At 51.7% G+C, this 141,528-nt stretch overlaps 3 protein-coding genes and 1 pseudogene across 6 annotated transcripts; 3 read left to right on the forward strand and 1 right to left on the reverse strand.

The window, feature by feature from the left end:
• The first annotated feature begins 9,812 nt into the window (after window positions 1–9,812).
• Window positions 9,813–90,778, forward strand: PARD6G (par-6 family cell polarity regulator gamma). Its single transcript, XM_047697730.1, has 3 exons — window positions 9,813–10,101; window positions 32,832–33,054; window positions 88,225–90,778. Exons 1-3 carry the CDS (start codon window positions 10,030–10,032, stop codon window positions 89,019–89,021), a joined length of 1,092 nt encoding a protein of 363 aa, XP_047553686.1. The 5' UTR covers window positions 9,813–10,029; the 3' UTR covers window positions 89,022–90,778.
• Window positions 90,779–110,559: 19,781 nt separating this feature from the next.
• ADNP2 (ADNP homeobox 2) lies at window positions 110,560–139,025 on the reverse strand. 4 transcript variants are annotated; one of them, XM_047697260.1, is made up of 4 exons: window positions 138,959–139,025; window positions 132,806–132,927; window positions 119,143–119,232; window positions 110,560–115,203 (listed from the first exon to the last, which is right to left on the reverse strand). In XM_047697260.1, the coding sequence occupies exons 2-4, from the start codon at window positions 132,911–132,913 to the stop codon at window positions 111,979–111,981; spliced, it is 3,423 nt and encodes a 1,140-aa protein (XP_047553216.1). In that variant the 5' UTR covers window positions 132,914–132,927; window positions 138,959–139,025; the 3' UTR covers window positions 110,560–111,978. The 4 variants fall into 4 exon arrangements, with proteins under 4 accessions (XP_047553216.1, XP_047553219.1, XP_047553218.1 ...); XM_047697263.1 differs by having other exon boundaries at window positions 132,872–132,927; window positions 138,959–138,975; XM_047697262.1 differs by having other exon boundaries at window positions 138,955–138,973.
• LOC125081953 (CCA tRNA nucleotidyltransferase 1, mitochondrial-like) lies at window positions 119,753–126,080 on the forward strand (annotated as a pseudogene).
• Window positions 137,149–138,400, forward strand: LOC125082396 (collagen alpha-1(III) chain-like). The gene is made up of 3 exons (XM_047697963.1): window positions 137,149–137,257; window positions 137,313–137,711; window positions 137,742–138,400. The coding sequence occupies exons 1-3, from the start codon at window positions 137,149–137,151 to the stop codon at window positions 138,398–138,400; spliced, it is 1,167 nt and encodes a 388-aa protein (XP_047553919.1).
• Window positions 139,026–141,528: the final 2,503 nt, after the last annotated feature.

The following is a 141,528-nucleotide window of genomic DNA, read 5'->3' on the forward strand; positions in this document are numbered from 1 at the left end:
GCAACAGAATACACATTCTTCCTAGTGCACATGGAACATTCTCCAGAATAGATCACACACTGGGTCTCAACCATTACCAAAAGATCGGGATTATTCTGTACATATTCTCCAACCATAATGTTTTAAAATTTGAACTCAATCACAAGAGATAATTTAGAAGGAAGCCAAATACATGGAGTTAAAGAGCACCCTACTAAAGAATGAGTGGGTCAACCAGGCTTTTAAAGAATTTTTTGAAATTCATGAAAAAATTAGAATGAAAACACAACACTTCAGAACCTTTGGGATGCAGCAAAGGTGTTCCTAAGAGGGAAGTACATAGCGATATAGCAAGAAACAAGAAAGGCCTCAAATACAAACCTAATCCTACACCTAAAGGAGCTAGAGAAAAACAGCAAATAAAGCCCAAGCTCAAGAGGAGAAGAGAAATAATAAAGATTAAAGCAGAAACCAATGAAATAGAAACTAAAAGAACAGTAGAACAGATCAATGAAACCAGGAGTTGGTTCTCTGAAAGAATAAGATCTATAAACCCTTAACCAAACTTATCAAATAGAAAAGAGAAAGGACCCAAATAAATAAAATCATAAATGAAAGAGGAGAGATCACAACCAACACCGAAGAAATACAAAACATTATAAGAACATATCATGAGCAACTATACACCAGCAAATTTGACAATCTGGAAGAAATGGATACATTCCTAGAGACATATAAACTACCAAAACTTAACCAGGAAGAAATAGAAAACCTGAAAAGACCCATAACCAGCAAAGAAATTGAAGGAGTAATCAAGAATCACCCAATAAACAAGAGTCTAGGACCAGATGGCTTCCCAGGGAAATTTTACCAAACAGTTAAAGAAGAATTAATACCTATTCTTCTGTAGCTGTTTCAAAAAATAGAAGTGGAAGGACACTAAACAAAACATCCAAACTCTTTCTATGATGCCAACATTACCTTGATCCCAAAACCAAAGACTCCACCAAAAAGGAGAATTACAGACCAATATCCCTGTTGAACACGGATGCAAAAATTCTTACCAAGATACTAACCAATAGGATCCAACAATACATTAAAAGGAATATTCGCCACAACCAAGTGGGATTTATTCTTGGGCTGCAAGAGTGGTTCAACATGTGCAAATCAATCAATGTGACACATCATATTAATAAAAGACAAGAACCATATGATCCTCTCAATTGAGGCAGAAAAAGCACTTGAAAAATACAGCATCCTTTCTTAATTAAAACTTTCCACAGTATAGGGATAGAGGGTACATACCTCAATATCATAAAAACCATATATGAAAAGCCCACAGTGAATAACATTCTCAGTGGGGGAAAATAGAGAGCTTTTCCCCTAAGGTCAGGAACACTACAGGGACATCCACTATTGCCACCATTGTTCAACATAGTACTAGAAGTCTTAGCCTCAGCAATCAGACAACAAAAAGAAATAAAAGGATTCAAAATTGGCAAAAAAGTCAAACTACCACTCTTCACAGATGACATGATACTCTATATGGAAAACCCAAAAGACTCCACCCAAAAATTGCTAGAACTCATATAGGAATTCAGCAATGTGGCAGGACATAAAATCAATACACAGAAATCAGTTGCACTTCTATTTACTAACAACGAGACAGAAGAAAGAGAAATTAAGGAATCGGTCCCATTTACAATTGTACCCCCAACCATAAGATCCCTAGGAATAAACTAACCAAAGAGGTAAATGATCTGTACCCTAAAAACTATAGAACACTTATGAAAGAAATTGAGGAAGGCACAAAGAAATGGAAAAATGTTCCATGCTCATGGACTGGAAGAATAAATATTGTTAAAATGTCTATACCACCCAGAGAATTCTACACATTCAATGCAATCCCTATCAAAATACCATCAACATTTTTCACAGAGATGGAACAAATAATCCTAAAATTGTATGTAACCAGAAAAGACCTTAAATTGCCAGAGGAATGCTGAGAAAGAAAACCAAAGTTGGCGGCATCACAATTCCGGACTTCAAGCTCTATTACAAAGCTGTGATCATCCAGACAGCATGGTACTGGCACAAAAACAGACACACAGGTCAGTGGAACAGAACAGAGAGCCCAGACATGGACTCTCAACTTTATGGTCAACTCATCTTCAACAAAGGAGGAAAGAATGTCCAACGGCAAAAAGACAGCCTCTTCAACAAACGCTGTTGGGAAAATTGCACAGCAACACACAGAATAATGAAACTGGATCATTTTCTTACACTATATACAAAAATAAAATAAAAATGAATAGAAGACCTAAATGTGAGATAGGAATCCATCAGAATCCTAGAGGAGAACGCAGGCAACAGCCTTGATATTGGCCACAGAACTTCTTGCTAGACACGTCTCCAAAGGCAAGAGAAACAAAAGCAAAAATGAACTTTTGGGACTTCATCAAGATAAAAAGCTTTTGCACAGTAAAAGAAACAGTCAACAAAACCAAAAGACAACCTACAGAATGGGAGAAGATATTTGCAAATGTCTTATAAAATAAAGGGTTAGTATCCAAGAACTGTAAAGAACTTATCAAACGCAACACCCAAAAAGTAAATAATCCAATCAAGAAATAACCAGAGGAGGGGCGCCTGGGTGGCTCAGTGGGTTAAGCCGCTGCCTTCGGCTCAGGTCATGATCTCAGAGTCCTGGGATCGAGCTCCGCATCGGGCTCTCTGCTCAGCAGGGAGCCTGCTTCCTCCTCTCTCTGCCTGCCTCTCTGCCTGCTTGTGATCTCTCTCTGTCAAATAAATAAATAAAATCTTTAAAAAAAAAAAAAAAGAAATAACCAGAGGACATGAAAGGATAGTTCTGCAAAGACATATAAATGGCCAACAGACACAAGAAAAAAGTGCTTAACGTCACTCGGCATCAGGGAAATACAAATCAAAACTACAATGAGATACCACCTCACACCAGTTAGAATGGCTAAAATGAAAAAGTCAGGAAACAACAAACATTGGCAGGAATGCAGAGAAAGGGGAACCCTCCTACACTGTTGGTGGGAATGCAAGCTGGGGGAATGCAGTCACTCTGAAAAGCAGTATGGAGGTTCCTCAAAAACTTGAAAATAGAGCTATCCTATGACCCAGCAATTGCACTCCTGGATATTTACCCTAAAGATACAAATGTAGTGATCCAAAGGGGCACATGCACCCCAATGTTTATAGCAACAATGTCCACAATAGCCAAACTATAAAAAGAACCCAGATGTTCATTGACAGATGAATGGATAAAGAAGATGTGGTATGTATATACAATGGGATACTACGCAGCCATCAAAAACGAAATCTTATATTTGCAACAATGTGGATGGAGCTAGAGGGTATTATGCTAAGGAAATAAGTCAATCAGAGAAAGACAATTATCATATGATCTCACTGATACGAGGAATTTAGAAACAAAACAGGATCATAGGAGAAGAGAAGGAAAAATAAAATAAAATCAGAGAGGAGAGAAATCATAAGAGACTCTTAACTCTAGGAAACAAACTGAGGGTTGCTAGAAGGGAGGGAGATGGGGGAATGGGGTAACTGAAGGACAGGCATCAAGGAGGGCATGTGATATAACAAGCACTGAGTGTTATATGTAACTGATGAATACGGATTCATCTACCTCTGAAACTAATAATATACATTATGTTAATTAATTGAATTTAGATAAAACACAATTTAAATATTTAAAAAACCAAGCCAGCTCACATATTCCTCCCCCACTCCCAACACAAATCTAAACCTGACCTTTGCCCTAAATCGTCGTCCTCAAATCGGCCCTCTAGGGAGGTTGCCACACTGCTGGCAGATAGGACATTCCAAGCTTCTGGGCTAACCCTAACGCTAGTCATGGCTCTGGGACTAACCAGGCCCTAAGCCTAGGTCAGAAAAACAGAGGACTGAGGACACCAATCCAACACTAGAAGACTCAGCCAGCAATGCCTAAAGAAGTCCTGTCATTTGGTAGACTGGAATGGAGATAGCACAGGAGTATCCTGAATGAAAACCTAAGCCAGCCCACCCGTCCACCCACAGTACCTTCACACAACCCCTAACCATACCCTATTCCCTAACCACTAATCCTAACCCTAACCCCTGACCCTGACTCTAACTCCTAGCCCTAACCCTGCTGCCCCAGCCCAAGACATTCAGCCTTTCTCTCAGGCTCAGCCATGCCTTCTCTGGCCCTCTGTCCTCCCTGCACCCCACATCTACCACGTTAGGTCAAGGCAAACTGTGTCCTCACACACCCCCAACCATCCCACCTCCCGTCTCACCCATCTCTGGTCTTGCTGGACCCAAAGCACCAGGGGAGCCCCCCGACCAAAGACTATAAGTGGCTCCCAGGTTTTCGGCCCTCTAGGATCCCCCCAACACACCCCGACAGTGGTGATGGAGATGCAGCTGGAATGTGAGCTGCACTGTCTGCTCATCTCACCTTCACTGAGCAGGAAGGAACTCTACCCATGAAACATACTGTGCACTTATGCTCTTGAAAAAAAAGAACCAAAAACATTTTCTTGGGAACTTTTATCCCAAAGTGTCTTCTCTAAGGCCAAAGTTCAGTAATGAAATTTCTTTCAGCACATTTTCCTTTTATGTGAGTCCTTATGTAAGTCCTTATTTCGGGTTGTGCATAAAACGAGATATGCAGTTTGCCATTTCTCTGAAGTTTGAGCCACCAGGAGCAGAGCACACCTGACGTTTAGCATTGTTGATTTCACACTAGGTTGAGTTTTCCCGCTGTTATCTCAGACCCAAGGACAGTGAACAAAGGCAAGAGGAATCTACACACTTTGAAACATCCGCAGCAATCTTAAAACCCAGGTTCCCACAGAAGTGAGCTGAAGGTTAGAGACCTGAGTGACGAAAATGGGGGGAAGATAGCAAGTATCCAAAAGAAGGTGTCACGGCGTCTGGGACCTTCCCTACCTGCTGAGAGTGAGCCACACCCGGCAGAATGGAGCCACACCTGGGCCTCCCCCTCTATCTGGGCTGCACTCAGTTGTCGCAGCAGCTGCACTGAGCCAAGGCTGGAGGGAGCCACTGGCCATGGATGCCACCTGCCAAGTACCTATGGGACCAACTCCCAGTCCACAGCTGAGGTTTGACAATACTTATAATTATTTGTGTATTTACTGTGACCGGTAATGTGCTCAGTGTTTTGACTACATTCTCTCCTATTTTATCTTTTTAAACCACTTTATGAAGGTATAACTGACATTAAAGAAAACCTGTAGATAATTAATGTATGCACTGATGAGTTTGGAGGTGGGTTCTACCTGTGAAACCGTCAGCACCGTCTATCCCATTAACATACCCATCACCTCCAGAAGCTCCCTCCTGCCCTATTTATCTTCACCACCATCATCTTCTTCATCATTTGTGTGCGTGGTAAGAACTCTTAACACAAGATTCATCCTGTTAGAAAATTTTAACTTTGCAGCCCAGCATCATTACCTGTAGACAGGTACAGATCTCTGTGGTACAGATCTCTCAGGACTTACTCAGCTAGCATACCTTGCAGGCTTGGCAGCTCCGGCTGGCTCCTCTCCATTTCTGCGGGACCTGGGGTGGAGGAGGGGATGCTGCTCCCTGTCCTCACAGCTGGGATGTAGCAGAGGGCTGTGTCCTCCTGGTCTGTGCAGAGTTACACGCCGGTGGGTAGCTGCTTTTCTCCTGCCCCTGTTCCCTCAATCACACACCCAACATCTCAGCCTACCTTGTAGGACCACCCATGGGTTGCAGAAACCTTTATCCCATGGGCCTCCCGCTGTCTCCTTTCTCTTAGCACTCTCTTCTCCCTTTTTCCAATGCCCCCCCCCCCGCCTTCCCACTGAAGAAAGAGTCCAGGCAGGAGTAACGACAGGTCTTCAGGTGCCTCCGGCTGCAAGGGGGCTGCTCGGAGCGCTGACTGCTTCACACATTCAAGCCTCCTAACAACCTTGGGTAGGCAAGTACCACTATGATACAACCTTCATTTCACAGATGAGGACACTGAGGCAGAGCAGGCGAGGCAAGCAACCAGCCGCACACACGATGAGTGGTCAGAGCCGCAAACAACCCAGATATTTTTAACCCATGCATCACCTACAAGGAAGGTTCTGGTTCCAGCCCCCCCCAGGAAATGCAGCCTCGGGTCCTAGGAGACCCTGCTGGATCCTTACCATAATTCCACTCAAGGCTTTAAGTCCTCTACACAGCCAAGTTACTGCAACCTAAGATGGCAGGTCTGCAAAACACCGCAGACAGATTGGGAGAGCCCGCGTGAAGGAAGAGGAAGGAGCCGCTGCCTAGCACAACAGCGGGAGAACTCGGGGAGGGAGAAGATGCGTGAGGCTGGGACGGGAGAGCCTGTGGACCCTCGCCTGCCCCTTCTGCGTTCAAGCACAGACTCTCACCTAGTCCGAAGCAGCATCAGGACTCTCCTCAACCAACGTCTGCCAAAGAAAAGGAACGGAATGGCTAGGTGTGTTTGAATCACTGAGGCTGAGCTGTCAGAGGCAGACACCTGCACCCTCTGCTCTTTTCTCCAGCAGGTGTGTGCTCCGGGAGCCATTCTGGACATTTGTAGATGTTATCTGCCCTTTCTCTCCACAGAGGAGGGAACTGAGAATCCCAGACCTCAAGTCCCCCGACCAGGATCACGCCCAGTCTACAGTCAGAAGTTCGGAATGTCAGCATCCTAGGGGGTCACCACTGCCGATGGAGCCATGGCTGAATGTCCTGGCCAAGAGCCAGACAGGACCCTTTGGCAAAGCTGGGAACCTGCAGTGAGCTGCCTCGTTAGTAAGTTACTCACTGCGGAAATGCATACTCAGGACAGGCATTGCAGAGTGCAAAAGGCAATGGGGACGGCAACCCCCCACCCCGAGACTCCACCCCAAGAGGTGCCCCCGGCTCACCTACTGACAGGTCTCCTTCAGCCTCAGGCTGAGCTACTCTGACCAGGAGCTGCCTCTGGAGTGGACACCAGGCCACACACTGCGTGTGTCTGGACCTCCTGGGACGCAGCTGCGCAACACACTGACAGCCCGAGGAGAGGTGTCTGTAGCAGGGTCGGGCGGGGGGAGCCTTCTGGGGATGTGGACAGGGAGACGTCCTGGGCTTGGAGGAGGAGTGTGGGGCTGTGTCTTCATCAGACCTTGGCCACGCATCAACTCCATGGCTCAGGGACGTGCACAGGGCAGCCGCTGCCTCATTGGTAATTGCCCTGCTTTGTCTCTTTCTAACCCAAACACCACAGCCTACACCACCAATGAGACTGACGCCAAACCTGCTATAGCATGAAAGTATTAAAGGCAGCAGCCACTTGACAAGTTCTTCAGACCCTGCTCCACAGCCAAGGAGGGAGGAGTGGGCGGTGCCTGCATACATGGCCTGGCCACTTGGCTTTGTCTATACCCAACCCACACACAAGCCTGAAGCCAAAAGAATCACCTTCAGGTTCAACCTGGAGACTCAGGCTCCTTCTACATGCATGTCCTCCTGCTGACCATTCCAGTCAAGTTTGTAGAAAACTACAAAGTCGGGGCACACAGACCATGGCGCGGGGGTGGGGGTGGTTGTTCAGGTGCAGATTCCGCTTCAGTGGGTCTGAATGGGGTATTAGTAACAAGCGCTGGGCCTTGGACCGCACTGGGCCCCAAGCGTGAGGGAAATGGTCTCATTTCCACCAAGGACAGAATTTTGTAGCTTCCCACCCTCCCTCCTCCCCATCTCCAAGCCCTGAGCTGGCCAGTGGTGCCCTAACCTGCCCCATCAAGTACAATGCTGTTCACCTCCCATCAGCCCCTTGTCCCTGCTTCTTAATAAATCTTGGGGGCTCTCCCCACCACATGACTGCTGTTCTCAGCGACTGGCAACAACCACAGACCTCCATGTGGTTTAGGGGACTTCTCTTTGAAAGAAAGTCAGCACCTCTATGCACACAGTGTGTATCTCCCTGACATTTTAAAAAAAATTCTACTTGAAATTTATTAAAATTTGCATTGATAATAAACCATTATACCATGTCTTTTGGAGCTTTCAGACCAGAGGACATCCTAAACCTTTTGTCTGGAATGGTTTTTTTACTGACTTTCTGTGGGAATGTCTTGGCATTTCTGCCTTAATTTGGAATTTGGTCTATACGTCTGGACCCCTGGCCAGACTGGTGTTTCTCCTATGGGCAGGGCTGTAACTGTGTGTCTCTGCGGTTGTAGTCCCGGCAGGTATGTAGCAGGATATTTAGTGAAATGAAGTAAAAATCAGATTCAGAGTGTCACGGTTTGGCAATCTGTGTTAAAGGCTGTGTGTGCTCCATGGCATAGCAATTCCATTTTTTGGAGTCAGTGCTAATGAAGTAATTAGAAATAAGTGAATTCAAGAAACACAATATTTTATAAAAGCCAAACATCGGAAATACCTTGTTTATCTAAAATGGAATGATTAAAAGTCCATACATGCAGCTCTTAAAAACCGTATTTCTTGAGAACACTCAATGAATATGTTCCTTAAGTAACAAGAGATGAAAATAGTAAGTCGCTGAACTGGTTAAAGAGCATGATCACAATTGTGTAAAATATATGAATATATACACAGAAAACGGAACAGAGATATATACCAAAAGTTTTTTTTTTTATATACCAAAAGTTTAACAGAATTGATTGCTGACTAGTATAATTATAGGTGACTAACTTTTGTCTTTCAATTCTTTGTATTCTCCAGATCTCTTTTACAATGAATGTATAACAATGTTACCATTATATAACGTACTTACAGTAAACTTTGTAATACTTTTAGGTACCTAATTGTCCTGTCTTCTTAGCTTCATCCCAAATTCCTGAAGGAGTTTCAGAACCCTCTAGAAAAGAGGTTCTCCGTGACGTTGCTGACAACCGATTCCATCTTTCTCCCGAGACAGTCTTTTTTCCAGCGGCCTTGCGGAAGGCTTCCCTCTGCATCAGCTCGGCCTAGAGGTGCTTCCGACCCTCTCCTTGCTCCACCGGTGCGGAAGTGCGCCTGAGCCGTTTGCCTCCCTGCAGAACCTTCGTCGGGGACCAGGCGGCGGGTACAGACAGGAGTCAGTCAAGCCTACACTGGCTCCCGCATCGTCCAAGAAAACAGCAACAATCAGCCCAAATCAGCCTCCTGCCCTGGCCGCTCAGGGCAGGCAAACAAAATCAGGGCGGAGGCGAACAGGAGAGAGAGGTTTTGAGCACCCAGGTGGGAATGAGGCGCCCGGGGTTGGTCCAAGCTGCTTTTCCCTGCGCCGGACCGCGCAGACAGAAGCGCGGACCTCCCCGGGACTCTGCCGCTTCGGGGGCGGGGCGCGGGGGCGGGGCGCGGGGGCGGGTCCTTGGGGCGCGGGGCGGGACCAGGGTCCTCGGGACGCAGGAGGCGGGTCCTCGGGGAATGGGGCGGGGATGGGGGGCGGGTCCTTAAGGCGCGGGGCAGGACCAGGGTCCCTGAGACTCGTGGGGCGGGTCCTTAGGGCTCGGGGCGGAGATTGGGGGGGGCCGGGCCCTCGGGGGCGGGTCCTCGGGGCGCGTGGCTGGACGTGGGTTCTTAGGACTCGTGGAGCAGGTCCTCGGGGGCGGGTCCTCTAGGCGCGGGAGGGACAGGGGCCCTTGGAGCTTTGGGGGCGGGTCCTGGGGGGCGTGGAATCGGGGGGGTTGGCGGCCGGTCCTTGGGACGCGGGGCGGGACCTGGGTCCTTGGGGCTCGTGGGGCGGGTCCTCGGGGCGCGGGGCGGAGACTGGGGACGGGTCCTCGGGGCGGCGCGCGCGGCGTCCCCAGCTCCTCCCGCGCGCGGCCCCTGGAGTCCCGAGGCGCGCGGCCAGCCCAGCTCGGGCCGCCGCACTCGGAGCGGCGGGGCGGCCGAGCGAGCGCGGCTTCGGGCTGGGTCGAGGCCTGGGCCGGGGCCCGGGCTGGGGCGGGGGGCGCCGCCCCCAGCGTCCTCCTGCAGCCCCTGGAGCGAGGAGCCGGGGCGAAGGCGAGGCTGCGCGGGGCCGGAACCATGAACCGGAGTTTCCACAAGTCTCAGACCCTGCGCTTCTACGACTGCAGCGCGGTGGAAGTCAAGAGCAAGGTGAGCCGGCGCCGACGCTCTGCACCCCCGCGAATGAATGAGCGCCCCGCGGGGGGCGGCTGGGCGCTGCGGGGGGTACGCGGGCTGGCGGCAACTTTGGAGCGCGGGCGCCGCGGCGGGATGCGCGGGGGTCCCGCCGCCCTTCTCGCCCCCGCACAGACACAAAGCCCGGCGGCGCGATGGGTGCCGCTGGAGCCCAGCGCTGGGAGGGCCGCGCGGGCTCCGGACCCCCGCGGGAGCGGCTCTTTTGTTCCACGGGCGGGAGACGACCCGGTGCGCCACACGGTGGAGGGGCGGCGTTTCCGGGGCGACCCGAGGGCTGCTCAGAGTGGGGCCGTTGGGGAGCCTGTGGGGCCCGGGCCGGGGGGGAGGGCCGGGCCGCGCCTCCTCCTTCGCCTCGGAGGAGCCTCGGAACGCGCGAGGGGTGAGCGGCAGCCGGCCGGGACCCCCCAGCCCCGCCCGCACGCCCCAGGCCCAGGCTCTCCCGGCGCGCCCGGCCGGTGGCCCCTCCCGCTGCCCGCGCCCCGGCCCGAGCGTGCCCCAACTTGCTGTGTCTGTGCGCGTTCGGCTAATTGGCGGATAGGATCTGGCGCTTCTGCCCTTTGCGGGGGCGGCTCCTTAGAGGCTGACGCTTTCGTCTGCGAGGGTCTTGGTTGCTGTTGTTCAGGGTCCCGGAGGAGGGGCTCCTCGGGCCCTTCGCTGCTGCTGCCTGGGAGTCGGCCCTCTCGCCCTTTCTCTGTGCCTCCCGCCTCCTGGAAAACGAGGCGGAGCAGCCTGAGGGCTTGGGAGAGGGGCTGGGCCGGAGGGTGGGCTCAGAGCCCCCACTCCGTGCGGAGCGATTGTGCCTAAGGAGCTGAGTCCGGCTACCCCCCTGCGCAGGCCGCCTCTGCGGGTCAAGGGCCGTAGGGTTCCTTTGGTAAGGGGTTTACAGGGTCTCCAACGAGGACCGGGGCCGGTTTCTCCGCAATGAATCAGTGAGTTGGATTTCATTCTCATCTTGGGGAGACGGTCTTTCTATGAACTCCTCCTCGCAGCCTTCTCCCTATGCTAATTCTGTGACCCTTGCCCGGGACTCATCCCCTCTGCAGGCCATGAGTGCCCCCACCCTCCTGAATCGCATGTGCCCCCTGTGAGTTTGGGGAGGAAAGAACCACAGGCATGAGTGGGAGCTCCAGACTATTGTTGGTTTCTTCAACTGGGTTAGGAACGTGGCTGATCAGAGTTCTTTGACCGCTCTCATAGGCACTGAGCACATGTGGTGGGTCTTTTTAACTTTTTGAAATCATCATGGGTTCACAGGCAGTTGTAGGAAACAATGTAGAGAGTCCCAGGAGGGCCCGTTTTTATAGCGGCGACGTGGTCGCACACCTTGTTGGGTGTGCATTCCTGCCATTTCCAGCAAGCACAGTGCACACACAGAGCACTTACAGCAAGGGGCCCTCCTGCTGCCCCTCCCGTGGCCCTTTGATTTTAAGTGTAGATTGACTGACATTAAGCACTCTTCCTGAGTCACAAGCCACATTCCTCGTACTCCAAAGCCGCGTGCACCTTGCGGCTGCCTGATGGCAACAAGGTCCAGACGTCTGTCTAGAAGGGGCGATCCGGAGGCAGCTGGTGGCCTCCCATGCAGGCTGCTGGGAGAGGGAGGGGAAGAGCCTTTGCGTCCCCTCCAGGAGGGCAGTGGGGGGCTGTGGATGTCCTGGCTGGCCCGTGGGCTGCCCCAGACTGCCCTACCCCTCTAGCTCCCCAGTGAAGAAGGGTGCTTGGGCTCAGGTTCAGATGCATTGACTGTTCCCCTGGAGGTGAGGGGCAGAGCTGGAGTTTTGGTTGAACTTGGGAGCACCCCTAGGAGAGCCACACCACCCTGGGTGGGCCCTGCTGAGCTGGCTGGTTCAACACACACACACACACACACACACACACACACACACACACACACACCATTTTGGGTGCTGGGACTTGCCTTGTTTGTCCAGAGAATCCACTTGGCTCTTCCCTCCGTACACAGCCTCCCACTGACCCCCTTAAAAATTAATATTTGCTACCATGAACCCATCTCTGCCAGGAGCCTTTACTGCAGCTGCTGTTGTCAAAATACAGGAAGCAAAACTTGATGACAATGAGGTCTCTGTTCGTGTTCAGAGAAGCACCAGAACACCGGGGTTTGCAGGTGGCGAAAATGGTGCTGGGGGCTGAGCACAGCCAGGTCTGCTGCCTCCTACTCTTTGGAGCCTTCAGGAAAGTTATTTGACCCTTCAGAGCCTCTGTTAGTCTATCTGTAAAATGGGCACTGTTCCTGTTCCTCTCACCTCCCAGGACAGAAAGAAGTGATGACTACAAGAGCGTGTGGAAGGCCGCAGACTGCCCACAGTTGGAACGGTCAGTCCCCACAGTTCAGGGTTCTGTGGTGTTTCAGAATATTGGGTGTGAAACTCACCTCTCCTGCTCTCAGCATTTCTGGCCATGTGCCACAGCTACTCAACTTCCAAAGCCTCAGGGACATCGTCTTTACCCGGTGGTTCTCCCCATCACACAGGCCCTTACGTTCCCCAAACATTTCTGCTTTAATACGTGTGAGTCATCTACTCCTCCCCAAACCAGCGGAATGCACTTCTGCCTTCTCAGTTCTGGCACCGAGGCTGCCATTTGCTTGACTTTGGCCTCTCCTCCCATAAGACCTGCCGCGTGGAAGGAGGGGCTGTGCATAGGTCTCGGGGAGCATGTCTCAGGCCCAGGGGAGCAAGTCTTGGCCCCTTGGGTTAGCAGGAGGACCAGTGCTAGGAGAGGCGTCTACAAGGGGCGGAGTCATCACAGGTCTCCAGCTCTGAGAAGGAGCGCGCTACCCCCGTCCGCAGTGTGTCCCCTCCGAGCCTCTGCCTTCTGGTTGGGCCTCACTCACGTTGTCTTAACCTGGTGGTCTGTTGGCCTTGGTTATGTGGCTTTCCACTTGAAAGGCTCTCTGAGAATCCGCCCTGGGCGCCGACCCTCTCCTACCCAGCCCATCAGATGCTGTCTGGGCCGAGCTCCCGCTGTCCTCCAGCCCCTGCTCATCTCATGGCCCCTTTCCCAGTGCTGGCACAGGGCGACTGTTCAGGGCAGAGACCGAGGACTATGCGTACAGCCCCAGGCGTGCCACATCCATTGCATCTGGGGACAAGGTACTACTGAGGGTTTTAGTCTAGTGTGCTGCTTTGTTGAAATCATGTTGGAGGCTCTTCTGTACTCTCAAGAAACACTGTCATTGCTGAAAATTCAGAAACCACATCAGGCACAAAACGGGGTAATTCTCCCATCCGAAACTGAGCCTCTCTTGAGTGTGACAGCCTGCCCTCTGGAACCTCTAGGTGCACACTTCTGTCTTCTATAGAATCAGAGTCATATTCTACAGGCATGTGACGGTCTAGCCTGAGTCCCCCTTCAAGTGTTTTGTCATGTCGTTAGTGTTGTTAAAGAACATATTTTTAAAATTACTACCTATGTTCTATCTTGTGTGTAAACCATAATTAATTTAACCAGTATCCTATTGGGTTCATTTCCAGTGTTTTCTATAATAAGCAATGCTGTGAAAAACATCTCTGTACTTACACATCTACACAAACATATACAGAGTAGAGGTTTGTTATGTAAAGGATGGGAAGAGCTCACTTTTTGGGACGGATCCCCAGAAGCGCACTGTCTGTGCTGGCGGAGCTCACGCTTTGAAGACTTGGACTACATGTTGCTGGAATTTTCCTGCAGAAAGGCTCTTGCGCACGTTTACCTACCGTCTCCTGTCTGTCCATCCTCTCTCTGCCCTCCCGCCCTCTAGCCCTGAGTGTTTTATTCTTTCCCAATCGGATAAGTGGAACCCCGTCCTGTGGTTTTACTTCAATCCTCAAGTTATCGATGAATTGAAGATTTTTGTATTTGTGGACCACTCATCTGTTTTTAGCTGCCTCTCTCTTCCTGGCAGTGTTACCGTTCTTACTTTTTATGGAGCTATGGGACCTGCTTGACAACAGGTTTTCCAAGCAGTGATTTAAGCCTGTGTGTTTCCCCTGGTCCTCAGACCCTATGTCTGGCTGAGGCTGTCTACTGCTGGGTGCTGCAGGGACACGTCTCTCCATCTGGTGGGCTGGGGCCTGGGCCAGGCCCTCCCCACAGGGTGGTTGAGCACTTGCCTCCCCTGGGCTGTTGAGAACCGCCTGACGAGGTTTGACTCACCTGTGTGTGTCAGCTACACCCTTTCAAGATTCTGGTTTTGTACGTGTGCATATCTGTTCAAACAGGTTGGGTGACTTGATGAGGGAGGCTGCCGCTGGAGGAGACTCTCACCAGGGACCCCAGAAGCAGTTGGCAGGCTGGTGGGTGCCAAGGGGGTTGATGTGGACCTCTGGCCTGGGAGCAGCAGAAAGCCCGATGAACTCTCCTGGGGCAACTGGCCAGGGGTTCAAGCCCTTTCCTAGGACTCGTGGCATTGAGATAGAGTTCTCCTACCTTGAGGAAAGGGGTGTCAAGATTGGAAGGTGGAACCATTCAAGGCATCAGAGGCTCTCACGTTTGTGAACCATGTCTAGAATCAGCCTGACCCTTTCCCAGTGAAGGGGCTTCCCACACTTTTAGAGACAAGCAGGGAGCTTGGCATGGCAGCCACAGAAACCACCATGACCCCAGTGGTAAAAGGGAGCATCAGGGGTGGTGTCAGACCTGTCCAGCTGGCTGTGGACATGCTTACTGGCTCACCCCTTCCTCTTGGCACATTTCTACTCTTCTGTGAACCTGGGGATCAATGGCAGGGACCGTGACCTTTTTTAGCCCCAACACACAGCCTGCAGCCTTCCTCTGAGGCTGCCCCGGTCACGCTGGGGGTGGATACAGATGGTCTGGGCTGAATGCTGCCCTCTGTCTATAGGTTGTGCTCAGAAATGTTTAGGATTATTTAACCGTCCTTCCCAGTGTATAAGTGTGTACACCTGCAGACGCTGCTCTAAATACATTGCACTTGCAAATTTCAGTCATTAACCTCCATCACAGCCCTGCAAGATGGGTTCTGTTACCGTCACTGTTATACGAGAGGAGCACTGAGGTCCAGGGAGATCTGCGAAGCCGCCCGAGGCCAGAAAGCCTGAGCAGTCTGGCTCCAGAGTGTGTGCTCTTGGCCATGAACTCTCAGTGGCTACTGGGGAAGGAGGGCTCCTGGTTCCTCCTCCTCGGACAGGCCCCGAGGTGCAGGTGCTGGTGTTGGTGCAGGTACCCCATGTACAGTGAGACAGACCCCTCTGGGCTGCCTGCAGCTAGTGCTGGTAAGGGTAGCTCCTGTGCTTTGTGGGGGAAAGTTCTAGTCTTACGTCACCACAGCGGATTCTGTGGCTTGGTCTCAAGGGACGTCCTCTATTCGGTAGGTGTCCTTAAAAGTCGGATTCTGCCTTGTGCTCAGCCGTTCCTTTATTCATTTATGCAGCGACCACTCTGTGCCGGGTGTAGGGCTTGTGCTGGGGGATGAAGAGAGTCAAGATAGAGTAGAGACGTAGGGTCCAGTGGTTTGCTCTGGCGAGTGAGAAGACTGGGGGAGGGGAGGGTCCATCATTCTAGTATCCATAGTGTCACCAAATCACGCTTCACATCTCCTGGAGCCCAGAGGTTTCCCCTGCCTCCCAGCCGGCCTGCCCGCCCAGCAAGGGCCCTCATGATGTCAGCCTCCAGGAACCGTTCCTGTCTGTTTCCCAGCATCAGCAATGTTGAAGTTGGCCATGATTCCTCTGAGATAAGTCAGAGCACCTTCTCCCCTCATTGCCCGCACTTTTCTAGTCTGGGGGCTGTCCGCTGTGCTAGACTGGGAGGTCAGCTCAGAACACTAGCTGCATTTCTCAGTAGCATGGTCCAAGGAAACTCTTGGCATCTACAGTGTGAAGAGCGGTGTTTTGCATATAGGAGGTACCCAGTAAATGCTGGCTGAGTTGAATTCAGGTAAGGAACAACTCCATTTTCCCAGGAGCTACTAGTTCAGAAATTGTTAGGGTGCTTTAGAAAAGAACTACTTTTTGAGGAAGGTGAGCACAGCTTGACTCACCGATGGGATTATTTCCAGGGTACCTCTGAGCTGGGTCAGTGGCCTTGTTCATTCCCTGTGAATGCCACGGGGGACAGAGCAGACAGGAGCAGGGGAAGGATGAGCTGAACAAAACAAGAGAAACTTTGGAAGCCAGAAGGAAATGGACTGAAAAGTCCATGTTGCTATTTCTGCGGTGAGGTGTCTGCAGAGTTCCTCAGTGTTTGATTACAGGCCGCAAGCTCGGGCGGGGGCGGGGGAGAGGCACAGCCCACCATCCCTCTCTCTCTCCTCCCCAGGCTGCGTTCCTCTGGGGCTCCGGGCAGGAGCAGGCTCCAGCAGGCTCCCCTCCTTGCCCCCAACCAGAGCTTCGGCTCTGTATTTTGCGGGGAGTGTGTTGCATTTCACTTGGGGGGAGGAAAAACAGTTTTGTTGCTTACAGAGTTTGAAAACCACCCCGGGCCACATGCAGGGCCCAGCTGTTAAATCCCCGGTTTGGGTCCGCAGGCCAAGCTTCTTCCAACCCGCCTGGTCCTACCCTCGCCCGGCCTCAAGGCTGAGAGAGCCGCTGTTCCGGGAGGCTGTTCCACACCTCCTTCACGTGGTGGCCTCTCTCCTGTGTGACGGGGCGCACCCTCATCTCAGGCAGCCTGACGAGCTGGTGCGTGTTTGCACACCAGGCGAACACTACAGATCACGGACGGAGCGCTCCCGGATCCAGGAAGGTTCCCTCACGTCCTGTGTGGTCAGCATCCACCCCTGGTGTAACCACCGTCAGGGTCTCTGTCACTGAAGGGGACGGTGCTGGTTCTCGGACGTGACGTCACGGGTTAGCCTCGTGTCCACAAGGGACACTGACCTGTGTAGATTGTGCCCCAGGCTGCGTGCGTGTCCCTGGGCGGCCACCTCCGGTTTGGTTTAACTCCCACCTGGTGAGGCTGTTCTCGGCTCTAGCCCAGACTCAACGGGATTTCGTTGAAGTGGCTGTAGGAGGTCTGACCATTTGGGAATTCCAAAAGCCTTGAACCACAACTTATTATGGGTTTATTGATTAATAAAATAAATCAGGAAGAGATTCTTTGTCTTGCAGAATTTAAGGCCCCACCGCTGGTGTTAAAGGGGCTCTTAGCCTCCGTCTTGCGGCTCTGTGGTTGCAGGTACTGTTGTCTTCCTTGGCTTTCCTTTAGTCCACACCAGCTTCCGTGGGCCCCTCTGGTGGGCCTGGTGTCGTGGGAGAAGCAGAGACTCCAGATGAGCACAGGTGGGCCTGGGGGCTGCTCGACGGGTCGCAGGGCATCTGGTGCGCAGGCTGTCCTGTGAGAAAGGGAGATCTCCCCCCACATGAATGTCTGAGCTTCAAGTCCAGAGAGCGAAGGCCTCATGGGCCACCTGCAGCTTGGCGGGTGTGGACAGCTGTGCGGGCAAGCGTCAGACCGCCTGTGCCCTGGGAGGTCTGCCGCCTCGACCCCCCTCGGCTCGGCTCACTCACACGCCTGCAGGTGTGACCGTTGCCTCGCAGCCCGTCCCGGGGCTTTGTCTGGCCTCCTGGATGTCCCACGGAGAGCCGAGTCTGTTCTCCGTTTCTCCCATCAGCCCGCTTGACCGCAGGCGGCTCAGGCGCTGGCCTGCCTACAAGGCAGAGCTCTCTTGGCGCCTTTGCTTCTGAGACAGGGCAGGGACAGACAAGGGGCCTCTTTCTGGGGACACGTGCTTCGCGGAAGGACCCCGAGGCCCCTGGGTAGAGGTTGCGGGAGGGAGACTTGTGAGGGCCATGCTGGAGGGCTTCGGAGATGATCGTCATGTCTGTATCCTGTTTTCCACGGCATGGGGGCCCGAGCCACCGGCTCCCCACCCACGGGTCCTAACCTCACTTCCCTCTCTGGTCTGTGATGATAATGGGGTGTTGCTGTGGGACAAAACAAACTTCTGTGTCTGTGGGATGGTCCCTCACGTGAAGGAGGAGGTGGCGCCCTGCCTCTGGGTTCTGGTCCCCTTGGGCCCATGGGCCGCTGTACCCATGCAAGGTTAGGGGCACAGAGCCCAGGCTCCCCGGAACCTGCTCCCGTGGACTGGAAGGTGACCGAGGGGCTCTGCAGGTCTGGGAGACCCTCCTGCAGGAAATGGGGTGTTGAGGACCCTCGTCCAGTCCTCAGGAGATGAGCTGCCCCAGGATCCCTTCTCCCCATGAGCTTGGCGTCACCGGCCCTGTCCCCCCAGCACACAGGCTGGGAGCAGTCTCCCCGGGGCGTGGCCCCATTGCTTGTCCGTCAGTGATGCCTCTCCTCGGCCCAGGCAGTGGAGGACTAGTCACGGCACAGTCTGGTGAGTGGCCCGGGCTGTGCCACCACGGATGCCCCACACTTGGCCTTGATTGTGTTTTTGGGAGGCACGTAGTCTCTGGGCTCCCTCCCAGCTCTGGGAACCTCCACTAGCCCAGTGGGAGCAGCTGCCACTCGGTCCCACCAACCGGAGGAGAGTCCAGGCGGTGTGACCTGTGTTCAGCTACAGTTAGGTCTCACGGTGACAGCCCCCTTTCCTGGAGCACCGGCTGTGTGGGGCTTTCTGCCAGCGTGTGCATGGGCTGGGCAGAAGAGGACCCCGGGGACTCGCCTTTCAGGTCACCTGACCAAGGTTCTGTCTCTAAGTGCCAAAACCAGGTCTTAAACCCTCAGTCGCTTCCCCTGTATTTTATGTCATTCCCTGATTCCAGCTCTGGAAAACAGACACCACCTACCTGCCCAGCCGCACTCGGCAGTCATATCCTCTACCTGCACCCCGGCCCCGCACCTCCTGACACTGGCTGGGGGCTGTGCGACTCCCTCAGCATCCCGCACGCACCCTGTGAGTACCCCTCTCCCAGGCAGTCCTGTGGGTCCCGACTTGTGCTGCAGAGATGGCAGGGACAGGGTGAACCTGACCAGCTCTCCCACGTCCTCCTCTTTGCGGCTGTGAGCAGAGTATCGTGGCGACTCCCCTGCTCCCTGGCACCCCTGGACATGTCCCTCAGCAGATGCCCCTTGAGTGGCATGGCTGCGGGTGCATAGCGAAAGGGCTGCCCGACTGTGTGGGCAAGTTTGGGTCTTTGAGAAGGGCTGAGACCACAGCCCTGTGAGCGCCCATGTGTGATGCGTTTCTCCAGGCACTCTGGTGAGCAGCAGCCCCTCTGCTGGGACCACACTCGCTCAGCATGCACATATATTTGAGTCTCACAAAAACCCTATGAAAAATGTGTTTTTGTCCCTTTTTTTTTTTTTGAAGGAGGAAATATGCTCAGAGAAGTTTAAATTATCCAGAGGCACAGAGCCAGAAAAGGACAGTTGGGAATTTGCCCCTGCAGGGCCTTGTGCCTCATGACTCTGCCCTCCCATCTCTATGGGTAAGACATCACTGGTCCAGACCCCATCTCATCTCAGCCCATCCCCGTCCCTGGAAACTGCCCCCTTTTTTGTGACTCGTGAGTTCATACTAGGATGTCACCTCGCTTCCTTAAGGGGCCAGGGTTCCAAGCTTCTGCTGGAGTGGATTTCCGCGTCCGAGAAATCCCATGGAGGCAGGGCCAGGTGAGAAACCTGGCCTTCACCTCCTGCGTCCCTCCAGTCTGCCAGCTCCACCTCTCAAAGCAGCCAGGTCTCCTGCACCGTGACCCTCAGCTCCAGAGCAGCCAGACCCGCCCTCAAGGTTCCCACATGCCGGCAACCCTTCTTCAGGCTAGCGGGCTCAGGCACCCCTTCCTACCTGGGGAGTCTGCTCCCAGTGGGGTGTCCCGGGGCTTGACTTCCACCGTGGAGTCCTCAGTTTACCACTGAAGCTCATTAGATCTTTTCTGCATTCTCTCTGGCATCAGCCCCAGTTCTTCTGTTCACTACCCTCGTAACTATGGTCAGGGATCGAATCCTTCCAGGTCTCAGTCTCCTGGCCTTTAAAATGGGACCAGTGACGCTCCTGCATGGCTGTTAGGGTTAAAGAGAGCTTGTACAGAAGGCATGGCACTAACCACACCTGTTCTACCATACTGGAAATCCCTGCCAGACAGAAACCATGGACCCTGTTCCTAGATCTCTGTGTCCTCCACTCTCAGCCCTGCCCCACATCTCCGTTAAGCAGGGCGGGGTCCATGGACGCAGATCATGTGTGTGAGCAGAGGAGCACACATGTGACCTGTAGCACACATACGTGCTCACTAAAGTGACCCAGGTGCTTGGGTTCTCCGTCCCCAGCGCCCTCACAGGGTTGTTCCCCTGAGTCGTCCTGTGGCTGCCGCAGCTGGGCCATCATCCCTGCAGGTTGGAGTAGGTGGATGGAGCCCAGGAAGGGGCTAGGCTCTGCTGTCGGCTACACCCCATCTGACTCACAGGTCTGTGGCCTGAATTTATACTGTTTCATCACGTCAGCTCAGGAAGTCATCCCACAGCAGGTCCCACGCTCCAACAAATGCCACATGAGAATAACAGCCTTTGCTTCCGGATCATTCTGTGAATGGAAGTCTTCCCACCATTTTCTCTGGGGCAGACGCATGCACTCCTGCTCCTTGGCCCTGTCCCCAAACGGCCTGATATGGCTGCATCACTGTGCAGAGAGGCATCTGAGATCTGTCACGTCTGAGGCTGTCTGTGCTCCTTCCACCAGTGCTGTGGCCAAGCCGCTCCGGTCCTCTCTTCACCTGGGTGTTTCGTTTCCTTAGACACACAGTTCGAATCAGGGCCTGCGTCCTGTAGTTTCCATGTGTGCGTTTCTCAGTTTGGAACTACACATCCGCATGTGTGATCACTGCCCAGCACTGGGCTCTCAAACAACCGTCAGCCCCATGAAGGCACTCGGCCCTGGCACCAGGTGCCACGCACACCTGGCATTCAGTAAGGTTTTGTTCAAGGAACCAATCCTAAACAGCAGCCCCTAGCAGTGATTGTCGAGATGTCCCCTGGGATGGGTACAGCCCTGCTTTTCAGACTGATGTGTGCCTGAGTCACTGGGAGTCTAGTGACTCCCTCCTTAAGCCTGGGGCCTGAGGTCACACATCTGCAGCCGTTCCCAGGTGACAGTGCTGCTGCTGGCTCAGGCACACATGATGGGGAGGTCCAGCTCCAGAGAGCCTGGCTTCACGGGCCGCAGGCGGGCCCAGAGTGCTTGGCTCCCTGGGCTCTTGGGTTAAGCAGGAGTCACAGCTCTGGGCTGGGCCTTGTGGCTTTGCTCCGTGCTGCGCCCTAAGGATCACACTAGATTCAGCAGGGCTCGGACTCAGGACCCTGGGATCCTGACCTGAGCTGAAGGGAGACGCTTCACGGACTAAGCCACCCAGGCGCCCCTCTAAAACAGCATTTCTGTTGGCTTAATTACATTTCATCCTGGGAATGTGCTTCCTCTGTTGAAAATTTAACATTTTTGACAATTAAATATTTTGGTGAATGTTTTCCCTGAAAATCTTTCTGATGACTTACCCCTTTGCTCTCACCTGAGGGTCCTGGAGGCGGGGCCTCGGGGGTGTGGTGGGGGGCGGGGCCTCACTGGCCGCAGTGGGGAGTTTCCGTTTGTGGGGGGGCGGGTGGGTCCCTAATGTTGGGCGGAGAGGTGCCCCGCGGAGAGAGCTCAGGCGCTGCGGGGTAACCAGGAAGGATAACCAGGGTGGCGTCGGTGCGTCAGCTTAAGTCTGCGCTTGTCGTGTGCGAAAGGACAAAGGAGCCCGCGGGGTATCTTTTACCCAAGACAGCATGTCCCTCCGGGAAACGACCCTAGGAACCCTGGGCTTCGGCCTCGGGCCCTGGTCAGCGGGAGCGGGGGTCCGAATGAGACCCAGTGTCCAGGACCCTCCTGGATCCCTCAAGGTGACAGCAGTTTCACGGCAACTGAGGAGTCTAGGCCTGGAGGGCATTTTTTAGGTAAAACAAGTCCTCGTTGTGTTAGTGCCGCAATCAGGAGCAGAGCGGCTGTGCTGGACCCTCGCTGTGCGGGAGCCTCCCCGCGCGCTGCTTCCTAGAGCCTCCCCGAGGCCCGTCCTGCAGGCAGGCTGCGGGGGTCGCCCCGTCCCCGAGCCCCGGCCGCGGCGGTGCGGCCGCCCCTACCCCGGGCTGTGTCGGGGAGACCCGGCGGTGACCCGCCCGGCTGCGGGGAGAGAGCAGGGGGTGACCCGCCGGGCTGCGGGGGGAGAGCAGGGGGTGACCCGCCGGGCTGCGGGGGGAGAGCAGGGGGTGACCCGCCGGGCTGCGGGGGGAGAGCAGGGGGTGACCCGCCCGGCTGCGGGGAGAGACCCGCCGGCTGCCTTCCCCCGGCGCGTGCACCGACCGACCCCGTGCGCTCCGGGAGGTACCACGCGCCCCGGCTCGCTGCGGCGGGTCTTCCCGCTGGCGCGTAGTTTCGGGGCCTCTTCTCGGTTGGGCTCCCCCCGCCGCCTGGTGCCCAGAGCCGCCCCGCGCGCGGACCGGCCGGCGACAGCAGGAGCCTGGCGTGACCCTGGTTATTCAGCAAGTGGGTCTGGGGCCGCTGGACTGCGGGACCTGGGGGCGGGGCGGGCATGACGAGGAGACCCGTTCTTTTCCGACGCGTAAAGCCCAGTGCAGGAGACGTGGAAACAAGGCCTCTCCCCCACACGCACCTTCGGGCGTTCCGGGTGCGGCGGGACCCCGCGAGCCGCCGTGTCTCCACCTCCCGCGCGGACCGCTGTGCCGTCGAAGTGGGGACACAGGCTGCTTTCCGCACCGACGGCTCCACATGGCTGAGGACCCTTCCGGGTCGCCTGTCACTCGCCTGCGTGCAGGTAGTCGTTGGGACACCGCCTCCTTGGGTTTGAAGGTGATCACGCCGCCGCTTCGCAGTGACACCTGGCGTGGGGGAGGGGCGCGTGACTCTGTTGTTTGGCTTCAGATCTAACCCATAGGCCTGGGCCAGTGTGTGGCATGGGACCCGGCTTGTGACTTCATGCTCCAATCTCCTCCTGTGTTCCTGTTTTGACTTAATTAAAATTCTAGAATTTTACATTAAAACCAGTTAATAGAAGTTTAATTCCTCAATTGAGTGAAGACTTGTGTGCAGGAGCGATACTGGTCTAGAACACCCAGCCCTGCTCTCCGGCCGTGCTCCTTTGCTGCTGTCACTCATGCGGTAATTACAGACTGGTGGCCGCGTGGGGTTTGGAGGCATCTAACAGGTGACTCAGTTACTGAACAAATTTTAGCTGGTAAGGACTCTACCTGAATGCCTGGCTCCCGTGGCCTTGCGGGGTGAGTCTGACGACACCCTGTCATGTCCCTGTGGGCCCAGTGACTTACCCTTCCTCACTCAGGGGCCTCTGACTGCTGGAGACGCCTCCTCCACAAGACCACAAGCATCCAGAGAAGGAATGTTTTCACAGTGGAGCAGATAAGTGAAGAAAAGCACAGAGAGGGCCAGTGTAGAGCGTGTATTACTGTTTGTTTAGAAAAGAAGGACCGTGGATAGAGTTCACATACAACGCCTTCGCATGGCTTTGAAGGACACAGACAGCTGAAATCACTGGTTCCTGTAGGGAGGGGGCTGGGTGGCTGGGAGACTTTTTACTGAAAACCTTTTGAATTTTGAGCTATGTGGTTCTATCCCTATTCAAACCATAAAGAAAAACATACCAAGCAGTGTGGCTCCAATTCTTTTTTTAAAGCATGCGTGTTGGAGGTATACAAGCACGCATCCTCACACATGGCTCAGGTCTTGGTCAGATGTCCCTACAAGGGCCCTCACGAGCTGGCCCGGGCGCTGGACCAGCCCCAGAGCGGGTGAGCTCCGGGCTCCAGCTGGCACCCCAAGCGTCATACCAGATGCTAGACGGCGATTCTCCCCTTTTTTTTTTTTGTCTTGCATGAATCTTGCTGGTTTCCCTGTGGTGGCTGTGTTCACAGGCATGTATGGCCAATTTTGTGCTATTTCAGAGCAAAGACTACCTTGCTTTAAATGCATAAGAAGGAAGAATACTTTTTTAAAAAACAGCAAGTTTTTTAAGGAAATGATGAAAGAGGATAGACATTGAGAATTAGAGAACTTGCCCTTCAATTCCCGTTTCTGTGAAAACCGCCTGAAGAGGGAGACGAGCTGGGGGTGGGGGGCAATCGAGTCGGATGCTGTGGCAAAGAGAGACCATGAACCTGCAATTGCACCCCAGGGTTTGAGCCGCCTGCCTCCGTGAAGGGATAATACCTCTCTCCCAGGTGGCTTGAGATTAAAAATGGTGTATGCGCCTGCCCCACGAGACTGTTAGAAACACAGATATGTGTGAGGCTTCAGTCTTCAAGTGAAGGAAACAGAGATGAGTCAGCCCTCCCTGTCCTCTCTGGGCGTGCAGGGACCTCACGTGGGGTTCAAGCCCCTAAACGCTGCCCCAAGCTGGAAAGACAGCCGTGGAGATGGCCTCAGTGAGAAGACGGTGCTCAGCTTGGTTTTCCTCCTCTTCCCTGTGACTTCAGCCCTCACAGGAGGGATGACGATGAGCCAGAGCTGCCTCTCAGTCATCAAAAAAATGTGCCATTTTAGAGTTTTAAAGAAAACAGCACCTGAGCGAGTTTAAGAGGATATCTGGGGACCATGTTTTCCATCGTAGGAAGAATGACTTTTCGGTTAGCTTGGAGTGGTAGCTGCTTAGTGCTGCAGACGTGAACTGAATCAGAGTCAGGAAATGGGGTCTTTTTTCCAGCCTGGAATCCAGGTGCTCTGTGACCTTGGGCAGATGTCTCACCCTCTCTGAGACCCTCAGTATAGAAGCTGGAGGGGCACTTCCAATGGGGAAGCTTAAAACTTAATTGTGCACATGAAGACAGGCAATGCAAACAAGCCTTTTGTGCTCTGCCATGTTCTACAGAAAATGGATTTTTTGTAACATACAGGAAAGTGTAGAGAGATCTCATTAGGTATCAGGAAAAAGAAAATTTTACATTTTTAGTATTTTTAACCTGGAAAATAAGAAATAATCCTGGTAGCACTCCTGGAGTCCCGTGACACTGAACGATGAGAACAGGCTGGTACTGTCAGAGTCTTGTGACTCCAGAAGTACCATCTGAATGGAGTTTTAGTTTCTGAAGAGAAGAGGGACTGAGGGCCCTTTACAGTTTGGAGCAAGGGTGGAGATGGGTGTGAGGGAAGGCAAGTTCTACCCTGCACCGAATGCCTGCCCTCTGTCCTTACCAGTTCAACACCGTGGGACCAATCCAAACTGGAAAAGCCTGCCCTACCAGCTTGGACTGCATCTCACATCCTGTTTCTGCTCTGCAAACCCAGCAGTGATGGGGAGGGGGCTTCTTAAAAGTCTTTATTTTCTAAACTGGTGTAAGCTGACAACACATGCCTGGACACTTGGTCCCTTAGGGTTTCCTGTATGCCAAGAGCAAAAGCAGGGTCTGCATTGAACCCATCCGATGTTACTCTCTGGGCTTTCTGTGTTTCCGAATACAGCTTCCAATCAGCCTTCAATTGGCTATTTAAAAAAATCATTCTTTGAGGTGAAACTTAAAAAAAAAACGGCTCTATAAGATAACTCACGTGAAATAAAATTCACAACTTCAAAGTATAAATTTAGTAGTTTTTAGTATAGTCACAGAGTTGTGCAGTCATTACCACTATCTAATTTGGGAACATTTTCCTCACCCCAGAAATAACCCTCCTACCCATTAGCAGCCATTCTCAATCCCGTCTCTCCCAGCCCCAGGCAACCAGGAGTCCGTTTGCTCTGTGACTCTGCCTACCCGGTACCTTGCACGTAAACAGGCTCGTACGTGAAAAGACCTGTATCTGGTCTTTTGTGTCTGGCATCTTTCACTTAGCATGTTTTCAGGGTTCATCTTTATTGTAGGACATGTCAGTACTGCGTTTTGGGGGGCAGTGTAAGGCCAGGATCCACTCAGGAGAGCCTGGCACTGTCCAGGGAAAGCCCACGGCACCATGCCAAATGTTACTGCTTCAGACCCTAGTCTTGCTGCAGGGTCAGCGTGCCTGGTGTAGACCAAGTAGAGGCTCCCAGCAGGTGGGAAAGCTGGCTGCCTCTGGAGTTGTCTTTTAATCAGAAGAAACACGTTACAAGCAAGCAAAAGTACACTTTGGCTGCCATTTATGTACACCTCCGTAGTTCCATTCAGCGGTGCTGCTTGTTCCTACCGTGGATTCAAGTTCACGGGTACTGGGCTTCTATTTCAGCCTGACACATAGCTTTAGTATTTCTTATAAGGCAGGTCTGCTGGTGGCAAATTCTCTATTTTTGTGTGTTTCAGACTATCTCATTTCTCCCTCATTTGTGAAGGACAGTGTTGCTGGGCACAGAGTTCTCACTTGACATTCTCTCCCCCACCCCCCGACATGACATCCCACAACATTTTAGCCTCCGTGATTTCAGACAGGAAGTCATTCATATACTTGCGGATCCTTTCTATGTAATGAATTGTTTTCCTGCTTTTAAGATTCTCTCTCGGGCTTTGGATTTTGACAGTTTGCCTATGATACGTCCAGGTGTGATCACATTGAGTTTATCTTAATTGTAGATTGGACTTTTCGGTATGTAGATTAAATCAGATTTGGGAAGTTATGGACTTTGTGTCTTCAAATATTCCTTCTGCCTTTTTCGCTCTCGGTAACCATCCAAAGTAAAGACTTAAAAAATCTTTCACTGAATGAAAACTGCTTAACCCTCCATAAGGCAAGTGTGGCGTTGGCTCTCTCGCTCCTTCTTGCCGTGAACGTCCACACTGGGAGGGCTTCCCTGGGCAGCGAGCAGATGGGACTGAGGGCTCTGAAGGCACACCAGACCTCAGCTCTCGACTCTTACCAGGTCGTGTCTTCCTTGGGATGCGTGGTAGCCGGCCACAGCTCTCTGAGACTCTGTTTTGTCTTTCTGCCCCGTAGGTAGTACAGTCTCAAAAGACCTACCCTCACGTTGGCGGATTCTTCAGCCACATCTAACCGTCTGTCGAGTCCCTCTAGGGAATGTCTTCACTTCAGTTATTATATTCTTCAATTCCAGAATTTCCATCTGTTTCTCTTTTTTTAATGATTTTCATCTCTTTGTTTATAACGTGTTCCTTGCTTTCATGGTTTCCGTGAGCTCTGTAGACGTGGTTTCCTTTAGTCATTTGAACATAATTATAATAACTGATCTCAGATCTCTGTCTTGTGAGCACAGCCTCTGGGACCCTAAGTGACTGTTTGCTGCTCATTTTCCTCTGCGTGGAGGCCATTTTTTTCTGTCTCTTTATAGATCTCATAAATTTGTTGAAAACTCAACATTTTAAATAATATGATGTGGAAATCAAACCCTTCCCTCTGAAGGGTTTGTGTTTGTTGCTGCTTTTTATTTAATGACTTCCCTAGAGTAATTCTGTAAAGTGTATTATTGTCATGTGTGACCACTGTTAGGGTCCTGGTCAGCCGGTAATTGAACCAAGATTTCCTGGAAGGATTTGAACCAGAGGCTGTGCTCTGAGGCTCTTGGGGCACACCTTTAACACTCCAGCTGCTTACAATTCGCCTGAAAAGCCTTCACTCCTGACTCACAGAACCCCAAGATCAGCCAGGTAGGAGAGATTAGAGCCTTCTCAGGGCTTTCCTGATCACACTGACAGCCCTGCCTGTGTGAGTGGCTGTCCGTATCATAGGAATGAATCCGAGCTTGTCACAGCCTCCTGCGGAAATCTTATTCCCCTCCATTTCTTTTACTGTAAAGCACACATCACGAAAGATTTGCCGCCCAACCGTTTTACGTGTGCAGTTCAGTGTCCTAAAGTACATTCACGGTGCCGCGCAGCTGTCCCCACCATCTCCAGAACTCCTTTGTCCTGTGAAACTCAAAGTCTGCCAATTAAGCAGTGACTTTCCAGTTCTTTGCGCCCACCACCTGCTTTCTGCCTCCGGGATCTGACGGGTCCAGGGACCTCATCCGCGAGGATCGCATGGCCCCGAGTGCCCCAGGCTCGTCTGTGCAATGACGGGGCCAGAACAGCCCTCCTGTTTGAGGCTCAGTAACACGTGTTAACCCACTGTGTGGGAGTGAGCTGCAGCACACTTAGCAGTTCCATACATTCTGAACATTCTCCCTTTTTACAGGTTTTTATACTCTGCGGATCGTGTCCTCTTTTTTTTTTTTTTTAAGACTTTATTTATGAGAGAGCGAGCAAGTTGGGGGGAGGAGCAGAGGGAGAGGGACAAGCAGACTCCATGCTGAGAGCAGAGTCCAATGTGGGCATGACCTCAGGACCCTGAGATCGTGACCTGAGCTGGAGCCAAGAGTCGGGCGCTTCACTGACTGAGCCCCCCTCTGTGGACAATGTCTTTGGATACAGGAAAGGCAGATTTCCCTAAGTGCAGTGTCTGTTTCTTCTTTTGCAACCCTTGCCTTTGGTGTCTTATCCAAGAAACCATTGCCAGACCCAGCATCCTAAAGCTTTTGCCCTGAGTTTTCATCTAACCATTTATAGTTGTAGGTCCTACATTTAGGTCATTTATCCATTTTGAAAGACTTCTGGTAATGGTGTTACCTGAGAATTCAACTTCATTGTGATAAAAGCATCTTATTTAAAAAACTAAAGGCATGGAATACAAATCTTATATTTTTACTTCCCCCTTATATCAGATCACACAGGTTTCCTCTAGATGCAATAATTAGCAGGTAGGATTCATTGTTATATAATTCTTGGTGTCCTTACCAGAAATTGAGAAAGTGAATTTCACCAAGGGTTTGGGCAAGAAATCATACAAGCCAGTTGTTTCCAGTATTTTGCTTCTAACAGCATCCAAAGTTGTCCTAATTAAATTGTCAGCTAATAGATTATCAAAAGTAATTTTAACGATAGAGCACTCTATGATTATTTATCTTTGGCACACGACCTGGTGAGAGTCTGAGAGCTGGGGTCTTGCGTACCTTCGGAGCCCTCGGTCCCATCTGCTCGCTGCCCAGAGAAGCCTTCCCAGTGCTGACATTCACGGCAAGAAGGAGCAAGAGAGCCAACGCCACACTTGCCTCGTGGCGTGTTAAACAGTTTTCATTCAGTGAAAGATTTTTTAAGTCTTTACTTTGGCTGGTTAATAATTATCTACGAAATGTTGTGGCTGTGTTCTAATCGTGATTTAATCATTGTAATGACTCAGGCTAGAACCTTCTTTACTGCAAAAAATCTATTTTATATTACTTTATAGTTCTGGTGAAATACACATGCATTATATTTGCCATTTTAGCCAGTTTTCAAGCACGTTACCAGCCTCAGCTCCACTCACATTGTTGTACATTCAATCCAGGACTCTTTCCATAGGCAGAATTAAAACTCCATACCCACTGACAACAAAATGTAGAAGCATTCTCCACACGTAGAGCCTTGTGGCTATGTGAAAAAGAATGTTTAATTCAACTTATCTGTTTTTCTTGCACAGAAAAGTGATAGGGCACTCAGGCATAAATTATTATGATAAAATGCTGGGGCAGGGTAATAGCAACAAGAGACCAAACAGGAAAAGCAACCCTGTGGAACCTGGGATCTCCAGAAGAGTTTGCTTATTCTATTTTAAAATGCGTGATGGTGACATCACATCACTATGGCATTTAGATTTCATTGACTGTATTTGAAAGATTATCTGATATTTATTTTTAAAAGAAATATCTGCAGAACGCCAGAAATTGTGTCCTTTGCAACTGTTTGTCTTTCTTATGAAAGTCAGGGGCGCCTGGGGGCTCAGTCCTTACGCCTCTGCCTTCGGCTCAGGTCATGATCCAGGGTCCTGGGATCGAGCCCCACATTGGGCTCCCTGCTCTGCGGGGAGCCTGCTTCTGCCTCTGCTCCCCACTTGTGCTCTCTCTCACTATCTCTGTCTTTCTTTCTCTCAAATAAATAAAATACTTTAAGAAAAAAGAAAAAGTTACATGCTAACTTTAAAATTTTAAAGTTTAAATTTAATAAATTTAAAATTTATTATCCTTTTTATCATGGTAGTTTTTTGAGTTCTTCAGGGGCACGTGACGTTTGAAGACCACTCCAGTAGTGTGTCTGGATCCCTCCGAAAATGCCTGAGCTTTCCCTGGAGACCATCTTGAAATGCCCAGAATCTCCACTGGGGGGGGGGGGTCTCCCCCAGGTCATGAGCCTCCCCCAAGGCTCATGACCATGTAGTGACTGCTGAGGGTCAGACCTGCTATCCCAGTGTCAAACTGGCTGAACCCCACAAACGGGGCTGCCTGTCCTCACTCCAAACCAGTCAGGACTTCAAAGCTCAGTGCTTACTAAGGAAAGTTTTTTAAGAAAAACCTTCATATGGCACCTGTTCTAGGTTAGCAGGCAAGTTAGCTGCCTGAAACCGCCCACCTTCTCTTCCCTGTGTCCTGACCACAGCCGTGACATTTCCCCTTAGAAGGACCAAGGTGCACAGAGTAAAGTAACCCACAGAATGGGAGGAATCATGCCCATCATGGTCACAGAGACAAACTGTGTGATCCCATTCATGTGAAGGACGGGGAGGAGTCGCGGTCCTAGAGTCCTGGGGCAGGTGATGGCGAGGGACTGGGAGAGGGGCTGGGGCATCGTGTTCGAGGGGACAGACTCAGTCCACAGCATCAAAGGCACGTGGATGGTGGGGACCTGGCACAGATGGTCAGTTTTATGTTATGTGTATTTTGCCACAATAAAAATGTAGGGAAAATGCTAACATCCCATTTCATACCTCTTTTTGCTAAACTTGGAGGTTCATTCAACATATGAAGCGTGTTTGCCATTCTGTGGAATCGACTAAGCCAGCCTCGTTATCAAATAGGTCAGAGTAGCTTTATCTGGATTTTCATTTCACATCAGCACAGTAGGACGTATTTTGAAGGAAACTAATAGAAGAAGTGAGAAACAGCTTAGCTGTGTCTTAGACCAAACGGGCTTGTCCAACGTGCTGGTTCTCCCTGCTCAAGCTGGGATGTGGCCTCGGTCCCACAGGGGTGAGAGGAGGAGAGGCAGCCCGAGTTGCTTAGAGCATGTGCATGGCATCCAGTCTGGGGAAGAAGCGCAAACGTCGGAGGTGCTCACTGCTCTCATCAGACGGGATCCAACTCCCTTGACGTGTTTACTGAACGGGGGCGCATAGGGATTCAGGCCGCTCTGCAAGCTAACCGGTGTCAGGACTGAAGTGGCGCAGGGGGGTGGCTACTGTTCAGACACATGTTCGTGATGGGATGGCACAACCCAAGCTGAGAAGGACTCCCCGGAGTGCACGTCATAGGCTCGGCCCCGGGCATCCTGATGAGTCTCGTGGCCGCGGGGTGCCGTCCCCGTGTACAGAGGCCAGCCCATGGGGCGTGCGGGGACAAATACGAAATCACTCCTGTCTTTAAAGAATTCGGGGTGGGACTTTCAGGTTTGCTGGGCTGTGCACCCCCATGGCAGCAAAGGGGGAAGCCCCGCCGCACCCCCTTCACCCCACGTGTGGGAGGCAGACTGAGGAGCCGAGCTTCCTCAGGGAGGGTGGCCGTTCCCAGACCGACGTTTTAGGATGTCCCGCTGTTGTGTGCCTGGAAGTGTTTTTATTCCAGGGGCAGTGCAGGGTGGGTGAGGACTTTGTTTCCTTTTGCTTTTTTGCTTTTGCTCTGATTCTCAGAGATCTGTGGGTGGGGAGATTGGGAGATGGACTCCCCTAAAATCGTGGGTTTCGTATGTGCAGTCCCCAGCCCGACAGCACCCGCTTCTCTTGGGAACTTGTTAAAAATGCAGGTCTTGGGCTGGCCTCCAGGTCAGCACAATCGTGACCTCAGGGGGACTCCAGGTGGTTCTGACGCCCACCCTGTTTGAGAGCCACACAGACCCATGTGGTGGGAGCGATTGGCCCTTGACATAATGTCTAGATGACGTAACGACTCGTTCAGTGTAAACGTCATTGGACGTTTCGTTTATGTGTGTTCCGGAGCCACTGTAATTAGTTTTCAGTTACATTGAAGAGCACTCGTCTGTCCTGCCTGATGAGTAAAGGCCCCTGTAGCCAAGTGAGGGGCAGCAACCCACCCTAATCCGGAAAACCGTGGGCCAGACTGGCGGTGTCCTCAGACGCCAACACGGTGCAGCCCACGGGAGGTGACCTGGGGTCCTCTCCCCCGAGAACTGCGTGGGTACCTGAGCCAAGGCCAGGGCAGTCAGGCGTTCCCCAGGGCACACGGCGAGTACCTGCTTTTCTGGGGACAGACCTGCTCTGTCCCTCTGGCCAGTGCAAGGACCCCGCCTCCTGAGATTTCTGAAGCCTCCTTTGTACCACCGTCCTTCCTCCCTTCACTTTGGCTTCCGATCTGACCCTTTTGAAGCACTGTCATTCGGTCCTTTAGAAATGCAAACCCTATCAGGTAGTTCCTAACCTAAAGTCCTTGTAGGACTACCCACTACCCTCAGGCGAAAGCAGAGCTTCCAGGGGGCTCTTGCTTCCCTCCTGCCCCTGAGGGTCTGACCCTGCCTCAGGGCTGTCCAGACCCTAATCTGGGCCTGCAGGGCAGCCATGGGTGGAGGCCCTCACCGAGGCTCCTGTCATTTCACGCGCCGTCCTGGTGATTAGTTTTGACATTGCTCTTCATGTCCAGCCTGAACCCCAGCACCCGTCCTGCCCGCAGCGCTGGCGGAGCTGCTCCCCCCACTCTTGTCTTTGCACAAGCTCCGTGAGGACAGGGATACTGTCACACGCTTGTCATTCAGGGAACAAGCCTTATTTTGGCCGCCCTTCCCCACCACTCATTTACTCCCTGTCTCTCGCGCTGTAGTTTGGGGCTGAGTTCCGGAGGTTCTCCTTGGACCGCCACAAGCCTGGGAAGTTTGAAGACTTCTACAAGCTGGTCGTGCACACGCACCACATCTCCAACACGGACGTGACCATCGGCTACGCGGACGTGCATGGGGACCTGCTGCCCATCAACAACGACGACAACTTCTGCAAGGCCGTGTCCAGCGCAAACCCTCTGCTCCGGGTCTTCATCCAGAAACGAGGTATGGGGGCGGGGGTGCTGCCTGTCCCCAGTGCCCGTCACACTGTGCAGCACCCGCTGCCGTCTGTCAGGACAGAGCCACATGGTTCTTGTGTCTGTCCCGTGGGCAGCTGAAAGAAAGTGATGTTTGTTTGCTCAATGTTATTTGTCAGACAATTTAAAGATTTTTTTTTTAATTTGATAGAGATCAGCAGGCAGAGAGGCAGGCAGAGAGAGATGGAGAAGCAGGCTCCTTGCTTGCGGAGCAGAGAGCCCGATGCCGGGCTTGATCCCAGGACCCTGAGGTCATGACCGGAGCCGAAGGCAGAGGCTTAACCCACTGAGCCACCCAGCGCCCCTTGTTAGACACTTTAAAATGCATTTTCCGTCTTCAGTAGTGTTGACTTCTGACGTCCAAATACTGAGGAAGGAATAATACTGACGCTGTCATATTTGGCTGGAAGCGAGGGCGTTCACTAACAAACAGGCCAGTACCGCAAGCGTGAAGCTGTGGCTGCCAGTGTGTGCTCTCCACCGTCTTCTCAGGGTTGGAAAATGATGCGAGCTTTCAGTTATAACTTCAGTTAACTTTTCGCGCTCAGGGCCTAGCTTTGCTGTAACAGTATCATTTTATGGGAAAATAAACTGCTCGTGTAGGTGTCTGGTTGGGAGGGAGGACCCCGCTGCTGAGTTCAAGCGCGTCCTCGTGCCACTCCCAGCTGCAGTTTAGATGTTTGTTTTCATCTCAGACTCGGGAGAAACTTCCCGTTTCACAGTGAAATACTGAGGAGAACCCCTGCAGGTGCGGCTCGACATTTGGAAAACAGTGCTTCCTGGTCGACGTGGTCATGACCGGACCTTCTGTGCCCCCAGCGAGCACCTCGGGGACCCCGCTGGCCGCCTGCACGGGGCAGAGCACCTCAGGGACACTTGCAGAGGGACAAGAGCAGCTCACGGTGGGGACAGGGGGCTGGGCGCACCCTGTAGCCACCACAGTGTTGGCGGCAGGAGGAGGCCGGGACCCGGGGCCATGTGTGGGGCCAGGAGCGCGGCTCTGAAGGCAGGCAGGGTCCCCGCGGCACGGACGGCCATCTGGACGTAGGTGCCGTCAAGCAGCCGCACATCCAGGTGCCCGAGCGAGCTGGCCAACAGCCCGTGCTCCATGCGGACTCGCTGGGGCCAACTGGTTTGTGGGCTGGAAGGGAGCACACAGAGGGGGAGCCACAGAAGATCTGCTGACCGCCCTTTCCGACGGGTCCTCTGGCATGAGATCACACAGCTTTGCCTCTGCCGTCTTGCTGAGCTGGGTCTCCCGCTGATGGTTCCCAGAAGCCCTCACAGCTGTCACTTCCTCACAATGACGTCAGCTCCATCCCAGCCCCCAGCATGCTGGGCCCCCAGCTCAGCCGCAGCCTCCGGGGTCCTCCTGCTCTCATCCCCTTCCCTGGGACCACACCTGCCACCCCCGCCTGGCAGCCTGTGCCGCCCACGGCGCCCCGGGGCTCCCTCACGCCACCCTCTCCCAGCGGCCGGGCCCAAGCTGCTCTGCCTCATTCCCTCACGTCCCCCGGCTTCCCTGTGTGGCGTGTGGCGTGGGTCAGCTGTTCTCTGAACGCCACACCCCACGGCTCCACCCTGGCCGCCCCAGGTCAGGGTGGGTGTGCGAGCGGCAGATCTGCATGCGGGCCTCGTCAGCCACCCGAGGCCCCACCGAGAGCACCCTTCTGGGCTGAGGGCTGGTGGCGCCCGGCGCCCCTCGCTGCTAATTCACTGAGGCTGAGATGATGCGGGAAGCCCCAGGGTTTGTGTGTTTGCAGCTGGGCACGTGTCAACTTCCCGAGGGAAGCTCAGATTTCTTTGAGGCCCTCCATCCTGTCTTAATTGTTTACTGTTCCTTCTCCACTGTCCTCGGACAAATAGCCCAAAGTTTAACCCGCTGGCTTCCGGTTTCTGAGCCCCTGGGTTTGCAGTGTGAGCACGTTCCCTGCAAGCCTGCCTTCCTCTGTCAGGTGACAGCAAGGAGCATGGGGGACCTCAGTTCAGACCCTTGTCACCGGCTCTGTGACCAACTGGTCCTTAATGCTGTTTCTGGTCTGTAAAATGGGACAGCAGTGCCCACCTCATAATTGTCAGACTTGAGTAGGAACGTGCCCCTAACATTCACTCAGCCCAGCCTCGTGGTCCCGTCCGTGGGGACACTAGGGCTCCATTCTCACCATCCTCAGTGGACGGTCACTGTGAGCACTGTGTCTGGGTGGGAGAGGCAGGGAGCTTGGGTTTTTGTGGACGGCAGGAAGCAGGAGCCATCTTCACACCCTGTGTGTTCAGGACAGACTTGATGACCAGGGAAGTGTCCGTCCGTGGGCAGGGCCTTGCTGAGGCTACCCTGCAAGGTGACATCCAAGTCCCCTGTCATTTCCCTGCAGCAAGGGTTCCAAGATGTCCATCACATATGCTGTTCTCATGGCTGGGCTGTGGCCATACACTCTGTCCTTCACATCCTGACCTTATGAACCTGGATACGTCCTGTAAGAAAAAGCACATTACTGTCCTGCGTGAAAAGTCCTCAGTCTTCCAACAGGTGTTGAGTTGAACCCGCAGTTCGGTTTGGGAAAACTACTTTGCCACTTACTAATCTCTTCCCCCAAACCTACACAGATGGCACAGTAAAACTCCAGACCTGTGTCCCTTCACCAAAGCCCCAGGATGTGGGACTCACCTTCCCACACCAGAACTTGTGCAGGGCTGCTCACGGCAGCCGTGAGTGGACAGCATGGATGCGCCATGGGACAGGACAGAGGGGCCAAGGGGTCACGGACGCAGCACGCAGGCACCTTGGAGAAAACGGGAGGCGAGAGCAGCCGGGCATCCAGGGTGCTGTCCTGGGGCTCTCTTCAGTCTGTCCTCCCAATGAAGTTGCTCCAGTCTGTTTGTCGCCCACATTCAGTACTCAGGGCACCCGCGGGGCTGTTCGCAGACGTGCAGAGCAGGGAACAGTCAGCGGCCGATGCAGCTGACGTTGGAAGGGCTCCACTCCACCTTCCTGCATCTGCTCTCAGGCGGAAGAAACGTCCTTCCCACGGTCCACGCAGTGTCCTCTTTGTCACTTTCTTCTGCGTTTTCTCTTCTTTAATTGTGGCAAAATCCATAGGACATAAAATTTGCCATCGACCCGTTCAGGGACTTTAATACATTCCCAGTGACGTACAACCATCGCCACCCTCTGTCTCCATGATGCTTTTCATCTTGTAGGACTGAGTCAGTCTGTCTTCTAACAAACTCCCCATGCTACCCTCCCTCCACCCCCCAGCACCCGCCACCCTGCTTTGTGGAATCCCATAGCATTTGTCTCTGTAACTGGCTCGTGTCGCTGAACACAGTGTCCTCAAGATTCATCCACATTGTGTCATGTTGCACAACTTCCTTCCTTTGTGAGGTTGGATACCGTTCTTTCGTGTGGACAGAGCACATTTCGTTCGTCAGTCATCCATCAGCAAACGTTTGGGTTTCCTCAGTGTTTTGGCTGTTGTGAATAATGCAGCTATGACTGTGGGACAACATCTCTTTGAAACCCTCCTTTCGATCCTTCTGGGAACACACCTTGTACTATGTATGTTGCTGCTTCATGTGGTAGCTCTGGTTCTGATGTTTTGAGGAATTGTCCTACTGTTCTCCACAGGGGCTGCCCCAACTTGCATTCCCACCAACAGTGCATAGGGGTCCAGTTTATCCACATCCTCTCCAATACCTCTTGTTTTTAGGATTTTCTTTTTATCTTTTTTCTTCCCCCCACGCCCCCCCCCACCCAGTGCGGGGCTTGAACTCACAACCTCCAGATCAAGACCTGAGCTGAGATCAAGAGTCAGACACCTAACCGACTGAGCCACCCAGGTGCCCCTCTGATTTCTATAGAGTGGCCATCACAATGGGTATGAGGTGGGATCTCGTACTTTTGACTTGTAAGTCCCCATTATCTAGGGATGTTGAGTATATTTTCAGTGCCTAATGGCCACTTGTCCATCTTTTTTGGAGAGATGTCTGTTCAGGTCCTTTGCCCATTTTTGCACCAGATTCTCTTTGGTTGGCGAGCTTCAGGCGTTGTTCATATTCTGGATGATCATCCCTTATCACATGTATGACTGGCAAGTATTTTCTCTCATTCTGTGGGCTGCCTTTTTCCCCTGTGGGATTATGTCTTTTGATGTACAACATTTGTAATTTTGTACAAAGTCAAATTTGTCAATTTTTTCTTTCAGTAACTGTGCCTTTGCTGTCAAATCCAACATCCTAAGGCATTTGTCCTAAGTATTCTTCAAAGGGTTTTATAGTTTTAGGTCTTACATTTAGGTTTTTAGCTTTTATAACTGGCCACGTGTTAGCCTTCCCTGAGACCTTCCTCCATGCACGGCTTCCCAGGACTGTCTCCTGTCCTTCCCTTGTGCCCGTCGAACTCCCAAGAGCAGCTCTTGTAGGAGAGGCTCAGTGGGCACCCGACATCCACTGCTTTGTCTGTCTGGCCATGTCTTGGTTTCTCTCTCACTTTGCCGCATGGTTTTGCTGGATAGAGCGTTCTCTGCTGACCGGTTTTTCTTCTTATAGCTTTGACCGTATTGGTGCACGTTTGCTGAAACCAAAGTTTCTGATGAAAAGTCTGCAGATAATCTTACTGGGCGTCCTCTCTTGGACGTGAGGACTCTCTTGTCTCTAGCTGCTTTCACGGCTCTCTCCTTGTCTTGAAAGTCTGGGTGTAAAGTATCTCCGAGTGTGTCTCTCCGACTTCATCTGACTTGGAATTTGCTGACCATCTGGAATTTTATATACATGTCTTTCTTACAGTTAGGAAGGCTTTCTTCAGCCATTATTTCTTCAAATACTCTCTCTGCCCTTTTCTCCTCCTTAGACTCCAACAGTGTATATACTGGTCCTCTTGATGGTGTCCCACGGGTCCCTTGGGCTCTGTTTTTTTTTTTTTTTGTTTTTTTTTTTCATGGACTTTCTATTCCACAGTGTTAATCATGTCCACTGTCCCCAAAGATGTCCTGTCTTCAAGTTCACTGATATTTCTTCTGTCTGCTCAAATCTGTTTTGCATCCCTCTAGTGAGCTTTTCATCTCAGTTACTATATAGCTCCGGAACTTTTTTTTTTATCTTCATTCAGCCAGCATATGGTACACCATTAGTTTTTGATGTAGTGTTCAATGATTCATTAATTTCTTATAACACCCAGACTTCTTTGGGTTTCTTTTCTGATTTTTCTACTTCTTTATTTATATTTCCATTTTGTTCATACTTTTTCTTTCGTGATTTTACCTACATCTTCCTTTAGTTCTTTGAACATCTTGGAGATGGTTGTTTTAAAGCCTGTCTAGTAGATCTGACTCAGGTCTTTTTCAGGGACTGATTCTGTTGAATTCTCTTTTTCCTTTCAGTGGGTCAGACTCTCCTGTTGCCTTGTGTGTCCTGTGATTTTTTTTGGCTAACTGACCACTGGACGTTCAAGTCTCATGGTGTGGTGACTCTGGAAATCAGATTCTCCCCCTTCCCCAGAGTTTGCTGTTTTGCTGTCGAAGTTCTTTGGATTGTCGGCGGGCTGTCTCTGTGCCGAGAACCAGCCTGAGGTGTAAGCTGCTGTCTCCTCGGGTCTTGTCTGAGCCTTTCCGTGAGCATGCACAGTCCCTTCCTAATTCCCACCTATGCAGCTGTTTCTGAACGTCCTAATGTGTGGCTCCCAAAAGGGGGCCAAAGGGGGCCTTGCCCTTTCAATGCCCTTGGTGTCGTTAGAGCTGGAGCTGGAGGGGCGGCAGCGATGGCCGCCAGGCTCGGTGTCGGCACCTGTGTGATGGGAAGCCACCGTCAGTGTCAGAGCGTAGACCCTGCTACTGGGAAGACAGGTCCTTGCCCACCTGGCGTCTGCAGGCTGTTCCAGAAACACGTGCACAGCTGCCTGCGGTGTGGCTGGGTGGCTGCGACCGTGCTGAGAGCTCGGAGAGACCCAAACTGACGACTTCCCCTGGACAGTGGCAGGCTTCAGCAGACCCCACGGTCCCCAAAGAGTCCCATCAGACGGTCTGCCCCTGGGGTCGTTGCCCAGGTGGGGAGAGATTCCTGGTGCTCCCTGCTCTGCCCTCTTCCCAGTATCCTCCTGTGCTTTTCTTAAGATGTCACTGTTGAAAATGACCCCAGGCAGAGTGCTGTTGCATCTTCCTCAGTGCAAGAGGGATAGAGTGTTCTCTATGTAGAAAGTGCTCTTGGCTGTGAGCTCATCATTGTGAGTTGGTGACATACAGTGAATTTGTGTCTTTAAACAGACACACACATAGCACAAGGGTTTGTATTGCTCAGTGGATAAAGACATGATCAAGAGGCTCACAGGAACCTGCCCCTGTATTTTCCCAGGAGTCATGGTTCAATGTTCCAGAGACTTTATAGAACATAACTACTGTGAATAATGAGAATCAACTCTATATGAGAAGTCCAGAATGGGATGATTCACAAAAACAGACACAGATTCATGGTGCTGGCAGAACGGGTATTAGGAAGGTTAGGGTTTCTTTCCTGGACACTGGAAATATTCTGGAATTCAGCAGTGATGTTGACTGCCATGCTTGTAAATATACTCAGGACCATTGGATTTTACTCTTTAAGTGGGTAGATATATGGTATGTAAATTAAGCTTCAATAAATAAATTATATCTCAGTATCTCTGTTCTAAAAGTATGAGATTTAATCCAGACTCTCCTGGGTCTGAGCTTGGACCCTGGGTGATATTGTCTGGGGTCGTCTTTAGCCTTTGTTTCCGAAATTCAGCCATTTTCAATAGGTGTGAATACTTGTACTTTGTAATTAATTTCTGTGGCATCAAAACTCAAGACAGTGCTCAGGACCCTCCAATTGGCTCCTGAGGGGCATGTGTTTTGGGTCCATTGATAAACTTAATAGGAACGTGACCAACACTGGGCAAGGTCAGCCAGACCTGCCATTTGGCTGCCCATAGAAATCTTGTTCATTGTAGCGGATGTCTGAATATGATTTGCAGTGATTGTCATTTTAAAGGAGTGGTACAGGTTGTTATTTAACACATTAAATAAGTAAGAAAGCACATATAATGTTGTATCACATGTTTGCTTTTGGATTTTTATCATCTTCAAAATAACTTATTTCCTTTGTAAATACATGTGTTTTACTTACTGCTTTTAAGAACGTGATTCTGAGAAGCAGTTTCCCCAGCACCCTCAGATTCCTGAGGGCCCATGGAGCGCTCAGGGTTAAGAACCCAGTTATGCATAGTCTGCCCTTGGGAGCTCAAATGACAGGCCAGGAATGACTCAGACTTTGTCCCCCTGGGACTGACTTGGGGACATCTTCCTTAGGGTGTGAGATGGCGTTTCTGCCCTGCCTGCGAACCCTGCCTGTGGCCTTCATGTGCGCAGGCTTCTCTCTCCCAGCATTTACCAGACTTCTGCAGTCCTCTGTGTGGGGCTGGACTCCTACTAAAAACTGGGGCTTCTCCCCATGGGTGTATAACAGATGTCCTTATGCCTTTCACTTTAATGCTTTGCCCATTAAATAGGTTATAGAATCAAGAGGGCACAGTGGGAGAATGTTGAATCAGGTTTGGGTAGCACACTCAGCCAGTGTTGAGGAACCACTTCCTCTGTCCCTGCATGCTCCTCTGGCCCTCCCTGAGGACGCAGGAACATTTTGGAAAGCTGGCCCAAACCAGAGAATGCGGACAAGACCCACAGAGATCCTCAGAGTATCTCTATTTTTAGCAGAACAAACAGGAAGTGCAAACACTAACTTTTTACCACTTATCCATCACATAAACCCCCAACACCAGCATTCCTAGCACTCTCATTATTTGAGAGATGGGCCTTTTGCCTCCCAGGCCCCAGCCCAGATCTAGAGCTGGAAGCCTTGTCGAATTTGGGGGCTCCTTTGTCCCGCAGGTGACTAGCTTCTGCAGACGTCATGGGAGGCTTGTGCAGACTCAACCATGCCACAAGATTTTCAGCACGATTAGAGTGTTCTGAAATATCTACTTTTAAAGTACATGTAAACACTGCACATTTCCATGTGTCTGGTAACTGTTTCTGGCCTTCTGGCCTTCTTCTCGGTGCCTGGAATGAGGAAGACATGCACGTCTCATCTATCAGAAGTTGCACGATGGGGGTGGTGGGAGGTATTTGCTCATGATTTCACTGAAGTGAGTTGCCAGAGAAAGTACCTACGGGATATTCTTCAAAGTAAGACGTATTTAATCATTGCGAATCCGGTTTTATGCACTGGCAGAATCTTAAAGTGTTGGGCATAGGAGTCCTGCCTGGGATTGCTTCTCTCCACTTCTTCGTGATGTAGTGGGAGGCACGTGTGGCTTCTCGGCTGGGGCTCACGGCTCAGCAGGAGGCACTCAGTGTCTCCCACTTTTTCAGATGCTGTAGTTCTCTTTCCGCAGACAGTGCCCAGGGTTTGAGGCTGTACGTGGTGAGGGAAAGTGTGGTTTTGCTGAATTAACCTTATCGTGTCCTTGTGCTCGTAGGAAGGGATTGATACCCTTCCACTGTGGGAGCTTTCTCGTGAGACACATTTGCTTCTTTAATTGCCGCTGATTTCTCCAAGTTTGCATATTTGGAGAATTTCTTTCTTTTTTTTCTTTTCTTTTCTTTTTTTTAACTGAAAGGGCACACACTCTCCCACTCCTCCACCGTGGGAACATGCAGAAAACAAAATGCCTGGAGCCCGCATTCACCCCTGGAGTAGGAGTGGATAGGGGGAGAGAATGTGCTGATGTAGCTCATTAGAAAGAAAACAAAGCCAGAGCCACCCACCATCCAGAAGAATCCAGGGGCTGGTCCTGGCAAGGCTAACGTCCGTGTGGGGAGCCAGAGAGCATGCGGTCGTCGGAGTCCCCAGACGCAGCCAGCGGGGAGCACCTGGGCCCTGGGCCCGCCTCTCCCCCAAGCTGAGTCTTAGGAGGGAGGCGAACGCCCTGTCCTGGGGAACCTTGTACGTGAATGGTGAGAGGGAACCGGATTCCAGTCTCTTCTTTGTTGTCTGGTCCCGTTTACTTTTACACAGTCAAGCCATGGTATGCTTATGATTTGGACTCCTGCGTTTAAAACTCTAATATATCATAAGCATACCCTCTCATTAAACTCTTTGTAAGCCTTTTTGTTTTTAAAAAGCCTTTTCTGCTTATAACACACTTGTAAAAGATATGTCAGACAAGGTGGAAATAAACACCACCAGCACCCCAAGGAACCCACAGTACATTCCAGTGAGCCCCTTCCACGCTGCTACATCCCGCTAAACCAGCAAGTTTATCTCATAAATCGGCTCATAATACACAAATGCTTTTAAAGTAATTTCAATTTTTAGATATCATTTTAAGGTAGTTTTGTATTTTTGACTTTGTGGGTGTGTGTAGATACACACTAGCCTTTTTAACAGGAGATATCAGCTATGTAAATATAACAAAACATAACCAATCCCTTATTTTATATTTAAACTGTTCCAACTTTCTATTCTTAGAAACTGTGTTGTGCATTTTTACTTTGTGCCGAGTTCTCTCTGTGGGGTAAATTAGGGGAAATGTCTCACCAGGTTAAAGGCGTGCATACTCTGAACTAAGGTACCTCGTGCCCACAGTCTTCTTGTTAGCAGGGCATTCAATGGACATTTGAATGGAATCTTTTCATACACATCTTTAAAAACTGTCCTTTTGTGGCGTGAAAACTCGTGAGATTTGACTCTACCCTCTTGAAGGCTACAGTGAAGGCCGGTGAGGGTCTGGCCAAAAGTGTGGGCTGTGGGCTATTCTCCCATTAGGACAGCACCCAGGTGGGGACCCTGCAAGGCTGGGACCTCAGCAGGCTGTTATCCTACTCCACATACCTGGTGTGCCCCTCTCAGCCTGGCCTTGCTGGGTGGGAGTAGCAGACCCCTGGGCCTGGAGCTGAAAGTGGAGGGCGTGGTAGGTGCTTGGGCCCCACCGTGCCTGCTAGCGCCTCCGTGCCCAAGTGGGGTCTGGCCGGGGGAGACCCGCTCCCTGGTTCTGATCCATCATGTCACAGGGCTGGTCAGAGGATGACCAACATGTTTATATCTCAGCCAGTTCTCAAAGAGGGCGAGTTCACGGATGGCCCGTTTGAGGCGGAAACGGCAAAGCATGGAGGCACAGCATGGGGCTTTCTTTGCAGGGTTAGGCTGACAGGCCTGAGCCGAGTGATTGGCTATCAGGCTGCCCGTGTTAGCAGGATTTCTCTTTGAAATAAATCTTTTTAAACAAAAAGCAGCAAACTCCTCAGTTAATAGAGCAGGACTGTTTCTGTTTCCAGGGTGGGGCAGGGTTCTGTGCCGTCATCTAGGGTTAGAAGACAGGGGTTCTTCGGCAGTTTGGATGGCCTCCCACTGAGCTGCACACCCTGACCCAGCCCTGTCTGGGTGCCTTTTTGGAAGTTGTCAGAGCTAGGAGCTCAGGCACTTCCCATGGGAGGTGCCCCCGACCACAAAGGCCCACACTCCGGTCACCCCAACCTGGAGTCACCAGATCTCACGCTTCCCTCCAGCCCCGTGGCAAGCAAACTGGAGACTCTTCCCAGTGGCTAAGTGCAGGTGTCTCCTGGAGCCTGTGAGCCATGTAACAGAGCCCAGGAAACAGGCCTGGCCCTTGCAGGTTGTGTTGGGTGATGGAGAGCCACAGGAAGGGTCAGCAGGGCCTCTGTGGGGCCAGACCCAGGTGTTGCTGTCGGGGGTGGTTTATGGGAACTCTGCCTATGCCTAGCTGCCTTCTCCGAAGCCCAGGGATAACCACACGCACTTGCTTGTCCTGGACCACACACTCTGGGAGACAGAGGTGTTCTGGGAAGTGTCTCCCACAGCAGGACCTAGGTTCACTTGGGACCTGCTTGTCTGGAATGGATAGAATCGAAACCTGATGGACTGTGTTAGGAAACGTTGCCAAAGGCTGACCGAATGAACTGCCAACTCCCTCGAGGCTTTGTGAGCAAGGGGTTAAGTCTGAGCTTTCTCGTCCGTGTTTGGGGGTTGGCAACTGAGGGATAACCTGGCCTCTAGTCCCTCCTGAAAGCAAGGTCCTTGCTACTCCCCTTTGACTGCGACAACAGTACCGGGGGAAGTCCGCCAGCCCCAAGTTTTCAGCATGAATTATAAAGCCTTCCGCTGAAGACTCGCTTCCTGAATGTCACTCACAGCATCCCAGAATGACCAGCGCTTTCCAGCTACCCGGTGTATGGACAGGCTCACCTCACTTATGGGCTTCAGCAACCCACGTCCTGTCCAGGGACACAGAGACCACTCAGGGGAGTGTGCTGCACAAGCCAGAACAGAAGGTCCGGGGGCTACACGGGGAGGTGGTGCCAGGCCAGGCATCAGCGGGCAGAATGAAAAGTCTTTGTGCAGTCCCGGGAGAAGCACGAGGCTGGGGCTCGGTCCAGAAGTGCCAGGCTCAGTGAGCAATGGAAGAGAGGGTGGGAGGGCCCCAGGGGCTGACGCACCCCCAGAGAACCAGGTGGTCGTTTCCTCACCTGCAAACAGTAGGTGTACACTAAGGAGCAGGGGAGCCCCTGGCAGAGGGCACCGTCGGCCACGAAGCCATGCCCAGAACGGGCGGACAGGCGTGGAGTACACACAGGGCGAGCGCCCAAAGTGACGGGCAAATTCTGTGACCAGCGGCACGTCCCACGGGAACTTGGTGCCCGGATTACCGTGAGCTGAGGTGTGTTGAGCGTGTTACGAAGCGGCTCCCCGAGCGTCTAGAGGGTGCGAGCGGACGCTGGCGTCCGTGTTAACGTGTCTTCTCTTCAGCACTTTGCATCTTGCTCTGGAAGCGTCTTTGCTGGGAAAAGGCACCAGGGACTGAACACGGCTAGCCAAAGGCCAGCCCGCTGGGTCTGCCCCCAGGTTGTGGTCCGATGCTCACGGTCCTGTACCAGTCATTTTGAACCCAATCAAACACCATCCATTGGGACAAAAACCTTCTTGGGAAGGAATGAAGTTGCTGGAGAAAGTTACTGTTGGCCCAGGAGGGCCCCCAAGGGAGGGACCAGGCCGGGGCGTGGCCCACCCAGAGGCACACGCAGACGCTCTGGGGACCAGCAGCACCCACTCGGGGTCACGGTGTCTTTTTCCAGGGTTTTCTCATCTCAGGGGCAGGTGTGGGAGGCCGGGAGCCATGGAAATCCAGGTGGGCTTGTCGAAGCCACACGCCCACTGAGATGTGGCCTCGGCAGGGGTCAAAGGGAGAAGAGGGAGTCGTCTCCCATTGGCGGTTGCACAGGGAAGGCTGTGTTTTTAAAAATGGTTTCCAAAGCCCGGAATGAAACGACGACGTTGCCCCCACCATCTAGGCCCTTGGACTCCCGGCTTGGAGAGGGCTGCCTGCCTCATTCCTTTCTTACTTTTCTTTCTTTGTTACTCTTTCTGAATGCTGGCCTGTTTCCCTGCTTCCCGCACCGGCAAGCTGGCCTCAGCCCTTCTGTGTGTGTCTGCAGCGCCACTGGACGGGCCATCAAGCAGCAACTTACCTGCCCTGATTGGGAGTCCAGAGATAAAAATTTCCACTGTGAACTTTCCTCTCCCAGAAGCGTAAGCAAGACTGGGATTTCCTCCTGCACAGTGGTCTGTCTTCCTGTTTTTGCCCAGTATCTCTATTTTCCAGCCCGTCCTGTGGGAAGGTGACTCAGCATGGAGGCCAGCAGCCCCAGGGCGCCCCCGGCACCCCGGTCTCACTCCAGGCCCCGAGCCGTTTCGTGGCACCTAACCCTTGCAGACAGTGCTGGGGTGAGGCCGGTGGTTGGACTAGGGAGTGCCAGAGCAGAAGAGCCCCTCCCCTGCCAGGCTGTGCCTCGTTAGACCAGGAGGGGGCTGGTACCACAGCGTGTGCTGACTGATGACAGAGGCTAATCTTTTATTCTGGAAAAACATACATAAAATAAAATTTACCATTTTAACCACGTGTAAGTGGACGGTGCAGTGGAGTCTGGGGTGTTCCCATTGCTGTGGTCACTGCCGGCCCCCTGAGCTCCCCAGCCCCCGCTGAAACTACACCCGTTAGAGCCTCATGTGTTGGCCAAGTTCAGCTCACGCTCTGCCAAGATACGTTCCTGTAACACATCCACGGATGTCTGATATCTGTCTGTCATCTTGTCAGAAATTTCAGGTCACAGGCCGAGAAAGGATACTTTTTACCAAAGCAGCTTGTCACGTGCTGCTGGGGTCACCGCATCCCAGCAGAGGCCGGGGCCTCCCCAGGGCCAGTGTCTGTGGCCGACCCTCCTCACACCTGGGTCTCAGGCACGGACATGCCAGGACCAGCGGCTGGCAGTGACAGTCATGTTTCTTGGATTCTCGATGGCATGTTGTGAGTCTCAAGTTCCCCCAGGAGGAAGTACCTCCCGGACCCCCCGGACATACCGGGGCATCATTGGTCACTCAGAAGGGTCAGTCATCCTACCCCCGTCGGCCACCTGCTCGCGACCCCGACGGCGCTGGGCTTTCTCTGCCCCCTCCAACAAAACGCTGTGCGCGTGCTTCCCTCTGGACATGTCTCCTTCCGCCTCCCAGGTGCGGGGGCAGGGACCTCAGGGCGGCCAGCTCCCTCCCTGCAGCTAACAAGCCCAGAGGCTGTGCTGACAGACATAAGTGCAGGAAAACGGTGCGGTTTGGGACTGGTGACCGTCCTTGCCTCCATGCTGCCTCCTTCCCTGCCATTGCTGGACCTCCGTGCGTCCGAGCAGCTTGGATCTGCTCTCCCCTCGGTCCTGGCCCACTCCGGGCTCCGGGTAGGTCCTCTCTGTGGGCCTCTGCCCACCCCTGTGTGACCTTGGGGGAGAGGTTAGCTTCTTTGGCCACCAGGAAAGCATGTGTTAATGCTGCTTGCCGGCAGGGGCACCTGGCCTGGGACAAGGCGCGTCATTGGTGTCTGTGCTTAGAGGGCCATCTCCCCTGGGACCCGCGCCCCTCCTAGGACCCTCCGTCTTCCCCCAGTGATTGCACAGAGGGGCTCAGTCCCAGAACACGCACTTTCAGGGTTCTGAGTCAGCAGCAAAAGCGGAGAGCTTTGACCACCTTTAGGGTTCGGGCTTTGGGTGCTGGTTTGTCAGCATGAGGAGGGGACCCCCGCCTGGAGCAATGGGTCCAATGTAAACTGTGTCTCCGGTGAACGACTCTTCCGGGTGACTTAGCGAGCGCTCACAGAGCACTCACAGGACTTCGACATTGCCGTGGGCCCCAGGGCAGGTGGTCCAGCCCCTGACTTCTGGGTGAGGACACACAGTCCGGTTATGCTGCAGGTCCTACAAAGCCGATTCCGCAGTAGGAGTTCTTGGGGGGACGGGGGCTCCTGCGGATGCCCAGGTGCTTCTGGAGTTAGAATAAGTCCTCTCTACCCTCTGTTGCTGCAGACCCAACTGGATGTCCCCATGCTGCCAGGCCTGCGTGGGGCCTGGTAAGTACTCCCAGGACGGTGGGAGAGGGCCTGCAGAAATGCCATGTGGTTCACAGGAATTGGGGGTCTCTGATCGGTGGTACAGTATGCACACCCGGGCCCTGGTTCCCGCACGCGGGCGGTGTTTTTGGTGGGTGGGCTGCAGGGGACAACGAGCGTCCCAGGGTTGTGCTGCTGTCACAGAAGCATCAGACAATCCTGGTCCACAGACCCTACAGCACCTGTCCCCCTGCCCGCTGCCCCCAAGCCCAGGGAGGCAGGGATGGACTGTCCCTTTCACAGAGGACAAACCTGAGCCCCAGGGAGCCACCAGGGTCAGGGTCCAGCCTGTGCCCAGGTCTGCCGCCAACATCTTTGTGCTGGCACGTCCGCCCATAGCCCGAGCTATGGGTGAAGCCAAGTGATGGCCTGCAGGTCAGAGTTCCGTCTCGCCCGAGGCGGAAACGTCAGGAAGTGGCCAGGGCAGCACACTCCTTCAGACGGTGACGTCTAGACAGCCAGTGGACACACAGGGTGGTTCCCAGCCTTCACAGCTCTGCCCACTGTGGGTGACCCACCCAGTAGAGTCTCCCGGGCCCAGTGGCTGTTCCTCTGCTGGGACAATGTCTCGGAAATGCCAGGAAGATGACAAGTTCTGTGCTTAAAATCCAGGGTCTTCAAGACATAGTAAGTGGAAGACACTGGCTACGAAGAAGCATGTGTGCCCCATTCCTGTCTGGAGTGGACCAAGAGGGCGAGCGTCTGCATCCACATTTGTTCATTTCTCCATAAATAGACTCTAGATACATAAACTAAATGAAATAGCGCAAATCACAACCTTGGGTGGAGAGGGAGAGTGGCTCTGGGTTTGGGGTTTCTTTTCGGGTGATGGAATGTTCTGGAGTTCGGCAGTAGTGGTGCTGGTCACACAGCTCGGCGAAGGTACCAGGAGCTGTCAGTTTGCCCACGGGGAGCACTCTGGGAGATAAATCACGTCCCGAGTGAGGTCAGTCCGGCCGTTGGAAACGTCTCCTGAAGCAGCAGAGCGTCTGGCTCGGAGCCCCGGGCAGTCATTTAACACCAGTTGGGTTCTTGGTGCTTTGTCTCCCCAGAAGGAGACAGAGGTAAGAGGGGAGCCCCAGGATGGAGGGGCCCGCGGGAAGCCGTGTCTCTGCAGGAAAGGGTGCGGGCAGGGGCTGTATCCTGAGCACGGTGAGGAAGGGGTGCCGAGCGGGGGTGCTGGGTTCCTGCTAGTGTTTGCGTGCAGGGGTGGGGGGAGGATGCCAGGGACTGGGGGGCTCTGAGGAACGGAGGCGTTGGCGCAGTGGCTGTATTGAGGAGGGCTGTTCCTGCAGGGCTAGGCCTTGGTAGAGGCAGGGGGCTTTGCCCACCAGCCTCCCTGGGGCTCCTGTCATCTTCCCTGAGTGGAAAGAGATTGGTCGGCCGGCGCGCCAGCCAAGCCTGGGCCGTGGGACCCCGGCCACGAGAAGCACGGAGGAGGTCCGCCCTAAGTACGGGCTTCCCTGCCAGTGGCTATTCTGGGCCGTTTGGATTATAGCTCTTGTCTCTGATAACTGCCACTGTGTCCCGTAAATACAGCAGCCGGGCCTGGAGGGAGGACACGGGGACGGCCCCACTCCTCCCTGGACATGCCAGTGACCCTGTGAGGCTTTTGGTGGCATCTCAGAGAAGGTGGAGGGGGGAGCGCTTGGCGCAGCCCAGCAGAGTGCCTGACACGGCTCCCTGTTCCCCCCACCCCCACCCCACTCCATGATCTGGGTGTGCGCAGCGGCACGCAGCCCTGACTCCTGGGACAGCCCCACCAGGCCCGGACGGGTGTCCGATAAGTGGGCTCTCTGCCCTGGCGGTCCCAGCATGGACGCCATTCTCCTCCTGAGCCGGGCTTGGAGAGGCTGTAGGAAGCCTATTCCGCCCTCTCACTGGAGATGGGTTTCTTCTTTCCTTTCGGTTTTCCCAGCTCCTCTCTCCGTCACCACAAACCAGATTTTAGCATGAGGGGTGGGAAACAGGGTGCTCCTTCTTGAAGAGGGGCAGGGGCCAGACGGGAGCCACTTCAGCCCCCAGCAGGGCTTGGCGGGCCTGGGGGGCCAGACCATGCTCTTGGTCCCTATTCCCCACTGACCACAGGCCAGCGGCCCTTTACCTGCCCTGGTTGGAACGGAGCTCGGGAGGGTGGTGTCCCAGCCGGGCTGGGAGACACATGTCCAGCTCCGTGTCCTGGTGCCCCCAAGCTGGGCCGGTCCAGCCGGGCCCCCGGAGGCCGTGGGAGCCCGCACACCCACTTCTCTGTGGTTTCTGAGTCTGGGTTGAGTGTAGGATCAGACAGTGCGCTGCGGAACAGCAGCCCTCCGCAGTGGGAGGGACAGACGGAGTCCAGGATACCCACTTCAGGTTCTAGTACCTTTTGTGAGGTCTCTTGTCTGAGATCAGCTGCCAGAACTCGAGTTTTTCTAAGTCTCGCTCCCTGGGAAGCACTCCTGTCCTCTACCTCCTGGCCCAGCCATGGTCCTTGGAGGCAAAGGGGAGCCCCAGCCTCTCAGCCCGGAGCCACGCAACCCTGGGTGGTTCTCGTTTCTCCCATACCTTAGCGTCCTCACCCATCAGACTTCGCAGGACAGCACACCGGGTGGCATCATGAGTGTCAGCCACGCTCCTTCCCCTCCCCATGGCCTCTCGGGCAGTTGGGGCAGGGCTGTGGGTGCAGGAAGAGGGGTGTGGGCACCCCAGGACCTCCCTGAGTGCAAGCGAGCCACACCCCTGCCACAGCTGGTCCCCGGGCCTGCATGTGCGCATGTGTGCGTGCACATGTGCCCCGTTGGGACCCAGGGTCTCTGGTTGTGTCTGGAGTGACTGCGTCAGGATGGCCTGACGTTCAGGTAACTAGCTGTACGTTTAGCAAGATAGGAAAAACAAAGTTCGTTTACTTTCATTAATATTTGTTTTTAAGTCATTTCTTCCTAACTTCTGACTTCCTAAATCCTAACTTCCTGTTGGAAGTTAAAACACCTTCTGGGGCTGTAACTGGCCCCGTGAGTAGAAAATCCATGGTTTTGCCCCCGTGGGCCCGAGGGAATTCATTACTCACCCAGCGAAGCGGACCAGCTCTCACTAGACCTTCCCTAGCCCAGATCATTGCCGGAGGCTGTCAGGCTGCACAGCGGAAGCAGGCAGGACCTTCTAGCCATCGCGGACCAGGCGATTTTCTAGTGACAGTTCGGAAGCAGCCGTTTCCTTGGGCCCGAGCAGCCCCTGGGAGGGAGTGAGATGGCCTGATGTAGGCTCCCATGCAGCCTCGTCCAATTCTGAGCGTCTGCAGGGCACCCACAGTCCCAGAACCTGGTGCCGATGACAACAGGAAGTCCCCAGAGCAAGCCCAGCCAGGGCGTCTGGGTTTGTCCTCTCGGCCGAGCCTCTGTCTTCATAGAGCCGGCAGATGGCTCGTCGCTGAGATCCTGCTTGTGCCTTTGGCTGCCCGCCCAGAGAGCTGGACCGTGGTTCTGACCCACGGGAGCCAGGCCCCCTGTCCCCCGGCCACTGGGAGGTGGGGTCTCGCCTGCTGAGTGGATGCTGCCCCCTATGGGCGTGAGGAGGGGCACAGGCTCTTGGGGCTGCCCGGGACACCACGTCCCCGAGTGATGGTCACCAAGGCAGCTGGTCTCTTGTTCTCTGCACCTCGTTCTGGTCTCTCGCTGTAGCTCCTGGGTTTCTGCCACGTGCAAAATGGGGATCATCTTGCTTCTCCTGGCCTCTCTGATAGACGCGCCCTTGTGTTACAATAATATTGGCAGATGACTGAGAAGCAAGGTCCAGTGTTTGAACATCCCCCAAGCTGTGCCAACAGGGTCCGTCCTGCTGCTCCCCTGTCTTCTGGGGACCGAAACTAATGGCAGGCATTTGGGATCTCCTCCGCAAACTCTGTCGTCTTCACCATTGCCCCCGAGACCCACACAGGCTGGGATGGAAGAGTCTGGAAGGAAGCAGAGCTCCCCATCCGCCCCTTCATCACAGGGGATGGCTGCTGAGGTGGCAGACGCTCATGATTCCCAGCCCCCGTGCTGCCGTCCGGGGTGGCAGCCCCGTCCCTGCTCCCACGAGACCCTCATTCCGGGGACGGGAGGTGTGTGTGGAAATGGAGACACAAGCGTGCCCCAGGCAGCACACAGCCTGCACTGGGTCCCGTGGTGTGACTCAGTGGCAGTGACTGCTGTCCACTTGGTAAGGACCAGAGATGACCAGTCGGGGAGCATCAGCGTCACTGGCAATCTTGTACAGCCAGGAGGTGCCCTGCCCAGGCCACAGTGGGGGAGGACGCCCTGTTAGGCCAGTGGGGCAGGAAGGGACCGTCTCATTTCTCAGTACAGGTTGTTGAATAAAGATGCTATTGAGATGTAACTTACATATCACAGAACTTACCGCTTTCAAAGGTGCAAGTTCACAGAGCTGGGCGACCTCGAGCAAGTCAGCGGGACGCCTCTCCTCACCCCGAAACAGGCTCTGCAGCTGTTCCGTCATCCTGCCAGCCCCAGGAGCCCCAGCCTGCACTCTGTCTGCAGGTTGGCCTGTCCTGGGCGGAGCACGTCGCTGGAGTCCTGTGCTGTGTGGGCTTTCGTGACGGCGGCTTCCCCTCCCCACCGTGTTCCTCCAGGGGAGCCGCGTGGCCCTGCGTGTCTGTGCCACGGTCCTTCTGTGGCGGGTACGTTCCGTTCCGTACGTTCCGTTGTGTGGATGGGCCAGCCTGTTTGTCCGTTCCTTAGCTGATGGACACATGGGGGGTCCCGCCTTCTGGCTGCTGTGAACATTTGCAAACAAGCGTCTGCGGACGTGTGGGTTCCGTTCATTCCGGCTGCTCTCAGACGGGTAGACCCGCACTCTCCACGTGGCCCAGAAGCCCAACTTGAGGGTTAGGGTTACTTTTCCCTGTCCCACCTGGGTGCTGCTTCTGTCCTTTTCTCAGCTCCCCACCTGCTAGAAACTCCAGTGGGACATCCTTGTTCTGTTCTGAGCTGGAGTGGGGAGCACTAGCCCTCACCCCTGGGTGGGAGGGCCTCTGTGGGCTCATCAGGCTGCACACCTAGCGTTTCTTCCTTATTCGGGCGCTAAATGCCCTGGGGGCAGTCTCTTGATTTCATCTTGTTTGAGAAATAAAAATCACCAAGGAAGACAGAGCTACAGGCACTAATGTTTACCCAAAACACGACCATAAAAGCAGAAGTTAAAGCTCCGAGTGTTGACCCCTTGGGGTTAGGGCTTGAGTCCAGTCTGCGCCTGCGGTACCATCCTCTGTGTGCTCAGCTAAGACCAGGACGTGTGAGCGATTTCCTGACTTGGAGAACGTTAACTTTATGCCATAGCTTTATTTACAAGAGTCTTTAATTGGGGGGGGGGGTATTTTCTTTTCTTTTTTACTTAAAAGTTATGTAAGGCGTCATCGAGGCTGGTTTTGATACAGAAAGCTCACTGTGACTGGTTTGCTAAATTCAGTTTCTGTGGCCTGGGGACCAGCGGGAGCTAAGCCAAAGGAATGTCTGCGGAAGAGCGTGGGTTCCTGTGTGTGATTCATAGCACGGGGACGGGGCACAGGACCTCGGGGTTTGTGTGTGAGTGGGGTTTCCCTGGGGTCGCTGTCCCATGCCCGCAGCCCCATGAGAATTGTCCAAAGGATGCTGGCCCTTGTTTGCCTTAGTTTTTATGGGAAACTTTGGGTACCCATGGCTTTGCCCCACGCTCATTCACATCTAGTTTCCCGGAAAGTCCTCGGTGCCACATCTTACTGACCGCCTGTCCTGCCAACAAACCCATGTGTATATTATTGTCCAAGTGTGGATCCGGAGCCCACAGCTCCTCTGCCCCTGGCCCCTCGCCCCTTCCTCCAGGGCAAGCGGGAATGGGAAGCAGGGCTGCTGTTTCTCGGAGCTGCTCTGCAGAGGCTCCAAGGGGCCCAGGCGTTGCGGGAGGGACACAGCCATGCAAGGTCAAGGGCAGCGTCGCGGTGTGGATGCAGAAGGACCTCCCGCCTCAGTTTCCCTCCTAGCATGGGTGAAGACGGGGGAGGCAGATAGGGGTGTGTGAGAGCTCCGGGCTGCACACGGGCCTCCCCGCTGCAGCGTGCACATGGCCTGGTTAGATGGCAGGTCCCCCTCCCTGGACAGCTTCACAGACGGCACACCCAGCACCACCCCAGTGCTCCCCCAGGGCTTGCTTCCCACATTTGTTCCGCCCGGGGTGGGGGAGACCAGACAGGCAGGAAGGCCAAGGGCAGAAGGCAGCTCCCAATAAAGGCCACACCAGAACAAGGAGAACGGCCCAACCTCCTGCCCTGTCCTGCTGTGGGCCTTGGCCCTGGTCCGACCCCAGTGAGAACACGAGGGTGAGAGAAGGGGAGCCTCTCCAGGAGGCTCAGCAGGTGCTCTGGGACCCCCATCAGAAGCAGGGTGGCTGGGGGTCCATGCTCACAGAGGCTCCAGGCTCCAGGCTGTCCTGAAGGCGGCCTCCTGCCCAGGCGTGTGTGTCCCACTATGCGTCATGGGACTCCCACAGGCCAGCCAGGGCAGAGGCCAGCCATGCACCTGTCCCTGGCCAGAGCCGGCCCATGCTTCGCAGACCGCGTGCAAGCTGGCCCATTTCTGACCATGCTCACACGTACCCTGTGGTGGCAACGCTGTCTCAGGTTCCACCATCATGGGGACATCCTGTCTCGGGGGAGGACTGTCAGGCAGAACAGGCTGCCTGCTTCCCACCTCCCACCCCACAACTTGGTATCTCCAGCACCCGTGGTAGCCTGTCCGATCTTCTGGCCCCAGACTGGCGTGTGGCCTGTAGTCCCTGCCCAGCCTGAGACGGGCCTCCGAGCGCCAGCCACCAGAGACGCTGCTGGGAGTGCAGGGGGAGGAGGCGAGCATCTCCAGATGTGGTTCAGGTCGGACATTGTGGAATTTAGGGAAAGGGGGTGTGCTCACACGCTCTTTGGGAGCAGAGAGAAGTAGTGGTGACCTTCCGTGGCCTGCGGGCTCCCTGGGGCTCACAGCAGCATTTCACCCAGTTCCCTGGGGCCCTGGCAGGCCATCCTCCTCAGGCACATGCAGGACATAGCCAGGGTGAGGACTTGAGCTTGTGACACCCCAAAGTCGAAGCCCTCACCGAGTCCCGGAGGGGCTGCCCCTGCAGGACCCAGAGCCCGCCTGCATGGGGCCCTCAGAGCGGCCCAGCCCGTTGGTGCTGTAGGCCCACGCCGTCCCCGCAGGGCCCTGTGTGCACATAGCAGCAGCTCCCCCGGGGTTCAGCCGGCCTCTGGGCAGCTGTGTCTGCAGGGGCCACACTCTAGCCCCCAGGAGTGTGTGTGTCAGGCACTGACCCCTGAGTACTCCCGACTCCTGAGGAGGCACAGCTCTGTGCCTTGTGGGCGTTGGTCGGCACCCCTCACTGTGACAGCCACAGGTGTCCCCCTCATCACATGTCCCTGGATGTCATTCTGCGTGCTGTGGGGAGGATAGGGCTAGGCTGGCCGCCGAGGGGCTTGCTTCCCTGGGTGAGGCCCGCCCCCGGGTCTCAGGCACATGCCACTGTGCTGGGGGACAGGCCAGAGCTAGAACTAGCCCGGTCTTGCTCTTACAGAGACCAAGAGTCCCCATCACACAGCACCCCTCAGTGCAGCATGGCAGAGGCAGGAGGCTGCAGAAATGAGGTGGAGCCTCGGCCCCAGGCTCTGCCGCACCTGAGCCTCACAGGGCCGCTAGAGGAGGACAGGGACACCGTGTGCTGGGGAGGCTGGCCCACTCAGTGTCCCAAGGGCCCAGCGTCTGTGTCTCTGGAGAGCACCTGGCCAGGCCAGGGTGGCCCCAGAACAGACGGTGGTGTGGCACAGGGGTCCCTCCCACTCTCTGGACCCCTGGGGAGCCCATGTGGGGCCAGAGCCCTGCTCCCCCGGGTAGAGAGCTGAGCAGAGCCCAGGCGGCCCTGCGGGTCCGCCCCACACCCCACCAGGGGCTCCCTGCACAGGAGCAGGAGGCCAGCGGGCCAGCTGGGACCGTACCTCCCAAAGCCCGGATTGTGGGACTACCAGCCTGGGCCTTCGTGTCCCTTACGTGTGGGCTCTGCACTCTCTCTTCTTGAGCATGACATCTGCCCCTGCCGGAGTCACAGCAGGCACTGTGCTCAGACATCGGCCTCCATCCACAGGGAGACAGCCAGCCAGGCCCTGACCTCGTTTGTCTTTCCCAGAGTTGTTAGGTGAGAGCCAGGAAACCTGGCTCCAAGTTTGACTGTGGGAGCGTCTGTATCAGAGCCGCATTCCTAACCCTAACTCGCCGTGTGTAACATTGTTTCAGAATTTGTGTTGTCCCAGCCGAGGGCTCTAACGGGGTAGCACCTGGGCTTGGCAGGCTCCCGATGGCGTACACCTTGTGGTAATAAGACCTCCAGACTTCAGCCACTGAACACGCAGGGCAACCTTGCGTTGGTGTTTGACCCTGGGCTTGGTTACCCAGTGGGAAAGCGTGGCCTTGAGGGGGAAGCAGAGGCTGCCCTATAGGGGCCGCAGCCGCGTTGAACCCCAAGCCACTGGGGCACCCTACGCTCCTCTCCAGCCACCCCACAACCAAGCCAGGCTCTGCTCCCAGCTGCTGGCTGGCTTCCCCCTAGATCTAAGCCCTGCTGGGAGCTGTGACCAGCACAGCCGCTGAGGAGACCGGAGCCATACCTGTCTCTGTGGACAGTGGAGGGGAAGCACAGGGCCTGTGGCCCTCGGCAGGGGTGTCGGGGCTATGACCCACTAACAGCAAGACACAGCCCTGGCGAGGAGAGGAATTCCCCTGCGCCGGGCAACCGGGCCGGGACATGTTGCTGCAGCTTGAGGCCTGTGCCTGAATGATGTCATCACGCCCCAGCCCAGCTGTGGGTCTGGCTGCTTCCCTGAGACACACCTGAGTGCTCCCAGCTCCCAGGGATTACTGTGTAAACACATTCCCCTCTACTTAACAAACATGGTCCTAGTCCTCCTTCAGGCCTCCCTTTCAGAGGCCCGTGGGCTGGATGCCTCGAGGTTTGGCGAGAAACTCTCCCACATGGGCTTGAGGCGGGAACAGCCAGTTCCAAGTAGGGCTTTGTAATCAGCCTTTGTGGCTTCTGCAAAAATGTAGGAAATTGGGTGGTTGACTCTTTCCCTTGACTCTGCATGTTCTTACCGAACAGTTGGCCCAGACTGGGCTCTTCCTTTGGCTTCTGGGTCTACCCACCTTCCCAGTGGGAGGCAAGCGATATGAGCCTTGAAGGCTGTTTGGGGGCCAGGAAGCGTTGGGGCCGAGGACATGGAGAGAAGAGAAGACATTGCCCTGTTCGCAACATTGACAGGCCTGGCTCGGGGAAAGATGCTGAAGAAAAGCATGGTGAGCACCCAGAAGGCCCAGGAGACAATGCCCCTCACCCCCTTTGTCTCAGATCCATGTCCCTTCTGAGCAGCACAGAGAAGCCAGCCCCCAGCACCCTCCCACAGACACCTCTCTCCAAGACCGACTTCTGTTTTCTGCCATGAGCTCCCTGTAGATAAAGCCCCTTGGGTTTTCCAGAGGGTGTAACCACAGAGCCCCCCATCCTGGAGCAGCGCTGGCTGGGGCCTGTGTGTCCCTGCCGTGGGAGGGGCCCCAGGGCCACCTGTAGGGCCAGTGGGGAGTCAGTGTGTGGGCTTACCAGTATCCCCGGAACCCAAGGCTCTGGAGTCTTCCTGCCTAAATGCGGCCCCGGGGTGGGGGGGGGCCCAGACCACAGGGCTTGCCGAAGGGCTCCACCACCCTGACTCCGGGGCAGGGCCGGGGGTTCTGCGGGGTTGGGGGTTGTACCGAGATGAGCAGTAACGTGGAGGAAATCGCCTGTGCTCAGCCCAGGTTCCCCACCGGGGACGTCCTAGGGGACTACAGCAGGACGGGACACCTTAATGCTGTCTGTCCACCTTGCTCAGATCCACGACTCCACTCACAAGTGTGTGCCCTGTGGTTTCTTACTGCGAATCTCAGTTCTATCTGGTCAGATCACACACACAGAAAAATCACTGTTGACCGTCAACAGCGAAACGTGCTGTGGCATTGGATGGTGACTTATCCTGTGCTGGCTTCCTGTGCTCCTGGGGCCCGGGGCAGGGCTGCGTGCTTAGATCATGGTTCGCCCACGGCTTGTATCTGACACCTGTCAACACTTGCTCCGCCCTGGGGAACTGCTCTGGGGCCTGGCTCCCCCAGTGAGTGGGATCCGCCTACCCAAGGGAAGTGTCAGCCTGGGCTGCTGGCCTGTGCTTTGAGTCCTTCCCGTTTTTCCTGCCGGTCCCCTCCCGTTTCCTCCCGCCCCAGGCCACTGGAACCTGCCCTCTTCAGGCGGCAGCCCAGACCAGCCTTGGCTTCTGTGCTCTGGGGCTTTGCCGCCTTGTGTTCTCGGTGTCGATGGGAGCGGCAAATACACTTTATAAGGAGGATAACTGCTTCTGGAAAATTCTCCCATTTTCTACATTGAGACTTAACATATCGGGTGTATCCACGAGTGTCTTCTCTGTTTGTGGAATTTTTCCAGGTGGAGATGTTAGGAAAAACTTTTGTATTTAGGCACACACTTTACTTTTTTATTATTATTGATTAAATCATCAGCCATTGGTAATTATACTCAATCTCCAGGCCTGCGGCCCTCACTGGGTGGGGTTGGGAGACGGTCCAGCCTGCTAGGCACATGGTTGGCTTCCCTGGCAACCAATCCCCACCTTTACGACACCTAAAGGCTTTCTTACCCTTCTTTTTTCATTTTCTTTTTTTTTTTTTTACATTTTTTAAATTGAGTTAATTAACGTATAATGTATTATTAGTTTCAAGGGTACAGGTCCGTGATTCCCAGGGCTCATTACACACAAAGGGCTCATTACAACACAAACCCGTCCCCTCCGTCCCCCCAGTTACCCCAGTTCCCCACACCCTCCCCTCAACAACCCTCGGCTTGTTCCCCAAGACTGAGTCCCTTATGGTTCATCTCCCTCTCTGGTTTCCTCTTGTTTGATTTTTTTCCTCTTTTCCCATATGATTGTCCGCCTTGTTTCTTAAATTCCACATATCAGTGAGATCATATGGTAATTGTCTTTCTCTGACTGACTGACTTCGCTCCATTAAATGTCCTGTAGTTCCATCCACGTCGTTGCATACGGAAGACTGCTTTCTGGCGGCTTATGCACACTATGAGTCTAGTCAGCCACCTGCTCTGATATCCTGCTTCTCCTGGCCCTTTGGCCATTGTTCCCTCCCGGTTCCCATACTTCTCTCCTTTAGATTCTTAACAGGCGAACTGTGAGTTCCACCACTCGTAAGAAGTGTCCCTTGGGCCCCACATCCCTCTGCCCTCCCCCAGCCTTCTGTCTTCGTCGTGACGTGTGGCCCCTCTGTGTCCTCCAGTTTCTAGGCCATTCCTTCCCACAGACCCTCAGGGTAAAACAACAACCTGTCCTTGCTGAACACCTCTTCCAGGAAGCCTGTTGGGATATGCTGTCCTCTTATCAGAACAACATCACAGCAGGCTGCTGGTGTGGCTGGGCTGTGGCAACACTGGAATCAGATACACGGCCTGTGGAGCCTTCAAGGAAACAGGCTGGAGAGCAGCTTACCATGTGCTGGCTCAGAGCTAAGCTTCACCCCTTCTACGTAAACATGGATGCTCAGGAGAGAGCGGTTTTAGGGTCAAACGGAGAAACAGAGGCACATCCCTTCAAGTGAGGTCGAAACCGCTACGGAGTTAAGAGGGGTGTGTCCCAGGCAGACGGCAGAATAAAGGAGCCAGCTGTGGCCACGGGCATGGGCCGGGACAGCACTGCACCCCAGCTCCACACAGTGAAGACCTAAGCCTGGTGGGAGAGACTTTAGGAGGCAGTTAAGGTAAACTGAGGTTGTGGGTGGTCCTGGTCCTCATGGGATGAGGGGGAGTGCCATCTCGCTGACCAGAGCCCCTCCTCTGCACGAGCGTCTCGGGCAATCTCCAGAGCAGACCAGCAGGTATGTCAGCAGACCCAGGGCACAGATGCCCTCCGTGTGGGTGGGCATCGATTCTTCTCTCTCTGTGAGCTGGAGTGACCCTCTCCTCCCTTCAGACATCAGAGCTCCTGCTTCTCAGGCCTTCAGACTTGGACTGAATCTCCCCACCCTCCACCCTGGGTCTCCGGCTCCCCCGCGGTCAAGGCTGGAGCCAGTTCCCAAGTGAAGCTCCACTTCCCCATGAGAACCCGTTCCTGGGGTCTGTTTCTCTGGGATCACAGACTCTGACACACAGGCTCCCTGCACCAGACAGTCTGGGGAACCAAGCACCAGACTGTGACAGGGGCTGGGTGACAGAGTGTGACAGGGCAGGATGACAGAGTGCGACAGGGCAGGATGACAGAGTGTGATGGGGGCAGGATGAGATCGTGTGACGGGGCAGGATGACAGAGTGTGACGGGACAGGATGACAGAGTGTGACGGGACAGGATGACATAGTGTGACAGGGGCAGGATGACATAGTGTGATGGGGCAGGATGGCAGAGTGTGACGGGACAGGATGACATAGTGTGACAGGGGCAGGATGACAGAGTGTGATGGGGCAGGATGACGTCCCCTTTGTGTACATGACCCCTGACCTGTTCTGCCCCAGCACATGGTTGAGCTCTCCCTCCGCATGTTGTTTGTTTGTTTTCATGAGCAAACAGCTGAGCAGAAGGTAAGGGGTTTTCAGCGAGGTCTTCGCTCTAGCACAGGCGCAGGTCTGACCCGGTGCTGGTGGCCTCTAGCATCAGCACCCTCAGTCAAAGGAGGCGGTCACTGGCTCCAAGGGCAAGGAGGACCCTGGAGGAAAGGGTGGGAAGCTCTTGTTAGGGCCCAGCTTTCAGGAAGGGGTGTTCTTGGCCAGTGTGGCCTGTGGGGTCCTCAGGAGAGTCCCCCAGGAGTTGCTGCCTGGCCCACCGAGTCTGCCCTTTGTCGGAGGCCCTCAAGGATGCCGGGTTTGAGGGACCGGCCCTAGCACAAGGCCAGGCAGCCCCAGCAGGTGCGAGCACAGCCTCGGCACTGAACTTCCTTCAGGCACGGTGTGTGCAGCCCTCTTTGTGTCTCCTGCTCAGGATCCTGGGGAGATGTGGGCCAGGGCTCAGGAAGGGAAGATAACGCGCCCTCGGTTCCCAGGGCTGGGCTGTGGGCCGGACTCTCCCTGTACCCTGAAGCCATAAAATAGAATCAGACTCGGCGATGCACTCATCACCCACTCCGTGGCCGCATCAGTAACGAGGACCCTGAAATCGCCAGAGGGTGTCGGGGGCTGCCCAGGACTAAGGACACAGGGGCCCCCACACCCCTCACTGGGGGCTTTGAAAGTCCAAACCCCCCCAAAGTGTAGACGTGGCAAGTTATTTCAGAGCTGACTTTACTTTTACTTTGAGATGCTTTCCAGAATGATCTGTTGTTTGAAGAAACTTTTAGTGGGGAAAAAAAAGTTGCTTCGTGCTTTCCCTCCCCACTTTTTTTTTTATTATTTCATTTATTTATTTGAGAGAGAGCACGAGCAAGGAGGGAGGGGCAGGGGGCAGGGTCCCTGCTGAGCAGGGAGCCCTATGTGGGACTCGATCCCAGGACCCCAGGATCATGACCTGAACCGAAGGCAGATGATTCACTGAGCCCCCAGGCGCCCCACTTTCTCTCCCTTTTGCTGCTGGGTGTCTGCCAGGGCCAGGCCACCTTTTTCCAGGCAGGTCCAGTTCTTGTTAGTCTGGTCTGCATCTTCTGCTCTCCTCCATGATAGAATTTTCCAGCATCCCAGAGCAATGCATTTCCTGGCACACATCACATTCCTGTGAACTTGGGGAACCTGGTAGCTGAGCTCAATGGTACTTAATTCCTTAAATGAGGACTGAGCTCACCGTGTAGCTGGTTGGTTCATTTCTACATCGTGCTGGTTCCAGACCAGCAGGTCCAGCCTGGTGTCCGGGGCTGGACCTCCGCTCCAGGGCAGACGGAAAGAGCTTGTAAGACCAGACCCCAAGCACAGGGCTTTATCTGTGTTTCTGTTCCTCTGAACTAGGGCCCTAGCTGCCTTGCTTAGAAGTGACCTGGGGAGGGACGCCTGGGTGGCTCAGTTGGTTAAGCGGCTGCCTTCGGCTCAGGTCATGGTCCTAGCGTCCTGGGATGGAGTCCCACATTGGGCTCCTTGCTCGGCGGGGAGCCTGCTTCTCCCTCTGCCTCTGCTGCCTCTCTGTCTGCCTGTGCTCGCTCTTTCTCTCTCTCTCTCTCTCTCTCTCTAACAAATAAATAAAATCTTTAAAAAAAAAAAAAAAAAAGAAGTGACCTGGGGAGCAAAGAGGGACATGACTTTGGATTAAGTGATGGCTTCCTAAATAGGACACCAAAAATGACCAAAAAATAGATAAAATGGATTTCATCAGAATTTGAAACTTTTGCGTCAGAAGATACTACCAAGAAAATGAAAACAACCAGCAAAATGGAGGAAGATATTTTGAGTCACATATCAGAGACTTCTATCCAGAATACATAGAGGACACTCACATCAGTATAAAAAGGCAGTCCAAATGTAAATGGGCAAGAGGTCTGGATCGACATTTCTCCAGAGAAGACATATGGATGGCCCACAAGCCCAGGGAAAGGGGAAAGGCCAGTGAAGGCCGAGGAGGAGAAATGCCAAGACGGGGCAGCCCCAGGGGAGGAGAGTCCGGACTTTCAGACGTGACACACGGAGCTTCCATCTGACCGGTGACTCCGTCCTGGGGAAACACCTGAGAAAAGCGAACACACACGCCCCAGAATCCCGCACACCGACATCCAAGCAGCGTTCTTCACCATTGCCGAGAAGTGGGAGCAACCCAGCCTGTGGTGCCACGGGGCAAAGCGTGGCCCGTCCACGCGGCAGGCACGGTCAGTCACTACAGCGAGGATGAACCGTGAGGACATGGCACCGAGAGGTCGGACGCAAGAGGCCCCAAGTGGTGTGATTATTCAGTTGGCAAAGCTGTCGAGACAGGAAGTGGTGTTTGCTCAGGGATGGAGGGAGGAGGGCGTGTGACACGTGGGTGTCTTTTGGGGATGATGGAGGTGAGTTAGATTATTGTGATGGCCCCACAATGTTGCTAATGCACTAAAAACCGGAGCTCCTGGGGGGGCTCAGTTGTCAAGCGTCTGCCTTCAGCTCAGGTCATGACCGTGGGGTCCTGGGGTCAGGGCTGTGACGGCCTCTGCGCTCAGGGGGAGCCAGCTTGAGATTCTCTCTCCCCCTGCCCCTCCCTGGCCTGCGCACGTGTCTTCTCTCTCCCCACCTCTCTAAAAATGAATTTATTTGTATATGTGTGTGTGTGTGTGTGTATACACACACACTAAAAACCATTGAATCGTACAGTTTAAAGTCGTGTGAACGGTGACTTTTCAGTTGCGTGAATTTTATCTGTCTTGAAGGCAGATGCAGGAGGGCACATGTGGCCGGGACCCGTGTCTCAGGGGACTCCGCGTGCTGTGCTGACCTCCCCCTGGCTAGGGCAGGGCGGGGGCCTGCATGTCCTCTGCCACAGAGGTCTTCTGTGGGGGCTGGAGACCTTCTAGCAGGGGCACCGGGAGGAGGGTGTGGGGGAGCAGGGGCGGGGGCAGTGTGACGTTCCCGAGGGAGCCCAGCGTGAGGGACGGAGCAAAATGCTGACAGCGGTAGCCTCGGGGGCGGTATCTTAATTATTTTGTAGTAAATATGGATCCACAGTAAGTGGGGATCCTTTGAGTTAAGTTTTTTAATAGAGGGAAATAATAGAGAATCAGAACCAAAACAAGATGCTTCTTAAATGCTCTCTGTTCTGCCACTTCCTTCCCTGTGTCTCCTTGCCTTGGGCTTGGCTGGGGCTAGAGCTCAGGAGTAGAGCATTTGATTGCAGAAGCAGGACCCTAATGTAAGTCAGGAATTTCGTGCCCTGAAATAAAGTTCTTTAGAAGTTACAGAAAACACTCTCTAGGTGAAAACTGGTATTGTGTGGGTTTTGTTTTCTTTTGTCAAAAGGAAAGCTTGTCGTCAGCTCCCAGCCTCCCTGAAATCTCACGTGAGGAGAGTTTATCTTGAAAGACGGTGTTTTAAAGTGAGTGGGAAGGAGGGCTCCAGGACCCACAATCTCAGTGGTGGGTTCACCCTTTGTGACAACAGGGGCAGAGCTGCCTCCCCTCCGTCCACCTTCAGAGTCCCCGGAGCACACCTGCATCCCAGCCTGTGGTCAGGTGCCCTTTGCAGTTTGTGCAGACAGGTGTGTCTCAGCCCAGCTGCCAGGCCGTTCCCTGCTGTACCGCCTGGCACCCTGTGTACCACCCGCTGGGCACACGGCAGACCCCCGTCCACTGCAGCATCACAGCCGCTAGTAATAAAGAACTAAAGTTGTGATGATACCCTGCACCCAGAAGGGGGGCCGCAGAGAGGCTTGTAAGCGCTCACTTGCTCCTGGCCATCCCCTGGGGAGGAGGCACACTGCCTGAGGCCGCTGGCCTTCTCGCTGCCCAGGCTGTGGGCAGAGTCAGCAGCCCTGCCCGGCCAGTGCCGCCCCCTCCAGGGCTGACTGGGCCCCGCTGCAGGCAAGGGGGAGCGCTCGGGACCACACCCCTGAGCATCCTTGTCCGCCCAGAACCAGCCTCTGGGTGGGATGTGCTGCCAGGACCAGCGAGAGCCTGTCTGGAAGGTGCTGGGGAGGCAGGACCGAGAGGAAAGCCGAGAGAGGGAGGAGGAATAAAAGAGCACCTGGAAACAGAGAACAAGTTCGGAAGCTCGTGGGGGGTGGTCCCAACCAGCTCTGGTAATCTGAGAAGTAGAAGCCCCAAGAGGCAAGTCCAGGGAGCCCTGTCCAGGGACCCGGCACCCCACCCCCACCCCAGGGACACAGGCGTTCACGGCCAAGGCACCCCGCCTCCAGGGAGCTCTGCAGGTGTCTGCAGGCCCCGGCCTCTGGGCACTGTCCTTCAGGGTCTGTGACACCCGCAGGCCCACCCTGTGCTCAGAGTGAACCTGCCTCCCCTCACCCCACAGGTGGTCCTTGGTGACCCACAGCCCCCCCGCTCCCTCCCAGATGGGGGTAATGAGCTGACGGACTTTGACACGTGCCGAGAGGCCCTGTGGGGCCCCGTGGCTATGCCGCTGAGGGCAGCAGGTGTCCCAGGCTGGGAGCCCTCCGTGTCCGGCCTGTGGCACACACCCTGAAGCCTTGTTTGCCTTCAGCAATGGCGTCCGTCACTCAGGACAGGGTCCTGGGACCACAGCGACAAGGACCCCAGTGGGCCTGCATCACAGGACCTGAGGGAGAAGTAGGCTAAAGGGTGTGCAGGGAGAAGACAGGCTGCCCTGTGAGCGCCAGGCCCCCAGCTCCCGGCTGCCACCGCTGCACATCTCCTCCACTTTGAGTCGTTTTGTGACGATGAATCTGGCTCCGAGTGCAGGGCCAGCCCTGACAAAGCCCAGCACCGGGCCGGAACAGGTGCCAGAGCACACGGGCCACTGGGTGCAACACGGGCACCCGGCCCCTTCTGGCAGCCTGGGGTGGGGGCTGGGAGAGGACACAGCGGGCGGGAGGGACCTGCGCCCCCGGGTTGGGGGGCGCGAGGGACTGACCCCAGGAGCAGGGTGGTCCCCTGGAGCACAGGGTAAGCTGGGGGGCACCAGAGTCCAAGTCGGGCCCAGAGCCTCAAGGGGAAGTCTGGAGAAGGAGCCCTGCTGGGAGTCGTGGGTTCCTCTGTTACGTGTGGCACGTTTTGTTTTGCAACTTAGGTGGCAGACGTTAAAAATGTTGACACTTCCGGTACCTTTAAGAATGAAGTCTTGTTCTGACTTGTTTCTTGATCCAGTGGCGCAGTTCTCCAGAGTGTTTTTTCTGTGTCTGCATGTTTGTTTAATTATGGAAAGGGGAGCTCTTTGGTCATAGCTACCCTTGGGCAAGCGGGGACTGGAAGAGGTATTTCCACAAAGTCACCCCATGCCTGTGCGTCCGTCACCACCCAGAGCGAGAATCCCTTGTCCTGTCCCCGCCCTCCCCGCCAGCCTCCTCCCTCCCCTTCATTCCCCTCTGCTGTCCCTCCCCATGCCCCTTCCCGTCCTTCCGCTCCCCTTCCCCTTCCCCCCTTCCCCCCCTTCTCCTGTCCTCTCCCCTCCTTCGTTGTTTATTTCTAGAACGCTTTCACCCTGAAGCCAGCAGTGCTTGTGCTCTCCTCGATGACTGAAGTGGGTTAGGGTTAGGGTTGGTGGCTTGTCCTGTGATCCTGGTATCAAGTCTGGCTGGTCAGTGAGCTCTTCTCTTCACGTCGAGGGAGGGAAAGAGCTCGTAGGGACACCAAGCCAGTGGCAGCACGAGGTTCAGCTGCGGTAGGAAAAGCCTTGGTTTCTGCGTCTGTCTGAGCATTTGGCTGGAGGCCCCGTGGGCTCAACCCCGGCCCTCACCCTGGCCGGTCCGTGCTTGCCCACGGCATCCGTCCTGCTGCACAAGACCCCGAAGACACCTACTGCCCCGGGGGCTGCTTGGCAGAGGGAGGCCTGTGCATAGGCCACAACCCTAACTGCTGTCAGCAGCGGCCCTGGGGCGTTTGCCCGCATTTCTGTGTCCGTGTTTGGCTGTGAGACCTGAGTGGGGTTATGCTGGGCACAGACACGGTCTCCGGGCCCTGACCCCACAGGCCCTTGAGACGCGCCCACCCTGCAGGTCCAGCACGGGAATCTGCCTTGAGGAACAGAGATGCGTGCCGTGTCTTCCCCGGGGCTGTTCGTGAGACCAGGAATGAAGAGCAGACGTCCGACTGCAAGGGGGCGGCTTCCGTGACCTCCCGTGATGTCTTGCGTTGAACCTTCTGTCACCTTGAAAAGTATCTCAAAGCGGCATATTCACTGCTGATGTTTCTAAGCCCTGACGTTAAGGAGAAAAACATCAGCCCAGACCCAAGGTGTGAGCCCCCACACACACACAAAAGGCAAATGGCAAAGGTCAGAAAAATCACCCCAAATTGTGGGGCAGATGATCTCGTGAGGTCATGTATCCACCCAGCGTGGAAATCCAGCAGCAAGCCCGCATTGCTCCCCAGTCGGGAGGGAAAGAGCAGCAGTGGGGAAACAGGGCCTCACGCCCTTCCTGGGGCTGGAGCCAGGTGTGTGACCTGCCGGCTGCTCCCCTCAGGCGTCCTTCCACGTGATGGGGGGCTGACACAGCAACAGCACCGGGCAGCTCTGGGGGTGCAGGGTGTGCACGGGCGTGGGAGCCCAGCCCCAGGTCCCCCGTACACCAACGGCGCTCGGGCTGTCCGAGCCCAGCTCTGACGGGGGGGACGCAGCCACTCAGAGGCCTTTCTGGGTGCCAATGCCCCGGCCCCGCTCTTGGCCGCTGTGTCATCCTGATGGGGGGGCTCTTCTGGGCCACGTATCCCCCTGGGGCCGGGGGAATGGCTGAGGTGCCTTCTGAGGGCACCAGGCTCTTCCTCCTCAAGTGCAGGAGAGCCCAGCTGCTTTGCCTTGTTATCTCCTTCCTCTAGATTGTGGGCATTCCTGCTTCTAGGGACGCCCAGAGCAGCCAAAGCTGAGTGGGTCACACATGTGCTGGTTACGTGGAGCTTGACTTTATTTTTGCTGGATGAACAGCAAGACTGGTGACATTCACTTTGTCCGGCAGCCTTTCCACTTTGCACTTTGCACTGCTGCTGCCAGGGTGGACGACAGATGGGAGGCCCCTGTGGGTCCTCCCAGGGAGCAGGTGCGAAGGGTAGGAGTGCCCGGGGGCCGTGGCCACTGCCCCACCATCATCTGGGGCTGGGAGGCAGGTGGACGGGCCCTGAAGTCCCAGGCAGGGTGGAGGGTGGGCAGGACGCTAAGTTAAGAAGCTACCTGGCTGGACCCTGGGCCTGTCTGCGCCCCAGGCCTGCCACCCCGGAGGCTGTCCCTGTTTGCAGGGTCACCCTGTGCCCACCGCGTCCCGTCCACACCTCCAGGCTCTTCCCACCCTGGCGCTAACCCTTGCTCAGCTGCTCTGCCCCCTGCAGACCCTAAAATCACCTTGTGGGGCCCGAGCGGGTGGCCAGGATGCAAACGGCATGTTTTATCGCTCTAGGCTCATAGGTTTGTTTACGGTGATTGAACAAGCGATTACTCTGTTTTGTAAAGTTCAAACTTTGACTTTCCAGTGAGGTCCTGTCGTTGCCGATTATGAGATAAATTCTTAATTAAGCGTGCCCAAAGGTGCTGTATGATGGATAGCTGGAGAGGTAGGGTCTCCAGGTTCTGTGGTGGCTGAAGGGTGTATTGAGGACCGAGGGCCCCCGGCAGACAGCTGTCCTTGCCCTCGGGGAGCAAGCTCAAGGCAGCTCCTTCCTGGACCCCAAGGTTGCTGCTTTGTGTGATGGCTGAGGGGAGCAAGGTACTTTCCATGGGCGTCCCCCCAGCCATCCCGTGTGTGCCCATGTGTGCGGAGTCCGGCGTGCTGGGCAGAGGGAAACACGGAGTGGCGGGGAGCGGCTGGGAACTTTTCTGGGCCCCAGGGACTGAGCCACCTGGGAGGGAAGCCCGCCAGGACTTCACTGTGAGCGCCTCCCCTTGGTGGGGGAGGGGCTGGGCGCAGGGTAGTGAGACTCGCCAGAGTTCTCCAGCAGGCGTCCTGCCCAGGTCAGGGAGCTGTGGGCACCGGCCTCTGCTTCCGGCCGACGGCCTGCGTCTCCTGCTTCATCCCTCCGGCCCCTGGGCTGCAGATACAGTAGAGGGCGTGGCGGTGGCCTCTTGGGTCCAGACTGGCTCCGACGGAAAAAGATTCAGTGGGCTCCCTTGAGGGACAGGAAAAAGTGTATGGTGACTTCTGGGCCCCCACAGTCTCTGTCTGTCTGTCCCCTCCCCCCCCCCACATCCTGGAGGACCACCGCGCGTTACTGGAAGAGGAAGACAGGCCCTTACGTTCGCCCGTCTCCAGAAGCACTGAAGTGTGTTCGTCTCCGGTGCTGCTGGGCCCGCCGACTGTTCCCCGTCCGCTGCTGGCACGTGGGAGCTCTGGACCCTCGCCCACCCTGGTCCCTTCCCAGGGCACTGGCTGATCACTGCTGTTGCCGGCTGTGAGTCCGAGGCGGAGGCCCCGTCTGTCCCGGGCACAGTGGCCACAGAGGGGCAGGTGCTGGTGTGAGTGACCATCCTCGGGCCTCTGGAGCGCCCTACAGTCCCCAGACAAGTCCCCGAGGTCCTGAGAGCCCACACACGGCCTGCTGCTTCCCGGCTCCTGTGTTGGGGAGCTCACCAACATGGGCGGGCGTGCAGGGGTGACACGTGGGAGCTGCAGAGACCTTCCCGCAGTTCCTCCTGCCGCTCTACGGTGTGTGACCGTTGATGCCTAGTTCCCTTTGAAAGACAACAGTTACACTAGGGGATCATCTGTTTTGTGTTTGAACCGTTTCATGATCTTAGCCTTTTACGTTTTCAGGCATTTTAAAATTCTGTAGACTTAACTTTTTCAGCGCAGTTTTAGTTTTATAGAAAAAAATTGAGCAGAAATCTCAGCAGGCTCGGTTTACCCCCATCCTGCACACACGCTGCTGCTCTCCTGCGACATCTCGCATCCGTGTGTGACCTCGTTGAGTCGATGAGCCAACACTGATCCATCAGCATTAACTAAAGTTGGTCGTTCACACTCGGGCTCACTGGGCGCTGCACGTGCGTGCGGGCTTTCCCGAGTGCACGAGGACACGCGTGCCCCGTAACTCTGTGGACAGAGGAGCCTCACGGCCCTGGAGACCGTCCATGCTCGGCCTGCGCGTCCCTCCTTCCCCTCCAGCTCCCGGCCATCACGGGTCCCCACTGACTCCATGGCTCCGTCTTCTCCACAACGCCTTAGAGCTGGAGTCCTAGAGGACGTCGCCTTGTCAGACCGGTCCCTGCACTTACGCTAAGCGTGCAAGGTGTCAGTGGCTTGCACTCATTTCTGCTTGGTGCCGAGTGACACCCTGTCATCTGGGTGGAGCACAGTGCGTGACCCCCGCCTTCCGAGGGACGTGTGAGGTGCTTCCGGGTTTTGGCAATTGGGAACAGAGTGGCTGTAGACATCCTTCTGCAGGTTTCTGTGTGGACGTGGGTTTTCAGTTATTTGGGTAAAACCAGGAAACGGGCTTGCTGGCTCGTACAGTGACAGTATGTCTAGCTTCACCAGAAACTGTGAGCAATCTTCCACCGAAAATTGGCTGCACCATCTCTCTTCTCAGCCTCTCTGTTCGCCATCTCATTGCTCTAGGTGACTGTGCACACTGGGGCATCCCTGCCATGCGCTTCCCAGCACACGTGTCCCTTGTCCCCTGTGAGGGTGCACCCCTCCCACAGCGCTTCTTCAGGACATGTCTCAGCTGAACGGAAAAGAACCCCCCACCCGGTCCAGGGGATGCCTCCTCTCACAGGTGCCCCGGACAAGGTCCTAAGCCGACCTGCATCCTCCTTGCGAGGTCCCCAGGGTCTGCAGAAGAAGGGTTCCCCACACTCTGCTGCTGCCTTTCCACCTTTTGTGACCAGGGAGGAGGCGGGAGGCACTGACTCAAATAGCATTTTTGCAATAGTCTTTCTGTAACAGCAAGGAGAGAAAGAGTCTGCTTGTCTGCCAGTGATTCTCAGGGGGGCGTCTGACTTCATCTCTTGGATGCAGTGGGGAGCTCCTTCCCCGCGGCCAGCAGCTCGCCCAGAGGCTCCAGTTTGCATCCTGGCCGTGGTGTCTGTGTGTCCGTGGCCATGCTGGGCTTCCTTGGCCACAGCTGCTGGGCTCACCTGCCTGGTGTGCCTTCCAGGAGTCGGGCCCTGGCAGAAGGAGCGAGTGCGTGCCTCTCAGCTTGCCCTCATTTGCACTCATCCCTCAAAAGCTGTGACATCGGGGCACTTGTCCACCTGAGTGGCTCAGTGGGTTAAGCCTCTGCCTTCAGCTCAGGTCATAATCTCGGGGTCCTGGGATCGAGCCCCACATCAGGCTCTCTGCTCGGCGGGGAGCCTGCTTCCCCCTCTCTCTCTCTGCCTCTCTGTCTACCTGTGATCTCTGTCTGTCAAATAAATTTTAAAAAATAAAATCTTTAAAAAAAAAAAGCAGTGACATCAGACATTTTCAAACTAAAGATGATTCTGAGAAGCCTCTTCTCCCAGAGGAGTCCCCATGTGTGATGTATGGGTGTTTGACGTGGGTTGAAGCAGCTCCTGGCTCTGAGCTTGTCTCCTCACCTGCGAGGGGGGCTGGGAAGTGGCAAAAACCTGACTCTTGCAAGGTTTTTGGTGCCATCCTCGCGACAGAACCTGTCGAGCCGGCCCTGGGCAGCGGGAGAGAGACAGGCAGGAGGGAAAGTCAGCACCTGCGCCCGCCTTCCCTCTCTGGCCTGCTCGGGAAATCAGGGCCAATGTCTCTTTTTCCTTCTGCCGAAGATCTCTGAAAATAGAAGTAGACAAAAGAGTGTAATTTTGGTGAAAATGTAGATTACGATGGGGGGTGGGTGGGTGGACATTTACTTGATCTGTGGACCCCATCTCAGTTGTCGCTTTGTGGAAATCGGACAAGATACTGCCTGACAGAAAGCAGCTGGGGTAATTCTGCTCTTGGAAGAGGAATTTCAGGGACGGGGTATTCTTTGTAACAAATTCTGTTTTTAAGATAGTTGGGAATTTTTGACTAATAAAGTGCATATGCAATGGTCTATGTGTGAAAAGGAGAACGTCTGCACGGAGGCGGATGCCTCCTTCCCGGCGCCTCCCGCCCTGCTTGCGGAGGACGCCGTGGGCTTTTAGGCCTTCACCGCGGCTCGTTGGAAAGTGGACGGACAGTCTGTCCCTTGGTGCTGAGAAAGAGGCCCAGGAGAAGCTGTAGCCGGCCCACCCCTCGATCCCGTGCTCTCTCTCTTCCTCTTCTCCAGAGGCTGCCTTCATGTCTCCACCGTAGGACCCCTCACTCTCTGACCAACACCCAGAGGCTCATCGGCTCTAGGTTTTAACAATGGTTTGCCTACCGTGGAGGCACTTCTGACCACATCAGCTCCCTTGTTACTCCGAATCAGCCAGTGAACTGAGAGCCGCAGCCACCCGAGGGCCGAGGGCTGCATCCCAGACCCTGTGGTCAGACTTGCACGAGGCCCAGGCTCAGTGGGAAACACTGCTTTGGCCCATTTACAAAGCAGGTCCTCGAAAATGCTCTGACAGCCTCATCCTGGGCCACACGCCGGTACTCCTCACTCTGGATCCAAGTCGCAGATGAGCCGCATCCTGAGAAAGAAGGTGGGAGCCCCTGAGCCCCAGGAGACTTGTGACGGCTGACCGATTGCCTGAGTGGCCTCAGATCCAGGCAGGTGGCAAAACACCTTTCTGGGCATGTCTGCCAGGGTGTTTCTGGAAGACCGAGTCGAGCAGACCTCCCTCTCCCATGTGCGTCGCCTCACCTTGTCCCCGTCCGTTGGGGACCTGAATGGAACAGGAAGGCGGAGGAAGGGCAGACTCCCTTTCTGCGTGCCCTGGGATGTCGGTTCCCTGGTTCTTGGGTTTTGGGGCTTGGTCCACTGTTGGCTCTGCCCGGTCTGCAGCTCACTTATGCGACTTGTGAGTGACCCAGTGCTTGGTAAACCTGTGTATCTGTAACTTCCCTGCAACGCACTGGGGGGCCCTGCCCATGATACGTGCTTAGGGAGAGATGCCTCCCTTCCAGAGAGGGGCTCACGCTGGGTGAGGTGTGCAGGTGGCCACCACCCATTGTGGGGGCCCCTCTCGGGGTGCTGTCCCACCCCAAGGAGCATTCCCAGGTCTCTGGACCCGTGCTCGCTGCTCACACATGTGTTTCCCGGGGAACGGGGCACTCCTGGAAGGAGAACCACAGCAGAGAACCCACAACAGGGTAAGGGCCGCCATTGGATCTGGGTCTTGCCAGCGTGATCAAGGTCAGAGGTTAGAAGGCCTGGAGTGGTGGGTCCTTGAAGAAAGGAGGCCATCATGTGTCGGGAAAGGACCCCCATCCACCGCTCTGCATATGTGACGAGGAGGGTCAGTCTGGCTGGAGTGAGCTCAGGACCCTCTGGCTGAGGGTTTTCAAGCCTGGTGCCCGCGTCCCAGACCTGCACTTGTGCACAACCCTGCTCCCCGAAGGTCACTGAGGACAGAAACGCGTTTTGTAAATGGGCAGGTGCCTGGGAGCCATAGGAAGCAGACACAGGCTGAAACGGGCAGGAGTCTTCCCCAGTCCTGGGCAACCTCCACTGAAGACATTTAACAGAACGTTTGGTTTTTAATTACTAAGCTGGCACTGAGCCATTGTGTTTTCTTGTCCAGCAATTAATGACATCTCATGATCAAGGGGCGGGACCAGGGTCATACCCGGAACAGGGAGGTTGTAATTAGTCGCTTACTGTAGGAACCTGCCAGTCTTTAGATTGGAATGGAGGGCAAGTATGTGTACGTGTGCGTGTAATTGGATAATTAATACCAACGTTCGGTTTGAACATTTACCTGGTGGGGCTGGAGGACGTCACCATTGAAAACAGGTTAAAACACTGCAGCGTACAAGACATTGTTCAAAGAAAAGTGTCAAAACCAAAATTGTGCCTAAAGAAGGATTAGAAACTCAGAAACTGCCAACTTCATCCTGATTAATAGTATTCTGAACAAAAAGTTATGTGTATTATTTGGAAGTACGAGCTGGCTGTTGTTAAAGTAACTTTCTGACTGGCAGTCCGGTGAATATGAGAAATGGTTGGTGTTTCTGTACAGGAAGTGCTAGAAAGGGCAGCTCTCGTGGACTGGCAAGTCTCCCCTTAATGGAGAATGCGACCACGCTCCAAACCACAGACACGCTGGTGACTGCCCGTGCGGAGACCGCGTGGCGCCCTCGGCCTTCCTGCCAGCCTCCGGCCCATCCCAATAAAACCCAATGCCAGAACTTCCCACCGAGATGAGGAGTCGTCCGGGTGCCCCCCAGGCTGTGGGGTAGGTCCGGTCAGCGGCGTCTGCCACACACAGGTGCCCCCAGACGGCGCTGTCTCGGCGGCAGAAGGAAGCAGGGTTTCCCACACACGGGGCAGGGACCGCCGGGCACACGTTACTTGGGTGGGGGAGTGCGGCGGATGGATGCAGCAGGTGCAGAAGCACGGGAGTTAATGACCAGGGCCAACTGAGCAGATGGCCTCAGGGAGCCGGGCAGGGCCTTGTGGGAGCGCTGTCGGAAGGCCTGTCTTCATTTCAGAGCAGAAACACACCAGAAGACTCGGGATTAGTCCAGATGGTGACAAGGTGGTGGCCTTGTCACTCAGGAAGTAAGTGGGAATAAATGGTCACGTTTTCTGGCAGCTTCCTAGAGGGTTAGCAGTTCAACACCATTTTTTAAGAAGCACTTATTAAAATGTGAGGTTGGCTGGGATTACACTTCGTATCGCTGTCAGGTGCATAAGCAAGGCTCCCACCCAGTCGTCTATGAGCATCCAAGAAGGCCCAGGGTTCAACACTCAGGCACAAGGCTAGTGAAGAACAATATGGGCCAAGAAGTATCCAAATATGGAAGCTTCATAAGCTGTATAGCCCTTGAGACAAGGAAACATCATGGAGGGGATGCCGCTTGACGTTTGACAGATGTCCACTCCAAGGAAGAGAGTACACGTGTCAGCAGTCTTGGACGTCATGTGGCAGGGAGTTAGGATGGCCCCATGAGCGCGTAAGGCAGACGGAGAGGAGAAGCCCCGGTGGACCTGGAGCACAGATGGGAGCACAGCAGAGCACCAGTGGCCCAGGACTCGGGGGAAGGACCAGGGGCCCACTGGAGAAGGACCAGGGGCCAATGACCCAGTGGAGAAGGACCAGGGACCAAGGGCCAAGGACCTGGTGGAGAACAGCCACAGGATGACTGCACCCCCATGAGACGGTAACAGGAAGACCAAGCTCTCAATTTCATTGATTTTTTTTGTTCTGTTGTTTCCCTGTCACAGAATCACTTCCTGCCTGTCTTATTTCCTTCCTTCTGTCTCTCCTGGGCTTACTCTGCTCTCTGGGCCTTCGAGGTGAGATGATCGCACCTGGGGCAGTGCCCCCCGCAAGGGGTGTCCCACACACTATCTAGTGCTGTTTCATTCTCACGCTGGCCAGTGGTAGGTTTATCCCTTGGAGATTATGTAGAAGAGTGTTCTTTTCCGCGTGTTTGGAGAGTTTCCTGTGGTCTCTCCATATGGATCTCGCGTTTGAGCTCAGGAATCAGAAACGCAGTCAGAAAACAGCACGATTTCAGTTTGCAGCCGTGTGTACGCCAGGACGGGAGTGGGTCTGCCCTGGCGTGTGTCCTGCAAGCACTTAAGAGGAGCCCCTCGCCTTGGCTGCTGTGGAAATGCCTGCCCTGTTGGCCAGTGGCCCTGTGGGGTCACACCGTGTGGCTGGTTCTGCTGCAGACGCGGGACGTCAGCCGTACATTAGGGTGGCGGTGTCCCCCGACTCCCCTTCAGGCGCTGGCACCTTTGCTTGGTCGTTAACTCGGGGTTGTGTGGCTCTGCAGTACACGCGTCCAGGCCGTCCCGGCGGGTTGCCATTCGGGGGTGGGCCGCCCCTCTGCACGACTCCTCTCTCTGACATCAGCGCAGCTTCCCCTGCCTGCTTGTGCCCAACGGCCGTGTGGTCTCACCTCTGCACTGTTTACACTTGTGACCAGGGGGCCTCGTGACCACCGGCCAGAAGGGGGCTCCCGTGGATCCAGGGAACTGTCCTCTCACGGCCTTCACTGACCCCATGGGGGTCCTCCCACAGCCTCCGCTGTGGTTGCGTTTCTCTGCCGCATCTGGATGGCAGGAGCGCACAGGGTCTGAAAGGCTCCCTTTCCCAGCTGCCCCTTCCTGGCCTCTGGAGAGCAGGCTCGTGTGGGTTCTCATCTGCAGCGGCTGGTACCACGCCAAGAAGCCGGGGCTTGGGTTCTGCAGGCCTCTCTGGGCAACCCCTGGCCTGCCGTCCTGTCCCTCGGCGTCTTCTCCCACCGGAGTCCCGTGTGCAGCCCCGGGTTTCGGTGGAACTCAGCAGCAGGGGTGGGGAGATACACCCCCTCTTCTGGGAGCAGAGGTCCAGGCTGGCTTTTCTGCTGTCAGGAGGCCTTGTCTGCCTAAGTGCGGAGCCCTGTTTGCCCCACTCTGTACCCCGACTTCCATGCCAGCACTGGACACACAGGTGAGGGGTCCCTGAGCCTCAGTCTGGTCAGCCACACACCATACCCAGAGTGTCCACATGCCATGGGCCCAGCCCCGGTGACAGACCCCGAGCAGGCCACATGGGGGGGACGTGCCCGTGGGAGTCGGGTCAGCAGGGGCTCAAAGACAAGCAGCTTTGAGGGAGTGGGGGCTGCTACAGCTCTCACTCTGCCCGTGTTTGTGCTTAAACCCTTCACACACTCAGATGCACACTGTCATGTTCCCTGGTCAGAGCTGGCCTGTCCTCCCCGCAGCTCGGGCTGGCCAGCATCCCAGCAAGGGCTTGGCCTCCAGTGTGCCGGGGTCCTGCTCACAGCTCCCCAGCAGCCGGGCCCCCCACAAGAAGGGATGCGGGCCGGTGAGCCCAGGCAGCACGCAGCCCCCCAGAAGTGTTTCTGGAGCCCCGCCCTCGGCAAGATGCTCTGATCTGTTGTCAATGGAGATGCAGTCAGAGTCCCCGTCCATGGGAGCTGCCATCTCTGGTGTGGGTCACCAAGGAGCTACCTGCCTGTGAGGGTGAGCTGAGGCCCGCACTGGGGCTCAGGTCTTAGTCTGGGGGAACGCACCCTGTCCCAGGCCCTGAGCCACACCCCAGCAGCTTCGGGGCCCAGGGCCCCCTGTCCTCCCAGTTGCATGTCCACCCCTACCCCCCACCAACCCGCCCGCTGCTGCCCCGGGAGCCGAGGCCGGGCACTTCTCAGGCACTTCTGGAGCAGTTGTGTGTGGGGTCCCGCCGGCCTCACTAGTTTCACGGTTTCCTCAAGGCAAGCAGTTCCCTGAGCATCTGCTGACAGCATAGGTTCAGACAGGCCAGGTGCCAGCTGGGACACACGCTGCCCGTGAGAGCAGCCGAGACCCTGCCACACGATGACAGAGTCCAGGGCAGTGTGGGCAGCAGGACCCTTTCTATCAGACACCAACCGCACAGACGGCACAGGTGCGCCCGTGTGATGGGGACCCCAGCCATCGGTCCCGTCCGCAGCAGACAGCGCCACAAATCCATCCATTACAAATACGACCGCAAAATCTCCTTTTCTCGGAAATCCTGGCCCTTGGCACATCAGTGTGGGTGAGAAATGACAGTAACTCGGTTGCTGGTATAATGGAGTGACTAATGGACTTGGCCTTCCAGCTGGTGCCTGTCATGGCCTGGCGGAGGGCTGTACCTGCCTCAGAGGACCCGGTTCTGTCCCTGCTCAGGTCCTGTGCCTGCGGCTCCGTGAGGGGCGCTGTGCCTGCCGACCATTGGGGTCCAGCTTGGAAGAACTGTCCCAAGCTGTCGGCCGGTGTCCGTGGCCCCCGGAAGATGTCACAGGGTGGGTGCGGGCACTCAACAGAGCCCAGCCACCGTCTGGGCCTGTGGGCAAGCAGCTGTCCATTGGTGTGTCCTGTTTGGAGAAGTGTATTTCCCAGTCCTTTGCCTTTTGTTGTTGTTCCTGCCGTAGCCACAGCTGTGTCTTTCAGAGTCCAGTGCTCACCAGTACACATGGAACCGCCGCAGCTGTGCTTTTCATTGAGCAACAGTCGACATACATTTTACTAGTTCAGTTAGACAGTTGGTGCACCATAAGTGCATACCAGGTATACAGGAGTTCTTTGATATTTGTACAGATTACAAACTCTGCTTATTTCTGAATTGGGACCCTGTGACTGAGTTTTAGGAGTTTTCTGTATTCTGGATATAGATCCTGGTCACACGTGCGATTGCAAACATTACCTCCCATTCTGCAGGTTACCTTCTTTTACTCTGTTGATGGCACTTTTGATGCGCAGAGTTTTAAAGATTTTCGTGAAGTTCAGTTGTCTTCTTACTCTTGTTACCTGTGCCTTTGGTGTCGCATTCAGGGAACCACCACCATATCCAGTGTCCTGAAGCTTTTCTGCTGCATTTTCTCTTGAGTTTCAGAGTTCCAGGTCCTACATTAGGTTGAGATTTTCAATCCATTTTGAGATAAGTTTCGTGTGTGGCATCAAGTGGGTGTCCAACTTCACTTTTTGCCTGTGGATGCCCAGTTTTCCTGGCGCTGTTAATTGAGAAGGTGCTCCTCTCCCCGCTGACCACACCTGTGAGGGCTTCCCTGTGGGCTCTCCGTTCTCTTCCACTGGCGTGTCTGCCTCCACCCCGAGGGTCTGCTGTCTTGATTAACAGAGATTCGTGGTTAGTTCTAAAACCAGGAAGTGTAAGTCCTCCATTGTTTCTCTTCACCTAGGGAATTATTTTGCCTGTTTTGAGTTTTCTCAAGATTCGGTATGAATTTTAGTGGGGGGCTTACTGTTTCTACAAAAAAAAAAAAAAGTCATTGGATTTTGATGAGGTTCCACTGAATCTGCAGGGCAGTTAGGGTAGTCCTGATGCAGAGCCATTTAAGTCTCCACTCCAGGGCCATAGGATGTGTTTCCATTTATTTATGTCTTAATTTCTTTCAGCACTGCTCTGTAGCTCCCCTTGTACAAATCACCTCCTTGCTTGAGTTCATTCCTGAGTCTTCTGTTCTTTTTGGTGATATCTTAAATGGAATTATTTTTGTGATTTCCTTTTCAGATCATTCTGCTTCTAGTGTGTCGGCTTTGTACCCTGCTGCTCTGCAGAATTCATTTATTGGATCCAACAGCTTTTTTATGGGGTCTTTAGCATTTTCTCCATGTAAGATCATATCACCTACAAACAGAAATGGTGATTTTACTTCTTCCTTTCCAGTTTCAATGTGTTTTATTTCTTTTTCTTGCCTAATGGCTCTGGCTAGGAATTCCAGTACTGTGTTGAGTAGATGTCATAAAAGCAAGAGTGTGTGTCTTCTTTCTGCTCGTAGAGGAGAAGCTTTTTTTCACCATTGAGTATTGTGTTTGCTATATATGTTTCATACGTAGATGTAGATTTTTTATGTGGAGATAGTTTCCTTCTACTCCTATTTTGTTGAGTGTTTTTATAATGAAAGGGTGTTGTATTTTGTCAAATGCTTTTTCTGCATGGAGATGATCGTGTGTTTTTCCCTTCATTTTGTTTATGTGGTGTGTCATCTTGATTTTCACATTTAGAACCATCCTTGCATTCTGGGAGGACATCCCGCTTGGTCCCATCCTTTTAATATACAGCTAAACGCTAAGTATTTTGTTGAGTATTTGTGCATCAGTGATCGAAGGAATATTGGTCTGTGGCGTTTTCTCCCTTGTGGTATCTTTGTCTGGCTTTGGTATCTGGGTAGCGCTGGCCTTAGAATTAATTAGAAAGTGTTCTCTCTTCCTTGAATTTTTGGAAAAGTCTGGGAAGGATTGGTATTATTTCTTCTTTAAATGTTTGGGTGAATTCACAGTGAAGCCCTCAGGTCCAGGGTTGTTCTTTGTTAAGAGACTACTGATCACGGATTCAATCTCCTCACTAGTTACAGAGCTATCCAGTTTTTCATTTCTTCTTGAGTAGGTGGTGGTAGGTTTTGTGCTTCTAGAAATTTGTCCATTTCATCTAGATTATCCAATTTATTGGCATGCAGCTATACATAATGCTTTCTTAAAATCCATTTTATTTGTGTAGAAATGGTAGTGATGTCCCCACTTTTATTTTTGATTTTAGTAATTTGAGTCTTCTCTTTTTCTTAGTTCATTTAGTTAAAGGTTTGTGAATACTGTTGATCTTTTTTGAAGAACCAACTTTTTGTATCATTGATTTTTCTCTACTGTTTTTCTGTTCTGTACTTCATATATCTCTGGCCTAATCTTCATTATTCCCTTCCTTCTGGGAGCTTTTAATTTAGTTTGTTCTTATCTTTCTCGTTCCTTAAGTTGTAAAGTTGGGTTGTTGATTTGATCTTTCTTGGTATTAATGCAAGCATGTATCACCATAAATTTCCTTCTTAGGACTGCTTTTGCTCCATTCCCTAAGTTTTGGTATGTTGTGTTTTTGTTTTCATTCATCTCTAAGTATTTTCTGATTTCCCTGATTTCTTTCCCTGATTTTTCTGATTTCTTCTTTGATCCACTCATTATAAAGTTGTGTTTTGTTCTCACATTTTAGAGAATTTGCCAGTTCTACTTATGTTCCTTATCTCTACCTCATCATGTTGTGGTCCGAGAAGATACTTTGCATACAAGATATCTATCTTTTAACATCTGTTGAGGCTTAATTTGTGGCCTAACATTCGGTCTATTTTGGAACATGTCCCATGTGCCCTTGAGAAGATCACGCGTGCTCGTCTTGCTGCGTGCACTGTTCTGTATTTCTCTACCAAATCTACTTGGCTTTACTGCGTTAAGCCCTCTATCTGCCGACTTCTCTTGTCTGGTCTTTGTCTCCATTCCTGGGGAGGAGTACTGAAGTCCCAGCTGTTACTGTAGAATGGTTTCTGCTCCAGTTCTGTCGGGTTTTCCTTCGTATATTTTGATGGTCTGTCACTAGGTGTGTCAACGTTTGTAACTATTCGATCTTGCTCTGTTGAACGCTTTGTTAATCTATAATGTCCTTTGTCTCTTGTCTCATGCGAGGTTTTTGTTTGGAGTCTGTTTCGTCTGGCGTTCGTAGAGCCGGGCCGGCTGTCCTTTTGCTACTACCGCCATGGAGCCTCTTTCCATCTGTCACTTTCTACCTGCCGGTGTCATTGGGTCAAAGGTGAGCCTCTGGTTGACAGCATATTGTTGGTTCCTGTGTTTTTACTCATTCTGCCAATCTGATCTTTGGTTTGAGAGTAAAATCCATTTACATATAAAGGAACTGCTGATAAGAAGGGACTGACTTCTGTCCCTGTGCCTTTTGTTTTCTATGTGCCCTGCAGCTTTTTTGTCCCTGAGTGACTGCGTTTCTCTCTTCTTTCCAGTTAAATCTTTTGCAGGCAGTGTTAAATCCTTTCCTAATTTCCTTCCTGTCTATTCTGTAACTGTTTTCTTGGTGGTTACCATGGGGATTCCATCTCACTTCCCACGGAAATAACATTTGAATATTAATTTATAAGAGCAGAACTTCAGTAACAAAGTAAAACAGTTCTGCCCCTTCTCTTTGAGTTGTTGGTGTCACAGAATTACATCTTTATACATTGTGTGACCAAGAACATAAACTGATAATTCTGGTAAATGCGTGAGTCTTTTACATTATGTAGAAGACAAGATTTGAAGTCACAAACCAAAGTCACAGTAATGCCAGCTTTTAGACCAGATGTTTCTCCTTAAAGGTGTTAGACTCGAAGTCATGGAGAAGGAAGGAGAGCAGCTGCAGACTGGACCGGTGGCATCATAACGGCAGCGCTCGCGATAGCCCGCGTTCTTACCCCGACTCGGATACTCCTCAGTGGCCCTCAGCTGCCGTCCGGCATCTTTCCTCTCCCTGCCGGCCCCGGAGCAGCTCCCGCCCGGCAGGTCCGAGTGAGGCAAAGCCCCCCAGCTGTTATTTTTCTGGAAATGTGTGCCTTTCTCCTTCTTTGCAAAAACAGTATGCCGGATACAGGACTGTTGGTTGACAGGTTTGGTTTTTTCCCTTTAGTACTTTGACCAGATCAGCCCCCTGGCTCCTGGCCTCCAGTGTCTGATGGGAAGTGTTAAGGACAGACGAGTGCTAATGTGATGACGGTCCCTTGCGTGACTCCCTTCATGCCACTTGCAAGAGTCTGTCTTTGTACGGGTCGATCGTAACTTGTCTTGCTGTGGATCTGAGCTCACCTGAGAGTTTGCCAAGTTTCTTGGATGTTGACACTCATGCATTTCATCAAATTTGGGGAATTTTCAGGCACTACTTCTTCAACTGTTTCCTCTTCCCCTTTCTCTTCCTTCTGAGAATCCCATGATGCACATGTTGGTTTCCTAAATGGTGCCTCAGATTTTCTTTAAGTTCTGTTCACTGTTCTTCAGACTTTTTCCTTTCTGCTCCTCAGACATGACATCTTTGTCTTCTACTCAAGTTCACTGATTCCTTCTGCCTCTTCATATCTAACAGTGAATCCCCCTAGTGATTTTGGAATAGTTGCATTACAGTATTTTCAGGCATACGACAGTGGGTCAGCAGTTGTCTACATTGTTACAGGGTCACCATAGTGCGTGGCTCCATAAAACTCGAGAGTCTTACTGACTATCCCCGGTGCCGTACTTTGCGTTGGCGGGACTTGTCTATGTTATAACTGGAGGTTCGTACACTCATCTGCTCCACGTCTTTCACACTGTCCCCTCCCCTCTCCCCTCTGGCAACTACCAGCTCTTTCTCTGTATTTACTACTCTACTTCACATGCTGTTGTTGTTAGGGTTTTTTTGTTTTTTACGTTCCACGTGCAAGTGAAATCATGTGGCACTTGTGTCTCTCTGACCTCTTTCACTTAGCGTAATGCACTCAGGGTCCATCCACATTACTGTAGATGGCCAAATTTCATTCTTTTTATGGTTCAGTAGTATTCTGTTCTGTGTATATATGCCACATCTTCCTTATTCATTCATCTGTCAGCACACACTTGGGCTCCTTCCATCCTGGCTATCATAAATAGTGCTGTAATAAACATGGGTGCTTGTATCTTTTCAAATTAATGGGTTTTTTTTAAATTTTTTATTTCTTTTCAGCATAACAGTATTCATTGTTTTTGCACCGCACCCAGTGCTCCATGTACTCTGTGCCCTCTCTGATACCCGCCACCTGGTGTTTTTGTAATGGATGGTATAAGAAAGTCGTCTAGTTTCACTCTTTTGCATATGGCTGTCCAGTTTTCTTGGCCTATTTCCTGAGGATAGCGTCATTTACCCAGTGCATATTCTTGTCTCTTTTGTCATAAAGTAGTTGACCACATATACGGGTTTATTTCTGGGCTCTCTGCTCCGGCTTATCGGCCCATGTGTGTGCTGGTGCCAACACCACACAGTCTGGTTTGCTAGAGCTCGGTAATCGAGTTTGAAATCAGGGAGTGTGATGTTTTGCTCTTCCTCAAGTTTGCCTTGGCTCTTTGGGGTCTCTTGTGATCCCATATAAATTTTAGGATGGTTGTTCTATCTCTGTGAAAAATGGCATTGGAATTTTTGTAGGAATTGCGTTGAATCTATAGACTGCTTTAGGTGGTGTGGACATGTTAACCATATTAATTCTTCCCACCTGCGAGCATGGAGTATCTATCCATTTACTGGTGTCTTCTTCAGTTTCTACCGTCGGTATCTTACAGTTTTCAGTGTACAGCAGTTTCATCTGGTTAACTTTACTCCCAGGTGTTTTACTCTTTTGGGGTCAAGTATAAATGGGACTGTTTTCTTAATTTCCCTTTCTGCTAGTTAGTTATTAGTGTAGAGAAACAAATAGATTCCTGCATATTAGTTTTGTTCCTTGCAATTTTATTGAATTCATTTATTCTAATAGTTTTTTGGTGGAGTCTTTAGGGCTTTCTATATATATGATCTTGTGATCTGCAAACTGTGACCGTTTTACGTCTTGCTTCACTACTTGGATGTCCCTTACTTCATCTTCTTGTCCAAATGCTCCGTCTGGGGGTTCCAGTACCGTGTTGAATGAAACTGGTAAGTGGACATCCTTGACTTGTCTCCTACCTTACAAGGAAAGTGAAAATGGGACGTGAGCTGTGGGTTGTCATATCTAGCCTTCACTAGCTTGAGGTATATCCCCTCTCCACCCACTTGGTTGAGTTTTTATCATAAGCAGAAGTTGAATTTTGTCAAATGCTTTTTCTGCATCCATTAAGGTGATCATATGACTTTTATCTTTCATGTTGTTAATGTGGTCATCACACGGATTGATTTGCAGATACTGAATCTTCCATGCATCCCTGAAACAAAACTTGATCCTTTTCATGTATTGTTGAATTTGGTTTGCTAATATTTTGTTGAAGATTTTCACATCTATGTTCATCAGAGACATCTGTCTCTAATTTTTTTTGTTTGTAGTGTCTTTGGTTTTGGTATTAGGGTAATGCTGGCCTCAAGAATGAATTTTGAAGTTTTCCTTCCTTTTCCATTTTTTGGAAGAGATTGCAAAGGACAGGTATTCACTCTTCTTTAAATGCTTAGTAGAATTCACCTGTGCCATCTGGTCCTGGACTTACCTGTTTGTCAGGAGTTTGGTCACCAATTCAATTTCATTACTAGTAATCAGTCTGTTCAGATTTTCTATTTCTTCCTGATTCAGTCTTAGAAGATTACATGTTTCTAGGAATTCATCCATTTCTTCTAGGTGTCCAATTTGTCAAAATATAATTTTTCATAACAATCTCTTATAATCTTCTGGATTTCTGTGATGTCAGTTTTAAATTCTCTCATTTATGATTTTATTTATTTGAGTCTTTTTCTTGATGAGTTTGACTAAAGGTTTGTCAATTTTGTTTATCTTATCAAAGAACCAGATCTTAGTTTATTGATCTTTTCTATTGTCTTTCTGGTCTCTAATTCATTTATTTTCACTCTGATCTTTATTACTTCCTTCCTTATACTAACTTTGGGCTTTTTTTTTAATAGTTTTTTGTTTGTTTGTTTGTTTGTTTGGTGTACGTTTAGGTTATTTGAGACTTTTCTTGTTTCTTGAGGTAGGAACTTCCCACGTAGAACTGCGGGAATAGGGGCGCCTGGGTGGCTCAGTGGGTTAAAGCCTCTGCCTTTGGCTCAGGTCATGATCTCAGGGTCCTGAGATCGAGCCCCGCATTGGGCTCTCTGCTCAGTGGGGAGCCTGCTTCCTCCCTCTCCTTCTGCCTGCCTCTGCCTACTTGTGATCTCTGTCTGTCAGACATTTCTCATTAGACCAGTTTAGTGATTATGAACTCTTAATTTTCCTTTGTCTGGGAAACTCTCTCTCTCCTTTAGTTCTGAATGATAACCTTGCTGGATAGAGTATTCTTGTTGTAGGGTTTTTTTTCCCTTTCAGCACTCTGACTCTGTCATGTTACTCCCTTCTGGCCTGCAAAGTTTCTGCAGAAACATCCCTTGTATGTAGCCAGTAGTTTTACTCTTGCTACTTTTTTTTTTTTTAAGATTTTTTACTTATTTATTTGACAGACAGAGATCACAAGCAGGCAGAGAGGCAGGCAGAGAGAGAGGGGGAAGCAGGCTCCCCGCTGAGCAGAGAGCCCGATGCGGGGCTCGATCCCAGGACCCCGGGATCATGACCTGAGCCGAAGGCAGAGGCTTTAACCCACTGAGCCACCCAGGCGCCCCTCTCTTGCTACTTTTAAGATTCTCTCTTTAATGATGTCATTTTAATTATCACATGTCATGGTGTGCACCTCTTTGGGCCTATCTTGTCTGGGGCTTCCTGTCTTATCTTTGTTTTTGTTTGTTTGTTTGTTTGTTTGTTTAAAATTATTTTTATTAACATATAATGTATTATTTGCCCCAGGGGTACAGGTCTGTGAACCATCAGGCTTACACATTTCACAGCACTCACCCTAGCACATACCCAATGTCCATCACCCAGCCACCCTATCCCAACCCTCTCCAGCAACCCTGTTTGCTTTGTGAGATTAAGAATCTTTTATGGGGGGCGCCTGGGTGGCTCAGTGGGTTAGGCCGCTACCTTCGGCTCAGGTCATGATCCCAGGTCCTGGGTTCGAGCCCCACATCGGGCTTTCTGCTCAGCAGGGAGCCTGCTTCCTCCTCTCTCTCTGCCTGCCTCTCTGCTTACTTGTGATTTCTCTCTGTCAAATAAATAAATAAAATCTTTAAAAATAAAAAAATAAATAAATAAAAAAGAATCTTTTATGGTTTGTCTCCCTCACGATCCCATCTTGTTTCATTTTTTCCTTCCCTGCCCTCCATGACCCCCCACCCTGCCTCTCAAATTCCTCGTATCAGAGAGATCATATGACGGTTGTCTTTCTCTGACTTATTTCGCTCGGCATAATACCCTCTAGTTCCATCCACGTCGTTGCAAATGGCAAGATTTCATTTCTTTTGATGGCTGCATAATATTCCATTGTGTATATGGATCACATTTTTTTTTTATTTTTTATTTTTTTAATCTTTTTATCTTTTTTATCTTGTATTTTTTATCTTTATTTGACCAGTCTCATCTTTCAGTTCTTTTTTCTTCTTGTTTCTCAGCATGGGTACTTTCCATGTCTGTCTTCCAGACCAGTGAACCATTCTGCATCCTCTAATCTCATTCATTTTCTGTGATGTAATTTTCATTATAATTTTCATATTCATTATATGATGTAATTTTCTATCTCATTATTGAAGTTTTCAGAGCTTATCCACTCTTCTTTAAAGTCTAGTGAGTATTTTTATGACCATTACTTTGAATTCTTCATCAGGTAGGTTCTTTATCGCCATTTCTTTAGGTCTTTTTCTAAGGTTTTGTCTGATTCTGTGTTTATTTCTATATGTTAGGGTCCACCAGCTACATCTTCTGGTCTTGAAAGTAGTAGCCTCACATAAAATGCATCCTTTAGGGCCACAGTCCCCTCTGGTCACCAGAACCATGTGCTTCAAGGCTGTCCCCCATGTGGCCTACGCAGGCCACTCCTGTTTCGATGGGGCCCGGACTGCTGGGAGTCTGCTGGTAGGTGGAGCTGAGCCCCCTCCTTGGGGCAAGAGTCCCTCTGGAGGGCTGTCAGTTCCAGCTGGGGACTTCCCCTGGGGTGTGGCAGGTGGGGCTGCTTGGTGGGGCAGGGGTCCTGCCAAGGCAGGGGAGACAGTACCAGCAGGTTAGACGGAGCGTGCTGGAAGTGGTGCCTGGCAAGCTAGGTGGAAGGAGAGCAAGAACAGTGGTGCCCGCCAGCACTTCCGTTCCCAGAGAAAGCGCCTGCGGATCCCTGCCCCTCTGGTACACGCCCTAACATCCGTCCGTGAAGCTCCTTCACGTGAGCTCCAGGCACTTTTCAAACTGCCGTCTCTGCGCTGGCACCGAGTGACCTAGGGCTCAAACCTTTCAGGGCAGTGGCTGGCATCCTCTAGCCCTTGCTCTCCTGGAATGAGGCCCCACTTGTTTTCAAAGCTCCCAGGGTTAAGCCTCGCTGGTTTTCAGAGCTGGGCATTATGGGGGCTTCCTTCCTAGTGCAGGTCCCTAGTGCCGGGGGTGCCCCTGGGGCTTGATGCCCTCAGTCCTCAGAGACGAGCTCTTCCCCTGTGCTCTCCCTCACACTGGTGGGTCATGTGCCAGGAATTGGTTTCCTGCTCTGCCCTTCTTGGTGTGTCTTCTTCCTTCTGTCCTTGGCTATGGAAGAGCCCTTCTGCCAGCCTCCAGTGGTTCTCAGGGTGAGTCGCTGTCTGTGTGGTGGATGCCTTGGTGTGTCCCTCGGAGGAGGTGAGCTCAGGGTCCTCCTACTCTACATTTTACCCCATTGTCCCAGGGCATTTGTGTTAGAATCTGTCTAGTAGATCTGACTCAGGTCTTTTTCAGGGACTGACTCTGTTGAATTCTCTTTTTCCTTTCAGTGGGCCAGACTCTCCTGTTGCCTTGTGTGTCTTGTGATTTTTTGGCTGACTGACCACTGGACATTCAAGTCTTATAATGTGTTGACTCTGGAAATCGGATTCTCCCCCTTCCCCAGAGTTTGCTGTTTTGCTGTCGAAGTTCTTTTGATTGTCGGCGGGCTGTCTCTGTGCCGAGAACCAGCCTGAGGTGTAAGCTGCTGTCTCCTCGGGTCTTGTCTGAGCCTTTCCGTGGGCACGCACAGTCCCTTCCTAATTCCCACCTATGCAGCTGTTTCTGAACGTCCTAATGTGTGGCTCCCAAAAGGGGGCCAAGGGGGCCCTTGCCCTTTCAATGCCCTTGGTGTCGCTAGCGCTGGAGCTGGAGGGGCAGCAGCGATGGCCGCCAGGTTCGGTGTCGGCACCTGTGTGATGGGAAGCCACCGTCAGTGTCAGAGCGTAGACCCTGCTACTGGGAGGACAGGTCCTTGCCCACCTGGCGTCTGCAGGCTGTTCCAGAAACACGTGCACAGCTGCCTACGGTGTGGCTGGCTGGCTGCGACCGTGCTGAGAGCTCGGAGAGACCCAAACTGACGACTTCTCCTGGACAGTGGCAGGCTTCGGCAGACCCCACGGTCCCCAAAGAGTCCCATCAGACGGTCTGCCCCTGGGGTCGTTGCCCGGGTGGGGAGAGATTCCTGGTGCTCCCTGCTCTGCCCTCTTCCCAGCATCCAATCAGGCACCTTTAAACTTTCCATCTATTGTCAGTTCTCTTGACTGCAGTTTCTTATTTCTGCCTCTTCGCCTTTCGGTCATTTTGTTGGTTTCCTGTGGGTGGTTTTGGAGAGTTCCAGAGAGCTAACTGTAGGGAGGCAATGGGACTTGAACCCTTGGGGCCAGCTCAACAGATGCCAGGAATATTTGTGGACTCCATGAAACAACTCAAAATACGACCCCAGGGTACCAGCCTGGAGGTTGAGGCTTCCCCAAAAAGTGAGGTTTGGTGATACAAACTGGCACCCCGTAGGCAGGGGGTGAGCGCCGCAGGGAGTTAGCGGACAGACGGGACGGGATTGGGGCGCGCTCCGCTCAGCGCTCCGCGGGGCCACAGGGCCGGTGCAGGAGCCGCCGCCGGGTCAGCAGCGGAGAGGCCGGCCCTGCCGGGCACGGGCGGCCCCTGCGCGCAGGCGTCATGGTGCCCCTGGGGGCTTCCCCACCCCTGTGGCCCCGTCCTGACCGCCCCGTCTGCCATTGCAGAGGAGGCCGAGCAAGGCAGCTTCGGGGCCGGCTCGCTGTCCCGCCGGAGGAAGGCGCTGGCGCTGCGGGAGGACGGCCCCCGCCGACGCGCGCACCTGCACATCGGCCTGCCGCACGACTTCCGCCCCGTGTCGTCCATCATCGACGTGGACATCCTGCCCGAGACGCACCGCCGCGTGAGGCTGTACCGGCACGGCTGCCAGAAGCCGCTGGGCTTCTACATCCGCGACGGCACGAGCGTGCGCGTCGCCCCACAGGGGCTGGAGAAGGTGCCGGGCATCTTCATCTCGCGCATGGTGCCGGGAGGCCTGGCCGAGAGCACGGGGCTGCTGGCCGTGGACGACGAGGTCCTGGAGGTGAACGGCATCGAGGTGGCCGGGAAGACGCTGGACCAGGTCACGGACATGATGATCGCCAACAGCCACAACCTCATCGTCACGGTCAAGCCGGCCAACCAGCGCAACAACGTGGTGCGCGGCAGCCGCGCGTCGGGCAGCTCGGGCCGCTCGTCGGACAGCGCGGCCAGCCGCCACAGCCTGCCCTCCGCCCCCGCGCTGCTGCCCCTGCAGCCGGACGACGCAGACAGCGACGACGAGCCCGACGTGGTGCTCGAGGGCGTCCTGGAGCCGCCGCGGCTGGCGCTCCGGCCCCCCGTCAACGGCGCGGGCCCGGCGTCTGTGCGGGACGGCCCCGCGCACCGGCTGCTCAGCTCCCTGCGCGCCGACCCGCGCCACAGCCTGGCGCTGCCGCTGCCCCCGGGCGCCGTGGAGGAGCACGGCCCGGCCGTGACGCTGTAGGCCCCGGACAAGCTCGGCGCGCGCGGCCGCTGTGCTCCGGGGGCGGGATCCGGATCCTCTCCCGCAGCCCGGCGCGGCCCGAACCCCTGTGGAGAACGGACAAAGGCTGTTTTTCTGCTGTTTCTCCGCAGACCACGGGAGGCTCACGTAAGCCCCGTGTCCAGCCAGGTGCGGGGCGCGGCTCCCCCTGGCAGCACGCAGGAGGGATTTCAGTGGAAGCTGTCAAACGACTTTCATAAATGAAGCTTTAAAATCACCTTTTTAAAAGAAGAGTAAATCCGCGGTTTCCATGTGACTCTGCAGACACAGCCCGGAGGTCAGCCCTGGGGGCCCGGCGGGAGCGCAGGGGGGAGGCGAGCAGGCGGAGGCCGGTCTCACCCCCGGACGCACGAGGCCCGGCCGAGGCGAGGGTCCCCCCACGCGCACTTCGTCTCCGAACCGGGGTGCAGAGCGCCCCAGCGTCCCCGGGGCAGGCCACCGGCCCGGAGCAGGCCAGTGCATGCGGGCGGTCGCAGGCGGCCGGTGTCCAGCCTCGGGCCGAGCCAGCGCCGCGGGACAAAATGCTCGTGTGGCCTTTCCCTGCGCTCCGACAGAGTCCGAGGCCGGTTGTGAGGTGTTGGCCGCGGGCAGGACGGACGCGCCCCCACGCGCCTCCAGCGGGCCCGGGAAGCTCGCGGTCGTCTGGATGTACAGTTTCTGTTGTCTCGGTTTTTAAATAACAAGTCGCTTGGAACCTGATTTTTACGAAGATTAAATTCATTGTCGCTTCGCTTTGATCTTCAGCAATATTTATATATTTAGTCGTTGTAAAGGTTTCCTCATTTGATCCAATTTTATATGAACTCAGTTTTGTTCGAGTCCGATGTCCAGGAAGAAACAGGACCCCTTCACTTGGAGAACTAGGCTCTGGCCCAGTAAAGCTTTCCTACAAATAACGTGTTTTTCTAGGAGCCTCCGGGCGGCGAGCGCAGCGGCTCCTCCTGTGGTCCGGCACCACCTGCTGCTCAGTGGCGAAACTGTCCTGCCTCGGGATGCTCAGGCCCCCAACTGGAAAACAGAATCTCACCATCTTCACTTTTGCTGAATCCATTAAGTGTAAAAGCCAATTATTTTTCTTTTGGAAACTATTTATTGGGCAGAAATACTTTTGAGTAGTTGTGGTCTGCCACGCCTATGTTTGATTTTGTTATTTGTGCGCTTTTGTTCCTAAACACAGGGAAGACCAAAGGTGCCTCTCCCTTTGAGGTCTGGGGCGAGAGCTCAGATACACCCAGATTTATGGGCGCCAGTGAACATATGAGCATCTTTTCTGGCACCCAAGCAGTCAGAAGTGTTTTTGTGGTTTTGGTTGTTTTGTTTTTTTTTTTACTACAATAAGTATTATAGAACCAAAAACTTAATGCTAGTTACTATCACAATGAAATGTTCTTTTACTAAGTTATTGCTGGTTATGGAATATCTTGTTGAGTAATGGGATCTGTTACCAAGAAGGAAAGTTACGTTTCTTACCATGTTTGAGCTAAGCAAATGTGAATAATTTTTTAAAGAAAAAAAGAAGCCTCGTCTGAGACTTGTATTCTGTTGTTCATAATCTTAGGAGTTCTGAATTTCTGGGACAGCTGCTTGAGTGTATTTTTGTACCCATATCTTCACTTCTGCCTTTTTCTTCTTAAATAAAAAAAAAAACTATGATGTATTACACATTAAAGTTTTCTTGGTTTTATATATCAAAGAATAAAAACTTTTTCGTTACATTTAATATTTTTCACTTGTGTTCTAAGTACTGGAGAGATTATTAGTGATGAGGAGAAACTTGCCCCTCAGAATGGAATTCCTCTAATATTTACCAAGTACCTGTCATGTGCCATATTTTTTTCACTTAATCATCACATGTGCTCCATGAGCCAATTAGCATTACAGATGAGAAAATGAGCTCAAACTCAAACAGGTAGTAGGTCATTCCAAATAACTAAATTATAATTGTATTTGATGGGAGATGGATGTGTCTTAGGTCTAGAAACTTCTTAAGTCCTTTTGAAAAATGTTTCTAAATATTTATTATCAGCTCGTCCTAAATACACCCAGGTTTGCAAAATTGCCATTCAAGCTTTTTCGCTCTGACATCAGTAAACATACAATGCAATAGCACCATGATGTACTCATTCAATCATCAGATGCTATGGTGATAGCAGCAAGGACCAAGAATTCCGGGAAGAAATGTGCTTTCTACAGGCATTCATCAAGTTAACCCTTTCAGTGCCTTCTCCAGTTTACAGTTGGGGAACCTCCAAAAGCTGGCCCATCCCCCCGCACATTCCGAGGAGATGGAGCTGCCGGTGCTGGGGGAGGGGATGCAGGGCTTGCCTGTGTGTGAGGCACACACCCCTGGGTGCATGGAGGGAGTGCAGGTCTCCCTGACCCAGTAGTCCACATGGCCAACCCTGGGGCATATGGTGCTGTCCAGAGGAGCCCACCTGGAAGCGGGTGATGAAGCTGTCCAGGAATCAGAAGTTAGGTAGCATCTTGCAGAATGACACAAAGTGATCACACGGGGGAAGTGGGTCTCATGGCAAGCTGCAAAGGTACCTGGAAAGTACTGATTGTTTCAAAATCCAGTTGAGCTAAAGTCTGAGACAAGTCTTCCAAAAGAAGGCCGTTACGTTACTTTCATGTCCCCATCAAATGTTTTTTGAAAGCTCTGATGCACCTCCGGGGTCCTTATTTCCAAGATGACCAAGAAAAGGAAGCATCGCCGTAGTGCTCGAGAGGTCCAGGGCCGCACATGGTCTCCCTGCGGCACCAGCTGCACCCGAGGGCGTGGGAGGAAGTTGGCTGCCGTTGGGAGTGCTTCTGGGGCGAGCAGGTGCTCCCAGCCCCGTGAGCCCGCACTGCTGCGGGAGCCTGCACCACGGTGAGGTGGTCAGCCCCACCCCTCGGAGCACTGAAGGATCCAACACCCCGCGCCAAATTTCCACCTGCAGATGCTGCCGCAGCACCTCCACCAAAGCCCACACAAGGAACGAGGTCCTCAGGGACTTAAGGAAAAGTGTTCTCTGGAAACAGGTGAAATGGAGATTGGACTTCAAAAAATATGTAAATGAATGAAAGCTCTGATGCAAGTATGAACCAAACAAGCACCAGGACTTTGCTCCAGTGTGTTCTATGCTGGCATGGAGACCATTATGTGACACCAGGTGACCTGCGTCTGTCCTTCCCACTGTGCAGAAACATTTCCTCTTCCCCACCATGCTCTACCCTCCGTCCTGCCCCTAATGTCTGATTCCCCGGTGTCCTAAGGAGTCCTCATTCCAGAAGATGCCCTAAGCCAATATACAAATTCTTTTTCCCTTTTTCCATCTCATCTCTCCTCACCTTGTTTTCTTCTCCTTTATCTTCATAAAAAGAGAACTTTTGGGGACTGAGAACTTTTCGTTTCTGAACCACATTCCCAAAGAGTGGAATAAAGTCTAATTATGTTAATAAAAAGCAAATAATTGATTCAACATTGGTCTCTCCAGCCCAGGAAATGACTGCCATCTTCTAAATTCCTTTCCCCAGGGAGATTTGAAAGTGAACACATTATTTCTTGACCCAAACCCTCTTAGCCTCAAGCAATCATCCAGGGCAGTAAGGGACCCCTCATGGCTCTCATGGCTGAGCCAAATCCGGTCACTCACTCCTATGTGGCTGAGACAAACACAAGGCTTTCTGACTCAAAGTTCACATCCCTGCACTGCACAGAACTGACAGGGTACCCAAGAAAAAGTCTACCCAACACCCGATTTATCCAGGGCCTCTAGGTGTTCGGCGGGAGCCTGGGGACACCATGAGAAATCAGAGCCACATACAGAGCTCACATCAAGTATCTTCATGTACCAAACCAGAATCTCCACCCTCAGAGCCTGTTTGTGGCCCCTCGTCTTCCCGGGTGCCCATCCCAGCTACCCACCGAGTGCTCCAGAAACGCCACTCACAAACACACAATTCCTGAAGAGAGACAGCTGTGTAGACATCCACATGCGTCGGCACTGAAACAGTGTTAGGCAGTGTGGATGCACAGAGCACACAATGTGAGCCGGAACCAGCTGTCTGGGAATGGGGCCACAGACTTTTCCTTTCTGACTCTTTGAGGTTTTCAGAAAAATGCAAGCAATCCATTCTGAAGTCAGAAAAAATACAAAAAGAAAAAAGAATGAAAAAAGTGAAGACAGCTTAAGGGACTTAAAGGATAACATCAATGGAATAACAGTCACATGATAGGGCTCCCAGAACGAGGAGAGAGAGATTATGGGGCAGAAAATTATTTGAAGGAACAGTGGCTGAAAACTCTCCTAAACTGGGGAGGGAAACACATCCAGGTCCGGAGCCTAGAGAACTCCAAATAAGACAAACACAAAAAGACCAACACTGAGATACTGAGACACATTATAATTAAAATGTCAAAAGTTAAAGACAGAATCGTTAAAGCAGCAAGAGAAAACTTGTTATATACACGGGAACCTCCATAAGACTATCAGCAGATTCGCAGTAAAAACTTTGCAGGTCAAAGGGGGGTGACAGAACGTATTGAAAATACTGAAAGAAAAAACTCCCAACCAAGATTACGCTACCCAGCAAAATTATCATTCAGAATTGAAGATAAGACAAAGAGTTTTCCAGACAGCAAAAAAACTAAAGGTGTTCATCACCACTAAACCATCCCTACATGAAATGTTAAAGGGACTCCTTTAAGCTTAAAAGAAAGGGTGCTCATTAACAAGAAAATATATGAAAGTATAAAACTGACTGTAAAGGTAAATATACAGTAATGGTAGTTAATCCCTTATAGCTGGTATGAAGGTTAGAAGACAAAAGTAGTGGGATGCCTGTGTGGCTCAATTAGTTAAGCATCTGCCTTTGGCTCAAGTCATGAACCCGGGGTCCTGGGATCAAGCCCCACATCAGGGAGCTAGCTTTTCCCTCTCCCACCTTGCTCTCATGCTCTCTCTCACTATCTCTCTCTCTCTCTCAAATAAATAAAATCTTTTCAAAGAAGACAAAAGTAGTAAAAATTACTATTAACTACAGTAATTAAAGAATACACAAGATAAAAAGATGTAAAATGTGATATCAAAAACATAAAATGTGGAAAAGATTCATGATCATCTTAATGGAATGAAGTTAAAAAAATTAAGTTTTAAAAGTTTTTAAAAAGCATAAAATGTGATAGGGACTAAATATGTACAGCTTTAGAACATGTATAAACAAATTATTTTCAACTTAAATTGTTATAAATACAGGTTGCTGTATGTAAGCTTCATGGTAACCACAAAGCAAAGACCTGTAATAGATAAAGAAAAGAGAAAGAGAAAGGAATCTAAACATACCACTACAGGAAAAAATCATCAAACCACAAAGAAAGAAAGAGAAGAAACAGAGGAACAACAAAACAGCCAGAAAACAATTAACAAAATGGCTGTAAGTACATACCTATAGATAAATACTTCACTGTAAAGGGACTAAATTCTCCAAAAGATATGGAGTGGCTGAATTCAAAAAAATTTCACTTGACAGAAATGTGGGTCCAACTGGAACACAAGTCATGCACAGAATGTTTATAGCAGCCATTGCTAATGGTCCAAAACCAAAAGCACAAAATGCTCATCAACAGTAGAATGGACAAATAAATATATTTTACACATCTATGATTCTATATTTTATATATATTATATGTAAATGTATAAGAATAATATATTCTTATGATGGGAATTTTTACAGGAGTGAAAACAAACCACAGGTATGTACTGCAATGAATCTCCAACCATAATGTTGAACAAAAAGAGCTAAACACAAGGAAACATACTGAATTATTCCATTTATACGAGGGTCAGCAGCACTCATTGATGGTATTGGGAGGCAGAACAGTAAAATCACTGAGGAGAAGGGTGGGGAGAGTGGGAGGCAGCATGAGGACTCCTGGGGGCCTGCTCATGTTCTCTTTCTTGTTCTTGGTGTATTCATTTTGTAAAGAATCCACTGCACTGTGCATTTGTGATTTATGTACTTTTCTGTATTTGAGTTCTACTTCAATAAACAGATTAAAAGTAATTTTAATGGTTAAAAAAAACAAGATCTATTCATACGCGACCTATAAGAGACTCACATCAGATGTAAGGACACACACAGACTGAAAATGAAGGGGTAGAGTAATGCAAATGGAAACCAAAAGAAAGCTTGGGTTAACTATACCTATATCAGAAAAAATAGACTTTACGGGTACCTGGGTGGCTCAGTCAGTTAAGCTTCTGCCTTTGTCTCAGGTCATGAACCAGGGGTCCTGGGATCCAGCCCTATGTCAGGCTCCCTGTTCAGCGAGAAGTCTGTTTTCTCCCTCTCCCCCTGCCCCATCCCCTCCCGCTTGTGCTCTCTCTCAAATAAGTAAATAAATATTTTTTAAAAATAAAAAATGGACTTTAAAGCACACTAATAAGAGACAAAGAAGAGCACTACATAATGATAAAGGGGTCAATCTAATAAAAGATTATGTTTGTAAATATTTATGCACCCAACATAAAGGCTCCTAAATATATAACACAAATATTAACAGACTTAAAGGCAGAAATAGACAGTAATGCAAGAATAGTGGAGATATTTAATACCAAACTTTAATCAATGAATAGATCATCCAGACAGAAAATCAAATAAGGAAACATCAGTCTTAGATGAAACATTAGACCAGAAGGATTTAACAAAATCCTATACAAATCTATACAAATACAAATCTATACAAAACATTCCATCTGAAAGCAGCAAAATACACATTCTTCACATATCTTTTCTGACCAGTGGTACAAAACTAGTGGTACAAAACTAGCAATCAATCACAAAATGATACCAGAAAATCCACAAATGCTACTGAATAACCTAACAGTCAATGAAGAAATCAACTTGAGACAAATGAAAATGGAAATACAACATATCAAAATTTATAGGATGCAGCAGAAGCAGTTCTAAGAAGGAGGTTCATAGCAAGATATGCCTGCTCTAAGAAACAAGAAACATCTCAGACAACCTATGTTACACCTCAGGGAATTAGAAAAAGAACAAACTTAGTAGAACTTAGTAGAAGGAAGGAAAAGTACAAAGATCAGTGCAGAGATCAATGAAATAGACTAAAGAGACAATAGAAAAGATCAATGAAACTGAGAACTGGATATTTGAAAAGATAAATTTGACAAACCTTTAGCTAGACTCCCCTAAGGAAAAGAGAGAGGGCTCAAGTAAATGAAATCAGAAATAAGAAGAGTTAAGATGGCCAAGGACTGAGGGGACCTAAGCTTGTCTTTTCCCTCAAACATAGCTAGATAGTTATCAAATCGTTCTGAGCACCCAAGAAACCAATCTCAAAGAATAAAACCTGCAAGTCTACCAGTAGAAAAGCAACCACATTTTGGAAGGTAGCGGTGCAGAGAGTTGAACTGGGGGAGATGTGGCTGTGGATACAGAAGCAGAGAGGGGCCTGCTTACGGAGGCTACAGTGAAGTGTTATAAGCAGCAATGCACAAAATCAGAACGTTTAGATGTCTACTACAGTGGGGCACAAGCCTGGCTTAAAAGTACTCAGCTGGCGAAGTGGGGCAGAATCCCAGGTATGACAGCACAGTCTCGGGATCCCCAGGGTTGCAAGAACAGGTGATGCCTAAGTGCCACACTGTCCCCAGGCACAGGTGCAGGGAGCCACTGAGAGCAGTGGATCTAGGACGGGCTTTCTCTTCTGTTTTGCCATAAAGTGTGAACCACTGCACAGTCATGTGACCACTTTCCTGGGACTCCCCAGCAAATGGCAAAAGTACAGCGAGACACGCCCCACCCCAGGAGGAACAGCAGGGGTCCTCACCAGGAGAGTCCCTAAAATTTGCATTTTTGAAATTCGTGTGCCTGAGATAAAAATGTTCAGACAAGGCAGGGTGAATGCAGGGTTCTGATGGAAACCAGGGACACAGAGTGATTGGCTGCTCTTCTGGGAGGGCTCACTGAAGAGTGGAGGGGGTACATTTTCAGCTCCAAGGCTAGAGGACAGGTACAGCCATATTCATCCCACCCACCCATGCTGAAAGCCTTCAGTGAGCAAAACACTGCCTCCTAGTAGAATCTGGAGCCATGTACACCAAGGCCTGGCTCTCTGTGTCCTGGAGGCACATTTCTACTAGGGCAAGTCCACCTGAGAATCAGCTCAGCCGGCCCCAACCCCAGAAGACCAGCACAAACAACTAGCTTGCACCAAGTTTGCTGATCGTAGAGTGCTGCAAAGCTTCAGCTCTAGAGGAAATAGGATCTAGCTTCCCTTTATCCTTTTTTTTTCATTTTTTTCTTATTCAATTTCTTTTCTTATTTTTTATTAATCTTATTTAATTTGTATATATAGTTTATTTTTTATTTTCATTTTATTCTTTTATTTTGGGACCTAGATTCTTCTTAAGATTTTATTTATTTTAGAGAGAGAGAATGCAAGCGAGGGGAGGAGCAGAGGAGAGAGAATTTCAAGCAGACTCCATGCTGCATATGGAGCCTGATACAGGGCTCAGTCCCACAACCCTGAGATCATGACCTGAGCCAAATCAAGAGTTGGATGCTTAACCGACTGAGCCACCCAGGTGCCCCTGGGATCCAGATTCTTTTAACAAGGAGACCAAAATATACCCAGGATCCAGGTTTTTGTTTTGTTTTGGGTTTGTGTTTTTTTTTTCTTTCTTCTTTTCTTTTCTGGACAAAATGACATGACAGAGAAATTCACCCCAAAAGAAAAGCAGGAAGTAGAACTCAGTAGGAATCCCAGACAAACAAAAACTAAAGGAGATTTCCCACCAAACCAGCCCTGCAAAAAATTTTAAGGAGAACTCTGAGTGGAGAAAAAAAGACAAGAGCAACAAAGACTACAAAGGACCAGACAGCATCATCAGAAACACAATGGCACTAAATTCGTATCTTTCAACAATCACTCTGAATATAAATGGACTAAATACTCCAATCGAAAGACATAGGGTATCAGAATGGATAAAAAACAAGATCCATCTATATGCTGCCTATAAGAGACTCATTTTAGACCAAAAAACACCTGAAGATTTGAAAGTGAGTGGATGGAGAGCCATCTGCCATGCTAATGGACATCCAAAGAAAGCCATACCTATATCCAGCAAACTAGATTTTATTATTTACTGTTAATATTTTTTATTTATTTATTTAGAGAGAGAGACAGCACATGAAGGGGAAGGAGCAGAAGGGGAACAGAGAGAAAGAACCCCAAACAGGCTCCACATCAAGCCACAGAGCAGGATACAGGGCTCAGTCCCATGACACTGAGATCACAACCTGAGCCAAAATCAGCAGTCAGGTGCTTAACCAACTAAGCCAACCAGGTGCCCCAAGACAAACTAGATTTTAAAACAGACTATAACAAGGGATGAAGAAGGGCATTATATCATAATTATGGGGTCTATTTACCAAGAAGACCTAACAATTGTAAATATACATGCCCCCAACTGGGGCCACCCAAATATATATATATCAACTAATTTTAAACAAAGAAACTCATTGATAATAATAAAATAATAGGGAACTTTAACACCCCACATACAGTAATGGACAGATCATCTAAGCATAAAATCAACAAGGAAACAATGACTTTGAATGACACACTGGACCAGATCGACTTAACAAATATATTAACAACATTCCATTCTAAAGCAGCAGAATACGCATTCTTTTCAAGTGCACAGGGGACACTTTCCAGAATAGATCACATACTGGGTCACAAATCAGCCATCAACAAAGTACAAAAATACTGAGATCATAACATGCATATTTCCAGACCACAGAATTATGAAACCTAAAGTCAACCACAAGAAAAAATTTGGAAAGACCACAAATGCATGGAGGTTAAAGAACATCCTACTAAAGAATGAAGGGGTCAAGCGGAAAATTAAAAAAAATAAAAAAAAAATACATGGAAACGAATGTAAATGAAAATACGTTTGTCTAAACCTTTGGGATACAGCAAAGGCAGTCCTAAGAGGGAAGTATATAGCAATACAGGCCTACCTCAAGAAGCAATAAAAGTCTTACACAACCTAACCTAACACCTAAAGGAGCTAGAAGAGGAGCAGCAAAGAAAGCCTAAAGCCAGCAAAAGCAGGGAAATAATAAAGATTAGAGCAGAAATAAATGATATAAAAACAATGACAATATAAACCAGGAGAATGGATTAATGAAACGAAGAGCTGGTTCTTTCAAAGAATTAATAAAATTGATAAGTTTTATTTAGCCAGAGTTATCAAAAAGAAAACAGAAAGGACCCAAATAGATTAAATCATGAATGAAAGAGGAGATATAATTGTATTTCTGTAGTGTTGGTAATAATAAGGAAATATTATGAAAAACTATATGCTAACAAACTGGGCAATCTAGAAGAAATGGACAAATCCCTAGTAACCTATAAAATGCCAAATTTGAAACTGGAAGAAACAGAAAAATTTGATCATACCCATAGCCAGCAAAGAAATCCAATCAGTAATCAAAAATCTCCCAACAAAAATCCAGGGCCAGTTGGATTCCCAGGGGAATACTACCAGCCATTTAAAGAAGAGTTAATACCTACTCTCAAACCATTCCAAAAAATAGAAATAGAAGGGATACATGTAAACTCATTCTATGAAGCCAGCATTACCTTGATTCCAAAACCAGACAAAGACCCCACTAAAGGGGAGAATTACAGGCCAATAACCCTGATGATTATTGATGCAAAGATTCTCAATAAAACACTAGCAAATCAAATTCAACAGTACATTAAAAGAATCATTCACCATAATCAAGTGGGATTTATTCCTGGGCTGCAAGGGAGTTTCAATATTCATAAATCAATGAATATGGTATACCACACGGATAAAAGAAAGGATAAAAACCATATAATCCTGTCAATAGATGCAGAAAAAGCATTTGACAAAATACAGCATCCTCTTGTGATAAAAATCCTCAACAAAGTACTGATAGAAGGAACATATCTCATCATAATAAAGGCCATATATGAAAATCCCAGAGTTAATATCATCCACAGTGGAGAAAAACTGAGAGCCTTTCCCCTATGGTCGGGAACAAGACAAGAATGTCCATTTTCACCATTACCATTTAATACAGTACTGGGAGTCTTAGCCTCAACAATCAGACAACAGAAAGAAGTAAAAGGCATCCAAATCAGCAAGGAAGAAGTCAAACTTACACTATTTGCAAACGACACAATACTCTGTAGAAAATCTGAAACACTCCACAAAAAAAAAAAAAAAAAAAAAAAATCACTAGAACTACAGCATGAATTCAACAAAGTTGCAGGATGTAAAATCAATGTGCAGAGATATGTTGCATTTCTATCCACCAATAATGAAGCAGCAGAGAAGCAGAAAGGGAAACCAAGGAATTGATCCCATTTGCAATTTCACCAAAAACAGTAAGAGACCTAGAAATAAGCCCAACCAAGGAAATTTGCCTGTACTCTGGAAACTATAAAACTCTGTGGAAGAAACTGAAGAGGACACAAAGAAATGGAAAAGCGTTCCAAATATTGCTACAATGCCTGTGCTGCTCAGAGCAACCTACACATTTAATGCGATCCTCGTCAAAGTACCACCAGCACTTTTCACAGAGCTACAACAAGCAACCCTAAAATTTGTGTGGAACCAGAAAAGACCCTGAATTGCCAAAGCAATTCTGAAAAGGAAAGCAAAGCTGGAGGCATCACAGTTCTGGACTTCAAGCTGTATTACAAAGCTGTGATGACCAAGACAGCATGGTACTGGCACAAAAACGGACACACAGATCAGTGGAACAGAGTACAAAACCCAGAAATGGACCCACAAATATATGACCAGCTAATCTTCAACAACGCAGGAAAGAGTATCCAATGGAAAACAGACCATCTCTTCAACAAGTGGCATTGGGAAAACTGGACAGCAACATACAGAAGAATGAAGCTGGACCGCTTTCTTACACCACACACAGAAATAAAATCAAAATGGATGGAAGACCTAAATGTGAGACGGAAACCCATCAGAATCCTAGAGGAGAACACAGGCAACAACCTCCTTGATATTGGCCACAGCAGCTTCTTACTAGACATGTCTCCCAAGGCAAGGGAAACAAAACCAAAAATGAACTGTTAGGATTTCATCAAGATCACCAAAAGCTTCTGCACAGCAAAAGAAACCGTCAACAAAACTAAGAGGCAGCCTATGGGGTGGGAGAAGATATTTGCAAATGACGTATCTGATAAAGGGTTAGTATCCAAAATCTATAAAGAATTTATCAAGCTCAACACCCAAAAAACAAATAACCCCGTTTAAAAAAAAAAAAAGGCAGAAAACATGAGTAGACATTTTCCCAAAGGAGACATATAGAAGGCCAATGGACACAAGAAAAATGCTAAATGTCAGTCATCATTAGGGAAATACAAATCAAAACCACAAGGAGATACCTCCTCACACCTGTCAGGCTGGCTACAATTAACAACACAAGAAACAACAGGTGCTGGCGAGGATGCGGAGAAAGGGGAACCCTCTTACACTGTTGGTGGGAATGCAAGCTGGTGCAGCCACTGTGTAGAACAGTGTGGAGGTTCCTCAAGAATTAAACAGAGCTACCCTCGACCCAGCAATTGCACTCCTGGGTACTTACCCGAAGGATACAAAAGTGCAGATTTGAAAGGGCACCTGTACCCCAATGCTTACAGCAGCAATGTCCATAAGAGCCAAACTGTGGAAAGAGCCCAGACGTGCGTGGACTGATGAACGATGGAGAAGATGCCATGTGCCCACCACGGGATACTACGCAGCCATCAGAAATGAAATCTCGCCATTTACAACGACGTGGCTGGAGCTGGAGGGTGCTGTGCCGTAGGACACAGGCCAGAGAAAGACAAATTTCGTATGGCTTCACTCATAGTGGAAATTAAGAGACGAAACAGATGAACCTGGGGAAAGGAACAAAAGAGAGGCAAACCCTAAACAGTCTCTGAAGGATGGAAACAAACCGAGGGTGGCTGGGGAGGAGGTGGGTGGGGGTCGGGCGTGAAAGAGGCGCCTGTGACGAGCACCGGGTGTCGTACTGAAGTGACGGACCCGTGAATTCTACTCCTGAAACTGACACCGGAGCTTCAACAAAAACTGGAAATTGGGAAAGCGCAGGCGCGCGAACGGCAGCGGCGAGCACTAGAGCGGCTCGGGGGCCCCAGCGCGCGTCCGCGGACAGGCCCTCCTCGCCCGCACGCCGGTCCCGCTGCCCCGCGGCCCGGGAGCCCGTCGGGACCACGACCCCGTGCTTCCGCGGGGGGGGGGGGGGGGGGGGGGGGTCTGTGGGGTCTGTGCTCGAAGGGCCCCGGACTGCTGTCACCAGCCACGCTGGTGTCCCCACAACGTGCCAGGCTGCGCCTTCGCTGACCCGAGCGCGGTCCGGAGCGCGTCGGCGGGGCGGGGGGTGGGGCGCAGGGACCTTGACGCGCACTTCGGGCCCCAGAGGAGCAGCGCAGACGGGACCCGGCCCTTCCCGCGGACGCAGAACCTGTGCGGCCTCCCGGGCGCGAGCCCAGCCGGCCCTCGCGTCACCCACCTCGCAGGAACGCAGGGTCGCGGGACGGAGGCGCCCTGGGGCTCGGTCCCCCCGCGGAGATGCGCGTCCTCGGACACGGCCGGCCCCGCCTCCGCGCACCCGCTCAGCCGGGCGCCCTCGGTGCCGGCCCGACCGTGCGCAGCGCAGACGCCCGCCCGGGTGGACGTGGGGACCGGCCTCCGCGCTCACAGGGGCAACAGCTGCGGGTGCGCGGGCTTCCAGGCGGGACCCCGAGTGCCTCGTCCGCGACCGCAGCCCTGCCGCGCCGCCTTCCCTTTGCCGGGCGGCGGGCGCACGAGGTCCCCGTCTTCCTCCCCGGGGTCGCCGGGGTTTGAAGCCGCAGGCCCGAGCCCGGGTTAGGGTCCGCTCCCGGCGCCGCCGCGGTTCTCCTCGGGGAGGTCGTCGTCGTTTCGAGTCCCCGGGGTGGCTCGGTGGGTAGAGGTCAGATTCCTGATTTCAGGGCAGGGCGGTGGCCCCCGCGCTCACGCCCCAGCCTGCGGGTCCTCGGTCTCCCCCGCACCGTCTGAGCGAGTGAGCGGAGACCCGCCCGCATCGTGACCAGCCTCTGCCCCGCGACAGGCCGGCCGCTCCCGGCTGCGTGCGGCTCCCGCCACGGTCCCGCAGGGAAGCCACGGAGCCCTCCGCGCCCCTCGGCTCGTTGGTGCAAAGCTGCGCCGCTTGCCCCGGACGGACGAGGCCCAGCTGGGCACGGCCCGCAGGTGCGAGACACGCGCGCACGAACCACACTGGCTAAACCCCAAACACGCGCACCGACCTCTCACGGCGGTTCTCGGAAGTTGTCTTTAGACAGTTTCCCTGCTCACCGGTCCCCGTGGTGAGTGTCCTCCCTCCGCCCGCTCGCCGGGGGACGGGCGTCCAGCTCAGGCTATGATGCAGGCGCGCGGGGAGCTGTGTCCCCCTGGCTGTCGCCTGCTTGCTCTGCCGGCGCTCCCGAGGAGGCCGCAGGAGAGACACTGGGGTGGCTGTGCGGGTCCACACGGGGCCCGCACCGCGCACTCGTACAGGCCGCCCGCACACAGCCCAGCACGCCACGGAGGACGGAGAGGCGCGTGATACGTGCGCTTTAAAATGAGCACGTGGGGGCACCTGGGGGGGGGCTCAGTGGGTTAAGCCTCTGCCCTCGGCTCAGGTCATGGTCCCGGGATCCTGGGATCGAGTCCCGCATCGGGCTCTGCTCGGCGGGGAGCCTGCTTCCTCCTCTCTCTGTGCCTGCCTCTCTGCCTACTTGTGATCTCTGTCAAATAAATAATAAACTCTTAAAAAAAATGAGCACCTGATGGAGAGCACCCCAGCCCGTGCTCCCCCGTCCCCCCGAGGTCGCACACATGGCAGTAACGGAGGAACAAGAAGCTAACCAAGGCGAACCTGTGGTCACTTCTGTTAAGCAACTTCTGTTCCCAGTTTTGCTATTCGAATTATCAAGCTAGTAACCGACGCTCTTCTCTCTGGTCATTACAAGCTTTTTAACAATTCTATTCACTAACTAAGGGCACAGCTTCAGTTAATCCTGAAGTAATGCTTATTACAGACCAAAGCTTTAGACGTTAGTCGTGAAGCTCTTCCGGAGAGAGGCGATGCGTGTGTGGCTCCGCAGACGGTGGACACGGTCCCATCCCGAGCGCTGCTGTGATTTAAACGCTAAGACGTGGTCGGATATTTGAATTACAAGCTATATGGAATTCAAGCTATCTCCATATTCACATTCCAACTGAATTTGCAAGGTGAGGAAGAAAACTATTTGCTCTATTTACTTTCTTCCCGTCTCAGGCTACGAGCACCTGGCTAGAAACCACGTTAGAATTTAAATCTCTAGGAGCCTCCAAGTGGATGGGTTGAGTCTCCAGAAGTTCTTCAGTCCAGCATTAATGACTGATTCTCACGTATTTGAGAAGCCCACGTCATGCAGTAATGAAGACCTCGTTCAGCCAAATTTACGTTGTCAGAGTGACTTATTCTGGTCCCACCCTTTTAGATACTGGACCTGCCCCAGCTGCCGGTCTTGAAGCGCACCTTCCCCTGACCCGAGTGGATGAAGCAGACAACGGAGAAGCGAGCGCCTGATGTTCGGAAAGAGCCCGTGGGAACCCCACAAGGACTGTGTTCAGCAGCCGAAGCCCCTCATCTTGTTTTACTGGGCCTCAAGCCGCCCTTTGCTTCTTTCTTAGCTTCTTTCTCCTCCCAGACATGTCATCTAAGTCAACATAAGCCTTGCGAGGCAGACACATGTATACAGCATAGACCCAGGGAAATTTGGTCCAAATTTGCTTTAGGAAGAAAGAGATGCGATGCTATGCCTATAGTGAAATATTTATAAAATACTGTAACATTGCTGATAATCTCAGAGGGTGCCCACAAAGTTTTAATGAGAAAACACCATTGGAGGAATAGAACATTATCAAATTAAGGGTAGCAGCTTAATTTTTTAAATAAATATTAAATTTTAGTTATTTTTTAAAAGACTTTCTCTTCCCCTCTCTCTCTCTCTTTCAAGATAGTGAAGGTGGGAGGGAGGAGCAGAGGGAGAGGGGACAGACACCGAGCTGAGCACGGAGCCCAACTCTGGGCTTGATCTCACAACCCTGAGCTCAGGACCTATCCGAAACCAAGAGTCAGACACTTCGCCACCTAAGCCACCCAGGTCCCCCCTAAATATTAAATCTTGAAGGAAGGAAAATTAGCCATTCTGACCCTCTTCCTGCACACTGTTACCACAGACGGACCTGGTCAGTGAGGGAGTGCAGAGAGGAGCACAGAGAGAAATCTCCTTGATTTTTATGATTTTTCTAAGATTTTTATGCTAATCCAAGTAGTTTGATTTATGCAACGCAACCCGATAACCTGGACTGAGGCAGACTTGATGTTAGAGAGCAAGACGACTGTTATGGGGCCGCCTGGCTGGCTTGAGGGTAGAGCATGTGACTCTTGATCTTGGCGTCCTGATTTCTAAGCTCCACGTTGGGCACGGAGCCTGGTTATGGAGAATATGCCATGTTCCCAACTCTTTGCATCTGCCTGACTAGTCTATTATATTTTGTATATAATATATAATTCTTTTAAGACTTTGTTTATTTGAGGGAGAGAGTACACACAAGCAGGGGGAGGGGCATCTGAGGCGGACGGCGCAGAGCGCAGAGCCAGACGCGGGCTCCACCCCACCACCGAGACCATGATCTGAGCTGAAATCCGGAGCTGGACACACAACTGACTGAGCGCCCCCGGGTGCCCCGTGTCTAGTCTTTTTGTGCAGCCCCTGGCAATCCTGTGGGAAAGCAAGTTACAGGCTAATTTATCCTTATGCGGGTCATTGCAAGTAAGCAGCTTGCTAATGAACTGTTTAGGAAGTGACAAAGACCCATTTTCTATTTCTAGTGCATGGAGAATAACTATGATTATACTGAGACCATTTCTTTTTTTTTTTTTTTTAAAGATTTTATTTATTTGACAGAGATCACAAGCAGGCAGAGAGGCAGGCAGAGTGGGAGGAGGAAGCAGGCTCCTTGCTGAGCAGAGAGCCCGATGCGGGGCTCGATCCCAGGACCCTGAGATCATGACCTGAGCCGAAGGCAGCGGCTTAACCCACTGAGCCACCCAGGCGCCCCATACTGAGACCATTTCTTAAGAAACACAGAAGGAATCACTGTCCCATCCCTTGCCATTTTGTAAATGGAAAATCCAACATACGGGACAAGATCTTGGCATCCGTTCTCACATACAATACGATTAGAATAAGTTCATTTTCAGAACTTCTTAAATATGGAGAAATTAGACGGGATATTGTTTAAATTATACTAAGTCCCTCAGACATTATGGTAAGTATTTTGATCCAGTTCTAAATGTACATTTAAGGATTTCTAAGTGGGAATCAAACACATGGTAATGTCCCAAGATCATTAAATTTTTATTACCGAATAGTTCTCACACTGAATTTACCAAGTTTTTCATTTTAGTTTTTAAAAACACTGAATTGACTCATTTACTATTTCGGTAACAATAAATCTATTCTTAGTATCTCCGACTTTATCTCTAGTCATCAGATCAGTTGGCGCAGGCTGTGCGCAGACACCGGAACAGCGGGACCTCGGCTAGGAGGCGGCGGGAGCGCGTGCCGGCGTGTGACTCGCGCTTCCTGCTCACCTCTGAGTCAGAACCTTCCTGGATGAAACGGCCATGACCACCGCATGCAAATAAAAATGAAGCCCACAGTGAAATAGACTGAGCCCCGGCGACGGGACCCTCGAGCCGCTGTAGAAGCAATGTCAGTTCACACGAGGTTCTTAATTTTCTTTAAGATCTGGTTTATTTATTTGACAGAGAGAGGGCAAGAACACAAGCAGAGAGAGAGGAGGAAGCAGGCTCCCCGCCGAGCAGGGAGCCCGGATGCGGGGCTCAATCCCGGGACCCTGAGACCATGACCTGAGCTGAAGGCAGATGCTTCACCGACGGAGCCGCCCAGGCGCCCAACGTTCTCCGTTTTCTAAGTCACTACAAGAGCACCTTGGAGCTGAATGTAGCTGAAAGGCCTTTGTGGGTGCAACATGGTGTCGTGTGACCAGAGTGGGGCGGCCTGTCCCAGGCTGGGACTGACCAGGGGCTCCTCCAGTAGGTCCGAAACTCCCACGTCCATTAGCAGGCCTCCGCTTGTGCAAGCTACCCTACTGACACGACATCTTCACTGCACTCAGTCATCTGAAAGCACATATAAATCCTAGACAAAGTGTTTTATTAATTTGAGAGCACGTGCAGTGTGTGCGAGAAGACAAGCTGGGGGGAGGGGCAGGTGCAGAGGGAGTCCGACTGGGGCTGGATCCCAAAACCCTGGGATCGTGACCTGAGCCGAAGGCAGGCGCCCAACCCCCTGAGCCCCCCAGGCACCCCAAAGTTAGTTTTCAAAAATAACCAGAAATTAGCTTCCCTCCAAAGTGCGTAATTCCCTTCAAATGCCCTCTTCTGAATATCCCATTCTCAGAAGTCCTCTTCCACAAACGCCAACTGTAGATGTCTCCTGCCCTTTTTAGGACCAAAGACACTTTCCTCATAACAAGAAGACCCTAACCAAGTCTGCTTGGAAGCTCCCTCCCGCGTCCACGGACACCGCCTGGGGGATCACACTAACACGCGCGTGTGGGTGCTGGGAGCGTGGACGTTCCTGCTTATTCTCCGAAGCACCTCTCTGGGCCGCTATTTCACAGACAGTGCAGGAAAGTCCAGGTCTTCAATCTCCATTTCTGAAAGCTGCTTTGAAGGAGGTTGGGGAAGCAAAATGAGACAACTTATCTGTAAACTGGCAAACTTTTTTCTGGATTTTATAGCTCAACTAACAATATTCTCTTTTGAGGCAGAACTACATACCTATACGGAAAAGTTGCCTTAAGAAAAACGGAGCCATTAAAACCTTACTATTCGTTGCTATTAGTCATTCAATTTTCTCTAGCTTACTTGTAGGTAAATGGTAAATTATTTAACATTATATCAAACTTCCCAGATCATGGACTGTAAGCTGTAAACAACCAATCTCTGAAAACACATATTCATTCATGACAATGAATTCTGAATTTGTACTTGAACAGAAGACCACACAATCTTAGTTTTTGTAGTAAATATGCTTATATGGTTGCGGAAGTTTGGTTTATAATTTAAATTTTAATAAAATTTTACATTTTTAATTGGAAAAGCTTCCCTCCTGAAAAGGATTCCGTGTATTTCTTTTATTTAAAAATAAACATAAAGCTCACGATTTTGAGCGGGACAAAGAAGAGCGGTCAGGGGAACACCTTCTTTAAAGCTATGAAAAGCTCCCCTGAGCTACTACTCAGCACCTTCTAGACAGTTTACCCTCAAAATGTGTCCGCAGATCATCTGAATGAACGAATGGCTGGTATCAGTGTTTGTTCTCAGTATGACAATATGGTGGACGCATACAACATGTTTTTAGTCTGATTTTGGTCTATAGATCTCGGGACAGAAGAGCCAGGCCTGCGTCTGGAGACAGTAGGCGGAGTATGAGGCACTGTGGCACTCTTGTTAGGGACGGTCACCCTGGGGAGTAGATGGGCCTTCAGTGAGGTGACCGGCTTGTCCGTGCGTGCCCGGACGGGAAGTCCAGAGCAAACTGGGCCAGCTGGTCCCTCCACCTCTGACCCCACTTCTCCGCTGTGGAATGCAGATGAAGTAAGAGGCAACCGTCTCACCATGGTGGAGAGCGTGAAGCTCTCCTGGCACCACAGCTGCCCTTCCACCATCCTGGCTCCCTCCCCACGTGTGGCCCCCCATATGCACCCATCTCTGTGTAAGACGCAGGGGTGCCGTGAAGGCCAACCGTTTAGGGTGCAGGGTGCCCTCCAGCAGAGCCCAACACAGTGGCGCTATCATGGGTGCTATTATTCAAGTGGTCAGCCCATTTCCTAGCGATAGCAACAGCTGACAAATGTCTAGAAACGCGGCTTGAAAACTAGAGTAAAAACCAGGCTGGAGTTTGAGGCCTCACTGCTCTTCTTTTTCTACGAGTTCTGTGTCGCTTTGTTTAGTGAGCAGTTAAGAAATCGAGACCCACGCGGTATTCGCCAGGCGAGAGGGGCTGTCGGAGGAGGGCGTAAGAGCAGGTGGGCGGCTGCCTCACGGCCGCACTTGCCCAGGAGCCTGCCGGGGCCCTCGCCTGGGCTGCCACCTCTGCGAGCAAGACAAGGTCGGTGAAGGACCAGCTGCGGCCCAGCATTTCCAGAAGTCGCACCCCAGAGCTTCTTAAAGAACAAGAACCACATGGACTTTTGCAAGGAGACTGAACTGACCTGAATTTGAGGAAAGGAGGACGTGCACCCAACACCAACGAGGCCGGGTGGCACCAGCACTTTCCTGATGTGGAACGTCCTAGAAGAGCTCTGGAAAACCATCTCTGCCCAGAAATGCGAGTCCAGTGTGGCGGTACAGCAGCTATGCAGGGTCTCTGTTTCTGGGGTTGTCTGGTGGCGTGTGGACAAGGGTCTTCCGGCTCCCCACTGGCTTTCCGGGACCAGACCGGCTTCTTCACGGCTCGTCTCTGCTTGGTCTCCGTGACGGGGGTGAAGGGAGAGCCGGCGTCCACGTTACGGGCCAGCTCCTCCTCTGCAACGGCGGCACCGCGCGGGGACCGCAGCCAGCACCGTCCCTGGGCGCGGCCCTGGGCTCCTGCCTGCCTGGGCTGTGGGGCCCAGCCCCGCACGCTCCCAGTGGGTGCCGCCTGCCGTCGGGGGTTCGCCCCGGGGCCCGTGTCACAGAAGCAGCTAAGGGCAGCCCCTCCCCACAACCCTGTGGCCGTCGCCCTGCCTTCTGCGCCGCAGTGCTCTGGGATTCCTCCAGCCTCCCGCTGCGTTCCAGCCCACGCCTCTGCCCTTCCCAGGCCATCCACTCGCGGCTTTTCGACGAGAACGTTCGTGCGCCCTCAGGTGAGGCTGAGACCCAAGACGTCACGTCCAGATCCCTCAGCTGCGTGAGAAGCCGCCGTCCCGTGATTACGGGAAGCGGACGGACGGGCCTCCCAAGAGGGTCTGACCAGGAGGCGCAGTCCCTGGGGGAGGCGGCATGCTGATGGGAGGGCGGCGGGGGAGCGATCAAAGGAGCGTCCACCAGCGAAGCGACCAGCACGACCCCCGCACGCGGACCCTGCCCGGCGCAGCCTCGACACAGGCACGCTCGTGGCCACCCGACATCCGCCTCGACAGCTGGAGGCTGACGTGACAGAAGCGTCAAGAATCTCTAGCCACGTCTCTTGCGAGGACAGAGGTGACTCACTGGCCCTTTGGGTTATGCTTTCACGGAGACAAGTAATGTTTTCAGCAAATAAATGTGGTGTCTATTTCCACAGATTACTCTTGAGTCACAGTGACGTACCTGTTGAACGAATTAAGCGGTTCTGTTTGCAGTGGTATAACAAATTTTAATTCAAAATAGACACTCTGAAACAATAGGTTAAAAAAAAATAAACTTCAACAAGCTCTTTTTGGATTTACAACAGAGCACACCAACAATCACAGACCAGTCTCACAACTGCCTCAAAAATGCACATTATAGCAATTACATGCACATATTCTAGGTTTTAAAATCCATATGGTGACATCATCTTATTTCCCAGAGACTGTCACATCCTCAGAGTATGCAGGACAGGTGCCTCTGCCGGGTGTGACCAGGAATAGGACTTAAGGTCTACACCGGCTGGTCTCGACTGCTGGTTCTGGGGCTTTGAGTTAGTCTGTGTTGGGGAGGGAACGACCCCGGAGGCTTACCTGCACAAAGGACAGCAACACAGTGGAGATCCTTAACGATGCCACATCCCGTCAAGCCAGACCCCTGGGCTACAGAAAAGCCCATTTCTCCAGAACAAATGTGTTTACCTCTAGGAAACGGTCACAAGATTTGATACACCAACCCGGAGACAGCCCTCCCTCGACTCATTTCGCTTTGTCCCCTGAAAACCTATGTCTGCACTTCAGTTAGTAACACACTCAAGGGTAAACTTTGATTCCTGAGTTACATGGTCCTTCCCCTTCACTGGTTTAGTCACCTTCCCGGTTAGGAGGAGCGTGTGTGTTCAGCGTTTATGCTAAAGGCACTAAAAATTTATTGTCTTACTTTTGAATGGAAAAATGACTTATCACCATACAAAAAGGGGGAGAAGTCTACACCGAAAAGCATTTCTGCACCCACCGAATTGCTTTATTTGTAAAATTACTCTTATGAGCTAAATAACGGGCTTCAGGTTCGGCACAATCTTAACAAAGGAAAACATTTGGTTTTCTAGGATTTATAACAAACCGACAGCTGTGAGGACAACCCTGAAGGAATGTAAGTCAACATCGTCACCTAGGAGCTAGTACCTTGCGAAGAAGCAACCGGCGTAAGTTCATGCGTCTCAGGGAACCCCACGCACCAGCGGGTGTGAACTCGCTTCTCAGCACGGACGCTGGCCACTGGCCGCGCGCGCAGCTCACAGAGGCAGCTCGACGCAGTCACTCAAGTCCCTTCAGCGGAGACAGAGACACGGACGTCCGCTTTCATGCTACCGTACTGACACTACTGGGAAAGAGCCAAGGATTTAATTTACATGACGGGGAAGAACTAAAAACACTTGTTACAAAATCAACCTGCAGGAAACCATAATCTGAAAGATCGGCTTCTCTTACGTAGAAGTCTTTCCGAGCACCTGAAAAAAATCTACAGAGCAGCATAAAGACCACTGAAGTTGATTAGTTTGACATACAGTGAAGAAAATAACATTTTAAATCTCGATTGAGAAAACCACTAATTATCTAGTACTTTAGATTCCTAATTTGTTTTTTTACAGGTTTTGTGGCTCATACTCAAAGTTCAACCTGTGTTTAACATTTTTAAGTTCAGACATATCAAAGCCTAAAAGTACAGAAGGCTTGTGATTTTTTATTGCTTTCATGCAAATGTATCTTCTTTTTCCAAAAAATGAAGCCACGTCGATCTTCCACACCCACAAGAGTGAAGAAAGAAGTTCGATTTCCTTTTTACTAGGATATGGTCTCTTGTGGAAATAGTCTCTAAGGAACTGCTTTTTTTCTTCATATGAACGGTCTTCGTATTTCTTAGGGTTTAAAGCTAAAATCTGAAGCGCGTCTTCACTAACGAGCGGCCCCTCTGTTCTCACCTCACTCCTTTGTCTTTTCAAAGGCACCGCACTCGCCACCTTCTCGGGGGCCGGGGCCGCGTCGCTGCTGAGGACGAGAGGTCGCTCCTCCGCCCCCCTCTGCTCTTCCGCCCCGGAGTGGCCGTCGGGCAGCTTTCTCTTCACGGAGAAACTGGAGTCGTGGACCACCTCGCCGTTGACTAAGAGCACTTGGCTGTTCTCGATGAAGCTGGGCTGGACCTGCAGGTCCGAGCTGCTGTCCTTAGGGGCGCTCCGGCAGCGGAGCAGGTGGATGGCGATGGCGGCCAGGGTCATGTTGCCGGTGTAGACCCCACAGCAGTGGATGCACTTGAACGCCGGAGACTTCAGGATGGTGTGGACCGTCGGTGTGATGTGGTGCCTCTCCTTCAAATGCAGTTCATACGCCTCGGTGGTCACCAAGGTGCCGAAGCAAAAGGGACAAGTCAGTGCTTGTTTGCCGGGGCTCCCGGAGGCGGCCTCCGCCTGGGGCCTCACTTTTATATACACGGGCACGAGGGACTTGGAGTGTATCCCAGCCAGCACGGCCAAGTAGACCTCCCGCTCCCCAAGCTCTTCCTTCGGCAATATGGTAATGAAATCAAGATGGGGGAACATCAGGTTGCCGTTAGCGTCAAGATCCAACTGGAAACCTCTGTTGCTATAGTCCACAGGTAGCTTCTTCTTCCCTCGGTGCACAGTCCGACTGTGCTCGGAAAGGCCCCTGATGTCATGGAAAGTGCAGGGACAGAACACGCAGCCCAGGCCGTGCATTAGCAGGTGGTGGATGAGCTCTTCCTCGGACACCAAGCATTTACAAGAGAGACACCGGACCGTCTTCTCTCTCATCCACTTTAAAAACGGGGCACACGCGGCCAGCTTTTCGGGCTCCAGTCTCTCAGCAGCCTTGGACGCGCCGTGCTTGTGAGCCACCTCCATGTGAACCTGGTAGACGTTGGAAGGGAAGAGCTCGTTGCAAACCGGACAGGTTTTCCACTGCTTCGCCTGTCTGAGTGCCTGGCTCGCTTCTGCCGCCGACGGAGAGGCCTGAACGAACATACTCTGGGCGGCGCTGACCACCACCGGAGACGGCATGCTGGCCATGGAGCTGGCCATCTGGGTAGCCGTGCCCGACTGCAGGAGCGGGATGGGCACCTGGGGCGGGGGGACAGTGGCAACGCCTCCCGGAGGCACAGGCAAAGTGACAGACACGGGGGCAAGCGTGTACGTGGGAATCCCATTCACCTGCTTCCCTGTAGGGATGAGCTGTCTGAGAATAGAGCCCGACGTGAGGAACGTGGTGTTCTGAGAAGCGCCCGGTCTCACCGGCTGATTTGCAGGCAGAATGCTGGTGCTCACAGACTGGTTAAGCTGTAGGACCCCAGGTCTCACCGGCTGGCCCACAGGGAGCACACCTGACGCGACAGGCTGACTAAGCTGAAGAACCCCAGAACTGACACCCGGGCTCACAGGCAAAACACCTGACGAGACTGTCTGGTTGGGAGAAAGGAGCCCAGGTGGGACCACCTGGCCCGCAGGCAGCACCCTCAGCGGGACCGTCTGGCCAGGAGGGAGAACCCGTGACGGGACCGTCAGCCCAGTGGGGAGAACCCCTGAGGGGGCCGTCTGGCCAATGGGGAGAACCCCTGACTGGACCACCTGGCCAGCAGGAAGAACCCCAGAAGTGGCCGTCTGTCCCGAAGGGATCACTCCAGCAGGGGTCATCTGGCCTGCAGGAAGGACCCCCGATGGGACCGTCCGGCTCACGGAAATCACTCCTGGTGACACTGCCTGAAGAGCCCCGGGGGTGACAGACGGATTGACAGGAAGGACGCCAGGCCCGGCAGGCCTGCTGACGGACAGAACTCCAGCCCCAACAGGCTGGCTAAGGGGTAAAGCCCCAGGGCGGACGGTCTGGTTGACAGGAAGGACGCCAGTCCCAACGGGCTTATTTATATGTCCCACTGGCTGACTCAAGGGCAACACAGGAGGGTTTGCTGACTGAGTAAGCGGGACTCCACGAGAAAGGAAGACGGGCTGTGGAGCGGAGGGAGGCAGAGGACTGGAGACCAGAGTCACGTGGGACTGAGCCACGGCAGGCGGGGAATGGGTGAGGCTTGCAGAAGTGCCCGCGGCCACCGTCACTGGCGGGACCGGGCCCTGCACGGGCTGGAGCACAGTCTGGCTCTGGCTGCTCTGAGGCAAGGTGAGACGGAAACAAGGGGATGTGGCCACGAGGCCCGGAGCACTGCCGTTTGGCGGCACAGCCAAAGGGGCCACTGGTTTTGGGGCGATGTGCATTTGCTTCAAAAGTCCAGGCTTCTTAATATGTTCGGAAATCACAGATCTCAGCTTATTCTCCAAATCCCTGTGCGTGTCCGCTGTCAAGATATGATACATCAAAGCGTCCTGGCTGCTGGCCTTGGCACTGCACTTTTTACAATAATACTTGTCGGACGGGGGCACCTTCTCGGCAGAAAGGCCGTCCTCAGCTTTCGGCTGCTCGCCCGTTTCCTCGGTCCGCAGGCCGAAGTAGGAGCTGATTAAGTAGTGGAAATGAGCCACCAGCACGTGCTTCTTCATGCTGTAGTACAAGGTGTTCGAAAAGTTACACTTTAAACATGTAAAACTTATCACATCACTCCTCGAAGATTTCGTTTCCCCTAAAATATTCACTGTGTAGTTCTGGACTTTCCGAACAGGCGCATGGAACATTCTGAAGTGCCGTCCCACGGTTTTGGGTTGAGAAGAGAATACGCAGTTCGGGCAGGGGATCACCAGCTCCTGGTCGATGTCATCCTCGTGGCACCGATGTAAGTGAGTCCTGAACGAGGCGAGCGCTTTCGTGGAGTACTTACAGAGGCTGCAACAGTAGGGCTTCGTGCGGTATCTCTGTGAAAACAGAACAGTCAAGCAGACGTCAATAAAAAAGTCAGGTCCTACACCCTCCAGAGGTCAGAGCCTAGGGTTCTTCCTCACTGACTGTGCTGGGTAACACGACACGATCACCCCTCCGGGAAGAGTGCTTCTGTGAAACCAGGGCAAGCTCTTTCTCAAGGACCAGAGAGTAAACACTGCCTCTACGCCAACTCCTTGGTGTTGCCATCGTGACCCCAAAACTCCCACAGACGACACGCCAACCTAGGAGCATGGCTCTGTGCCAATAAAACCACAGACACGAATTCCAATTTCATGGAGTTTTCACGTCACAAAACTATTCACTTCTTTCTTCTCGAGCATCTAAAAACGCACCAGCTATTCCCGGCTGCCGACTGTACACACAGGACCCGGCCCCCCGAGCCTGGCTCCAGACCCCTTCCATGCCACCTCCTGAGCCACAGTCTCGTCATCCCAGTACAAGAAATTCACACAGTTCTCTGGGAGAGAAAGTTCATTTCTCCCCTTCTCGTCCCATTTCCCACGGTTCCAATGTTGCTTTTACTCCAAACTCTAAAACCTTTAGAATTCGTCTGCAAATAACCTAACATGCCAATGGTTAAACCTGTCATTACCTTTACTTCCCTCATTCCCAGAGAAGGTAAGAGCCAACCACATGCAGGTGTCCAGTAAACTACGTGATGAATGGGAAGGCAAACAGGGCTGTACCTAAGGCACCACGACAGTCCTGAGGGAGTTCCAGGCCAGATCACAGACAAACAAGGCCAAAGCCCTCTCTAGGGCAAACGGGGGAATTCCACAAGTTTGGAGTATGAGGACACACGTCCGGACAAGAGCCGGCCAGCTAAGAAATGGAATGTTAATCAGCCAAACATTTGCAGGTTTGTGAAGGTCTGAGAGTCACAAAGTCCTTGGTCTCGAGGCTCCAGACCCTAGAGCTGCTGAACCACAGAAAGCCTGGCTCTGGCTTCATGGAGCACAAAGGGAAGACCTGGGCCCACTAAACGCTTCACCTAAGGTCCCACCATCAGTGGTGGAAAGACCTCCTGCGACACTGCTTCTCCCTAGCACAGCAGCTCTCCCCTCCAAGCCTGTGCTTCAAGTCCCCCGCCAAGTGTTAACTCAGTGGTTTCTGTCACTCTCTTTCCTATTCATGCGGGTTTCCCTCTTGCCACAAGTCAAGAAGTCACCAAACGTGTTCAAACAACATGGAATTACCATTTCATTCCAGCATTTCTGATAGGGCCTAGAATAAACCTACGGTAATGGCTGATGCTAGACCACAAACTAAAAAAAACAATAACCCATATTTCACTGTTTCTAAAAGACCTTTTTTCCATATTTTTCCCATATCTTACTATCTCAGAAATCAGAATACACCTTACAATTAATACTTCAGTGTTACCAGAGTAACACAGCTTAAATGAAGTATCGCTTTAGCTTTATTAGAAGTTCGTTAGAAAATGGTGTCTCAGAACACGGTCAGTAATTTTGTAGTAACGTATGGTAACAGACGGTAATTATACTTATCGTGGAAAGCACTGAGAAATGAAAGAGTTACTGAATCACAGCTGTACATCTGGAACTAACACAACACTGTATGTCAACTATACTTGAATTACGCTTTTTTTTTTTTTTTTTTTTAAAGATTCTACTTATCCATTTGACAGACGGAGATCACAAGTAGACAGAGAAGCAGGCAGAGAGAGAGGGGGAAGCAGGCTCCCTGTTGAGCAGAGAGCCCGACGTGGGGCTCGATCCCAGGACCCCGGGATCATGACCTGAGCCGAAGGCAGAGGCTTTAACCCACTGAGCCACCCAGGCGCCCCTGAATTACGCATTTTTAAGGATTATTTATTATTTAAGTTATCTCAACACCCAACGTAAGGCTCGAATTTACAACCCGAATGAAGAGCAGCTCCACCAACCCGGCCAGCCAGGCCCCCTAGGATACATTTTTCTAAATGGTGTGTTTTACACTCAATGAAATACTAGAGTGAAAAACCAGTTAGTGAATGAAAATTACACTCAATGAAAGAGCCAACAGAAATTACTAACAGGTGTATGTTACTGTTACCGTTGAACAGATCTTTGGGTTAGGGAAAGATGTTTCAAATATGAAAACATAAACATGATCTACACAAGAAAAAAATCGATAAACTGGGCCTCATCTAAGAAAGCTTCTACTCTGTGAAAGACACTGTTTAAGAAATAGACAAGCCACCAGCTAGGAGACAGCACTTACAAACGTCACACCTAATAAAGGACTTGTATCCAGAATACACGTAGGCACGTTCAAGTCTCAACACAGAAAATAACCCGATTTTTAGCAAATGGGCCAACGATCTGAACCTTCACCAAAGAGGGCCTCTAGAGGCCAAATGAACAGAAAAGATGCTCAACATCCTTAGTCACCAGGAAACGGACACCAGAGAAGGGGCCACTACACACCTACTAAAATGGAAACTAAGGGGTGAAGCCGAGTCCAGCCGGGCCCTGGAGGCAGAGGAACCAGGCCTCCCTCATCACTGGGGGCAGAGCAGAACGGCACAGCCGCTCTGGAAAACAGCGGGCAGTTTGTTCTAAAGGTGAATGTGTACTTACTTACCACAGGCCTTCCAGCGTGTTCCAGCCCAGGCACTCACCGACGAGAAGTGAAGCCTGTGCTCCCCTAAAAGCGCGCTGGGAAAGCTCAGGGATGAGCGATCGCTTGGGAGCAGGGCGATGCGGGCAACAGAGGAAGAGCCACAAGCTCGGCCAGCAGCGGACCAGCAGGTGGAGGAGGACCGGGGGGTGCCAGAAATCCCGCCCCGACGCAGCACCAGCCCCGCCCGTCTGTCTGGCTGTTTCCTCAGGTCCACACTAACAGAGCTCCACAACCGAGAAGACCCTCAGCAGTTCTCTGTCCCCAGAACCTAAACGTCTAACAAACGTCTGTTCTCTGAGCCCTGGAGGACCTCGCCGCGGCACCAGCCACCCACTTCAGCCTGCGGGCGCTTCCTCCGTCCAGAAACAGAGGGGAAGTGAGGCGCGGTCTCCGCCACACCGGGCAGCGGTGCTTTTACTGAACACAGCACCCAATCAACAAATTCCATCGCTACCGCTTCAAACGGGTATTTAACACGAGTTAAAGAAAATGAAACTAGTTCACCTAGTTTCTAGCAGGCACTCCAAAGGTGTTTCTTGGTGAAAAGCTTATAATCGTATATTCTACTGCGTTTTACTTTATGGGATCTTCTGAGAATTCAGAAGAGAAAAATCAGTGAGACATAAAGATTCAAGAAGTCAAGGTCTTCAAAGCAAGGCGTAACGGAGCGGCCACGTGTGGCCACGTGCTGAGTGAAGCAGGAGAACGACCGAATCAACATGGTTTCGGGACATCTTGTGTCTGGCGGTGGAGACGGGGTACTGGGGCAAGGAGCACAGGAGACCAACGGGTGGGACACAACACAAGGCAGAGAAGTGGAACTCGGGAGGACGGGGGCAATAGAAATGTTAAAGGGGCGCCTGGGTGGCTCAGTGGGTTAGTGTCTTAAGGTAGATGCTTAACTGGCTGAGCGCCAGGAGCCCCACCAGAGATCCGTGTTTTTAATGAGGTTTCTGAAACCGGGACGAACCTTCAGCACACATTAACGACATGGCAATCCCTTTTACTCAGAGCAGTTTCGAATCCAAGGCCCTTCTTACAGGAGTGGCATCTTATGATCAAGGACAAACAGCAGTTTCACTACATCACATTATTAACTTTATACACAGAAAACTCTCAAAGTAACATAAAGCACTTAACTTTTTCTTTCTCCTTCCCTGAATGCTTACACCACAGGCCTCCCCCTTAGTCATCAGTGATCCCAGTATGTGATGCTCCTCAGAACTGAAGTGACACGTACCCCCAACTTCTGAGGAAATATAAAAATCAAATACAAAAATACGTACCACTTTCTTTCCAGAAGGTTCCCAAAGAGAAATATCTCCCCATGATGTGTTAAAAAAGTACTTCTCTCCTGGATCAAAGCCTTTAAGGTCCTTTTAAAAAACGGAGAAAAAGAGAGATCATTAAGCAATTTCAGAAGGCAATATTTAATCACCTGAAGGCATTATTTAGCACCTATGAAATCCGCATGGGAAACTGAAATGAGATCACAGCCCATGAGCAGACTGCGGCAGAGTACCCATAAAGCAAGAGAAAGGAGGAAAAGGCTGAAACGACCCAATTAAAAATTAAAGTTTTAAATTATAGTTAAATATTATAGTTTTATAAGAAACAGAAGAGATTTCCCACCCATAATTTTTATTTATTTATTTTTAAAAGATTTTATTTATTTGACAGAGAGAGACACAGCAAGAGTGGGAGAGGGAGAACAGGCTTCCCAGTGGGCAGGGAGCCCAGTGCAGGGCTTGAACCCAGGACCCCGGGATCTTGACTTGAGCCGAAGGTAGATCCTTAAGGACTGAGCCACCCGGGTGCCCCTCCCAACAGAAATTTGTAAGAGAGCAAAGCTCAGGAGTGAACGCCGTCTTCTATCCGTGGTGAGCACGTGGGAAGATGTGCCAGCGAGAGTATAAAGTGGGTGCTCCCGGTGGGCGCCTGACCGAGGACACCTGGAGTCCACCTGCGGAGGACGGCGTGGACAGGGTGTGGCTAACACAACAGAAAGGGGTGAGGGGGGGGGTGTTGGACACTGAGAACCGAACAAGCAGATGCAACGGGGTTCACGCTGAGCCCTGGGTTAGACAAACCAAGCGTAAGACAGATGTCTGGAGGAAACTGGAGATACGAATATGGACTGGGTGTTAGATAAGATGGACGAACATTTAATGGACAGAGAAAGATGAAAGTAACTGAAAAGGCAGTAAAAACGCATAATTGATACAAGCTCACTGTGGAGACCACGCACACACACACACACACGCGCACACACACGTACACACATGCACACACACGTGCACGCACACAAGAAGCTGCTGAACAAGATGTTAATCTCTGAATGGCAGGAACATGGCTTTTTAAATTTTATTTTTTTTTTTTTAAAGATTTTATTTATTTATTTGACAGAAATCACAAGTAGGCAGAGAGGCAGGCAGAGAGAGAGGAGGAAGCAGGCTCCCTGCTGAGCAGAGAGCCCGATGTGGGGCTTGAACCCAGGACCTGGGATCATTACCTGAGCCGAAGGCAGCGGCTTAACCCACTGAGCCACCCAGGCGCCCCTTAAATTTTATTTTCTAAAGAAATGACTACCTGTGTTTTCTTTCACAGTTTATATTGCTGTTTAAAGGTTCGTAATACAGAAAGGCATTAGTTAAGCCAGATAACAACACAACGACTGCCTTCAAGTATACCTACGCTAATACGCTGCTTACCAAGTCAATTCAGAACCAGAGAAAAGTACAATCATGAGGATTTAATTTGCAAATAACATATCCTGAGGGTTGTAACACATGTAGAAACAGTGCATGGTAACAGTAACACAAAGGCCGGAATGGGAAACAAAAGCCTAGTATTGTAAGGTCTTCTTTTTTTTTTAACTTTTATTTATTTTTTAAGTAATCTCTACACCCCACATTAGGCCCAAACTCATAACCCCAAGATCAAGTCACACGCTCCACCAACAGAGCCAGCCGGGCGCCCCTTGTAAGGGTCTTATACGTGAAGCAGTATATTAGGCAAACAAAAGCCAAAAATGGGGTTAAAAAGGAATCATAAAAAATATTCAATATTTTTATGTAGTTTTTAAGTAGAGAAAGAATAAAAAAGAAAAAGAGAAAAGACAAGTAAAAACAAACAGCAAGATGGGAGATTTAAACCCAACCATATCAATAGCCATTAATTACTATTAAGTAGCAGGGGCTGGAAACTCCTAAAGCAAAGGCCAGAAAAGAAATATTTAGGGCTTTGCCAGCCGTTCAGGCTCTCACACAACTCAAAGCCACCAGCATGCATAAAAGCAGCCATAAACACTAACAAGCATGGCTACATTCCAAGAAAGTTTATTTACAAAACAGACAGCAAGCCAGGTTTGGCCACAACCATAGTCTGCCTGCCCCTGGTCTAAATATTCAAATTAAGAGGCACAGGCTGGCGGACTGGGCAAACAAAGACAAGGTCCAATCACATGCTGCTGACAAGACTCTCACTTGAAATATAAAGTCACAGACAGGTGAACGGTAAAAAGACAGAGATGTGTCATGCTATCGCTAATCAAAAGAAAGCTGGAGGAACTACATTACCACCTCACAAAGCAGATTTCAGGGGTAAAAAAGAATATTAACATGGACAGAAATTCACCTCCTAATGGCAACAGGGTCAATTCATTAGCAGAACAAAACAATCCAAACATGTATGCACTTTGAAAGAGAAAGTACGGGGAGCCTGGGTGGCTCAGTGGGTTAAGCCTCTGCCTTCCGCTCAGGTCATGATCCCAGGGTCCTGGGATCGAGCCCCACATCGGGCTCTCTGCTCAGCGGGGAGCCTGCTTCCTCCTCTCTCTCTGCCTGCCTCTCTGCCTACTTGTGATCTGTCTGTCAAATAAATAAATAAAATCTTTAAAAAAAAAAAGAAAGAAAGAAAGAGAAAGTACACGAGGCAAAAACTGAACTGAAAAGAGAAACAGTCAAATTTAAATTTACAGTCGGAGACGTCAACACACCCTCTTCTCCCAGTGAGTGGCAGAGCGCGCACAAGAATCAGGAAGGACAGAAAGGACCAAACACAATCAACCAACCCGACCCAACACCCACAGACTCTCCACCCAGAAGAGCAAATACACAGGAAATATTCACGAAGATTGAGCTTACGCAGAGTCATAAAATAAGTCTCAATAAATGTACAAGGACTAAATGCAGTCTCTAACTAAAGCAAAATTAAAAAGAAATCTGTAACAAAAGTGATCTAGAAAATTCCCAAATCCTAGAAATGAAACAACATACTTCCAATCACCGGATCAAAGAAGAAATCAGGAGCAAAATCAGACAGCATTTCAAAACTGAATGAAAGTGGAAACACGGGAAATAAAATTTGTGGGACACTTCTAAAGCAAAGCATAAGGGAAATTTATAGCATTAAGTACAGAGAAAACGAAGAGCTAAAAAACAAGATCACTACAGCTCCTACCGAAAAGGAAATAATATGAACTTTATGCCAATAAATACTGCAACTTAAGTTGAAATGGTTAAATTCCTCAAAAAACAAACTACCAAAGTCCCCCCAAAATTAGGTAACATGATAGCCGATGTCTAGTGAAGAAACTGAATTCACTCTTAAAATCTTCCCACAAAGGAAGACACGTGGGTGGCTCAGTCAGTTAAGTGTCTGACTCTCTATTTCCGCTCAGGTCAAGATCTCAGGGTCATGAGATCGAGTCCCCGCATGGGACTCCATGCTCAGCGGGGAATCTGCTTGAGACTCACTCGCTCTCTCACTCTGCCCCTCCCCCACCTCCTACCCCAGCCTTGCTCATGCTCTCTCTACATATATAAAACATAAAACTAAAAAACAAAAGCAAACCCTTCCCACAAAGCAAACAAGAAACATTATCGGGGCGCCTGGGTGGTCCAGCCATTTAAGTGTCTGCCTTCGGCTCAGGTAGTGATCCCAGGGTCCTGGGATCGAGCCCCGCATCAGGCTCCCTGCTCAGCGGGAAGCCTGCTTCTCCCTCTGCTGCTGCTCCACTTGCTTATATTCTGTCAAATAAGTAAATAAAATCTTAAAAAAAAAAAAAAAGAACACTATCAATTTACAAAATTCCATAAAATAAAGAGGAAGAAACAACTCCCAGTTCATTCCATGAGGCCAGAATTACCCTGACACCAAACCCAGACGAAGATATTACAAAAAATTAAAACTTCAGACTACATCACTCAAGAATATAGATGCGAAGATCCCTGATGGAAATTTTACAAATCAATCCAACATATAAAAAGAACCAAGTAGCATTTCTCCCAGAGACAGACTGGTTTAAGAGTTTATTTTTTAAAAAAGAAAATCAAACCACATTATTCACTGTATTAGACTTAAAAAAGAAAATTTCCTGATACAGAAAAATCACTTTAACAAAATTCAACATCTAGTCATAATTTTTGCTCTCAGCAAGGTAGGAATAAGGGACTTGCTCAATCTGAAAAAGTGACCTGCAGAGAACACACGGCCGGCAATCACACCGTATGACATAATGAACATTCTGCTACTGTAATACAGCTTTCTTCAAAAAAATCTTTTTAAGATTCTATTTATTTATTTGACAGAGAGAGAGCACAAGCAGGCGGAGAGGCAGGCAGAGGGAGAGGGAGAAGCAGGCTCCCCGCTGAGCAGAGAGCCTGAAGTGGGACTCGATCCCAGGACCCTGAGATCATGACCTGAGCCGAAGGCAGACGCTTAACCCACTGAGCCACCCAGGCACCCTGTTATTTCAAATTTTTTTAGAAAACCAATTCCAGGGGCGCCTGAGTGGCTCAGCAGGTGAGCCTCTGCCTTCGGCTCGGATCGTGATCTCGGGGTCCTCGGATCGAGCCCCGCATCGGGCTCCCTGCTCGGCGGGGGGCCTGCTTCCCTTCCTCTCTCTCTGTCTGCCTCTCTGCCTACCTATGATCTCTGTCTGTCAAATAAATAAATAAAATTTAAAAAAAAAAAAAAAAGAAAAGAAAAGAAAACCAATTCCACAAATGGTAAGGGTACAACTGAAACCCTTACACAGTACTGACAGGAGTGCAGAATCATACATCAGCCATTTCCTATAAAACTAAACAGATGTTCACAAAAATACTTTTATAAGGAGAAACTTATTCATAATAACCAAAAACTGGGAACAGCCAAGGTGTCCACCATCAGAAGAAAGGACCAATAAACTAATCCATCCATGTAACAGAATACTGTAACCACAGAGAATAATCTTCCACAGGAGCACATATAACTCCACTGACATAAAACTGTAAAACAGGCAAATCTAATTTATAGTACAAAATTTCAGAACAGTGGTAGCCAGTGGGGTGGCGACAAGGACTGACAAAACAGGGCTTGAGGAAAACTTTCCAAAGCAATGGAACAGTCCTAGATCTTTTCTTTTTTAAGATTTTATTTATTTATTTACTTGATAGAGAGTGAGAGAACACAAGCAGGAGGGAGAACGAGAAGCAGACTCCCCGCCGAGCAGGGAGCCCAATGTGGGGCTCGATCCCAGGACTCTGGGATCACGACCCACGACAAAGGCAGACGCTCAACCCAATGAGCCACCCAGGTGCCTCAGAACTGTCCTGTATCTCTACGGGAGACTTGTATTACTGGAGGACACGCACATCAAAAATCATCACTTGAAGAAAACTTAAGTGCATTTCACAGCATATAAATGTCTTTCCCCCAGGTCACCTGGGTGGCTCAGTGGGTTAAGCCTCTGCCTCCTGCTCGGGTCATGATCTCAGGGTCCCGGGATCGAGCCCCGCGTCAGGCTCTCTGCTCAGCAGGGAGCCTGCGTTCCCCGCCCCCCGCCTGCCTCTCTGCCTACTTGTGATCTCTCTCTCTGTGTCAAATAAATACATACATACATACATACATACATACATACATACATACATACAATCTTTTTTAAAAAGTCAAGAGGCTCCGCCAGAAGGGCACAGCAAACGATCCTGAGGGTTAGGGCTGCTGCGTGGTCAGCGACTCTGTCCCCGGAGGCAGGGGCACCGGTCCCCCGGCACAGGCCGCCTTTCCCAGCGGTTCCCCTACAAAGGAGCAGCGGTCCCAGGTCACAGCCGCAAGGAGTCCGACAGAACTACCCGTCAGAGATCCTTGGGGAGGAACAGCCACGGGCGGAGACAGTCAGCCCCCAGAGTGGTCTCTGCGACCACTGCTAGCCCTGCTCACAGAAGGGACGTGCCTGAGGCCACCGGCACTGCGGTGATGAACAGAGAGGAGGAAGGTGTGGAAGTTACCACCAGGCTTCGCGAGGAAAACTCTGGAATTCCTGCACTGCGGACTGGCATCGTCCCCGGCCAACAAGCCGACACAGAAGGCACGACCGACCCGCAGAAAGATGCTGGACGCAGACCTCACTATAAACTGGTTTTAGGTTCTGGCGATACCTTAGACTACTTCAATGGTTATGAAGATTTAAAAAATAAGAAAGTCAGATTTGCTGGGCATGCTAAACAGAGGCTACAAGAACTTTCTCTTCAACTTTTACAATATTCCTGGTTTCATGGGACAATGACGGACAAACCTGGTAACCACGACCCTGAGACGCTGGAAGCAACCGCAGCAAATGCAAAAGGCTTGGTGGGGCTGTCGGAGAGAGGGTTTGGGAGGACCTGGAAGAAATTTACTGGTAACCACGCAGATCATTTCATTCACCCCATCTATGATCCTGACGTGGCTCCTTACACAGGCTAACCTACTAATCCAAGTTAGAAGAATTTAACAAAGTTAGGAAAAATGTTGCTGGTTTTTCACCAAACCCAATGACTCTTCTTGGCCTCGTTATTCAAAGTACAGGCTGAGGTCACCAAATTGGATTTGAGGCTGAAGACTTCAAAAGAAGAGAAGAACCTTGGTATGTTCATAGTTAAAAACAGGAAAGACTGAGTTAAAGCAACAGACAATTCAGAGCCGCTGAAACCATCAAGACGTCATCGCAGATGCGAGGGAACCTGACGCAAGGACCGCACGTGGGAGCTCCGGAGGTACCCGGAACAGCACGGTCTTCCGCAGCAGACACAGCAGTGGCGCATCCCTTCACTTCCTGTAAGTGGCCGTGACATCAGCAACGTGGGCATGTCTTCAGGACAAGAAACTAAGCCTGTCGCAGCAGTTGTAAGAACCGGGGAAAAGCAGCTACCAGATGGAGAAAGATGGACTCCTAAGTTACATAAAGAAGAATCAAAACTGACGAGAGCTGGCACTCAACAGCAGAAAATGTGGGGTAAGGTTAAGTTTTCTTCTCTCCCTCTCAGCGAGATTTAAGAGACTTCAATATACAGCGGAATGAAAGCTCAGACGACCTTCCCAGACAACAGGGCTCTTCTGTGGTGAGTTTCAGGCAGGAAACTCAAGTCTACCTCCTCTTAATCTCACTACACACTTGGAACCTGGTGATTCTTCCGGGACAGTTCTGCTGTGAATAGTCTCATTGGCTTCCCCTGTCTTCATCTGTGCAGCCATCCCCGCTACCCACGGCGCAGTACACTACTGATCTTAAAAAGTGATAACTGTTGGGACGCCTGGGTGGCTCAGTTGGTTGGACGACTGCCTTCGGCTCAGGTCATGATCCTGGGAGTCCCGGGATCGAGTCCCGCATCGGGAATCCCAGCTCCATGGGGAGTCTGCTTCTCTCTCTGACCTTCTCCTCGCTCATGCGCTCTCTCACTGTCTCTCTCTCAAATAAATAAATAAAATCTTTAAAAAAAAAAAAAAAAGTGATAACTGTCTTTAAGAAACTAAAGTGCGCGCCTGGGTGGCTCAGTCATTAAGTGTCTGCCTTTGGCTCAGGTCAGGATCCCAGGCTCCTGGAATCAAGGCCCGATTCGGACTCCCTGCTCTCTGGGAAGCCTGCTTCTCCTTCTACCTCTCCCCACCCCCCTGCTTGTGATCCCTCTCTTACTATGTCTCTGCCACTCACTCACTGTCAAATAAATAAAAAAAGAAACCTGTTTAATGTTTGCAATTGGGAAAAAAAGAAAAATAAGTGAAATAAGCCACACACACAAAAAATTCCACTTACATGAAACATCTACAGTAGGCAAATCCATAGAGCTAGGGTAGATTACAGGTTACCAAGGGCTGGGGTAGAGAGGATAGAGAGTTACTGTCTCATGCTTAGAGGTGATGAAATGCTGGAAACACATGGACCCTTAAACAACACAGGTCTGAACTGCATAGGTCCACTTAAACACAGATTTTTTTTTCTCAGAAAAAAAATTACTATAAATGCATTTTCTCTTATTGTTCTTTCTCTTATGATTTCTGAACATTTTCTTTTCTCTAGCTTACTTTAAGAACACCGTATATAGGGCACCTGGGTGGCTCAGTGGGTTGAGCCCCTGCCTTCGGCTCGGGTCATGATCCCAGGTCCCGGGTTCGAGCCCCGCGTCGGGCTCTCTGCTCAGTGGGGAGCCTGCTTCCTCCTGTCTCTCTGCCTGCCTCTCTGCCTACTTGTGATCTCTCTCTGTCAAATAAATAAATAAAATCTTAAAAAAAAAAAAAAAGAACACAGTATATAATACATATACTTTTGCTGACCATTGATGCTGTCAGTAGGATTCTGCACAACAGTAGACTATTAGTAGCTAAGTTTGGGGGGAGTCAAAAGTTATACCCAGATTTGACTGTGCAACCCACCACGATATTCAGGGTCAACTGTAAATAGAGCAGACAGTTGCAAAACAGTGTCAATATTATTACTGCTAATGAACTGTGTACTTAAAAATGGGAAAGATGACAAATTCTTTATTATATATATTTTATCAAAATAAAAAATATCTTTCAATATGCTTGGAACATTTAAGAGAAAAAAGAGGGCAAAATATTTCATTATGTACTTTATATTGACTGCATACTGAAATATTTTTAATATATGAGGTTAAATGAACTAAATTATTAAATATTTTTAAAACTCTGGGGGCGCCTGGCTGGCTCAGTCGGTTTAGCATCTGCCTTTGGCTACGCTCGTGATCCCTGGGGTGTGGGTTCAGGGGTCCGCTTATCCCTCTCCCTCTGCCCCTCCCCCACTCGCTGGTCCTCTCTCTCAAACCAGCTCTCTCCCATACGCACGCACATCCGCACACACCCTCTCAAATAAATAAAATCTTAATAAAAACAGCCTGAGAAGGTCTTAGAAAACACCAGTGAGGGCTTCTCCAGGGGCACCGGACTAGTGAAGCCACATAGAGCCCTGGGCTCAGAAAGGCCAGTGCTGGGATTTAACGCTCCGTTGTCACCATATTGAAATTGTTAATAATTTTAAGTTTGAATTTGTATTTTATAAAAGTAGTCTGATAGGACAGTGGGCCACAGGTCAGGAGCCTGGAGCTTCAGCTCACACATGGTCCTACCTCCAGTGTTCCTGGGAAAGATTCTGCCCCGGCTCTCCATCTCCCATTCACCCCAACCTCTCTCTCCCCGCCCTCATCCTGAAACCACTCCCTCACCCTGCACTACTTGCCACAGTAACCAAGCTGTCACATTCCATCACCACCTCCACTGGAAGCCTAGCACAGACTGAGGGAGAGAAGAGGTCAAGGTGGGGACCTCGAACCCTGCCCAGATCCAGGTACCACGAGCACCCAGCAGGTACCACGAGCACCCCAGCACAGAGGTGCTGTCCCTTGGGACTCCCCACATGCTGTGGGTTGGGATGGGACAACAGGCCTGTGGGCCAGCCCAGGTCCACATTTTCACTGTGCACAGTGCCGTACAAATTACATAGCCAGCCCCTACTTTAACTGATCAAATGTTAGCTTTCAAAAAAATCAAGAGACTCTAATGAGTAAGCAGGGTTTGCATCTACTTTTAGAAAAGAAGATAAGGTTCTTAGAAGAGTCTGTCTCCCAAAAGTTCAATTTTTTCTCAGACAGGCTTTCAACAAGAACTCTATAGCTAAAATTTGAGGTCTTAACTCTGAGGACAAATAGAGTCCTGGACACTCTGGAAATTGGAGAAGGCAGAGTGACACCTCACTGAAATCTGACGCGCTGGGTAAGGAAGTGGAAAGGACCACGGACAGACGTCCCCTCAGCTCCTTCAGTCTGCAGGGAAGACTCTGGAGACCTCGGGTTTCCAGTAAATTCCCTTTTGCTTACGTTGGTCTAGTGTCAGTTTCTGTTGCTTGAAGCCAAGAAATTCTAAGTGCTATGGGGGATTAAGAATAAATGCATCTGACGTGGGAAAGAATTCAGTGAAAAGACAAAACAAGGCTAACAGAGTATCTCAGTTTAATCTCCCACTTAAAAAAATCTAGAAAAACATACAACAATGTTAACAATGGGTATTTTGGGTAACGGCTTACAAATGAGTCTTCTTGTATCTATGTTTCTGCATATATTTTCTAAACTGAACTTCACCGTTGCTTGAATTTTAAACAATTTTATAAAATACAGAACTATAGATTTTAAAAAACAAAACTTTTCCCCCAAAAGAATCAGTAACATTTAACCCAATAATTAAACTAACTTAATAGTTGTAAACCATTCAAATCTCTCAATTTTCCGTTGAGAAGTATGTACGTATCTGTGTCAGCACAGTCAAAGTAAATAAATCTTGAACAAATTCAGATGAATAGACACATTCTTAGGCTGACTAAGGAAGCGGAAGTTAGTGAGGAATATTGTTCTATACAGCGTCAAAAATGAAGGCTACCAGGATGAAAACTTTCAGTTATTACTAATGTTTTATCTAAGAATAAAACAAAACGAATTTTGGAACAGAATTCCATTTAAAAAGTCAATTCACCTTCAAGGAGATGAAAGAAAGAGAGATGACAACGGAAGGCCATGGCTGATCCTAGACTGGGTCCCTCCCAGACAGAGAGGAGTGCTATAAATGATCAGACGAGATAAAAATACCAGCTCACTTCAGCTGATAACCATTCTGAGGTAATGTAAGAGACCATCCTTAGTCTTCGAAAACACACACTAGAAGTATCACACACACACACAAAGTGAGAAAATGTTACAGCAAACAGAATAAAATAAGAATGACTGGTTGATCTTGTTAAAGGGTAATGTGGTCCTGAAATCACTCAGCCTGGTGTGATGAGGGTTAACCAACTGGGTTGTGGTTTTAAATTCCATGTTCCTGGAATACCCTTTCTAATTCTTTCTACTGGGCAAACCTACCCATTCTTTAAAAACAAACAAAACACGGTTCAAATCTCATCTCCGCAAAGGCTACTCTAGGGGTGCCTGGGTGGCTCTGATGGTTGGGCGTCTGCCTTCAGCCCAGGTCATGATCTCTAGGTCCTGAGATCGAACCCCACGTTGTCTCAATCCCACTGCTGGGGGGGGTGTCCCCAGTTCAGAGGGGAGTCTGCTTCTCCGCCTCCCTCTGCCTCTCCCCCTGCTTGAGCTCTGTCTCTGTATCTCTCTCAAATGTATAAATTTTTTTTAAAAACCTTAAAAAAAAAAAAAAAGGCTACTCTAGCTTCCCCAGCTAGAAGTGATCTTTCCCCATTTCTCACTATTATTCAGTTTGTCTCTCAGCTCCTGCTAAACTGTCATCTCTCTAACAGGGGAGAGGATCCTAGTACCCTAACTCTCTATATTCCTTCAATGTAATAAGGACACAGGCCCAAAGATTAACGGATTTGTCTAAGAGCACATAATTAGCTAAGAGCCAAGATTAAGATAAAAGGCATCTCTTTATCTTCCCCGTCCCCCATGGCCCACGGACACTCTCAGTCCGTCTACTGAAGGCAGCAGCACTACACCTTCAGTGCTCATTTTTGGAGCATGCACCACACGGCGGGCATCACTGCAGGGGTTCCCATATATTACCACTTGAAATACCCTGTACCTATATATACACTTGGGTTCTTGGCTTATTTATATGCATTCTCTACAAATACTACTTAAATACATGTACTTACTGTAAGAAAATGATTTATAAGAAAGTTGTAAGAAATGATTTATTTATAAGGTCATTCAGCCGACCAAATATGTATTTCTCAGATAAATCTGGTCTTCATTCACAGTTTCTGGAAATGCTTCAAAACCATAAAGGTGGGGCACCTGGGTGGCTCAGTGGTTAAGCCTCTGCCTTCAGCTCAGGTCATGATCTCAGGGTCCTGGGATCGAGTCCCACATCGGGCTCTCTGCTCTGCAGGGAGCCTGCTTCCTCCTCTCTCTCTCTCTGCTTGCCTGTCTGCCCACTTGTGATCTCTCTCTGTCAGATAAATAAAATCTTTAAAAAAAAAAAAAACAAAAAAAAACCATAAAGGTGCGGTGAAGGTCTTGTTATTCATGACGGTGACTTGCAGATCCCACCCAAGAGCACAAGTGGTTCCCAGGAGGACCAATCATGTGATGACAGGGCTGGAACCTTCAGGCCTACCCCAAGTCCTGGGGAGGTGAGGGGGACTGCAGGCTGGATCAGTGAATGACTTAATCAACCTTGACTATGTAAGGAAAGCTCCATAAGAATTTTATTCCCCACTTTGGAGAACTCCCACACATGGGAAGCCAGAACACCTCTTGTCGTGTGAGAACTGGGTCCAGGAACTTTCCAAGAGTTAGCTATTACTAATGGACTATGTCTATACCCACCAGCCCAATCTTACCTCCAAATAACTACCTTGCTTTCATTCTCATGCATCAACTATGACTTCTCAGCAGAGATGCAATGAACTCTGCGGCTCTTTTGCTTCAAGACTGTTCCTGAGCAGGAGTGCCTGCCAAGAGCTTCCACTCTGGGATCTCCCCACCCTTTTATTTGCAAAGACTTTCAGTAATAGTCTGTTATTAAAAGTACTGCTCTACTTGGGTTTCTACTTTTGTTCATTCATTCAAAACTTACCTGTTAAAAAATATGTATTTTTTAATACAAATATTAAAATATTGATATACATATATATTACATATCTATGTGCCAGACCACAGCTCTGATCATAGGTAATACAGTGGATTAACAAAACAAAGAGGTCCTTGTCTTCTTACATTCGGGGGGGGGGGGGCAGGGGGCGGTTTGGAGACAAAATAAATAATGTCAGGTACTATGAGAGCTTTGAAGCAAAACAGAGTAGTTAAGTCAACAGAGAACAGAGAAGGCAGCATTGCAGAAGAAGAGCTCTCTGAGGTGGCGGTGTCTGAACAGAGAATCACCAGGGTCCTTCAGCAAGAACTTGGTACTTGTCTACTTGAGCACAAACATCAATCCTGGCCATTAATGAGGACCGTGGTAATTACTAGTCTTTCAGTATTAGACCACCTTTTTATAAATAAAATCAATCTGGATCAAAGTCTGATATTTGAAAATTAAGAAACTGAACCCTTCCCAGGCCAATACTACGAACTGAATTGTTCACGAGTCTAAAAATATTTCAAAGCAGACGTGGTCCTAAACACGTACAGGATCACCAATGGCTTAAAAAACGCACACCCAGCCTCACTCAACAATTTCTGTCTCTACTATAGATGCCAGCCACATACCCTCAAGTTCTAAGAAGGGAAAAAAATTATGAGAACACAACTTATCAGAGTGAGTGAGTGTGACCTTAAATTTAAACCTTTGTTAAAGCGGCATATGTTAAGTTCACAAGTCACGCTACATGTGCACCCCCACTGGGCAATCACTCCCAACAACCAGGGGTCACGTTAGGGTCCTCTTTTGCCAAAATAACCAATAATACGACACATTCCCTTTGAAGATCAAAAACAAATATATTTGACAACTAAGAACTCTAAAAAGACCCACGCAAAAGTAACTTTAAAAATTTGAACAGCTTCAAATAGCTCACTTTAAGTCAGAAAGACATAAAGAACTAATTATGCTCTCATGCAGTCATTTGAAATATTAGCAATTTCCACCTCGAGGAGCGCTCCCAGTTCGGATCTCACCTCCATAAAGCCAACCCTGCGTCTCCAGTGTCACTGTCTTCTCTTCATCTCACACATGCATTCTTACCTTCAGCAACTCCTTGCAGCTGTCAAGCCCGATATCCACAAGAATGCCTTTCACCTTTTTTCGTACCTTCCTGATGTTGTCAAGATTTTCCACAGGAATCTGAAACATTTTTGAATTTTTTCCTGAAAAAAAAAAAAAAAGAAAACAGAAAAACTTGCATTAGTGTACACTGACATCTAAATATTTAGCTGAGCAGGTAAAACACCAAGAACAGAGTAATTTTCAGGGCACCTAGGTGGCACAGTCAGTTGGGCGTCTGACTTCGTTCCGGCTCAGGTCATGATCTTGGGGCCAGGAGATCAAGTCCATCACACTCCACACTGCACATAGGGTCTGCTTGAGACTCTCTCTCCCTCTTCCTCTGCCCCTCCCAACCTCCCACTCGCCCTCAAATAAATAAATCTTTAAAAAAAAATAAATAAAAAGAGAGAGAGAGAGAACAGAGTAATTTCCAGCAAATTATGCTAGGACAACTATATATCAACATGCCAAAGAATGAAGTTAGACTCTTTCCATCACACACAAAAAATAACTCAAAATGGATCATACACCTCTCTACGTAAGAGCTTAAACTTTTAATCTCTTAAAAGGAAACAGGCATAAATCTTCATGACCTTGGATTTGGCAATGGACCCTTAGATAAGACACCAAAAATCACTAACAACTAAAGAAAAAGAGAACTGGAGTTCACCAAAATAAAACTTATTATTTTTAGTTATTTGAGAGAGAGTGCAGAGAAAGCGAGAGCGCACACACTCGAGCAGGGGGAGCAGCAGAAGGAGAGGGAGAAGCAGGAGCCAGATGCGGGGCTCAATCCCAGGACCCCGGGGATTGTGACCTGAGTTGAAGGCAGACCCTTAACCAACTGAGCCACCCAGGCACCTCCAATAAAATACTTTTATGCTTCAAAGGAAATCACCAAAAAAGCAAAAAGAGAACCCACAAAATGGGAGGAAACATGTGCAAATCACATTTTTAATAAGGAACTAATACCCAGAATATATAAAGAAAAGAACTCTTGTAACTCAATAATTAAAAGACAACCCAACAAGACAAATAACCCAACTTAAGCAAATTCCCGCAACCCAAACATGGGACAATTCGGGCATCAAATAAATGATAGTAATAGATTACAACCTGTGGCACTGAATTTTCCAAGCACAATGCCACAGTACCTCTCATCCCACATGCTCTTTTATAAAAGAACAGAATAAGTACGTGATTTCCAAGCACCTCCCTAAAAATTACTTAATAATAACCAAAGGAAAGGGGAGCCTGGGTGGCTCAGTCAGTCAAGCACCCAACTCATGATCTGGGCTCTTGTTATGATCTCCAGGTGATGAGATTGAGCCTAGTATCACGCTCCACACTGGGCACCACTGTCCAGAACAGACAAATTTACAAAGACAGAAAGTAGAATACTAGTTGCCTAGGGCTGTGGAGGAATGAAGGGGATGGCTAAGGGGAACAGGATTTCTTTTTGAAACAATCATAATGTTCTAAAAGTCAACGGTGGTGATGTTTGCACAACTCTGTGAATATACTAAACACCAGTAAACCATATACTTTAAATGGGTGAATTGTATGGTATGTAAATTACATCTCCAAAAAGTTGTTTTTAAAATATCTAAAAAGGCATAAAATTAAACTAAACCCTATGGTACTTGACCAGAATAGGAGGTACAGGTGTGACCTGTTTTTAATACATACATATACAAAAAACACAGTTGTAAGTGTGCGTGTATATATTCCACAGCTTTGTTCACTAAGAGAGTCCAGAAGCACTTACACCACACTGGGCACCGAGTCTGCTTCAGATTCTCTTTCCCTCTCCTTCTGTCCCTCCCCACCCACCCTCTAAATAAATAAATAAATAAATAAATAATGGAAGGAAAAAGTAATTCACAGAAGTCTCAAAGACTTCTTAGCCCAAATTAATAGACACTCTACAAAACAACTAGCCTCTACTATTCAAGGGTCCAGACCAGACAAGGTAGCACTATTCATGACAGCCAAACGTGGCAACAATGCAAATGTCCTTCAAACGGTAAATGGGTAGACAAGCACAGTAAACCCACAGAAACGAACGCTACTTGGCACCTAGAACGAGGTAGTGATGCACGCCACAACATGAATGAACCTCAAACCATTATGCTCTGCCAAAGAAACCAGGTGCAGAAGCTGTCACACTGACTCCATGTATGTGAGATGCTCAGGAGAGACAAGTCTACAGACACAGAGGCTAGGTTAGCAGTTGGCTGGGAGTGGAAACGGGATTTTTGGAGTGTGCCAGAAATGTTCTATCATTAGACTGTGGTGATGGCTACACAACTCTACAAGAATTACACACTTTTAAAAAAAGATCATGGAAGGAAAACTAAGGAACTATTTCCCACTCGAAGAGACTAAAATAAATCAAACGTGAAATTTTAAGTTCGCTCTTTCTCCAGAAGTGTTACTGGAGCACTGGCAAAACTTCAGTGGGACCTGAGGATTTGATGATAATAAGGTATTGATTTCCTGATTCTGATAACTGCACGCTGGATATGTGGGTGAACGCTCTTACCGTTGGAAACAGACAATATTTAGGGTAATGTGGCATCTTGTTTGGCAAGTTACTTTCAGATGTTTCAGGGGGAAAGTTCTTCCCATTATACTTGCAATTTCTATGAATCTGCAACTATTTCAAAGTTTTTTAACGTGTAAGCTATCAAAGCTACAAATCAAATCAAAGCTACAGTCAAATCAGATTAAAGAACACCAGGTTAAAATAACAAATGCCAACCTTTTATTATCAGAATGATAACTTTTAAAGATTGATCATCACTGGCAGTGAAACTAAGTAGAAAAATCATGATTTCTACATGCGTAGAGGGTAATTTAGCCGTATCTCCCCAGATTTTAAATGACCATATCTGTGAGTCAGCAATTCCATTTCTGCAGCCCTCTTGTGACCCCCTCCTCCCCCAGCATATACCTGGTGCCCCTCCCAGTTTATGCTTCTTGCATGGCACGTGTTCCAATGATCTATTTATGTATCTAGTTCTCCTATTAGACTTAACCCTTTTAGGGTAGGAATCATGTTGTCTTTGCACGTCTGGGACCTATCACAGAGTGTAATATACAGCAAGTGTTCACAACAAGGGAACAAAAGAGATAAAATAAAACAGGGTAGGAATCATAAGACATGCAGAAAGTGATGGGGCACCTGGGTGGCTCAGTCATTAAGCCTCTGCCTTCGGCTCAGGTCATGATCCCAGCGTCCTGGGATCAAGCCCATCAGGCTCTCTGCTCGGCGAGAAGCCTGGTTTCTCCCTCTCCCACTCGCCCTGCTTGTGTTTCCTCTCTCGCTGTGTCTCTCTCTGTCAAATAAATATTTTTTTAAAAAGTGCTGAAAGGTTCAAAAAGGCTATGGGATCATTAGAGTTGGAGCCCCAAACAGTCTAGGCAAACAGATCAGCATCAAAAAATTACTGAGGTAAAGGAAAAGTCTCCCTATATTTGGCCAAAAGTAAGTAAAACCAAAAAGGTATACTGGAATCAAATGGGTGGGACTGGGGGGAGGAAGGGTTAACAGGCGAGAGAGAGGAATTCCCAGTGGGTACAAAGGAAACAAAAATTTCTGGGAAGCTCATTTGGAATGAGTTTTCCAAATCTCATGATCTATGTCAAAAGTAGATCTTGGGTTCAGTAAAGGAGAGACTGAGGGATCATTCAGCATGTCGTAACTGAAGAGTATTACATCTAGTAAATAAAGTAAAAAATTAATAAAAGTACTAAAAGTGAAATGCACCAAACTGGGTTCCAGCCTTCAAAAGCCCCACCTAGGGGCCCTGGGTGGCTCAGTCGGTTGGGCCTCTGACTCTTAATCTCAGCTCAGGTCTTGACACAGGGTCACGAGTTCAAGCCCCAAAGCCTCACCTAACAGAGGAGCTGTCAGGAACCTCATGAGGGTGTTCCTAAAAACGACACACAAGGTCCCCTTCAGGCCCACACTGGCTTCTCCGGCCGAGGAAGCCTCGGTAAAAATTACTGTTGGATGCTTTCCACTCAACTCTATCAGACGTGCTTTCATCTCCTCCTTACGGCCCCGTGACCCCCTCTGCGCTCTGGGTTCTTCTTTCCCCAGGGTGGCCGTTACACAGAACCGTCCAAGGTCACGACCATCACCCTCCTGCCTCCGCACCAAGGGGCTGCATCCGCGGCTTGCAGAGTACAACGGCGGTACAGGGTGAGCCGCGCTCTGGGGACCGCGACCTGAGCGGCCGGGCACGCGGGGACTGGGGCACGCGCAAGGCAGCAGTCCGGGCGGGCTGCCGGTCGAGGCCGGCTCCCGGGGGCTGATGCGGGCTGGCCGGCCCTCCGGAGGACACAGACGGGAGCCGTCCGGGGTGGCGCAAGGGCAAACGGCCCGGAGTTACTTGTCCAGGGCTTGGGGCAGGCCGAGGAAAGGTCAGTCTTCTTTCCTGAAGCCGGAGAACCGGAACGTCCTGGTCTCGGGCGTGAGCACGCGCACGTCCTCGCCACGGTTACTGCGGCCCCGCACGCGCGGGTGCAGGCGAGCCTGCGGCGCTCGGACACAGCAGACCGACGGGCCGCCCTCGTCTACCAGCCTCGGTTCACAGCCCGTCACAGGGCGCCCGCGCGTGGCTCACGCGGACCCTCCGAAAACGCCGCTCCGACGCGCGAGGGCGACTCCCAGGGACCGCGCCATGCACGGACGCCGCACTCTGGAAAGGCCCGCACGGCGAGGGCTCGGGTGGGAGCCACAGCTCCGGGCTCCCGCGAAATCTAAGCCGCCCCAGGGGCTCCCGCGCGCCAACGCCGCGTCCCGCTCTCGGCAGGAAAGGGTCTGGGACGGCCCTTCCTGGGGTCTCGTCCGAGCCGCGCACCCTCGGGCAGGTCACAGTCCGGCCGCGGGGGCCGAGCGCGCGTGCAGAGCGGCCCGGCGGTGCCGGAAGAGCGCTGCGACTCCGAATCGGGGAACGCCCCGACCCAGGCCGGAGTTCAGCAGCTGAAGAACACCCAGTGCTCGCGGCGTCGACGCGCGTCCCGGACCTTCACCAAGCCACGCGCCTCGGGCCTGTCGCGTGCGGCAGCGGCGCGGACACGCGTGACAGGCAGCGCGGAGGGGCCGCCCGCACAAACGCGCGCCGCAAACCTGGGTACGAGGCGCCCCCGGGATCTCACGCAGCTCCTGCCCCAAGTCCGCCCTCGCCGCCGGGAGCCGGCCAACCGCTGACCCGACGCAGCTCTGGGTCACACAGCCCCACAGGTGCCCGGGGTCCCGTCCGGCCCCCGGGGCGGCACCGCGTCCCCTTCTGCGCGCGGGAAGACCACCGGCCCCAACCCAACGACCCGCGTCGGTCCGCCGGGCCGCTCCGGGCGGAGACGCGAGCATCTCCGACCTCCGACCCGGGAGGACCGGCGCTTCCACAGCCGGACGCGCGGCGGGCCCCGAGGCGCAGCCCCGCCGACTGCAGCCCCGCCACCGCCCCCGGCGCCCCCGGACGCCGCCGCCCCCCGTGCCCCCGCGCGCTCGCTGACAGCGCGCCGATCGCGCCCCGAGAAAGCCCTCAGACGGCCGCCGGGTGAGGGGCGCGCCCCGCCGACCCGCAGCTCCCGCCGCTGACGGTCCAGAAACGACCGCGAGCGGAGGCGCCACCAACAGCCGCGTCAGGGGCGGCCGGCGGCGCCCGGCGAGAAGTCAGCGGGCGTCGGCGTGTGCACACCCCCGGGGCCCGCGCGCGCCGCCCTGCCCCGGCCCGAGCCCCACCGCAGCCCCGGCCCGAGCCCAGCGCCCGGCGTCGGCGGCCACTCCCGGGGGCTCCCCGCACAGGCTCTGGGGGCCCGGCTGCGGGGAGACGCGCCCGGGGGCCGCCCTGGCCATCGCCCGCTCTGCGCCCCGCCGCCTCTCTCCGCGCGACCCGCCCCCCGCCCCGGCGACCACCCCCGACGCCCACGTGATGCGGACGGTGACGGGCGACTGCCGGGCCGCCAACCCCGCGCCCGGAGAGCTTCTCGGGCTTCTTGAAGCGGCCGCGGGCCGCGGGCTGTGGGAGGGGCGGGGCGGGGCAGCCGTCGGGACTCCGCGGGCCTGGGCCGGGCAGGGCCGGGGGCGTCGCCGCGGGACTGGGCCGGGGTCGTACCTACCGCTGGGCGCCCGGAGCGCCGCCGCCGCGTCCCCCGCCGCCTCTCGCCGCGCCGCTGCGGCCCGCCGGGGCCCCGCGCCTGCGCCCACCTCCGCCCCGCTCGGCGGGACCCCCGCCTCGGCGCGCGCCCACCCGCGCGCGACCCCGTCCCCTCCTCCCAGCACCGCCAGAAAGAGAAAATGGCGCTCGATTTGCCTCCGGAAGTGACGCGCGCCTTCATTTGCATGCCAGTACAGCCAGCCAATGAGGGGAGAGGGTGCATGGGCCCCCCCCCCCGGCACTGCCCCACAGGACCCTTGGGGCCCCCGTCTGAAGCTGGACTGGAGACTCTGGAGTGGGAGTGGGGGTCCCCTGTTGTAGACCCCGCCCCTAACCCCCTTCCTGCCACAGTGGGCTGGGCTGCCAGCCTCTCCCTTGCATCCCTGCAAACTCTCGAGAGAGTTTGGGTAGGTGGTGACGTCATTGGAAGGGGCGGGGCAAGGGTGTCGTTCACCACGTGACAAATCACGTGGGCTCACCAGCGCTTTGACTTCATTTGCATGGCATGGGGGTGGAGCTAGTGGCCGTGGCAGGAAAGGGTGGCCCCGCCCACATCTTAGAGCCAATAGGAAGGCGGCTGCGAGGAGAACCCCGCGCTGCCATTGGAGAACGCAACTTGGGTCCGGGAGGTTGGACAAGTGCGCCCTTGGAATTGACACCTCTTGGGGGACGGCCTGGATGGGGGCTCCCGACCTCACAGCCCTTTTCTGAGAAAGCTGTCCCTCTCTCCTGAGAAGTCTGGTTTCCAGTGGGAGCCACTGTCCGTCGCGGGGCAGGAGGAGAACCGCGCGTCTGTCAAACCCTCTGCCGGCCCGTGGGTCCCCCCGCGCACAGCGCTCCGGCCGCCGGGGCACCCACTGCCCGCGACGCGCGCACGTGGCCTGGGCCCTCCCCGTGCACCGAGCACTCGTGCACCGAGACGGGGACAGGCGTGGAGCCCCGTCCTCCTCCGGCCCCTCGTGCCCGCTCCAGACCCTGCCCTCCGCGTGGACGGGCCCCGCAACTCTGCCCTCCTCGGCTCACCTCAGCCCAAGAGCCTCCTCGTCCCGGAGCACCAGGACCATCGACTTGGGCTTCCCCAGCCTCGCAGCGCGCCGGGCACCCCTGCTTCCGCAGCAGCCGCGCTGACCTTGGAGCCAGTTTAGGGGACGCGTCTGCCCGTGCTGCCCCCTGTCCGTCCTCCCCTGGGCCCGCTCCCCTTGCGCAGCCCCTCGTGTTCAGTCATCCGCCTCCCACAATGGCAGCCTGTCCCTCTCTACTGCGACCTTCTCCTCAGGACGGCCCAGTGACCCAAAACACAACAGGCACTAAAGAACTGAATGAATTTGAAAACGTGTTGAATTCCGGACCGACGCTACACCCCTATAGGAACACAAGTCATAACTGAAGGAGAGTTTGATCTTTCCATCTAGTCATGAATTATGATTCAATGTGATCCTGAATCACAGAGCTAAATGGGTGTCATATCCCTATATGTCGTCCTTGAAATCATGGGTGTGCTTAAAAGTAAAGCTGAAGCCTTCAAGGGCCTCTTGATCTAGATCAAGGTGCTCTATGGAGAGCACTGGGTCACAGTTTCCACCGTTGCTTGGACTTCCTGGACTCGACAGCCTCATGCTCTCCAGCCATGGCCCTCACCACTCTGTAGAAACTCCTGGGTCACCAGCGACCTCATAACTGTTGGACCCAAGAACAGAGGGGAGTTCTCACCCTTAATCTGTAATCCCTCTCCCTTTCCGGAAGCCCTTCTCTCCCTGACCACTCCCAGACGTGCCCTTTCACCTCCAAGCTCTGACTGTGCCTTACCTCTCCACCAGCTTCTCTCCCTCAGCCCATCCTGGACTGTGGGTCTCCAGGATGACACCCACTTTCACTCCTTTTTCAACACATATTCGTCATCCACATCCTATGTGCCAGGCACTGTGCTAGGTACTGGAAATCCCATCCCTCTCATTGTATTACTCTGCTCTCCCTTCTTAATATCAGTAGTAGATTCAAATTTCATTATTTTAATTCCAAATCAATGTGTATACCTCTTTTGTAAGCTTCACTTTTATTTTTCCGGCTGCCAATGGGGCAGCCCCACTTGGGTTTCCCACAGGCACCTCAGATGTAAAATGTTCCAAACAGCCCATCAACCGTCTTTGAAATTACAGTAAGCGGTGGGCTTAACTGTCCTTCATTTTCCCATCTCCAGTTTTCCAATTTTACATCCTAAACATTCCTCAAATCTGTTGTCTCACCAGCACCTTGGAATTCAGGTCACCCCCTGACGAACACCAACACGAGCACCCACCTTATCTCCAGCTTCGGCTCCTCAGGTACATCCCAGAGATGTACCTAAGACAAAGTGAACCCCGCCATTCCCCTTCCTATCTTCAGCCATTCCACATCCTCCCAGGATCAAGCCCAGTGGTCAGCATGGCACCCAAGCTCTCCAAGCTTGACCAGTCCCAGCCCATCTCCTGCCATCAAAAATACCACACAGTGTCCATGGAGTGCCTGCCCTCCCCAACACCTGAACCAATTTTC

The sequence above is a fragment of the Lutra lutra genome, chromosome 12 (assembly GCF_902655055.1).
Source record: "Lutra lutra chromosome 12, mLutLut1.2, whole genome shotgun sequence".
NCBI lineage: Eukaryota > Metazoa > Chordata > Mammalia > Carnivora > Mustelidae > Lutra > Lutra lutra.

What these genes read in the sequence shown, in the direction of transcription:
- PARD6G (XM_047697730.1), top strand. Translation starts at nt 10,030, where the DNA reads ATGAACCGGAGTTTCCACAAGTCTCAGACCCTGCGCTTCTACGACTGC. An exon ending in CGGTGGAAGTCAAGAGCAAG is followed by an intron (nt 10,102 to 32,831) that starts GTGAGCCGGCGC and finishes CTCGCGCTGTAG; the next exon opens with TTTGGGGCTGAGTTCCGGAG. An exon ending in GGTCTTCATCCAGAAACGAG is followed by an intron (nt 33,055 to 88,224) that starts GTATGGGGGCGG and finishes CTGCCATTGCAG; the next exon opens with AGGAGGCCGAGCAAGGCAGC.
- ADNP2 (XM_047697259.1), bottom strand. Translation starts at nt 136,880, where the DNA reads ATGAAAGCACGTCTGATAGAGTTGAGTGGAAAGCATCCAACAGTAATT. An exon ending in CCTGACAGCTCCTCTGTTAG is followed by an intron (nt 132,928 to 136,726) that starts GTGAGGCTTTGG and finishes TTTTTTTTTCAG; the next exon opens with GAAAAAATTCAAAAATGTTT. An exon ending in GCTGCAAGGAGTTGCTGAAG is followed by an intron (nt 119,233 to 132,805) that starts GTAAGAATGCAT and finishes GTTTTTTAAAAG; the next exon opens with GACCTTAAAGGCTTTGATCC.
- LOC125082396 (XM_047697963.1), top strand. Translation starts at nt 137,149, where the DNA reads ATGCGGGCTGGCCGGCCCTCCGGAGGACACAGACGGGAGCCGTCCGGG. An exon ending in TTGGGGCAGGCCGAGGAAAG is followed by an intron (nt 137,258 to 137,312) that starts GTCAGTCTTCTT and finishes CTCGGGCGTGAG; the next exon opens with CACGCGCACGTCCTCGCCAC. An exon ending in GCGCACCCTCGGGCAGGTCA is followed by an intron (nt 137,712 to 137,741) that starts CAGTCCGGCCGC and finishes CGAGCGCGCGTG; the next exon opens with CAGAGCGGCCCGGCGGTGCC.